Source organism: Piliocolobus tephrosceles, chromosome 5 (genome assembly GCF_002776525.5).
Source record: "Piliocolobus tephrosceles isolate RC106 chromosome 5, ASM277652v3, whole genome shotgun sequence".
NCBI classification, from domain to species: domain Eukaryota; kingdom Metazoa; phylum Chordata; class Mammalia; order Primates; family Cercopithecidae; genus Piliocolobus; species Piliocolobus tephrosceles.
The window spans coordinates 49,848,439-49,992,617 of NC_045438.1; the positions used below are offsets into that span (position 1 = coordinate 49,848,439).

Sequence of the window (144,179 nt, forward strand, 5' to 3'; positions counted from 1 at the left end):
AGAGGATCCATACCTAACCACCCTCTGCACCCTTCACCCCGCATATTCTCTATTTTCCTTGTTTTTCTCAATAACAATTATCACCATCCTATAGATTTACTAATTTTTAATAATATTTCCTGCCCCACTCTATTTCACTAGAATGTAAACTCCACAAAGGCAGAAATCCTTGTCCCTTCTGCTTTCCTATATATCCCAAGAGTCTAGAAAAGTGTGTGGTATTTAGGCTGGGCATGGTGGCTCATGCCTGGAATACCAGCACTTTGGGAGGCCAAGGTAGGCAGATTGCTTGAGCTCAGGAATTTGAGACCAGCCTGGACAACATGGCAAGATCCCGTTTCTACTAAAAGTACAAAAAAATAACCAGGTGGGGGAGTGCACACCTGTGGTCCCAGCTCCTCAGGAGTCTCAGGTGAAAGGATGACTTGAGCCTGGGAGGCAGAGGTTGCAGTGAGCTAAGATCATGCCACTGCACTCCATCCTGGGCAACAGGAGTGAAACCTTGTCTCAAAAATAAAAAATAAAAAAGAAGAAGAGCATATGGTATTTAGTAGGGGCCAAATAACTGGCTGTTGAATGAATGAATTATTTAAGTTTCTTCACCTTCTTTACATTAAAAATTTACAGTGTAAACCCTATTTTCATAGCTAAAACAAAGGTATACCTCAGCCTACTCCCTGTTTTTTTTTTTTTTAATCACAAAGTACAAATTAATGGGATGCAAATTGAAAAGTTTTTCTTCTATTTGGGGTTTTGTTCCAATTTGTTAAAATCAAACACAAGCCCTGAGTTCCCGCTTTATGCAGAACACCACATAGTGAACTCTTGTTTATTTGGAACGATTGGGGAGAACATAATCTGGGATCTGAAAATGAGGACATACATTTATAATTCAAGATTACTTAAATTCAAAATATTGGACTACAGCATGAAACTCAGTTCACATTTTCTTCAATTATTCAGTAAACACTTCAGAATTTTACTGTGACTGGATGTCATCGGTAGAAATATTATTTTAAGCTGGGCACGGTGGTGCCTGCCTGTAGTCCTAGCTACCCCAGAGGCTTAGGTGAGAGGATCACCTGAGCACGAGAGATCTGGACCATAGTTCTCTAAGCCGATCAGCTGTCTGCACTAAGTTTGGCATCCATATAGTGACCTCCCTGGAGCAGAGAACCACCAGGTTGCCTAAGGAGGGGTAAACCTGACCAGGCTGGAAATGAAGCAAGTCAAAACTCTCACACTGGCCTGGGTGCGGTGGCTCACGCCTGTAATCCCAGCACTTTGGGAGGCCGAGGCAGGGAGATCACTTGAGGTAAGGAGTTGGAGATCAGCCTTGCCAACATGGCAAAACCCCATCTCTACTAAAAATACAAAAATTAGCCAGGCGTGATGGTGGGCACCTGTAATCCCAGCTACTCAAGTGCCTGAGGCAGGAGAATCGCTTGCACCGTGGAGGTGGAGGTTGCAGTGAGCCAAGATCGCACCACTGCACTCCAGCGTGGGTGACAGAGTGTGACCTTGTCCCTGAAAAAAAAAAGAAAAAAGAAAAAAAAAAACCCTATATGTTATTTTAGATTTCTAGGTGAATGAGTACTAATCACAGTGATGTTGCTAGTCATATAAATAGTAGAAGACAAGGTGCCAACCCTTGAAAGTTTGTAGTCAACTTATGAAGACAGATCATAAGAACTAAATAATTAGAAAAGTTATAAAGCAACATACCAATGAACATTCATTAAAATTTCTGCAAATTAAGACCTAAATGAGAAACTTTAGGAGTACTCTTAGAAACTTCTAGAGATGTGATCAGGGACTGGGTTTTGCAGAATGTAAGTATAAGAATGTTAAGCAGATTGATTCACTAGACAGAGGCATAATGCCTCTGATTAATACAATGCTCTGTAAAGAGTAAATGGTTTAGTACATATTTTAGAAGAAAAACTGATTCCCCTCATTTTCCAGTGAGTTGGAGCATCAGAAAAAAAACTCTTTCATAATCAGGAGTGCATGTGAACTGAACAAGTCAAGATAAAAAGCACAATTTTAGAATGAGTAATTGATGCAATTAAAATTATTAGTAAGCAACAGATTGGCTATAAAGTAGCAAGTTTAAACAATGAGACTATGCTAGCAAGCATTTCTAGAATTTCCCCTTACTTTGAAAAAGAGAATAAAATAAACTTTGAAAAAGGGATTAAAAGAAATTGTTTTAAATGGAAAAAGAACCAGTCATTAAATTTTATTTTTGAAAAAACACTGAACTATGTTGTTGACAGTATTCAAATAGGTAAATTAAGGAGCATAAAAATGACATATAAGAAATACAGCATGTTTTTGATTTGGAACAAAAGCACCCCTGAAGTTTCTAAAATCAATATACTGTACCTTATTTAAGCAACAATGAGCTTTCTCTGGAGTTTTTTCATAGCTAACCGTATGACCTATTTCTTGAATGTTCTTAATCCGAATTAAATTCCTTTGTTTTTCATTAATAAAAGTACCATATAACTTAAAGTTTTCATTGTTACTCAATATATGAAGACTGAATTAAAATTCTTTGGCCAGATGAATAAATTAATTTCTCCAGGTACATATTTTCACTAGTCTTCCTGATTGAAATGTTGGCAAGTTGAGAATTTCCCATTGAGTTTTGCTTCCCATGAACACAACCATGAGAACTCCAGAAATGGCCTTCTGAGGCCAGGCTTCGTGACTTCAGGCCTTCGGTTAGAGGGGTCCAATAATGACAATGCATTAGAAAACTTCTGATTTCTTCCTCTTTTTAGAACTGTTGAGAGAGAAATGTGGGGGGAAGTGTAAATGGAATTATTTCATTTAGAAAAAATCATTGAGTATAAAATGTTCTGAAATTTTTTCTTCTTTGTAATATAGTATAAACTTGTTTTACATAAATCTACCATCTGATTCAGGATGATTAGCAATCTACCTCTTTTAATCCTTGAGAGAAGGCTGGAAAGTGCAATTGAAATTTTTCTCTTTTTGAGTCATCTCCAGTAAGCTGTCATTAATTCACTTCTTATGTGTGTTGCTATTGTTTATTTGCATGGGTTTTCTGGTTTCAAAATAGAACTGGTCTCAGATGCAGCTGTCCTGGCTTGTTGTTTGAATCTTTGCACATTCCAATAGCATTTTCTGCTGGAATGTTGAATTTAATGAATGAAAGACCAGATGTTCCAGGTACATTCAGCCTGGGTAGAGAAGGGCATAAATGACAGGGTACCAGTGCCTTTTCAGATAGTTAATATATTAGCATTCATGTTAACTCTTCAAAAATATGTCCCCCTAAATGTAAGCTTAACATGTTCTGTTAAAGTGAAATTTATGATATCTTCCAAAATGTTGTTAGATCACTTCACAGATAATATGAACTCATTTACATCATCTGATAATATGAAAAGAGCCATCATAGAAGCAGCTATTCTGCTATAACGTAATAATTTAATTACTATGAAACCTCAATTGATTCAATATATAATGTTATAAAAAATTTGTTTCAATGGTGAAAAGGCAGATAGAGACTAGAGAGTATCAAACACTCAGTAGCAAAGTTATTTTCCCTGAAAAAAAATTAATAGCTTTTTAAAGTTATAAGTGAAGAGCTAAAAAAAACTAAGAATTGATGTATAAATCCAGTATCTGATATTTTATTTTAGTCAGTAGCTATGTTAGTTTGCTAGGGCTGCCATAACAGTACCACAGACTGGGGTCACTTAAACAACAGAAATGTATTTTCTCACAGTCCTGGAGGCTAGAAGTCTGAGATCAAGGTGTTGGTAGGGTGGGTTCCTACTGAAGGCTTTGAGGAAAGGATGTGTTCCAGACCTCCTTCCTTGGCTTATAGATGGCGTCTTCTCCCTGTGTCGTCACGTGGTCTTCCCTCTGTGCCCATTTGTGTTCAAATTTTTTCTTCTCAGGACACCTATTATATTGGATTAGAGTCTATTCTAATGGCCTCATTTTAACTTTACCTCTTTGAAAACACCCTGTCTTTAAATAGAGTCCCATTCTGAGATACTGAGGGTTAGGACTTCAACCTACGAATTTTGGAGGAACACAATTTAGCCTATAACACTAACGCTATAAATGGCTTCTAATATACTTTGAGCATCTGCTCTTTTCATAAGCAAAGCAAAACAGCTGCTTTGGTTAAGTTATAGCTTCTTCCTCCTATCTAATTCCACAGTCATGTACAGTTTTGTATCACTTTATAATCAATAGCACATCACATAATGTAAATTATGTTCCCAAACAAATGGATTACTTTATGAACAACTGTCATTAAATTGAATGCCATAGAAAGATACCTACAAACTGGAAAAGCACAGTAGACCTGCGTTCTGGTGCAAATTCTCCCACTGGCCAGCTTTGTGACTCAACTTCTTTGAACTTTAGTTTTCCTCACAGAACTATGACAATCAAATAAGATCATTATTGTAAGAGTGCCTTGAAAAACCGTAAAATGTTATGAAAATATAAGGCTGTTAAAACATTTTTAGTGTGAAATATAACACACAGGTAAAGAAAAATATACAGTCATATCATGTAAATTACAGTTTTGTTTCTTCTTTCCAGTCATTATACTTTTATGTTTTCTTCTCACCTTACTGTACTGCCAAAACCTCCCATACAAAGTTGAATAGAGTTTTCATCTTAAGTGGAGGGTATGGTGAACACCTAAAACAGGGTCAAGATTCTCTGGAAGAATTTGTGAGAGACCTGATTTCGTTCATAAATGTTTAGCAGAGCTGCCAGTGAAGCTATCTAGGCCTTTACTTGGCCCCATTATCTCTCCTTTGAAGATAATCTTTTTTTTTTCACTAAGACTTTTTCTGCTGTTTCACTACAGTGGGTTCTAAGTAAGGGTTTCTTTTTTTTTTTTGATTTTTTTTTTTTTTTGTAATTTACCCAGCTTGAGATTCACTGGTCATCTGTAATCTGTGAATTGTTATCTTTCATGGCTAGAAAATTCTCAGCCATTATCTCTTCAAATATTACCTTTTCCCTTGTCTCTGTCCCCTCCTTCTGGAACTCCAGTTAAACCTATGTTAGATCTTCACACAGTATCCTTTATGTTTATAATCCTCTTTCATATTGTTTCTATACGTTGTTTCCAAGATAATTTCTTCTGATATACTTTCTAGTTCACTGACTTCATCTTTAGTTGCCTCTAATGTTAAAACTATCTGCTAAGTTCAAAACTTTTAGTTATGCTTTTAATTTGCTTTTGGTAGTTACATTTGATTATTTCCAATGTGTCGTATTTACTCTTCTCAGTTATCACTTATCTTTGTGCCTGGTTATCTTTTTTCATTCTTTTTTGAGACAGAGGCTTGCTCTGCCATTTAGGCTGGAGTGCAGTGGCACGATCTCGGCTCACTGCAACCTCTGTCTCCCAGTTCAACCAATTCTCCTGCCTCAGCCTCCCGAGTAGCTGGGACTACAGGTGCATGCTACTACGTCCAGCTAATTTTTGTATTTTTAGTAGAGACGGGGTTTCACCATGTTGACCAGGCTTGTCTTGAACTCCTGACTTCGTGATTTGCCCATCTCAGCCTCCCAAAGTGCTGACTTACATGCATAAGCCATTGCACCAGGCCATGCCTGGTTATCTTTGATGCATTACAAATGCATTTTTAAAAGGATTTATAGGAATAATTTAAGGCTTACAGTGAAGGAACTTTGCTCAAGAGAGGATCTGTACTTGCTCCTGCCCGTGAGGGTCAGAGGCAATTCAGACTGACTAGGGGATTTGAACAGAGCTGGTTGTCTTGCTTGTGGTTGACCCCCAGGCTGTAGCCCTTTGAAGGCTCAGCTTATTTGTGAGAGGCATCACTGCTTCAACCCTCACTCCAAGCAAGATCTGGACTTTGATTTTTGTCTTCCAGGTCCTCAAGCCTGTCAAATGAAGGTTCTAATATTAAAGAATTATAAAATGACGTCAACACAAAAGTGACTTCTTTCTTGCTTTTCTCTCTAGGTTCTCATTTTCCTTCCATTGTTGGCCTAAAAATGTCTTACTGTCTTGTCATCTCTTTAATATTTCAAGAAATGTTTTAAAATGTTATATCCAGCCTTTTTAGTTGTCTTCAGCTGGGGGATGGAGAGGGGAAATTGATTTGAATAATTTAGATCAACGTTACTATAAACAGAAAGTTCTCACATAAGTTATTACTAAAGAAAATGGGTGTTAGTTCAGAGGAAAGGAGAACCGATATGTATTGAGAATATTGTAGGTCAGGACTTCTTTCATACAATTATTAAAAGAATGCTTCAAGGTAGATAGTACTTTCATTTTAAAGAGGTAAAGCTGAATTCTTCTTCTGAGGTTAACTAGCTACGCCAAGGTCACCTGGCTATTAAGTAATTTGCAGTCTGGAATTCAACACAGATATTTCTAGCACCAAATAGCTATTTTCATTATAGCACATTGTTATGATATCTTCTATTTTTTCCCTCTTGTTCTTTTCATTTCGAAAAATTTTAGACCATCAGAGAAGCTTCAAGAATAATACAGTAAAATCCAGATACTCTTTACTTAGATTCACCAGTTGGTAAAATTTCCAGTTACTTTTTCTTTCATTCATCCTCTCTATCTGTCCTTCTTCTCCTCCTCTCTCCTTCCTTCCCTCTCTTCTTTTCCTTTTTCCATACCTTCCTCTTCCATTTGATAGTTAGACTCAGACACCTTGACAGTTCAACCCAATACTTTATCACATATCTTCTAAAAACAAGGCCGTTCTTCTACATCCACAGTACGATTATCACTCTGAAGAAAGTAAATATTGATACAATGCCATTATCAATATAGAATCAATTTTAAATTCAGGATCCAATCAAGGATCATGCATTTCATTTATTAGTCATATTTATGACTTCTCATTTTAAAAATGAATTAGAAAGATTTGACAAGATACATGCACACAAATAATGATTTGGGTGAGAAGAGGAATGCAAACTTTTTAGTTCATACCCCGCTGCATTGTTTTAATTTTTTTCAACTAGCATGTCCAATTTATGTAATTTTTAAATACATATATATGCACACTTTTTTTTTCTCTCTTTTTGAGATTGGGTTTTGCTCTATTGTCCAACCTGGAGTGCAGTGGCATGATCATAGCTCACTGCATTCTTGAACTCCTAGGCTCAAATGATCCTCCCAGTTCAGTCTGCTGAGTAGCTAAGACTATAGGGGTATGCTGCTACACTTGGATAATTTTTTTATTATTTTTTATTTTTTTGTAGAGACAGGGTCTCACTATGTTGCTCAGGCTGATCTTGAACTCCTGCCTCAAGTGGTCCTCCCACCTCAGTCTCCCAAAGTGCTGGGATTATAAGTGTGAGCCACCATGCCTGGCCTTAAGCCAATATACGTTTTAGTGAAGGACCACTTTTTAAAATAATTTATGATGTTCATGAAATATTGATATTTCTGCTTAGATTTTTTTCTTATTATACTGCAGGTTCCCTATTTGCTAAAAAATATTTGATTTTCTGGGACAATATGTTGGATTAGGAAAATTCTGAAAACAATTACTTTATACTTGACAATGTCATTATAAATTTAGTCTGTTTTGCCTAAAAAGTAGAGTCACCAACTTAAAATACTCAACGAACCCATTGGTACTAAATCACAATTTAATTGAAAAAAAAATAAGCAATCTTAAAGGATTTCAGGAGATTATATTCAAAGCTACAATAGCATTTTGTAGTAAAGTGGCACTAGTCTAGGTATCTGAAAATATGCATGCTATTCCTCAGAAAGGCATTCTTTGGGAAAAGGCATATAGTTTTAAAATCACTGGAAGAAAAGGAGCAAGAAAAAAGGAGAAATAAAATCAGAAAACATTATTTCAAATCAAGACTCCACTATTGGCCCAGCCCATGGCTCAGCCATGTGTGATTCCAGCACTTGGGGTGGCCAGGGTAGGCAATGGCTTGAGACTGCAGTTTTAGACCAGCCTGGCCAATATAGGGAGACCCCATCTCTACAAAAAATACAAAAACTTAACCAGGTGTGGTAGTGCACACCTGTAGCCCCAGCTATCCCAGAGGCTGAGGTGGGAGACTTGCTTGAACCCAGGAGGTCAAGGCTGCAGTGATCACACCACAATGACAGAGACCCTGTCTCAACAACAACAAAAAAAGACTCCACTATTTACTACACTTGTAACCTAAAACAGTCATTTCACCTTGTTGAACTTCAGGATTTTTTTCATTTATAAATTGGGAGATTATAGTATTTACTCTTTAAGTTTATTCTAAGGAAGAATTAGAATGTGGAAGATGTTTTACAAAATCTAAGACACACACACACAAAGAAATGTTAATTTTTTTATTTCAGACACTAATTCTGTAAAATGATATTATATTCTCCCGCTTGACAGAACCTGTTCGAAAATTTTGAAGATAATCTCAGCTAGAGGGATTAATTCCATAACTGGCAAAGTGCATTCCTGCTGCTTACGTTAATTTTGAATTAAAAACATGCTTATCTCTATTATTACTATCAATCATAACTCTTGACTGGGGATTTGCTTAAAGAATCTTTTCATGCTAAATGAATATGGGAGTTGTTTTTCTTCCTTGACTGCACAACTATTAACCTTTTTATGTACTTCATATATAGCAGAAAATGAAAGTATTACAGTGGAAGAGAAAAACTGTGTTAAGAATCTGTCTGATTTTAGTAGAAAATTTTCATGGTATAGCATTGGCTTGAAATCTTTAATTCTGGTCAAGAGATTATAGTAATTACATTAGTGTCTATTGGCCGCTGGTCTTACCAGCAGCCGTTATAACTCACATCAGAGGCCAGGTGCAATGGCTCATGCCTGTAATCCCAGCACTTTGGGAGGCTGAGGTGGGCAGATCACTTGAGGCCAGGAGATCAAAACAAGCCTGGCCAACATGGTGAAACTCTGTCTCTACTACAAACACAAAAATGAGCCAGGCGTGGTGGCATGGGCCTGTAGTCCCAGCTACTCCGGAGGCTGAGGCAACAGAATCACTTGAACCCAGGAGGGGCAGGTTGCAGTGAGCTGAGATTGCTCCACTGCACTCCAGCCTGGGTGACAGAGAGAGACTCTGTCTCAAAAAATAATAACAATAATAATTCACATCAGAAGGAAAGTGAATACACCTGACAATGTGCTATAAATTAGGGCAAACCTATTCTATCCTGTACTCAGGTATTTGTTAGATTAAAATGAAGCTAAATAAACCTAGATAAACTAGATAAAATTTTCAATACACCAGGGGCAGGGCTCACACCTATAATCCCAACACTGGGAGCGGGGAGGCAGGAGAATCACTTGAGACTAGGAGTTCAAGACTGGCCTGAGCAACATAGCACAGCTCTATAATTTTTTTTTTTAACTTAGCTGGCATGGCAGTTCGTATCTGTAGCCCCAGCTATTCTAGAGGCTGAAGCAGGAGGATCACTTGAGCCCAGGAATTTGAGGTTACAATGAGCTATGATTGTGCCACTGCACTCTGGGCAACAGAACTAGAACCTGTCTTTAAAAAAGAAAATTTTTTTTTAAATTTTGCTAGATAAAAGCTTCTGGATGAAGATAGAAATATACCTTTTTTCTTACTATTTTTGAAGAATTTTTGTCTCAATATATTAACAATATAGGAACAGTATCTTGCATAGGACTAGGAAGATGGAAAACTAAAAATAGATCGCTGTAATCCTGGTGAATCCAGGTAAGGGATCCATCCTAAAACATCTATACATTGCTAACAGTTATTCTGATTGAAAAAATAAAGTTAAAGCCCTTGTTTGATTCTAATAAAAGTAAGAATAGAACAGAGTGGTTTTGATCCATAAGATGTGTTTGCTGAATTGTGGGTGAGAGGTTGACAGGGTCAGATAATTTTGGTTATAGAGCTGGTTCTGTCAATAACTCTGACCTTGAGCAAGTCACATCGGTTTCTGCACAGATAAAATAAGGGAGTTGGATGAAAAAGTTTTTAAAATCCCTTCCAGTTGTAAAATTACACAATTCCGTGAGGTATTTTAAAATTTAATATTGGACTGAAGATGACTCTTCGGGATCATTCTCTTTCCTTCAGCCTTTTCCTGATTCAGTGTTAATCCTTGAGCATAGCTTAGTGTTATGCAACATAACCTTTTGTCAATCATCGGTTAGGAACCATCTTTTTCCCCACCCTCACCTTCACCCTCTTCCCTAACATAAACTTTCTACTGTGGTTAAAAGAAAGACCCAGTGTCAGACTGAGGAAATTCATCCTAAGGAGGCAGTGGCAGGGAAGAGTGGGCAGAAAGCCAGGAGAGCATTGCGGGGTGAAAAGAGTCCATAGCATTGGTTCTTAGCTTCAAGACCTAAATCATGGAATTAAAGTATCCCAGCCTCTGCATCCTGCTTCCTGGAAAGAGAGAATCCTGACTCAGCTACTCAAGCATATTGGATGCAACTTGGCAAAAACGAACCTATATGCAAATTGAAATTGCTATATCAGGTGCTATGCCATTCAGAGCTTGGGGAGTTTTGCTGTGGGAGAACCCTGGTAGATTTTGGATGATGATGAGAAGCCATCTTCCTTCTCACCCTTGGAATTATCATGAACGAGGCTAATAGGCAGAGGTCCACATTGGGATGGCTGGAATCACATCTCTGCAGGAGAGTAGAGGTTCTTGGCAGGGTGGTCAGCAACCACTGAACATTACCAGGGACAAATCCCTCGCACTTAGGACAACCAAAACCAGAAGGCACAAGAAGCCAGCAGTTACTGAATTTAGCCTCAAGGGATATTTGAGTTCTCTCTCCACCAGCTGACAGTCACAGGGGAACTACAACAATGCTAGAAGAAAGCTGGAAAGCCTGCTAGTCAAGCGGTGGGTGCTTGTGGCCATTATAAATTGGAGTATTAAGGGAATTATAATCTTATCTATACATTGAGGTTGTTGAAGCCTGCCTATATAGATTACATTTTCAACTATAAAAATTTCTTAAAGTGAAGGCCAGCAGGAAGTTAATAAGAGAATGAAATGATCATTTCTGTACATTATACATACACATTCATCAAGAAAGCATGGTGGGGAGAAATAAGAACCCATCCTTGTAGGTGTTAACTCAATGAATACTAGTTCACATTTTCAAATCTATTTGTTTGTTTCATTCACGTAAAAGTTGTTACATATCACAAGAACTATATCTTCCTTTGAATGTTTCCACATAACATTTCTTCTTTAGTCATGTATGTTGTGACTAAGAAGAGCTCTATGTATTTAACCACGACTTTTCAACAAACAGTATTTACCGAACATGTTACAACCTTTAAAATCTTATTTTTATAATTTCAAAATAAATCACTTTTATAAAGCTATTGGCTTAGTCACTAAGCTACTACTTTGGAAAACACAAGTAAACTTTGAAAGATTATGACACATTTGCTCATTACATTCTTATATCATTTAATACAAAACTATATATATAATTTATAAAATAACTTTGGTGAAGAGGTATGAAATCAAGCCTATCTCCAAAATCCAAGCAGAAAACCACTTCAGCAGATATAATGTCTTATCGTTGTATATGTTAGAAATCTCTCAATCAGCTTCTACAAACTTACAGCCTGTTCTGTTTCATATAGGTATTCAAAAATATGTCCAAGATAGACTAAAGAGCAGATACTGGCATTTTCCCAAATGCCAGAAAATTATGAACATATATATGTATTTATATTTTGTATTTATACAAATATATAAGCATATAACATTACATATATACACTTTAACCTGAAAAGGCATATATCAAAATGTTAAGAGTGGGCAATTCTAGACTTAGACTTACTTATAAATTTTATCTTCTTTCAAGTCATTTTCCAGGTTTTCTAAAATATCTATGTATTATTTTTGAAGCATAAATATTTACTGAAACCCTATATATGAGTATTTTATGGCTTGGAAAGATGGCCCTAATAAAAGGTGGTTAATTGGTAGTGCGCTTCCAACTACAGGGAGTATAACTGCCCAAAGGCCTCTGCTGCTGTTCTCCGAAAATCTGTCTCTGCATTCGTGCCAAGGCCACAGTGATTGAACCTGACAGAGTTACTATTGCAGTCTCCTTCCTGGGAAATGTAGACTCTTCTGATGGCAGAAGAGTCCACATCTCCCAGCTCTTCCAAGAAAGTACTCCACAAGGTCTTGCTGAACTTTCTCTGCACTACATGGCAGTCTAGGATATTACCACTCACCTTCCTACCTTTCTTTGCTTCACTTGGGGTCAGACTTATTTCCCCTATCTATCTATCTATCTATCTATCTATCTATCTATCTAACTATCTCTCAGCCTCTCCCAACTTTCTTTCACAGATTCTTATCTTATCAGGGTCCCCAACTACCAGGTCACAGGCCAGTACTGGTCTGGGTGCTATTAGGAACTGGGCCACACAGCAAGAGATGAGCAGCAGGTGAGCCAGTGAAGCTTCATCTGTATTTACAGCCACTCTCCATCACTCCTATTACCTCCTGAGCTCTGCCTCCTGTCAGGTCAGTGGTAGCATTAAATTCTCATAGGAGCACAAACCCTGTTGTGAACTATGCATGCAAGGGATCTAGGTTGTGCACTCCTTATTGGAATCTAATGCCTTATGATCTGTCAGTGTCTCCCATCAACCCCAGATAGGATTATCTATCAGGGTTGCCACTGATCCTACATTATGGTGAGTTGTATAATTATTTCATTATACATTACAACGTAATAATAATAGAAACAAATGTAATGCTCTTGTGGCCTTGGCACAATAAATGTAATGCTCTTGAATCATCCCCAAACCATCCTTTCCACTGTTCCATAGTCTGTGGAAAAATTGTCTTCCACAAAACCGATCCCTAGTGCTAAAAGTGTTGAGGACCGTTGCATCTAATCATGTCTTGATGTCTGCTTCTCAGAGAAGCTGAAATAACACAGGCTACAAAGCAGGATACCCCATTATTATATTTTGATTAGAAAAATGTATCTGTGTGTGTTTGTGTTCACATTATATATTTATACATATAAATATAAGCATACATATATCTATTTATGTTTACAAATAGAAGAAAAGAAGAGTGGCTTTCTCTTGATACAATAATTATAGGTAATTTTTTACTTGCCTGTATTTTCTTAAAGTTCTACAATAAACATGTATTATTGTGCAATAAAAAAGTAAACTTTTACATGTATTGATTTTGTTCAATCCACAACAGATTTATTTGTACCTAACTTTGCCTTTTACCTGACTATTTAAAGAATCAATATATTCATTTACTTCTTCACTGAAATATTTGCTATGCCTACTATGGACGAGGTCCTGTGCAAGGAGCAATGGCAGATGGAAAGGTAAAGGTGAATCAGTGAAGTCAGGAAAGTGGGGATCTAAATGGCGATGAGTGGTGAGTGCCTCTAGGGAGGCGCAAAGCCAGTGCTAAAGGTTCAAAAGATGAAAAGAGAGCATCTGTCTGGAGGACTGGGAAGAGTGAGTGCAGAGGTGGCATTTCAGTTACACACTGAAGGAACAGGAAACTTTCTTTTTAATTTGGAATTTTGTTTAAACAACCTCTGCAGTTTGGATCACAGCTTAGGAGTCCTTAGGAGTTTGAGACTGAATTTGTTCATTCTCTCCCCTGTTTCTGAGCACAGGTAATATTGCTCACGGCACTTTCCACCCCCATCTTCTCACCCACGAACTTTCTCCCAATGAGGTCTCCTTGTGATCCCAGTCCTGAACCTCAGCCAGGGAGTCATTTTCTAAGGTTACAGTACTCTTGATTTTATGGCCACCTGATGTGGTTTCCTCACATTCTTTTCTAGGTTTAAAAGCAATCTCATTATTTTTAAAGATGCTTTTCATTTTTATAGTGATCACATCTCCCTTTCTACTGATGGTCACTGTGGGTTTTGCCAGGCAGCCCAGTTTCCTGCTGGCTCTCCCTATTCCTTCAGTAACAAAATCTGTGAATTCCATCTGAAAGTGCCTGCTTTAATTGAATCAGCTCTGTTTCTGGAGCTTCAAAAGTGGGACATGTCCGGGCTCACCAGAAGAAGACATGTTATGGAGTAGGTCCTATACTGATGGGTAAAAACAGAAGAAATGGCAGACACAACAGCAAAAGCCTAGGTCCTGACACTCTGCCTTCACTTCACAAAGCAGTTGGCTTTACAAATATGCAACACACATCTGATTTCTCTACGGAAAACAGCATAGGTACACCATTATCAGGATTGCCTTTCATTTTATCTAAAGGACTAGAATCATTTGTTTAAAAGTGGCTTAGTACACTCCTGCCACAGTATCCTGGGAGGATTGGTTTCAAGAATACCTCCACCTCTAGTCCCCATGGATACCAAAATCCTCAAATGCTCAAGTCCCTTATATAAAATGACATAGTATCTTCATATCACAGACATCCTCTCATATACTTTAATCATCTCTAGATTAGTTACAATCTATGATTTATGATACCAAATATAACGTAAATGCTACCTATTGTATTTTTACTTGTATTAGTTTTTACTATATTGTTACTTGTTGTTGTTTTGTTATTGTTATTGTTATTATATATTTTCCATCTACAATTGGTTGGATTTGTGGATGTGGCACCCAGAGATACAGAGGGCCGACTGTACTGCAGTCTTTCCAGGTTTGGAAACATCACTCAGAAAATGTTTTAAATTGTTTTGTGGTGAATAGAATGTCTTTCTTCCTGTTCGTATGCCTGTCTGATATACTGATTATTAGTATAAATGGGATAGAGTCGGGGTAGGAGTGTGCCTTATTAACATAATCTAATGTCAAATTCTGCTACATGAGCTTATGTTACTGGGCTCACCGTAAGCTTAAAATCGAAATCCTGCATTAGCTTGTCACTTTGAATACATTTCCTTTTTCAAAGAGCCCTATCCAAATCTCACAAGACTGTTCAGACTCAGGAACCATTAAACACATAAAAGTACCTTCTAATTACTTCCTTATCTCAAATGTCCTGCCTGTTCTTTGCTGTTAATAGATGAGTTGTTAGAAACTAAAAATCCTGACATTATCACATGGAAAGAAAAGTAGTTCAAAGAAGAAAAAAAAACAATAGAACACAAAGTTCTTTTCGTGAAATGCTGACTTTGAGAGTAACATAGACAAAGCAGTTATTCATAAATCTGAGGTAATATTCTTTTCACTTTTATTTAAAGAAATGCTATAGTAGCTGAAACTGGAGTCTACAAATGTTTCCTTCACATGTCATTTTTTCCTCCAATTCAGATACACAGACTTATGATTATAAAGCTTTTCAGAACACATAAAGTTTTCCATTTTACAATAGCAAGCATTTCCACATTTATTTTGGAAAAGAAATGTTCAGAAAATTTTGTGAATTTTTCTAGTCAGTAAAGCAATAATGAGGCCCAGGAATATGAAGATGATCAACGCGTCTCCTTCGTCCACCTTTAAGTACCACCACAATCAGTTTGTTTCCCTTTTTTTGTAACTCATGTGAGAATTTTGTTCTAAGATGAAGGGAAAGAAGTGGGTGGGCTGTTCTACAGGGCTATACAATTTGGACTGAACAGTCTTGTTGAAAACTTGCTATGTGGCCAGGTGTGGTAGCTCACGCCTGTAATCCCAGCACTTTGGGAGGCCAAGGCGGGAGAATCACTTGAGGTCAGGAGCTCGAGACCAGCCTGGCCAACAGGGCAAAACCCCATCTCTACTAAAAATACAAAAATTAGCTGGGTGTGGTGGCGCAGTCTTGTAGTTCCAGCTACTTGGGAAGCTGAGGCAAGAGAATCGCTTGAACCCAGGAGGCGGAGGCTGCAGTGAGCAGAGATCACACCACTGAACTCCAAGCCTAGGCGACAGAGTGAGACTTCTTCTCAAAAAAGAAAACTTGCGAACCCGGGAGGCGGAGCTTGCAGTGAGCGGAGATCTCGCCACTGCCCTCCGGCCTGGGCGACAGAGCGAGACTCCGTCTCAAAAAAAAAACAAAACAAAACTTGCAGCGGGCGCGGTGGCACGCCTGTAATCCCAGCACTTTGGGCGGCGGAGGCGGGCGGATCACGAGGTCAGGAGATCGAGACCATCCTGGCTAACACGGTGAAATTCCGTCTTTTCTAAAAAAGCACACACAAAATTAGCAGGGCGTGGGGGCGGGCTCCTGTAGTCCCAGCTACTCGGGAGGCTGAGGAGGGAGAATGGCGTGAACCCGGGAGGCGGAGCTTGCGGTGAGCGAAGATCGCGCCTCTGCACTCCAGCCTGGGCGACAGAGCAAGACTCTGTCTCAAAAAAAAACACCTGCTGTGTGCTGGGCATCCTGCCCCTGCTGGGTTCAGCAGGGCAGGAAAGTTGCGGGTGGGGATGGGGAGAGGGAAACTGCATGTACAGAAATACAAATACAGGAAAGACCATACAGAGTTTATTTTCTTAATTTGTAGTTTGTATACTTTTGAAAACAGGAACTCCTTTTTAATCTGTGTTTCAAAATGTTGATCCCCACATGACAGTAATTGTCTTTTTGTCTATTTCGTTGTCTAAACTTGGGACCTATATGAAATCACAGATTCCTTACAATCACCCCATAGTCCCCAAAGGCTGCCCCTCCTCCAGCCCCATGATCTGGGGCTGAGGCATCCTTGTTGTCTGTTCATGGATGGGTAGTGTTGTGAGTTACAGAGCAATTCTGCTGCAAATATGATCAGCATTAGGCCTCCGAGTCTCACAAAAGACTGGGTTGAATTGGGGAATTTTTCTGCCACCTTAGCACAGTTGCAAAGCCAAGAGAACTCTATGTCCAGATAACAAGGCAAATAAGATGAAATTCAACCAGAATGGGAGAAGAGTGACACGGACAAGGTGAGTAGTTCTCCTAAAGACTACTATTTGGGGAAATTTATGAAGTTTGGGGAACAATAAGGCCAATAGCAAATCAAGGAAGACGTGAAATCCTCATTTATCTTCCATTCCACCACACCCCCATCCCTGCCAAGGAAGCCATTTCAGAGAGGTCAATGCTGCTCAGACTTTTTTGTCTGCTGCCCTCTCAAGATTTCTTTTTCTTCAATACTTTTAACCGTTGTGGAAATGAGGTCAGTACTCTGTGATTGTCATTTTGTTCCAAATTCTTGGAATATTTTATTATTTACAAAGGTTTCCCTACTGACTTAGGACAGGAAAAAATATAAATGTGCAAAACCTGAGAGTCCAAATAATAAAAATTTCAGTTATCATGGCTTTGGTTATTCCAAAAGTTATTCCAAAGTTATTCCCAAAGAGTTTTTCAGAAATATTTAGGAACAACTTTTGAATAATTTTATTTTGACATCTTAGTAATCTAGTCATTGCTAAAAATTCGGAAAATACCAGCAAAACGGTACAAAGAATAAAACAAAGATCACTCCTAATTTTACCACCCCAAAGCATTCTGTTATGTTTTAGAATCTATCTTTCCAGACTTTTTTCTATACATACCCACATTCAGACATACACCCACATTTTTTTAATTGGATCATAGTATTTTTGACAATCTATCATGAAATCTACCTCCTTCATGTAATATTATATTATGACATCTTTTTATGTCAATATGTATAAATCTACATTCTTTTTAACCACTACATCATATTTTATTGTACCAATGCACCATAATTTAACTCATTACCTAGTAAGACGTATTAGGGTTGTCTTCTTTTTTTTTTTTTTTTACTATTATTAAGGAATGTTGAGGTAAGCATCCTTTGACACACATCTTCAAATATACATCCAGTTATTTCTCCCTAGGAGTGGAAGAGGTCAAACAGTTTGCATATTTAAAATTCCAATACATGTCGTCAAACAGCCTTGCAGGAGGCTTACACTGATTATACTCCCACTCTCAGGATATAAGAATGCCTCTGTCTCCACCATACCAACACTAGAGTTTGGCTTTTTAAAAAAATCTTTACCATTAATAAACAAACGTAGAAAGAAATGTATCTTATTAGTTTTTTCGAGTGAAATTGACTACAGAGATTGAATTTATTTTCCTATATTTTTAACCATTAGTGATATTTTCTTTTTATTTATTTATTTATTTATTTTTGAGATGGAGTCTCACTCTGTCACCCAGGCTGGAGTGCAGTGGTGCAATCTCAGCTCACTGTAACCTCCGCCTCTCAGGTTCAAGTGATTCTCCTGCCTCAGCCTCCCGAGTAGCTGGGATTACAGGCATGTGCCACCACGTCTGGCTAATTTTGTATTTTTAGTAGAGACGGGGTTTCACCATGTTGACCAGGATGGTCTTGAACTCCTGACCTCATGATTCACCCGCCTTAGTCTCCCAAAGTGCTAGGATTACAGGGGTGAGCCACCGCACCCAGCCAATATTTTCTTTTTAAAAAATTCTTTGTACCCTGTGGGTTTTTCTCAATTACAATTTTTAATAACCTTTTGCATATTAAGAATATTAACTCTTACTTTCTGTAGACTATAAGTTCCATGAGGGCCAGACCATCTTCTTAATCACCATGTATATAGCCAGCCTCTAGTGTAACGCCTGACCCAGGATAGCTATTAAAAAAAATTTGTGGAATGACTGACCTTGCTCATCATATATGTTCTAAGTCTATTTTCCCCGTTTGCTGTGTTTCATCTTTTTTTTTATTTTTTCCCTTCCAAAAGTTTTTAAACTTCATATAGTAAAAATCTATCGATATATTCCTTCGTGACTGATGGCATTTAAGCCATACAGTTCACATATCAAGATTATGACAATAATAGCAACAAATATTTATGTGATACTTCATGTGCAAAGCCTTTACATATGCTGTTTTACATATACTTTACATATGCTTTACATACAGTGTTGCAAACCCTTTACATATGTTCGTTTATCTAATCCTTGTAACAAGTCTTTTATGTGGCCAAGTATGTCATACCAATGCCTCCCCACCCCAACACCAATAATTCCTCTCTTGTTTTTGAGACAGAGTCTTGCTCTGTTGCCTGGCTGGAGTGCAGTGGCGTGATCTCTGCTCACTGCAAGCTCCGCCTCCTGGGTTCATGCCATTCTTCTGCCTCAGCCTCCCGAGTAGCTGAGACTACAGTGGTGTGCCACCACACCCAGCTAATTTTTTTGTATTTTTAGTAGAGACGGGGTTTCACCTTGTTAGCCAGGATGGTCTCGATCTCCTGACCTCATGATCCACCTGCCGGGGCCTCCCAAAGTGCTGGGATTACAGGCGTGAGCCACCCCGCCCGGCCTCAATTATTCCTCTTAAAAAAAAAAGGTCTAACTATTCTTCTTCCTTGATTTCATTAATTTTGATACATAATGTATTTACATTTTCAAACTCAGAAATAAGAAAGGGGATGAAATGAGATGTCTGTCTCTCCTTTGGTTACCCATTTCCCTTCCCTTCCCAGGACAGTGTGTGTGTGTGTGTGTGTGTGTGTGTGTGATTTTTCCTTTCTTTACAGCAATCATAGCATGCTATACACAGTGTTCTGCAACCTGGTTATTTTATTTCACTTTATAAAATATCCATGTGCTTTTAAACTCATTTTGTCAACTTTTGACTGTGACTGAGTTAAGTTTATAATCGCAGGGCAGGGCGCGGTGCCTCATGCCTGAAATCCTAGCACTTTAGGAGGCTGAGATGGGCTGACTGCTTGAGCCCAGGAGTTTGAGAACAGTCTGGGCAACCTGGTGAAACCCCGTTACTACCACAGATACAAAAAAATTGGCCAGTCATGATAGCACGCACCTGTGGTCCCAGCTACAGAGGAGGCTAAGGTGGGAGGATCGCTTGAGCCTGGGAGGCGGAGGTTGCAGTGAAGGAAGATCGTGCCACCGCACTCCAGCTTGGGTGAGAGTGAAACCCCATCACAAAACAAAAACAAAAACATAAAACAGAAATGTGGGGGCAATTTTCATTTTTAAAATATTAAAACTTTCTATTCAAGTATATGTTATTTCTATTTATCTCCAACTTTCTTTGTCTTTCAATAGACCCTTTAGATTTCCTCTTACAAATCCTATATTTTTCTTAAGTTTATTGCTGAGTAGTTTGTCTAGTTTTGTTTTCTCAACCTTTATGTAATAGGCTGGAAAATAATATATTCTTTAAAAAAAAACTTGCTTTTACATGATTACCAATGAGGCTGAAGTCTTTTGTACGTTTATTGCCCATTTGCATTCTCTGTAAGTTTGGCCTCTCATTCTTTTATATCTGAATGACATAGAAGGCTCAAGAAGGCCCCCAGGAGAACTAAAATCATTGTTGAATACATGAAAAAATCTAACTCATTATTCCCATCAAAAGCAGTATCTCTACGTTACTTTACTATTTTTGTTAATAGAATAACAGTTCTCCATTATTCAGTCTCAAAATCACATAGTCTTCTTTAATACCTTTCTCCCTCACCCCGTATTTTCCTTCATTTGTCTAAAGTGATAAAAAAGAAAAATCTACCATGGAAATTTATCTTGCTTCTCACTCTTTTTTTTTTATTGCCACAGTGTGTTTGGGTTCCCCATACCTTTGCTGAGTGATGACTGACTCCATGGTCTCCCTACTTCCTCTCTCTTCCTTCTCCACCTGAATTGAGGGTAGATCAAGCACAGATCTAATTATGATCTAATTATGTTTCATCGTTCACTAAACTTGAATGGTATACCTCCACCTACCAAATTTAGTTCACACTGCTACCTGCTTTGTCTTGTCTCCCACCGCTATCCTACATTTTTCCTACAGTTCTGCAACATCAGCTACTTCATGTTCCCTAAATATGCTCTATCTTTTCTGACTCTGTCTTTTCTCCAGCTATCACAGACACCTGAAATGCCCTCCTGTTTTTTCTGTCAATTGAAATTTCAACTCTTGTTCTAAGTTCATCTGGAATATCACCTCCAATAACCCTCTCCTGTGATCTTCTCCTCTTGAAACTCCCAGAGTAACTTAGTTTCTCTTAAACTGCCTACCCATTTTATTATTGTCATTAATAGTTGTTTGAAAATTGTTAAAGCACAGAGAATATGTCTTGCATGATGGTATGGTGAGGGGACCCAATGTATGGGGTCAGAAGATCTATTCAAAGTCCCGCTGTTCATTTACTAGTTGTTTTAGATTATGTAAGTCATTTAACCTCTTAAACCTCCCTATCTTTAGTTGTGAATTGGTAGTAGTAGTAATGATACCACTATCAATGCTAGTCATAGTAACTGGTTTATAATTAGTAAATTTTGTATGCCCTAAATTCCTATCACATTTGTGCTTTACAACCTTGTATCAATATGCCATGTCCTACATTTAGCAATATTTTCTAAGATCTTATATTGGAACCTAGTCTCAAAAATGAAAACCATTAATGTTGGCCAGTTAGGAAGATAACAATTTTTAAATAACAGTTTGATAGCTATCCAAAGGTGAAGAAGAACCTTAAATGTATTGAGCACCCAAGTTCAGCTTAAAGATAGGTGATGTTATGACAGATTGTAAATAATTGCCAATTATGCTGACCAACACCATTCTGATTTTTATGAAAGAGACTACAATATGTCATGAAAGGAAGGGAGAGATGAGAAGATTAGCTCATTCTAATTCCTTCTGTTTTCAAGTCTAGTCCTGATGCAAAGGGTAACTGAGTAGGTGAACAGGACTGCTGATTTCTCATGGACCCCACTGTTAGTATTCTCTGAAATAAATTTTCTAATCGTTCATAACAACTTCCGGTGCTTCTCCCTACAGTGGCATCAGACAACACATACATATCACATTTTGTGCACATAAGAGCATGCATACATAAATTACCTCATTTGTGTTAGAGAAATAAGACAAAAATGAATGAATGATGCTCTTCTTTTATGTCACATCAGTTGATATCTCCTTTCCATGGTTTTTTTTTTTTTTTTTACTTTTTTGTATTTATTTATTTATTGAGACTGAGTCTCACTTGTCACCCAGGCTGGAGTACAGTGGCAGAATCTCAGCTCACTGCAACCTCAGCCTCCCGGGTTCAAGTGATTCTCACGCCTCAGTCTCCTGAGTAGCTGGGATTACAGGTGCGTGCCACCACACCCAACTAATTTTTGTATTTTAAGTAGAGATGGCATTTCTCCATGTTGGCCAGGCTGGCCTCGAACTTCTGACCTTAAGTAATCCACCTGCCTCAGCCTCCCAAAGTGCTGGAATTACAGACATGAGTCACTGTGCCCTGCCTCCATGTATTTTGAAACCCCTAAGATTCTTTGCTTTTCACATATTTGAGAGGATGGAGGCCACCACAACCTCTCTACCGCTGGTTGAAAAATTCTGTATATTGATCTTGAAGTGTATACCTTGTGGAATGGCTGAATTGTGATAACGTATCACCTTACATAGTTATTTTTCGTGGTGAGAACACTTAAAATCTACTCTCCGATTTTCAAGACTACAATATTGTAGCCACCATGTTGCACAATAAATCTCTTGAACTTATTCCTCTTGTCTAACTGAAATTTTGTATCCATTATCTCATCTTTTTGTACTCTCAATCTTTCACCTTTGAATTTTATTCTCAGCCTAAAAACATGGCCGTGGCATTTTATTTCTTGCCTAAACAGACGTTTTTTAACCTTACAGTTCCATCAGATTACCATCCTCTCTCTTTGCCACCTAATATATTAAAATATATGCAGATATATTATTATTATTTATTGTTTTGAGACAGGGTCTCACTCAGTCACCCAGGCTGAAATGCAGTGATGCAGTCATGGCTCATTACAGCCTTAAACTCCCACGCTCAAGAGATCCTCCCACCTCAGCCTCAGGAGATCCTCCCACCTCAGCCTCTCTCTCCAAAGCTCCTAGCACTGTTGGCCTTCCTGAAACTCCATCTGTTGCTCCTGATTTCTGTGCTATACATGGCCCAGGTTTGCCTAGTTTGTTGACCGTGCCTTCCCTGTTTGCACCTCTCCCTCCAGGGTTGCTTTGTGGGCCCTCCTCACGCTTCCTCTCCTTTGGCAATCTCATGGCTTTACTGATTCTCTTTCTGCAGATGACTTCCAATATACATCCTCAACTTTGATCTTCATTCTGAGCTCCAGTCCCATGTTTTCACCTGCTGGTTATATACAGCTGGACATCTCTTTAGCATCTCAAACTGAGGACTATTACAAAAATCTTCTTCTTTCCTCCCACAACTTCTTCTCTTCTCTTGTTCCCTAGTCATTTGGCTCAAACCCTGAGTCATCTTTAACTCTTACTTCTCCATCTTTGACTCCTTGACACTTGTTCTACCATGTAGACCAGGGACTGATTCAGGAATGAGCATGCAATCCAACTATGGCCTAGGAGATGGGAGAGGAAGGGAAGGGAATTCAGTCAGAAGATGTGGGGAGCAGTTCTAGGAAACATTTTTCCTCTCTTAAGATGATCTCTCTTCTTCTGGACTTGGATGCTTCTTCTGGACTTGGATGCTTGGAATGACCACTACCATCTTCAGACAATGATGCCTGCACCCAAGATAGCAAAGCAGAAATGGAAAGGACCTGGTCCTTGATGATGTTATCGAGTTTCTGAATCCTTCAGACCTGAAGTCTATGCTACTTTGGAATTTCCAAATTTCCAAATTTGTGAGATATGAAATTCTTTATTACTTAAGCCATTACAGATTGGGATTTAACTTTAAACATATGCAATAGACCATACTATATCAACTCTCCATTATCTCTCATTTGGACTACTACAGTGCTATCTGGTCTTTGTGCCTTCGAACCTAATCTATTTCATGTACCTGCTAGATTATCCTTCCTAAAGAACCATTTGTTCATTTTGTCTGTCTTGTTCAAAGACCTTTATAAACTTCCTGTTGCCTAGAGAACAGTCCAGGCTCAGCAGCTCAGCATTTGTGGTTTCGTACAGCCCTACTCTCCCTCCTCTACCTACCTCCTGTTACAGATACACAGAATGAAAGGCTCTCACAGATATCCCTCCCTTTTCTGCTATGTGCATGTCTTCTCTGCCTGGAATACTCTTGCTTCTTGCTTCACTTTCACCTGTTTATGTGCAGTATAACTTTCCTTGGTATCTCTTCCACTTCCACCCTGTGCAAAGTAATCCCTTTTCCCCTAAGTTTCAATGGTATTTATTGCCAGCTACCTTGCATTAATGCTATTTATATAGTGCAGTCTGTTCTACTACAAGCCTTGTTCGATAGAACAGATGGAACACATGGTTTATTGAGCACTTGAAATGTGGCTAGTGCAACTGGAGGTCTGAATTTTAATTTTGTTTAGCTAATTTAAATTCAAACAGCCCCAGGTAGCAAGTGGCTACTGTATCAGGACCATACTAGACTAAAAAGCTCTTGAACATAGTCCAGGATCTTTTTTTTTTTTTTTTTTTTTTTTTCCTGTAATGACTACAGAGAGCACCTGAAAGCCACAGTCTTGTTTTTTCCTTTTTATTTTCTCCAGTCTTGAGGATAAAAGACACTGAATATTTACTGATCAATAAATACAGAAATCACATTTCCCAAATACACAAAGACTCCTCTAACTCTTTTTGTCCCAAATTCAAACAGATTAAATAAGGAAGAAGAAAAGGCTGAATGACCAAAATTCCGGTTAGTTACTTAGAACAGAGGGATAGTTCCATTGTAAAAGGATCTATCATCTCTCTGTAACAGTCCTCCTCTTAGTGAGATAAAGGAACTCTCTGAAGTTTAAAGCTCTTGGGTTTTAAAAAACTATTTACTTAGCAATAATTTCACGCTTACCAAAAAATTGCAAGAACAGTACAGAAACATCCAGATTCACCAATTTTTAATTGTTTTATTTTAAAAATAACCCAGATTCACCACCAAGGTTTAAATTGTATCAATCTCTTCTTTCTGTGTATGTGTATAACAGAGATGTGTGTATGTGTGTATATGCATGTATTTATTTTTTCTGAACCATTTGGGAGAAAATCACATATATCATATTCTTTTACCCCTTAATATTTCAGTGTGTTTTCTTATAAATAAGGATATTCTCATGCAAACATATTCAGGAAACTTAACATTGATACAATTCTTTAATCTACAGCCCATATTTCAACTTCACCAATTATCCCAATAATGTCCTATGTAACATTTTTCTCCTCCAGTAAAGGATCCAGTTTAGGGTCAGGTATTGCATTTCGTTACCATGTCTTTAGTTTCTTCTAGTCTGCAGTGTTTGTCTTTTATGACATTGACCATGCTTTAAGAATACAGGCTAGTTATTTTATATTTTATTTTCCTCTACTTGGGTTTGTCTGATGCTTCCTCATGACTAGATAGATCTAAGTTCACTGCTGGTGCAAGGATGTATTTCTTATACATACCTTCTCTGCCCCCCACTGGTTTTTAGACTTGACCTACTCACACCTGTAAGTCTATAAAGCATTATATTTCTATTAAAATATGTACATATACATTCCATAAATTTTTTAAAATTTGCATAAAATACATTATCCTACCATTTCAAAAGCAATTGTTGGCTCTGTACTTTATAATGGTTTCAAAGACTAGTTAAATTTACTGAATGGATTCAATTTATCTAAAATTATTTAATCAATTATTTTATCATTGAGTATGGAAATAATTCCTCAGAGAACTGCTGTAAAGTATTAAAGTTAATGATTTCTTCTTGCCAGTAAAACTAGAATCTTTCCAATTTTGCAAACCCTAATTTTACTTCTGCTTCTCTTAATGATATCACAAATGGAGAATAATTAAATTCCGATATTGTAAATCATAAGTACGTTCAGCTTTTGAAGTGGCAAAGTATTTGAACTGGTGCTATAGCCCAGACTTCAGGTATTTTTAAAGGATGAATGAGGAAAAAGGAAGTGGGGAGAAAGAACTTTAACTGTGGGGAAGGCTGTTACTTAAAAGATGCTTTAAAAAAATTCTCACTGTAGCTACAGTGCTCACACTGGAAATAAAATAATAAAAATGGTCCTTTAGGATTTTTCTTAGGAGTAAGAATCGTTTCAAGGAAGAAACTGGCAGGGATATGGACATTTTGGACAGGGGCAGAAAGTGTTTTGGACACCATGAAAGCGCTAGAATTTTTAAATAAATATTTTACATTGTGAGACATGTCTGAGTGTTAAACACTTTTTTTTTCCCTAGGGGGAAACTAAACAAATATTTATTTAAGGAGATAGAAACTTGAAGGCCCCCCCCCCCCCCCCCCCCCCCCCCCCCCCCCCCCCCCCCCCCCCCGGCTCTCCCCTCAAAGCTAAAGCGTCTTTGGCTCTGCTTCTAGGACTTCTAGGAACGTGCAATTAAAATAAAATCGAAACAACGAAACCCTCGCAGCATTTAGATTTCTTTTCTCCCCCTCAACTGCTCAAGAAAAGTCAGAAGCCGACACTTTTTTCAAGTTTCGAAGTTGTCAGTTGTGAGGATCCTAAGACGCACACCCCAAGGACGATTCCGCACGGGTCCCTCCCGTTAGCCGGCGGCCTCGGTGCGGTCGGGCTCCAAGGGGGTGTGTCCCGGCCCGCAGCCACCCGGCGCCCGCCTCCGCCGCGGGCCCACCTGCTCCTCTGGACCGCCGCTGCGCCCCGGGGTCCGCCCGGACTCCCGGACCCCACCCGCGCGGCGCCGCCCCGCCGGCCGCCCCGCAAGTCCCGCCACAAGCTTCCGGACCCGGCCAGCCCCTCCGCGAGGTGCAGCTGGGACGCGAGCTCAGTTCTTTTCTTTCCTCAGCCCAAACTGCTAGCGGCCCCCGTGGCAGGAGGTGGGACCCACACCCTACCCCCAAGGATGGGGGGCCCAGGCCGAGAAAGGGGGTCCCGGCCCTCCCCCGGCTGCCCGCACCGGCGCCCCCCTCGCACGTCCCCAGCGGCGGCCCGCGTCCTCCATCCAGCCCTTGCAAGACGGGCGTAGAGACTGCGAGTGTCAGGGGAGGGGTACTGGGCGGAGGAAGAGCATCCCCGGGCCGCCGCCGCCGCCAGCCGCTCCCCCGCCGTTCGGCTAGGGGAGGCCTCGTCACAGCCGCCGCCTCAGCCGCGGCCGCAGATCTCGCGGTGTTTTCCGGCCGCCGCGCCGCCATATTGTGTGACAGTATTTTGATTTGGACTGGGCTGGCAGAGCCGCGGCGAGAGCGAGCGAGAGCTGGGGGGGTGGGGGGAGGGCAGGCGAGCGCGAGGGGGGTGGGGGCAGAGGGAGGTGGGGAGGCCGAGCGAGCCGGAGACGAGGATCGGGGAGCGGCGACGCCGCCCAGCCGTCGTTTTTGATCTGCTGCAGCCGCCGGCGGGGCGACCCAGCCCGACCCCCTCCCCTCCCCCTCAGCCAGGAGCGGTGGCGGCGGCGGCGGCGGCCGGAGGGAGTTGGCGGCGGCGGGCTAGCGGAGGGGGCTGAGCGGGGAGGGAGGGAGGGCTGAGGTGTCCCCCCTGCCGGGTGGAACCGGAGGCGGCGGCGGCGCTGGCGGCGGCCGTGGTGGCGGAGGCGGCGGCGGCGACGGTGGAGACGGCTGCCCTAGTGGGAGAGGCGGCGGCGGCGGCCGAGGAGGAGGAGGGGGAAGCGGCGGCGGCGAAGGGTAAGCGGACAGCGCTGCCGGGCCTCGGCGGGATCCCCAGCCCGGCTCTCCCCTCATCGCCCCGCACCCCCCTCCGTCTGGAAGGGGCTCTGCCGCCTCGCGAGGCCCGTGCGGGGCGTCCGCTTCTAACTCACACTCTTCCTCCCTCCGCCTCTTTCCTTCCCCCAGTGGCGAGACGGAGAGGGAGGCCCCCTGAGTCCCCCAGTCCGGTGGGGGTGGGGAGCATCGGGCCGGGCCTGGGCTCCGGGGCGTCCGTGCGGGGGGGAGGGGGAGCTTCATTGGAATCGTGCGCCGGGGAGAGCCCGGGGTGGGGGAGGGCCCAAGGGGCTGGGGAGGGCCCCTCCCTGCGTCTGCGCCCCCGACCCGCCCCCAGGCATGTGTGAGGTGGGGGCGGGGGAGGAAAAGTCTCCTTTTGGGGAGCCGAGGTCTAGTTAAAGATAATTTAGGGGCGGGGGTTTTGGGGGAGAGACACGGGGCAGTTATGTGAGGGTCGGGCGAGGGGGAGAACATCGTTCCCTTGCCGATCTTGGTTTTCTGCAGCTCTTTGAAGTGGGGGGCAAGCCTTGCTGTGAATATGTGGCCCCTTAGATCTCACTGGATGTTTCTAGTTTTCTGTCCCATCAACCTCAACCCCTATGATTGTGGTTGAGGCAGGGAGGCTGCAAGGGTCTCTTGGCGGTGCCTAACAGGTGACAGGTGGATCTTTCTGTTGCTGATGCTGTGAGATGTTCAGGCAGAGTTGTACACCAAAGTGTCAGAGACCGTGTGAGTTTGTATTTATGTGTTTGGCCATGTTTCATTCCATATATAGTATATTTGAGATGTTAGGTTTCCATTCTTCAAGTCAGCTTAATTGTTGTGGATAAATTCTTCAAATGTTTCTGATAAGAGGGGTTTCCAGGAGAGTGGAGGGAATTCGCAGCTTCACGGGGGTTTCTCCGTAGTTCATGAAATTCAGGCCCCCAGTGCAGGCTGTTGAGTGCCCTTATTCATTGGAAAGTTCTTGAACGCTAAGATCGTATTCAGAGCAACTGTACGGCAATATAATTTTGCATCCATTTTGTCTGTTTTAGGTAAGTTTGTAAAGTGTCTTAATTTTGGGGTCAGATTGATTCCCATTTTAGAAAAGGAATTTCGTTTCCGCTTTAGCATACTCTAAAGATTATGATGATCATTATGCAATTCCAGATTGGGCCGGGAAATTTGGTGGGCATGGAATAGAAAAAAATGAATTGCTTTCATTTTTTTCACTTCTGCTTACCACACTTTTCATACAGTAGCAGAGTATTGACACCTTTTCAAAAATATCTTTGCATTCTTTGTAACAATGAAATCACGATTTTAAACTTTGACGGTTTGAAACTTTAAATTTTGAAACCATGGCAGTTTGTAATAAAGGAAGACTTGTTTTTCTTTTGTTGTATGCTTTGGCTGAGCATTTTAATTAGAAACAATGGGAAGAATTGTTAGATACGTGAGCTATAGGCTATATTAGGGTACAGTTAATTTAAGGATTCTACTGCTTTTAAAAAACATGTATGGAACGAATATGTTGAACGATGGTACTATCAATGTGTTAACAGGAAATAGAACAAAAATTCCAGTGATTCAGAACTTCTGTTTGGGTTTTTCCCCCATAAGTCTAATCAGTTTCTAATAGAGTTAGAAAAGTTTTAAATCTTTCAAGAATCAAACTAAAAGTTGAATATATCAATTATAGATGAATGAGTTATCCCTTGCATATACTCCATTATTTCTTTTTTCTCTTGTGTGCATCGAATAACTTTTCCTGAGTTTAAAAGTATTCTCTTAAGGACACCAATGAAATGCTACTATTGAATCCCCTTTAGTTAACTGTTTCATAGTAGAACGTGTGCTTTAGTGACTCATTAAGAAGTGAGTAAAATAATGAGAACCTCATCAAATACGTGTTTTCTGAAAAATAAATTTTAACTTAATCACATTTGATTGAAATCACACTTATGCTTGGTCCTCTATTTAATGGAAAAAAAGCACTTGCCTTCAGCTGAGAGTATTGCTAAGACTGGGAAACAATTTTTTTTTTTTTTTTTTTTGATTTTGTTTTTGTTTTCTTTTTTTTTTTTTTTTTTTTTTTGAGACAGTCTCGCTCTGTCTCCAGGCTGGAGTGCAGTGGTGCGATCTTGACTCATTGCAACCTCCTCCTCTGGTCAAGCGATTCTCCCACCTCAGCCTCCCTAGTAAGCAGGGATTACAGGCGCCCGCCACCACGTCCGGCTAATTTTTGTATTTTTAGTAAAGACGAAGTTTCACCGTGATGGCCCAGCTGGCCTCGAACTCCTCAGCTGATCCACCTGCCTCAGCCTCCCAGACACCTAATGAAGTGAGGTTTTTAAACTCCGCAGTTATGTAAGCAGATCCCCACTTAGGTCAGTATTGAGAATTACTTCTTTAATATTAACAACATCTTACACTTGGGTAAATGTCTTACTACATTTGTGTCTTGACAGAAGTAGTTTATTCTACATCCGTAGTTTTCCCAGTAAGGAAAATTTGTTTTCACAAAATACTGTTTAAAATGAAATGTACATATATGTATCTGTGAACATACTGCATTTTGAAAAGTAAGTATAATGTAGGCTATTTTACTTTATGAGTTACTTGCAAAAAAAGTCCTTGAGGAATGTCTGTTTTCTAAAACAGCATTTTTTTTTTTTAGTTATATAAGCAGATCAAGACTAAAAGTTTATTTTTTATCATATTTTAGAATTTTTGCCTTGTTATAGATATTTTGGGGGAAGTTCCTGATAATCTTTTCAGTATATAAAGTTCATAAATTAAACTGTAATTGAAAAATCGAAATTGTAATTCCATTATATCTCTCTCTGGCCAGGTTCCCATGACCCAGAACACTAGTAGCGCTTTTCCTTTGTTTCACTTATGTCATCTTTATTTGATCTAATATTGGGTCTCTCTAGAATAGAAGGATTATGAGGTAGTAACAGAGGTACATGTGAAGATTGGGCAAAACAGTAATAAGGAAGAGAAACAGAGGATAAGATGCCAGCAGAGAATTAGATGAAAAGTTTTAGGCAGCTAGGAATGTGGAAATATGGGCAGCCGTGGCTGCCAAGCACAGGAAAATGATCATGCTGAACTGTACGAAGGAGATTGTCTCTGAACCGTTTCATAGGTTCTGGCACTCTCTATATGTCATCTTATTTAAAACCCTCTGTATTAAAATGATAAGAATTTGGAAACATTGAAATTAAATGAAATTTAAATGTATGCATATTCATGTGTTTTTGCCTCTGGCTCATATTTCCAGAATACTTAAAGTATTTTAACATTTTGTTTCTTGTTATTCTGGTCCTAAAAAATCAAGGAGGCTGCTTACTCAGAAAGCTAAAAAACCTGAGTAAGTACTCTTAGGAGTTATACTTTTTATGTTTTCTTTAGTTAATCACTAAACTTGACTGATCTTGATAAAACTAAGGAATTAGAGATTGCTAAGAGGGTGCTATCTTTTTCTAAGTATCCCTTCTCTCAAAACAGCCTGTTTACTAGCAAGTGGTACTTTACCTACATTCATTCAGCCTCCTAAGAAAAAGATGCCAGAATAATGATCACACAGCTCCTACATTGAGGTTATGCATTTTACTTGGATTTTTATTGGCTCATTTTACAGAATATGTTTACTTTATTTCCTATTCCTGAAGGAATGAGCACAGTGAGAAGTGTCAGCTGACGAGTGATGTTTCAGGACATCCAAGTCAGAATTATCACAAAGTAAAATTGTGTATGTTTATATGAATAAAAAATGTCTATGAAAATTGATTAAAGTTTTGGCACTTAAAAGTGCATTTGTTCAAAATTTAATTTACATACACCCCCTTACCTTTATGCTTCATAAATGAGGCTTTGCTGAATGTGACTTTTTGATTTCCCTTATTCATGTTTAATGTAAAACTTTAGTAAGAAATTTTATTTAATTTCTAATCATGTATTCCAGTTAAGAATATGATACCCAGGGATTGATATCCTGCATAATAAAGGGAAAGGAACTAATATTACTGTGTACCAAGCTTTTCTTCATTTCAAAAATATTTATTGAGCACTTATTACGTGCTAGGGACTCTTCCAGATGCTGGAGGTGCTGTATTGAAGAACAGACAAAAATAGCTGTTTTCATATAGTTTACATTTAGTGGTAAAAGACTTAATAAATGAGTACAGTGTGATATGCCTGGGAGAAAACAGTACTGTGCAGAAAAATAAAACAGAAAAGGGAGTTAGGGAATGAACATTACTTATTGATCTTTTTAAAAGCTGTGTAATGGGTATTATCCTTGATTTCAAAAAGCAAAACCTATCCCATACGTAAAATTTTTGCTTTAAGAATACACTTCAAATTTCAGAACACAATTATATTTGTACTTCAAAGTTAGAGTTTCAACCGTGATTTCCTATTGCTAGTACTTGAGAAAACTATTTTATGGCTGGATAGAAAATTGGAATTTTGAATCCTGATTTTGCCACTTACTAGCTTTGCCGCTAGATTTGGGACCAGTTACAATTCGTTAGCTTCTCTGAGCTTGTTTTCCTCTGTATAAAATGGATATGATTTCTTTTTTTTTCTGGTGAAGGAACATTGTGTCATATCTTGTTGAATAGGTTGATGAGCTGGATCTCAGCATTTTAACAAGTAAACAACAAATATTTTATAAAATTCCAATTCATGTAAATACTTAAAAAATATTTAGTACAGTGCCTGGCACATAGTAAGTATAGAGTAAATGTTTGCTTTTTGTCATTATTTTACTTGTTAATTCGAAGAATCTGTTATATAAATTATTAAGGAACGTTTTTGCAAAGATAAAATAACTCAAATTGTGAATGGGATTTTTGAGGAAAAGTGGAATAACCATGCAAGTTGCAATACTTATTTTCATGTTTAGACTGGAAGATCGTGAAACAGCACCTCAAGGGCAAAACATGTCTTCCTTTCAGTCTTTACTTCACATTATTTTCAGTGCTTGTCCTGTAGTTAAGAGCTCAAGAAATACTGTGTGTTAAATGTTGAATGGTTCTTAGTGATCATTTTTCATAGATTACAGCTCTTTTTGTAGTAAACTCCTGCGTCTGAAAAGTGGCTGCACTGGAATCTCTACTTTTAATTTTAAGCACTGAATAAGATATTATTATGCAAAGTCTTTTAAATGCTATTATTTGAATCTAGCCAAAAGTTCAAAAAATATTCTAGAAATTGAGAGGAAGAAATCAATTATTTGTAGCTAGATTAGTCTTCATTAACCTATTTCTATGATGTTGGCAGCAAAGTGAAAAAGTAATATAGAAGTTTTTAAAACAGTAGAAGAAAATTCATGAATAATTATTTGCTCTTAACTGTTAAAGAACAAGTTTACCTTATCTTTTTAAGATAATTTCAATGAAAGTGTAGATTTTCAGTGTAAATCCTGGCTTTATGGATTAAATAGCTTGGTCATTTACTTACAGTATTTCCTGTGATGCAGGAAATACTGGTGTTTTCACTGAAAAGTGAAAACGTCCACCAGCATCCCACCTCCCATCTTCACAGTAACCATTCTTAAGATGCTTAAATCTTAGTACCAGTCAACTCTTTCCTGTTCTGTTGTAAGTTATTCTCCACCTAAAGAATAATAATTTTAGCTTTCCCCAAACTTAAGTCTTCTGTCAAGTTCTGAGGCTTTTAGTCTTTTACCCAAAATATTTCTTGGATTTTTAAAAAGTTCCCGGCAAAGCATGTATCGTGTGCTTTATATTTGAATATGAACAAATAGGGGGAAAAGTATTTCATTTTAGTATTTGGTGTGCCACATTACTATTTTAGAAATCAGATAGAAATACATACAACTGAACATTTTATACTCTTGTAATTTTTTTGTTTCTTTGCTTGGTTTGAACAATACTACAGGACAGAAATAATTCCTACAAGGTGTCAGTTTGAGTGGCTTCAGAAAAGAAGTCTGATTTGCCTCCAACAAGTACAAGAGACAAGAGCAGTATAAGAATTTGTAGTATTTTAATTGCCTTGTTAAAAGAAAATGGAATTCTTGTTTCACTTAACAAGAAAAACAAAAACCGGCCTAGTACCGGTGCTCCTAGTACAAGTCACAGAAGCCAGATAATAAAGTAGAGGTTGGAAAGGTCCTGCAGAGAGACAGAGAGAGAGAGAGAAGGAGAGGGAGAGAGGGAGAAGGAAGCAGCAAGACTATAGGAATGGGGATTTTAGCAGAGATTTTGGTAGAAATACGTGAATGCCGATTGTTAATAGTAGACTTGTCTAAAATAATGTATTTAAGTGTGTGTGAAAGAGTAATTTTTGCTCTGTAAATTTTTATTCCCCAGTTTATTAACCATCATCTGAATCATTAAATAATACTATTCATATTTTGAATTTTAGCTTAAAGTTTTACTCTCACATTGATATTAAGGAAAATTATTTTTGACCTTTAATATCTTAATATTTACCTTTTTAATGTTAGCAAAATTGAACACATCACAAGTTTGCTTCCTGTCGGTTTGCCAGTGAAGCAGGCCAAAGATACTGCTTGGCTCATCAGTATAGAGCAAGTGGCAGTTCAGGGGAGTGACTTTCCATTCCTCATCAATGAGAGAAAATACTTGCTAATGCAAATGAAAACTTGAACTCGGCAACTTGACCTTGCAGAACATTGTCCTCAGGCCAGGCAAGTTTTGTTTAGTCAGAGAAATCAACAAAAGCAGTAATTCTGATATGAACTGGGGCCATGGGGTAGAAGAGACTTTACCTGGTTTTAAACTGTGTAAAATATTTCTTTTTTTTTTTTTTTTTTTTTTTTTGGAGTGCAGTTACACAATCATAGCTCACTGCAGTGTCAAACTCCTGGGCACAAGCCTTCCTCCCACCTCAGCCTCCTAAGTAGCAGGGACAACAAGTGTGCGCTACTACACCCAGCTGATTTCTAAAAATTTTTTGTAGAGACAGGATCTCCCTTCGTTGCCCAGGCTAGGAAAATACTGCTTTTGATTTTGAGTTAATCTCTTTGTTAATTTGTCAGCTTCTCAGCCCCCACCGCTTTAACTAAATATCTTAATTTTACCATGTTGGGAGTCAGTGAAGTATAATAAGAAAAGCTCTGGGCTTTAAAATCATATGAGCCCAAGTTCAAATCTGAGTTCTGTTGCTGACTGTAGCTATGTGGTTTTAGACATCATTCACAATCTCTGAGCCAAGGAGTTTTCTTCAGAAAAATGGATATAGTATTACCTACCTTTCATAGAACAATTCTTGTTCTAGTTACATTAGGATATGTAGTTTAAATAATGGGAAGTAATTTTACATTTGGAATTTTGCTTTGTTAGGTTTTTTCTTTAAGGTATCTGTCCACTTCATTTTTTCTCAACATATATAATGAAAAAGAATTTCTATACTTTTTAATTTACTGTAACTCCTTAGACCAAAGATGAAACAAACAGAACATCACCATTATTTTTTTAACTACAAAGTAAACATGCGGATTATTAATTATTTGTGTTTTTCTTGCCTATTCCTGTGGGAAAAGCTGTATTTTCGATTTGAAATTAGTCCACAAATCTATAATATAGTTCTTTGTAGGAAAAGCATTAGAAAATTGGCATGGATAAGATTTTGAAAACACCTCAAATACGAGGTTTAATGTAATACTACAAAACTTGTGCCACTTGATCTGTGTACTTTTCTATTATATTTATGTTTTAAGAGAATGTCTCGCTATGTTGCCCAGGCTGGACTACAGTGGCACAACCACAGCTCACTGAGGCCTTGACCTCCCAGGCTCAAGCGATCCTCCCACCTCAGCTTTCCGAGTAGCTGGGATTACAGATGCGCACCACAATGCTTAGCTTACTTTGTATTTTTTGTTGAGGAGAGTTCTTCCTATTTTGCTTAGGCTGATTTGGAGCTCCTAGGTTCAAGCAATCATCTTGCCTTGGCCTCCTACCTAAATGTTGGGATTACAGGTGTGAGCTCTCACACCCAGTCTGTTTTAACATTATAGCAATGGATTTATATTTCGGTAATAAGTTATCTGTATTACTATAGTACCAGGAAGAGTAAACAAATGGTATTATTATGTTAAAATGTTAGTTACACAAATAGCATTAAATACTGATTATTACAGCAAAATAGTCTACAGCAGGTACGCTGGTTTACTCAGTAGATCGAGACAAAAATTTTTAGCCTGGGTGACAAAGCAAGACCCCATCTCAAAAAAAAACTCGTTGCGTTTTGTTAAGTTCATAGGCTTAGAACATTCTGTAACGTATATACATGAAATCTCTTAGCCTAGAGGTAATAAATACTCTTTAATCTTACACATGTGCAGTTTTTGTGCAATCTGTAAAATAAAACCAGAAGCACAAATAGGAGATTGAACCGTTAATCATTGGATAAATGACGTGTTATCATGGCAGAAAGAATTGTAAGGTGCATGTTGGTCTTTTCAGCCTTGTGTGTGTTGTCGTTTTGTTTTTTTTGTTGTTGTTGTTTTGAGATGGAATCTTGCTCTGTTGTCCAGGCCAGAGTGCAGTGGCACAATCTCAGCTCACCGCAACCTCCGCCTCCTGGGTTCAAGCCATTCTCCTGCCTCAGCCTTCTGAGTAGCTGGGATTACAGGCACCCACTACCATGCCTGGCTAATTTTTGTATTTTTAGTAAAGATGGGGTTTCACCATGTTGGCCAGGCTGGTCTTGAACTCCTGACCTCAGGTGATCTACCCGCCTCAGCCTCCCAAAGTGCTGGGATTACAGGTGTGAGCCACCGCGCCCAGCCTCAGCCATGTTTTTTTAAGTGGTTTTTAGCTTTTGCTGTTGGAAAAGTCGACATGTAGAGTGAAGTATTATGCACAGAAGTTTTATTTTTGTTTTGATGAAATGCCATTATTTAGAAAACCTAACATTTTCAAATCCTTTTGGGTAGGTCACTTAATATCAGTAATAATTAGGTCAGCAAACTAATTTTGCTTTTTTGTAGTTTGCAAGAGTTTATCTTATGTTCAGCAGAGCTAATACTTGCATAAAAATTTAACTGGGAGAAACTGCCCTTTAAATATTAATATTCAGATCTGCGGTATAAAGCCTATTATATAGATATTTGCTTCCACATTCTTGATATCCTATGGACTATTTTGTCTTTTACGCTTTTCTTTTATACTAGCATTTCCTGGTTGTAGGTTTCTGTTAGTGTTGTCATCATTATAAAAAATAGGCAAGATGGTTGTTTTTTAAAAATTTAGGACAGATTAAATGTTCCTTTTAATTCATTGAGCACAAATTATGGCATAGTTGCTTGGTTAATTTTATTGATTTATTATTTATTTATTTAGAAATAGGGATTTCGTTGTGTTGCCCAGGCTGGTCTCAGTTCCTAGGCCCAAGCCATCCTCTTGCCTCAGCTTCCCGAGTAGTTAGGACTATGTATGGCATGCCGCTGAACCTGGCAACTTGGTTAATTTTTAAAAGGCAATTAGTGACCTGACAAACATGAGCGTCTGCTCTTCAGAAGTTAAGCAGCTGTATGTTGCAGATGTATGTAGGTGTCACAGTTAGGTAGTTCAGAATTGTGAGAAAATGTGCTCAAGGAACCATCCAAGGGATCCATGTCAAGTAAAAGTTGCTAGAAATACAGATATTTTATAATTTGCGTTGAGAGGAACTGTTACTGTTTACCCTATGCTTAGCATGTACCTGAATTGTACTTGACTGAAGTACTGTTTGCTACTCTTAGGATGATTTTATAGGAAATGGAAATATAAGCACATGGAAATGGGGATTTCAGAAGAAAATTCCCACTTCCACATATGACGATTCTGCTTTTTTGCATATAAAAAAAAGTACATTGACACATGTTGAATGCCCTTTGAGATTTGTCTAGCTAAGGTAATTGTTTGGCCTGCATGAGACATACTCATTCTTCTCATGAGATATTTCCCCTCATGAACAATGCCATACGTTTAAAGGATGATAGAGCCATTGCTGTAATTTTACAAGTGGAACAAGAAGGAAGTACTCTTATTGAAGGTAATTAGTTCATGGGAAGATTGAAGTGGTGATCTTAACCAAACCAAGCTATTTATCAGTACGTCAACTTTTATAGAATATAACATTATCAAAAGAACAGAAACTCCATAGAGCATATTTCATATGTCCTCTATGACATGCTTATGCAGAATAGCTGTCTAGCCCAAGAAATCTTGCCTTACTCATTCTTCCATTGTGTCTCATCTCTACATTCTGTTTGTTTGTTTGAGACGGAGTCTGCTCTGTCCCCTAGGCTGGAGTGCGGTGGTGCAATCTCAGCTCACTGCAATCTCCACCTCCCAGGTTCAAGCCATTCTCCTGCCTCAGCCTCCCAAGCAGCTGGGACTACGGACGCATGCCACCACACCCAGCTAATTTTTTGTATGTTTAATAGAGACAGGGTTTCACTGTGTTAGCCAGGATGGTCTCTCTCTCCTGACCTCGTGATCTGCCCGCCTCGGCCTCCCAGAGTGCTGGGATTACAGGCGTGAGCCACTGCACCCGGCCTCTACATTCCTTATTATTCAAACTGCCTTACTTATCCAGTAGTTTTGAATTCCTGCTGTGTGCCTGTACTTTGCTAGGTCAAAGGGGTGGACAGATGTGTAAGATACAGTTCTTGTCCTTAAGAGACATATATACAAACGCATGTGATATACTGTGACAAATGCTGTGACTGCTGTGACAGAGTTAAACAAAATACTTTAGGAATCCATAGGAGGTAGTATCTCCTATGGATAAGGATTAGGCAGTATCTCCTGTTCAGTAAAGGATGAAAGGATATGACAGGGAAATCTTCCTAGGAAAGGTGACACTTAATCTGAGTGTGTATCAGATAGGCAAGGAAGAAGAGTTACAGGTTGCAGATAGAGAGGTCTTTTTAGACGGAGAAACACCATGCATGAAGGATGGAGGTAGGAAGGTCCACATGTACACTGTAACTGTGAGTAGTTCTACAGTGCATTAGGTACCAGTGGTGGGTTAGCTGAAAGTGAGGTGGAAAATTAGAAAAAAGAACATTAAGATGTCTGTATACTCCATAAAGGAGATTTGACTTCATCCTTCAAATGATGGAAGACAAGTTCTTAAATTAACATTCTAAAAAGATTCTCTGGCTGTAGTGCACAAAATACTTTAGAAAAGAGCCAGGCTTGGGAGGACGAGGCAGGCATATAAGTATCTATTTGAGAGTTGATTAGGACTCGAACTAAGGTACTGATAATGGGGTAATTAAGAAGTATAGGTAACGTGTTTGAGAAGGAAATATTGAATGTGAAGTAAAGCAGTGAAGATTGCACATGCCCTGGCTTGAGTTCCTGGGTGCATAGTTGTGATGGTGATATTCACCAATACATAACAGACTAGGGTTGCAACAGGTGAGGAAGACGTTTGAGTCTGTTTGTTGATTTTAAGGTTCTGTGGAGGGTGAAAGAAGAAGACTTCACTTTATATGGAGGAGATTAGAGAAAGCTTCTCTGACTAGATAACATTTGAGCAGGTACATGAATGAAAATAGAGGCAGTAGCAAATGCAGTGGCCTTTAAGTGGGATGTGCTTGCCATCTTCTAAGAGCAGGAAGGCAAATATAATTGGAGCTGAGCGGGGTTGTAGGGAGGAAGTAGGGTAGATGATACCCAACTTTGTATGCTGTTCATGTAGGGTGTTTGGATTGTGATAAGGACTTTAGATTTTACTCAGGATGGGGTAAGAAGTCACCAAAGGGCTTTAAGATAAAATCTAATTTGTATTTTCCCCCCTCACTTTTTAGAACATTATTTCTTGGCATTTGTATGTGTGTGGTTTTGTAACATTATTATGTATATGTGTAAATTCATGTGACCTTCACAATTAGGTTTTAAAACTGTTTCATCATAAAGAGACTCCTTTGTTTTACCCCTTAAGTTTCACCTTTCCTTCCAGTCTTAACTCCTGGCAACCACTTACCTGCTTCTGTTCTCTATCACTGTAATTGTCACTTCAAGAATGTTACATAAATGAAATCGTACATGATGTTACCTTTGGAGATGGGCTTTTTTTCACTCAATATAATCCCCTTGAGATCCTTCCAAATTGTTGCATGTATCAATAGTTCATTCCTTTTTAATGCTACAGAGTTTACCATTGTATGGATGTACCACAGTTTGACTTCGGAATTTCCAACTTCGGGGTTGTAAAAATAAAACTGCTGTGAACAGCTTTTACAGGATTTTATGTGAAAAAACGTTTTCATCTCTGTAGGGTAAATTCCCAAGAGTGCAGTTGTTGGGTTGTGTGATAAATGTGTGTTTAAATAAGAAACTGCCAGACTTTTCCAGAGTAGCTGTGCCATTTTACATTCACACCCCCAGTATGTGAGAAACCTACAGTTTCTCTGCATCTTCCCCAGCATTAGTGTTGTCAGTATTTCTTATTTCACCCGGTCTAATAGTATGTAGTGACCATTAATTTGCATATCCCTAATGGCTAATGATGTTGAACTTATTTTCATGTGCTGCTTTGCTGTCTATGTATCCTCTGTGGTGAAATGTGTTCAACCCTTTTTGCTCATACTCTAATTGAATTGTTTTGTTTTCTTGTTGAGTTTAGAGAGTTCTTTACACATTCTAGATCCAGGTCCTTTGTTGAATATGTGATTTACAAATACTCTCTCCTAGTATGTGGCATGTCTTTATATTGTCTTAACAGGGTCTTTTACAGAGCAGGAAAAAAAATTAGCTTTGATGAAGTTCATTTTATGCATTTTTTCTTTTATGGATTGTGCCTTTCTTGTCAAGTCTGAGAACACTGGCTAACCTTAGGTCCCAAAGAAAAAAGACTATCCTTCCTTTATTGAATTGCTTTTGTACCTTTGTCAAAAATCAGATAGTCATAATTGTGAGGATCTATTTCTGGATTCTCTGTTCTGTTCCATTAATCTTTGTGCCTGTCCCTCCACCAATACCACACTGTTTGATTACTATAACTATATAATAAGTCTTAAAATTAGATAGTGAAATTCCTCTAACTTCATTCTCCCTTTTCAGAATTGCTTTAGCTATTCTAGTAACTTTCCATGTGAAATTTAGAATCTATAACAGTGTCAGTTTCGGGGAAATTGATATGTTTATTTTGTTGAGTCTTCAATCCATGAACATGGTATGTCTCTTATTTAATTCTTTTATTTCTTTTGTCAGTATTTTTTCATTTCTAGCATAAAAATCCCATGCATATTTTGTTAGATTTATACCTAGATGTATATTTTTTAGAACAATTGTGATACTGTGTTTTCAATTCTGATTTCCAATTGTTCATGTCTAATATGTGGCAGTATGGTTGGTTGATTTCTGTGAGTGGACCTTATATTCTGAGACTTTACTAAATTATCGGTTTTAGGAGGTTTATTTTGTAGATTCCTTGGGTTTTCTGATGTGCCTGTGCATAGAGACAGTTATTTACATTTTTTTCTTCCCAATCTGTATGCCTTTTATTTCCATTTCTTGCTCTGCTACTTGCAATGCTGTTTCATAATAGTGGTGGGAGCTGACAAGCTTGTTTCTGATCTTAGTGGAAAAGCATTCAGTGTTTCACCATTAAGTATATGTTAGCTGTAGGTTTTTTGTAGATGCTGTTTTTCAAGTTGAGAAAATTCCCTTTTTATTCCTAGTTTGTTAAGTGTTTTTATCATGAGTAGGTCTTCAATTATGTCAAATGCTTTTTTTTCTACATCAATTGATATGGTCATATGGCTTTTCTTCTTTAAGCTGGTAACTAGTGGTAACTTACCTTTTTAAATATTCACTCTGTTGTGTGTGGAGTAGACTTTGGAGATAGAGCAAAGATTTAAACAGGGAAAATATATTAGAAATTATTGTCATACTCTAGATAAGAGAGGAGGGTGGCTGGGACCAGGACAGTAATAGGAAAGGGTGAGAACAGATCAAATTTTGGATATGTTTCAAACTCTGTATGGGAAAGAATTGCTGATGAATTGGATCTGAGGCATAAGAGAGAATTCAAGGATGACAAGAGATTTTTGGCGCAAGCAATTGGAAGTATGGAGTTGCCATTGACTCAGTTGGGGAGCGTGGTAAAGTAGCAAGTTTAGATTGAGCAATCAGGAGCCTTTTTTTTTGGACGTGTTAACTTTGAAATGCCTTTTAGACATATAACCGGTGATATCAACTAGGCAATTCATTCAGTGTAATGGAATTCAGGCAAGAGATTCAGACTAAAAATATGAATTTGGGAGTATCAGTGGAGTTGATGTGAAAGAAGTTACAGTGGTATTTGTTTAAAACTATACCTGTGACTGCTTTCTAGTTACTGTAATTTCAGATTTATTAGCAAAAAGCCAGACTCTTCTAACATGTGAAAGAACTTTGTGAAAATTTGGATTTGTTCTGCTGTGTATGTGACATGAAATGCAACAGAAATTATGGGATTGGGAGGTGATTTGGGGATGCATATTTAATATGTTCTTAATCATACTTATTTGATAGGTAAATGGCTGTAATAGTGGTCATCTAATGGTATCTTACTAATTTTTAGAGCTTTGCCCTAAATCTTTATAAAATGAAGTAACTACATGTTGTGGAAAGAAAGGGTTTGACACTGTTATTAAGTGCCTGAATGACTTTCTGTGGCAACATTTATCTTACAGATAAAAACAGCCAGAGAGATACATGAAAAATAAAGATGAAAAACAAGAATCTAAAATAGCTAGCAAGGAGAGGTTTAGGCCAGAAATACATCAGTAAAGGGAGCAGGTCAGTCTTAGTCACAGAGAATTTGTAGAAAGACATATCTTCTGAGTCCCGCTCTGACCATGTTTACTTTAAATTAATGTAATTTGGAAAATTTTTAAAATGCCACAAGTTTTTTCTGTTGTAACTGATTATTAACTCCAATAATATTTCCTTATTGATAATTTATATCTTTCTAGCACTTTGTTTTATTTACCCCCATTGCAAGATTACCATGTTGTATTCTAATTATCTGTTTACCTTTCAGTTTCTCCCACTAAATGTCAGTTTTTGTAGCATGAGTATGATACCTTGGCACTTGAGTGCTCAGTAAATATTTGTGAATGAGTGGACACAGACTACTAGAGTTTAAAGCTAGTAAACCTGATTGTTTTCTAAAGTAAATGAGCTTTTGGGATTCTGGAGTACAGGTTGTGGCTGAATGTCTTTCTGATGCTTCCAAACAAGCAATCTACCCCTAGAGATTGCACCCATACATAGCAGCGTCCCCAACCCAGGATTAGTGAGGCGTACATTTTTGCCTCTCTTTTTTCTCTTTTCCCTAGTGGTAATGGATTTCTGCAAATTCATCTAAACTTTGGCCCAGACTTCTTGTGTTGAATGGAGTACACATTGCAAATAGTTGGCTAGGTTTAGAGTTGAGTCCATAATAGCATGTCTCCTAGGAAATTTCTTGTGCACATTTTAAAAGAAAGGAATGTTCATCCGACTATCTTCTACCCAGTCCTTCTGCCCATTTTCAGGTAGGTGGTAGATGTATAGGCCAAGTTTCTCTTCAGTGTTTTTATATACCTTTTCACTTTTGAGCTTTACAAGACAAAAATACCCTTAGCCCTTACTATTCCAATGCAGATTTAAATATTAGGAGATTCGGTATTTTTAAAACCACATATTATTTTATTTCCAGATCCATTGTGTGTGTGTGTGTGTGTGTGTGTGTGTGTCTATATGTCTATGTGTACAGATACATATGTTGTGTTAGTCCATGGCAAATTAATGAAGTTTATAAGAAGAATGTCTTTCTCTGGTATTGTTGACACCAACATAGTAAGAATGTTTTAAGTGCTTTGCATTAAGCATTTCAGAGACTAAGGAAAGGGAACTGTATAAAATAATTCTTTTTCTAGTAGGACAGAACTGTGTAGTTAACTGAGTCTCATATAGAGGTACCTGCCTCACATGATTATTGAGAGCATTAAATGAGTGAATGCATTGTAAGTCATTTGACCTAGTGGTTAGCACTTAGTAAATGTAAGCTATTAATAAAAAATTTATTGCTATAAACTTTAAACTTTATAATCATTTTTGTTATAACTCTTCATTTGGCTTTCTTGATACCATTCTTCCCAGCATTTTCTCTGCCAAATTTTTCTGACTTATTCTAAATTCTTCATCCTCAGGTCTCCTCTCTCTTGCCTTTTTTTCGTTGTTTCCTATGTCAGTGTCAACACCTTCTGCTGAAACTCACTACAGCCTATCTCTACAAAATCTCTTGCCTTTCTTAGGGAGGAAAGTGACATGATTCAGCCAGTATTTTAGGAAGCTAGCCAAGTTTGTTACCACTGTGAAATACAGTTTAGAAAGGCTTAGCCAGGCATGAGGCCTGTAATACCAGTGGCTTGAGAGGCCGAGGCAAGAGGATTACTGAAGCCAGGAGTTTGAGACCAGCCTGGGCAACATAGCAAAACCCCATCTCTACTAAAAATAAAAAAAAACTAGCTGTGCAGGTAAGGTGCACCTGTAGTCCTACCTACTCAAGAGGCTGAGTTGAGAGGATCGCTTGAGCCCAGGAGTTCGAGGCTGCATATCTGTGATTACACGACAGCACTCCAGCCTGGAAAACAGAGCAAGACCTTGTCGCTTAAAAAAAAAAAAAAAAAAAAAAAAAAAACTTTTTAAGAGTAGAACAAGCAGTCAGACAAGAGGTTATGGTGTTAGGTGATTGCCCAGGTAACAGATACTTGAACAAGGACATTGTGGTGGAATAGAGAAATTTTTGTGAGAGTAATCAGTGACACTTTGCCATTGATTATATGTGGAGAGGAAAAGAATTGAGAACTCTGAGGTTTCTAGCTTTAGAAACATGTCATTTATAAAAATTAACAGAGAAATACATTAGTGAGTAGGAGGCAGTGAGTTGAGTTTTGGACAAGATGACTTTAGGTTGCCAGCATGGTATTGTCAGACTATTAGTTTACTTGCTGCAGTCCCACCCCTCCCTTCCGCCTCCCTCCCTCCCTCACTCACTGAATTCCATTGCTATTAGTCTAAGAACTTCCCTTTAGGAAAAGTAATTTTTTTTAGTCAAAGTCAGCAGTAGAGCTTGAAATGTGTGGAGACCATTTCCTCATTTCCTACCCACAGTCTCATTATCCTCTTTTGGTCTGTTTCCCCAGGGAAAAAAGATTAAGATTATTTAGAATAATACCTACTACTATCATTACTACCACCCCACCCTCCAGGAAATTGGTAGAAAAGTTTGTCTGTGTATGTGTGTGTGTATATATATGTATATACACACACACACACATACATACATATATTTGAAACAGTGTATTACTCTGTCACCCAGGCTGGAGGGCAGTGATACAGTCATAGCTCACTGCAGCCTTAACTTCCTGGGCTCAGCCTTAACCTCCCACCTTAGCCTCTCAAGTAGCTGGGACTACAGGCACCAGCCACCATGCCTGGCTAATATTATTTTTTCTAACTTTTTTGTAGAGGCAAGGTTTTGCTATGTTGCACAGGCTGGTCTCGAACTTCTTGGCTCAAGTGATCCTCTTGCTTTGGCCTCCCAACGTGCTGGGATTACAGGTATGAGCCACTGTACCTGGCCTAGTGTTTTATTTTTATATCAAATAAATGAAGCAACTTGGCAAGGCTCTTTGAAGAAAAATGCAATTTTATGAAGTGTTTGTGGTTAAACTATTAATAAGCAGAGTAACACCTCATTCATCTAGTATAGTTAGGTAGTAAGTACATAAAATGATTGAAACTTACCCCAAATCTATTTTAGAGATTTTACAGAGATTTTACAATATATATATCGTGTGTAGGTAAATATAGACATTCATAGCTCCAAATCTATTTCTTTATAATGTTTCACATACTTTGCTGCTTTCTGAAATAGTAACACCTCCTCCCCTCCCCACCCTTTTACCCTGCATAATAAACCTTTTCTGGAAGATAGAAATAATTTTTTGTTTCACAGCTTCAGAATGAGTCAGGAACCCCAGGTTCTAGTCCAAGGCCTGGCACTAAGTTGCTATATGAGAACTGAATCATAGACTCTAGAACAGTGCCTGGCATGTAGTAGTGCTTAACCAATGTGTTTGGAATGAATCATTGTCTTGTGCTGACTTCAGTGCTCCTTCCTTGATTTATTACTTGGAATTCATTGCTGCCTAGTAAATAAGCTTCTGGGTTCTTAATTAAATAGGAGTATCTAGGTTCTGATAGAGGTGAACTATAAGCATAATTTATGTCTGTTTTAACTCCTTAGTGGAACTTTTGGCTTATCTTGATGTATTTTCTGGTACTGAAAGCTGCCAAACAGATGAACTTCTGTGCTTGATTTATTGGGGGCACTTGCTGAGTACTTTATATGTGCCTACATTGTGTATAGGCAGTGTTGTAAACATAAGCACATAGCACATGTCTCCAGGGATCTTATAACTTACATGTAGAGACACAGAAGTAGAACTATGTAAGAAAATAATTAAATGTTGAATCATAAAGCATTGACCTACAGCTACATTAGTAGTTCTAGGAAAAGGTCCATGTGGGCTGAAGCAGGATAAAAATAAATCAAGTAGAAGGTGAAATTGGAATTGGTTTTGAAGAGGTAGTTAAGATTTTGATAAGCCTCTAGATGAAGACATAACATTCGAAGCAAGGGCAGTAGCATAGTAAGCAAAGAAAGGAAAGTGTGGGTTGAACATGTTCAGACAAGCCTGCCCAGATTCCTAAGGGCATGGGGACTGCTGGGAAATAGAAGCAGGTGAGTTTAATAGAGTAGTTTTAATCTGCACGACCCTGAAGGGATCCAGGGATAGAATTTAGAAGGCTGCATGCATTTAGATGAGGAAAAAAAAATGACATCTTTATATTTTTATTAACTTTGAACTGAAATTTTAGTATTTCCTTTTAATGAGAGTTTAAACAGCAGACTACAGTAGTAGTAGCAGTACCTGTATCTTTTTATTACTAATAGAAAAAGCACAGATATTTTCAGATTACAGTTGATATCTCTAAATATATTTTATGCATATTACTACTTCAGAATTACGGTTTTTATTAGACTCCTGCTAGATTTTATTGTATTAAGTATTACTAAAGAAGCGTATGTATAAATATATCACATACAAGGTTTTTAAAAACACTTGATAACTGTTTCAGTATAATTGGTTTTCTTGGTAATACATATTTTATGCATTTAAAACCATACTTTCAAAAACAACTATATTTTAGTAAAACTGGTTTTCTTTATAATCCTAGGTATTGTATTTTATGTATTTAAAACCACTCTGAGGGGGACTCTGTAGCTTTCTTCAGACTGCCAAAGGGATTCATGACCCCTGATCTAGTGGAACCAAACTGGAGAAGGCAATGAAAACCACACTGAGGGGGTTGTAGCTGAAGAGCAGTATCGGCCCACTGCAACCTCCACCTCCCAGGTTCAAGTGATTCTCCTGCCTCACCCTCCCTAGTAGCTGGGACTACAGGTGTGCACCACCACGCCCAGCTAATTTTTGTACTTTTAGTAGAGACGGGATTTTGCCATGTTGGCCAAGCTGGTCTCAAAACTCCTGAGTCAGGTGATCCACGCGCCTCGGCCTCCCAAAGTGCTGGGATTACAGGCATGAGCCACCATGCCTGCCCTCAATAATTACTCTTGAAATTTGTTTAATTGCTTTGTTTATATTTTATATAACTGTAGGCATTTACATTACAATTTGTAAGTAATAAGACTAATTTTTTTCTGTGTTAAACTTTTATTCAGATTCTACTGACATATTATTTGAACTTTATGTTTTTCTTCTATTAAATATTAAATAAGGGTGTTGGACTAGATAATCTATAAGGCTTCTTTCAACATCAGATCTATGATTTGGAATCTTTTAAGTTTCATCAAGTAGAATAAAAAGCTTAAACTACAATTTAAAGGAGATTCTCCTTAGGTTATGCTGTGAGTGTAAATAAGATGCCAGAGGAACAAGTGAGAGAATGAATATTACAACTTTACACCTACATCCTTTTGGCAAACTTTAATAAGAGGCATAGAAATAAGAATTCTAAGAAACTAAAATGCAGAGTGTTGACCGGAAAAGAAGTTTTCAGAAAGAAAAGTATTAGTAATGTCGAGCTAGTGCAATAAAGAAGGAACCTTGGACATGAGGTTAGAAAGCTACAGATACATTTCTGGTTTTAACTTTGCTGCTTATTGGAGTTTTGATAATGGGTAAAAATTACTCTATGTTTTTTTAAAAGGATAAAAGCAAATTCATTATAATTTGTAAATAACATTGTATACTTAGAAAAGCCAAGAGAATCAACTGAAATATTGCTGTAAGTAATGAGATTTCAGCATGATGACTAGTTAAAAAACTTAAAAGGTAATGGTTTATCTGACGTGATTTTTTTACTTGATGGTCTTTAAACTGAAAGCCTATCCATATGGGTTACTGAATGGAAATCTTCAAACTTAAATACGCTTTCCCCTTCTTTCTGAGGAATACAGTAATTCAGTCTTATCTAAGTTTTAGTATATTTTGAATAAGACACTTCCATGTTAACTTTTTAAAACTATTTTAAAATAAAGTTGTGGCAGAGAATACACTTAAAACGACTATAAGGAAATCATTTTTAAAAATTCCTTGTGGCTTGTAATACTTGATCTGTTACTTGGTAATGTTAGAGAAGGTGTAATCTGATCTTTGAGCCATATTTGGTAAATAATAATTTTGTGTGGAACCTACTGTTCTATCAGTAAGAGGAAAATTATTGCCCATATATAAGGCTTTTCTTTGCCCCTAAAACATTCCCTGACTTAAAGACGAAATTTTATCATGCATTGATTGCTTTTATGTTTTTTTAAAGAGCATTATACCCAATCTATATACAACTTTTTAACAAGAGGTGTGTTGACAGAAGTATTTTATACTTTACTTGGAAGGAGAAGAATTCCATGTCGTCTTGTTTACTAACTCTTTTTATATCCTAAATATAAATTGTTATATATTTTTATTTATCATCAGCTCTCAAAATTGACCTCTTTCGTATACTCACTTTGTGGCTATTCTGGAAGATAATCAGTTATATGTCTTAGAATGTGATTATAGTTGAATTATTTAAACCGAAAACCTGCTACCTAGTTGTTGCTTTGGCATTTTTGAAAATGAAAACTTAAGTATACCCACATGTTTAGAACAAGAAAATATGTTACATTCTTTAATAATGCAGAAAAATATATTGAATGCCTATATGTGCCACACTGTTAGGTGCTTTACATACACTTTAGCTAAATCTCATGGACAGTACAGCAGGGTGGGCAGTGATATTGCATTTAATAGAAGGGAGATTTCTGCAGTTTAAATTTAAGGCCATACTGAAGTCAGATCTGAACTTAGACTTCTCTCTCGCAGAATTCTTTGTCCTATAATGTGCCATCACAATAGATGGGAAATTTACATTTTTCACAAAAACTACTTTTACTCTGTTTTGCTGTTTATATTGCTAGTTACTGGAAATGCAGGGAGTTCAGTTTTTGGATCTTTGTCTTCACTACTTTTTTTGTCCTATTATAATTTTCACAATATCTATGATCATTTGAGAGTAGCAGAAAATTCTATTTATTTTGACTCCCGTGGGATTAGTTTCTCAGAGAAATTCCTAAGGGTACCAGCCTACCAAGCATAAGGACATCATTTCCAGGTTTAGTAATCAAATAGTACAACATTCTACCATTTGTAATATCCTATCATTTCTGTAACCTTCGTAGTTGCAAGTGTATTTTTGGTTTTTGTTTTATATGGCCCTAACAAAAATTAAAAAAAAAAAAAATCCATTGAATCTATTTTGGTAATGGAAAAAAAAGATTTTCCAGTGCGGTTAAGAACCACATCTTATGAGCTGTTCTTTGCCTCCCTCTTTAAGAATTACCAAGTATTTTTAAAAATTGGAACTTAACATTTAGTTCATTGCTTGGATATATCTAAAGCATTTCTTTAGAAACCCCTGGGAATTGATCGTAGGAAATTAGGGGAGCATTTAGAAGATGATTGGAAATACGATAGTGAAAGGGAAGAGCAAAATGACCTGAAAATGAGGACTTTACATTTCCAATTTTGGATTTTGTTGTTGTTTTTCTCTTTCTGTTAGAGTTACTCTGTGGTCTCCTGTTGGACAGTCTGTTGCTAAAAACCATTAGAGATTTCATAAAAACTACTCTTTTGAGTTACTGGAATTGAGAGTCCGGAATAGCGTTGGGTAGGTTAAAAGAATGACTTAAGTAAACCGCATCCTTTGGTAACTTGCAATTTAAGAGACCCACTTTCCCTTCAGAATATTTTATGTGAGAGACTTTGGGGACTACCTTACTGCTATTACATCTCATAATGTTATCTGGTCACATTTCTTGTTCTGCCTACCTCTAGTTTACTCTAGTTTCTCTTCTGCTTTCAAGGCTCCAGACCCAGTTCCTGGACCTGCCCTGGAAAAGAAGTATCCCGTAGAGATGAGCTCACTGCAGTTACTTAATTAACAATTTGTAAGCTGCAAAAATGGCAATGGGCCAACCAAGAACAGCTACAATTTGAATTTTTCTATTTCCAGGTATGCTAAAGTCCATGGCACCAGTCAAGCTTAGCCTGTGTAACTGCCTTATTATTAAATCTATAGTAACTAAAACTTGACTTTCAAAATGTATAGTCATCTTGCTTTAAAGTATAGTAACACTAACATCTAGGTAACATGCAGCTAGTATTGAGTTTAACATACCTTTTGCCTGAATATTTCTAATTTAACTTGTTTGCTAGTATTAGCAAACTAATGCAAAAACATAAGAAAAATAAATTTGAAATGCTACTGAGTGAAGCCCTATAAACGTACAAAAAAAAAATTGAAAAACAACAACAACAAAACTGCCTTTCTTTAAAAGGTTTACATTGAGTACAAGCAATATAGGGAATTCGATTAATGAAACTACTTCCCTCTTCCTGAGATCCTCAACTATTCTACACTACTAATGCCTTTACCTAAAAAGTTAATATATTTGTACATGGCGAAACCCTGCCTCCACTAAAAATGCAAAAAAATCAGGCAGGCACGGTGGCCTGCGCCTGTAGTCCCAGCTGCTTGGGAGCCTGAGGCACGAGAATCACTTGAACTCAGGGAGTCAGAGGTTGCAGTGAGCTGAGATTGCGCCACTGCACTCCAGCCTGGGCAACAGAGTGAGACTTCGTCTCAAAAAAAAAAAAAAAGGTTAATATATTCTTCAGTAATTGGAAATTACGCATATTATTTCTGGATAGAACCAAGCAATGTTTTATAGTACTTTACCTGAAGAATTTAGCTATATTTTTAAACTAAGTGTATAATATTTGCTAATTTTTTTACTTGATTACCCAAAAGAACCTAGCCAAGGAAATTATAAATGGTCGGAATCATCCTGAAGTGTAACAGCAAAACCAAAAACTGAGGTTTCCTAATGCCTTAGATTTTAACCAAGAGAAAGCTACTCATGAATGGCTAGAGGGCCAAGATCAATTAGCTTTTAAGGATATTACTTTTACCAATTTATATAGATGCAGAAACAAAATCCCTGATTAAGGTGAATTTATTTACTAAATGGATGGATAATCATACATGTCTTTTGATTTTAAAGTTCAGTTCATCTAGGTTAGAGATTACCCAAAATTGAAGAGGAATTTTGTATCCCAATTGTGAATTTAAAAGGCAATCCTAATATTCTAGCATGTGCTTAACTCCTTCCCTATATCCCTTTCTGCAGTATTAATGCATAATGAATTTAATATCTGGCAATTTAGTCAGTGTTAGTTCACTGATTGGGTGCCACATTATTTGTTTGGTGTTGAAAGAATTATGTGTCACTGAGTGTTTAATTAGAGCTGGAAAGGGAGCTACTAGTTAGGGTCATTACCACTGTTGTGTGAATTGAAGTAGAAATTAAAGAAGGAATTACATATAAATATCAAGTCTTAGTTATTTTCAGTAATGGCGAAATTTTTCTCCATTATTCAATGTAAATTGTGTGTACAACAGTATGCTAGACACAGCAGGGATGTAGAAATGAATAAACCTTGTTTTAGTGAGCTTACAGACAAGTAATATGGAAGTGTCATAGTAGAGATGCGTACAGCATACTTAAGAGTACTGGAGAGAATCAGCTTTGTGGAGAAGGTAATGTTTTTACTGAACCATGAAGGATAGATAAAATTCTTTAGAGAAAGTGGCAAGAGTATTTCTAAGTTATGAAGATGAAAGCATTTAATATATTATAGAAATTGTGAGCAGTCTAGTATGCATAGAGAATAGTTGGATAGAGGGGTGTGATGGGAGATGGAGCTATGACATGTTTTTGAATGTCAGATGAAGAAGTTTGGACTTCAGTAGGCAGTGGAAATCCGTTGAAGATTTCTCAGAACTGGTACATGTTAAATCAGTGAATCTTTTGAAAAGCTGACTACCGTAGAGTGAAGGTTGAATTGATGAAGTTAGAGGTTAGGCAGTAGTAATGCCTAATAAGGGACATTTACTCTATCAGGCATTGTGTAAAGAGTTTTACCTTCAGCTTCTCACTTGATCCTCACTACAGGAATATTGTAAAAAGTAACTGAAATAATACATGTTTAAGGCATTTAGCACAGGACTTGGCTCATAGTAAGTGTAGAACCAAAGTGATTATACTCTAGGCTCAGAGAAAGCAGTGTGTCTTGTCCACCTTTGTGTATGATAGTACAATAACTTTCCATAAAGATACTGTGTTTATTGGGGGACTCTTACATTTAATAGTAACAATAAGCCTACTTCTCTTTCTACCACCCCATACCTCTTTCCTTTAATTAATTAAACCATCTCATTGGTAGATGTGTAATACTTAGTCAGTTTAAGTGCTTTAGTAATAAATAGTTTACCTTGAGTTAGCCTTTAGGTAAAAAAAAAAAAAAAAAAAGTCACCTGGCTTCTTTGTTTTAAACAAGGATTACAAATTATGACACTAAGCTTAGACATGGTTAATCATGGATGGACCTACATATATAAATTCATAAGTAACATTTAAGTTAGAAAGTAACTGTAAATCTCATCTATCAAGCATCCTAATGATTGGTCAGTGCTGCAGCTGTAAACTGCATATCCATAACAGTTTTATCATAGACAACACATGGCTAATACGGTTACTTTCAAATAACTCATTCTGTTCTATTCTTACTCTATCTACATATCAGAATACAAGTAATGTTGTGGAGAAATATGTAAGGAATAACTTTATAGTAATGCATGAATATGTATTATTATAAAAATTGGAACAGATGACTAAACCTCCTTGGAATACCTTTCATCCATGTATCATTCTACTCAGCCGCCTCTCCAGAATAATTAGTGTGTCTATACTTTCAGAATACTTCCTATACAATCATATAAAAATATCTGTTTAAAATACATCTATTTTCAGCATCATAGGAAAGGACAAAACATTTTTTAAAAGCTTTTTAATGTAATACATCTTTTGTGTATCTTTATTTTTACACAAAAGGTGTTATACATGGAATCTGCATCTTGATTGTTTTTCAATCAATAATATCTTATAGGTCCATATAATTATTTGGATATCATATTCCACTAAATAACAATAACAACAACAAAAAAGCTGCATGGTGTTCCTTAGTGTGGCTATGCAATAGTGTACTTATTTATTCCTCCTAGATGGCCATTGAGGTTGTTTTTAGAAACACACACTGGGATGACCGTTCTTGTTTACGCCACTTTAAACACATGTGTGTTTTTTCTAGATTAGATGCTTTAATTCATATAGCTGGATAGATGATGAGAGGGAAGAAGGGGTGGATGGGTGGATGGATGGATGGATGGATAGAAAGCCAGAACTCTGGTACCTTATTAGTAGTAGCAAATATCCATGTACACTTTGTCTAACTTGTGGACTAATTATCATACTCCTAGTGCTGTTGTGCACACACACACACACACCCCTCTCCCTTAGCAGCTGATCAGTAGTCCACTATGGGACTATGGGAAAAGGCAGCTGAGGGCCATGACATTAGAAAGAAAATGAGCAGAATTACATGAGATGAACAGGAAAAAACATGGGATCAAGTAAGGAACTGAAACTGCATGGGGATCAGTTGGGTGATACTTTTTTTGTTGTTGTTTTTTGAGACAGTTTCGCTCTTGTCACCCAGGCTGGAGTGCAATGGCGCAATCTCGGCTCACCACAACCTCTGCCTCCCGAGTTCAAGCGATTCTCCTGCCTCACCCACCCAAATAGCTGGGATTACAGGCGCCTGCCACCACACCCAGCTAATTTTTGTGTTTTTAGTAGAGAGAGGGTTTCACCATGTTAGCCAGGCTGGTCTTGAACTCCTGACCTCAGGTGGTTAGCCCGCCTCGGTCTCCCAAAGTGCTGGAATTACAGGCATGAGCCACCGTGCCCAGCCGGTGATACTTCTTATAACTTTCTCTGAATGTTAAGGTGCCATTTTAAATTAATATTTAACCAAATTATTAAAATTTCTACACATCATTGCGTTACTTTGTTTGTTATAAATGTTTATGGTTGATGTAAGATGAAAATTGGTTCCTTTGGTTGCTTTTATTTTCTCCTCTTTCCCTTTTACCCATAAATAGGAACTCATTATCATACTTAGCTCCTGTTTTCTTTTATAGATGATATTTATGCACAGGATAGATTATCCAAAAATTAGAGTGAAAGAGGGCAGTGAACGATAATGTATTGCAAAACAATAATGAGATATGAATTATAAAATACACAAAAGGTAGTCAGTTATATAATATGTTTTGATGAAGTATAACCATTCCGTCTTAGATTTATTGCACTTTTCTTGATCCTTAGAAAATGTAGTACCTACCACAAAACCACAATACATAAATTGCCAAGTGTGGCCGACTTGCACATTCCTTTTAGAAGAACTTATAACTGGTAAGCCTGTTAACCATCAGAAATTGTCAGCATTCATGGCCTTAAGGCAGTGCGTTAAATGAGAAAATGGGAAATTTTCTCTTTAAGAGGAAGTAGTGTGGATTATTATGCTACTTTATTTATTAATGTTTATTGTTATTCTTTAGAAAGTAAATTATTGTAGGCTTATAAAATTAAGAAATCTAGTTTTTAATAACATAATCATTTGCTCCCTTTAAGTTTTAAATCACTCTAAATCTGAACATAATAGCTAACTTAAAATAAGTAGCATTTAGATTATATTATTTTTGCAGATAACTGATTATCTATGTGAAATGATTTAGTATTATAACTTTTGTGATAAAGTTTATGATAAAGATTAATTATAGTTATCTCATTTTTATCTTAAATGGAGATTAAGTTTGCTTTGCCTTGATAGAATTGTAACATCATGCTCCAAGAAATATAATTCCAATAATTTACTGTAAAAAGTAAGTTTAAAAACTTTGTTAAATTAACATTTATAAATTCTTTTAAAGTTAATTAAATCTGAAGTGCATCAAGTATTACCTAACTGGTATATGATATGATACTTGTATAATATGTCAATAATGTAAAAGGTATTTAAATAGTATATGTACTTAGGTAATATGATTCTTATTTTATGTGTAATTTTTGAAATGTTCTTTGAAGTCAAAAGATTTTAAAATTTGCTTTAATTCAAAACTATTCTAGCATCATCCAGCTATTCTGACTACATTATCAACACTTCTTTCTGTGGTAAAGATATTATTTAAGAGTAATTCATGGCAGTGTGATAATGTCAGCCAATTCACAGAAGAGAGAAATTGTAATTAATAATAAGAAGCTGGGCCAGGCACAGTGGCTCACACTTGTAATCCCAGCACTTTGGGAGGCCAAGGTGGGAGGATGACTTGAGTCCAGGAGTTCAAGACCAGCCTTGGCAATACAGGGAGCTCCTACCAAAAAAATATAATAATTAACCAGTTGTGGTAGTGTGCACCAGTAGTCTCTGCTACTCAGGAAGCTAAAGAGGGAAGATCCTTTGAACCCAGGAGATTGAGGCTGCAGTGATTCATGATTGTGTCATTGTACTCCAGCCTGGTTGACAGAACAAGACCCTGTCTCAGAAAGAGAGAGAAGGAAAGAGAAAGATAAAGAAGGAAAGAAAGAAAAAGAAACTGTTAGCATCATATTGACAACTAAATAGATAGACTGAAACATTCTGCCATCCCATTTGGCATCCTGGAGAGGTTAATGTTAATAGTCAGTTGTTGAGCCAGAGGCATGTTCCTAAATGTCACCATGCTATGCAAAGTCACGCAAAAAAACACACAGGGCTTATGGGGAAAAATGGAATTATGGGTATAACACTTGGAAACGTCACCTGTGAACATTAAAAAAAAAGATAAGACGAGGTGGCTCATGCGTGTAATCCCAGCACTTTGGGAGGACAAGGCGAGTGGATCACCTGAGGCCAGGAGTTCGAGACCAGCCTAGCCTACATGATGAAACCCCGTCTGTACTAAAACTACAAAATAATTAGCCGGGTGTGGTGGCAGGCACCTGTAATCCCAGCTACTCGGGAGGCTGAGGCAGGAGAATCGCTTCAATCCGGGAGGTGGAGGTTGCAGTGAGCCAAGATCACGCCATTGCACTCCAGCCTGGGCAACAAGAGCAAAACTCCATCTCAAAAAAAATTAAAAAAACTTACAGATAACAATTTTATTCATGTTAAATAAATTAAGAAATAAATACATTAAGAAATATGTAAAATAAATTAAGAAATATGTAAATACTACAATGAATATTGTACTTTTCCCTGAATAAGACCTAAAGTTTGCTTATGGGAGGGAACACAGGAAGAGTTGCAGGTTGTGAGTTATTGTAAAGTAGTCACGGCTGGGCGCCGTGTCTCACGCCTGTAATCCCAGTACTTTGGGAGGCAGAGGTGGTTGGATCACAAGGCCAGGAGATTGAGATGATCCTGGCTAACATAGTGAAACCCCATCTCTACTAAAAATGCAAAAACTTAGCCAGGCATGGTGGCATGCACCTGTAATCCTAGCTACTCGGGAGGCTGAGGCAGGAGAATTGTTTGAACCCAGGAGGCGGAGGTTGCAACGAGCCAAGATCGCACCACTGCACTCTAGTCTAGGCAACAGAGCGACACTCTGTCTCAAAAAAAAAAAAAAGTAGTCAAGAAAAGAGTTTTTTGAAATCAGTAATGTGGCTGGGTGTGATTAATAACATGCAGATCTGTTAAGCTGAGGTAGCTGGTAAATGTTTCAGATGTGTTCATGTTTACTTTTGGTATATTCATATGAATATACAATGAATATATGAATATATAAAATGTATATTCATATATTTGTTTTAGCTCGATATGGCTTTTTGTGTTCACCTAGTGTTTCTTACAAATGAAATTACAGCAAAATTCACTTAATGTTCAAATTGTTCTTTCATATCAATCGTGATGGAACATATTTACATTTTCAAAACAGATATAGCAGCACTGACTTATAGCTGAGGTTAAGGAAAATGCTTGAGTTTTGGGGGGATAAACACTTTTTACAGTAGTCTAAAAACTATATGTATTCTGATCTTCATTTAGAGACTTATTACAACAAATATTTACTGAGCATCCACTTGACATATACTAAGTAGTTAGGATACACCAGTGAAAAATAGTCTCTCTGCTTGGGAACTAACATACATTCATTCATTCATTCATTCATTCATTCATTCATTCATTCATTCAGAGATGGAGTCTCACTCTGTCGCCCAGGCAAGAGGGCAGTGGCGCGATCTCAGCTCACTACAACCTCCGCCTCCTGGTTTCAAGCAACTCTCTTGCCTCAGCCTCCAGAGTAGCTGGGATTACAGGCACCTGCCACCATGCCTGGCTACTTCTTGTATTTTTAGTTGAGAAAGGGTTTCACCATGTTGACTAGGCTGGTCTCAAACCCCTGACCTCAGATGATCCACCCGCCTCGGCCTCCCAAAGTGCTAAGATTACAGGCGTGAGCCACCGCGCCCGGCTGGGAACTAATATTTTTCACGTAAAGAATTTTCTTTGTGACCAGGGCTTGGTTTTAAGAGGTAAATTGGATTGACTGCGAGAAGAGGAAGTCTAACAAGGAGACGACTGGGCACCAAGGCATTTTTCAGATATCTTGAATTATACTTTTACAAGATAACTTCCTAGAATTCTGTCCAATTCAGGATTTTATGATTTACAGAAAAAATTTTTACCTGTAATGGTTACTTTAGAAACCGGAATTTGCTTTTAGCATATGTTGAAATGGAAAAATCTCCTTACATTCTTGTACACAAGCTAAGGAAGAATCCTAACGTGGTTGAGAAGTGAATTTTATGTATTTCTTCCTACTACTGTTTGATATTCGGTGTGAACCATATTTTATGCCTTTTTTTTTTTTTTAAGATCTCAGTCACCCAGGCTGGAGTGCAGTGGCGCAATCATCGCTCGCTGCATCCTTGAACTCCTGGGCTCAATGGATCCTCCTTCCTTAGCCTCTCCCGAGTAGCTGGGACTACAGGCGTGTGCCACCGTGCCCAGCTTACTTTGTTAGCGTAATTAAATTTCTTCCAACAAAACTCATAATTATATAAGAATGGGGCAAAGAGAAAATGATGTATATATAGTTTGACATATGTTAAAACCTTAGCATTAGCATATCTCAAGGTCTTCTTGGATAAAGACCACTATACCCTGAAACCTTCATTCATCTTCTCATCTTCTCCTGTAACTACTCCCCATCCTGAGTACCTTCTTCATAATCCCCTTCTTTCTTCTTTGTCCCTCCTGCAAGACAGGTGACACGATCCTCAGAATCTGCCTTACTTGTCTTCTTTTATACTTTAAGTTCCTATGCTTTGATACTTTCCCACTTCCTCCTCAGCCCAGCGAGATCCCTTTAAGCACCTATTATAACACAGTTTATGCCACTTATCTAGTACTTTGCACAACATAGTACTGTTGAGTTTGTCATGTAGTTTTGTCAGATTTCCCCAACTGCAAGTTTTTTGTCCCATATACATTGAAAAGGAAGGCCCTAAAGGCTCAATCCAGCCCTACAGTATTCTGCAACCAGGGTAATGTGCAGCCCTGTAAGGTTTTGTTCCTTTGTTCTTTGTGGAAGTCCATGATATTTAGAATAAATAATTACTACTACTAGCAGTTTGTACTTTTTGCTGTAGGCAGGACAGATATGATGCAATTGGGTTTAATTATGTTGTCACTAATCCTTGAAGCTCTTCGAGTTGTTTTCTCCATTTTACAAAGAATGAAATGATAGTATTGATATTTTATTTACATGTGTACTTACTATGTACTCTTTTTTATTATCTTACATGGATTACTCATTTAATTCTCATAACAATCCTATGAAGTAGCCACTCTGTCATCACCATTTTATAGATGAGGAAACTGAGGCACAGAGAAATTAAATGATTTGCCCAAGAAGTTACTGCAAGTAAGTAGCATATTAAACTTCATAAATGAACCCATGGAATCCTAGAATTTACACTTAACCAGCTATCACTATGTATCAAATACTGTTTTATATACATTATATCATAATTGTCTCATCTAGTTAGATAAGACAGTGTGCACTTACGGAACTGAGGTTGAAATACTTTGCAACATTAGGTTATCTCTGTTTTAAACTATTAACATGTTCTTTCACCAGAAAATTTTAGAAGCATGCATGGCTAAGGTAGAATGATGTTTCTTTTAATCCTACTCTTAGGAAACTCTACTCTTCAGAAAAGTTTATGCCTGTCTCAGAGTAACATTTTGTTTATTCATTGGTTCCTTTTCTTTGTTAAGATTTTAATAGTAAAGGCCAATACTTTGTCAAGTTTAAATTATGTAAATTGAGGAGTTTATGTGAGATTGTTACCAGTTATTCCTTTTATTTTTAAAAGTTAGATCTCTGGGAATTTAGCTTTGCTCTACCATTTACTTTGTATGGCACCTTCTTGATAGTAAAAGATTTTTCATAAATTTACCTGCCCAAAAACAGCTTTTATTTTATAATAAGCTTCATTTTTAGCTGACCTGTGGTGATCCACATGTGTTTATTGTACAACTGCATTTTCCTACATTCTTAAATATATAGTAGCTGCAGAACTTGTTTGTGTATACTTAATAGAGGTAATTTTTTCTTCCCCTAGTTACTTCTTTCCCGTTTCTTATCAAGTTACATAAAAGTTTCTGACCATTCCTGTTGTAGGCTTGTTGGTAACTGACTTCATTTTAGTAATTCTTTTTATTTCATTGCCTTTCACCTAGTTTTTTAAACTCATGAAATTCCACACCCCTTTCCATCTCTGTTTTCCTTCCTTAAATCAATACTTTACTATAAGCACCTCTTATATGTGATCCTTTGACCATAGCCATCTTGGTTTTTGATTAGTCCCTTCCCTGCCTTTCATTTACTGTGTTAATCAACTAGAAGTCTTATAGGAACTGGAGTAAACTTTACTTGAAGAAACATTCAGATGAGCAGTTGTCATGAGAGGGCCCTTCACAGTGGATTCAGAGATGAATCAGTGAACATACTTGGACTTTATACTTAGGGACTTTGGTTCAGTAGGTCCAGGATGAAGCCCAGTGATTTTGTTTCAGGTGGTCTACAGACCAAACTAAAAAATGCTGGTCTAGGAAACACCCTTTTCTTGATGAGGAGAGAGTTGTCGTTTTTGTACCATATCTTAAATCTTAAGGCGCTTTTAAGGTTTTGGCTCCTGCTTACACACTCAACTTTGTTTGCTCTAAGATTTACCTGTTTTGAACATCATCAGACTTGTAAAGTGGAATTATTGAATCCATGGTTCTCTACCTTGACTTCCCATCACAGTTACTGGTGGAGTATCTTGTTTTTACTTTGAGTAACAGAGATGCGTGTGTAAGCCCTACGTCCAGAAATTCTAATACTCATTATTAGGTTTGAGTTACCTCCCCAACTTTGGACTGTGCGTTTCAAAGCTCTGTAGGTGCTGCTGCTGCCGATGCTTTCTCCACCTTACTCCTTCCCCTTACTTCCCTCTTTCACTAGGTAACACAGGAATATAATACGTAATTCAACAAGCACAAAAAAGTGTGCAGTGAAAAGAAAGTCTCTTAAGCCTTCCTGCCCAGCCCCTATTCTCCCAGTTTCCCTCTTCTTCCTCAGATAATCATTGTTACCAGTTTCTTCCCCAAGTGATTCAGATGTGCATCCAGAATGGAGAAACACTAACTTAGTGCTAGCAAGCAGGATATTACATAGACATTAGGAAAAAATTAAGTGGGGAATGACCCCTTTAAGTCTATAAAATAAAGATAAAATCTAAAGGTTGACCTTCATATTGTTGCCTTGACATTGTGAATATGAAGTCATGTTCTGAGGAAATAATTTAAATACGGAAATTGTCCATATACAAAAAACATTTTGCATAGCTTTCTAGAGAAAAATTGGAAACAACCTAATTATTTGTTTACAAGACTGGCTAAATAGTAATATATTGACCTGATGGACTGTTATGCAGTCGTTTAAAACAATGCTTATTTTCTAACTTTTCTTCAGATGTATATTTTGTTTCTCTATATATAGAGAGTGAGAGATTAAATATATATATATATATTTATATATTTGTGTGTGTATACATATGTAAAGAGACATACATACACGTATATGTTTTTTAACCCCAAAATTTTAACCCATTGAAACTTTGGAGTTCAAATTACATTTATGCATAAGAGTTAAATCCTGCTTCTCCATTTGCTTGCTTCTCAGTGTTGACAGATGTCTAGATAAAATTTAAATTTCTCTACAGTATCCTTTACTGGATATTAGTTTCTTTATAACATTCATCAAAACCTCAATTATGTGCATCTAATTGGTCCCAGCTTCTGCTATCTAAAATGCAATTATGCCCTTTGAACACAAACACCTACTTAACTTAATTAGTGTATCTGTATGCCTTCTTATGTTATCACATCAGTTTGTTTATTTGATCCTGAAATCGAAAGAGAAGTAGGTAAACAAGCACTCTCTAAAGCCTCATTTTGGATTGTGCAAATCTCAAAACTTTTGATTAAATAAGTACTTAATATGTTAGACGGTAGATCGTGTCACAAAATCATGTCATAAAATGTAATCTCAATTTTAGAACTTCAGGTAATCTCAGACTACATAACACTTTGAAGCATCTTCATTTCCCCAATCTAAATTGTAAGATGAAATATAAAACACATTATTTTTACTTTCTATTGAATATTTTTTATTACAGAAACAATGTATTAAATAAAATAGGTTTTTCTAATTTAAATTATTTATGTGTTTTTTATTAGAGAAGATGTATAACGAAGAGTAAATCTCCCTTAATTGTGTTCCCTAAAGGCAGCCAGTGTTACCAGTTCTTGTGTATCCTTCCAAAGATATTCTGTGCACGTAAAAGTGTGTGTGTTCTTGTACGTAAGAGAATGCAGAACACTATTCTGCACTTAGTGGTGGTAGTTTTTAACTGAGTATTGTATCTTGGGGATTATTCCATATTGGCACTTCATTCTTTTTAATGGCTGTGTAGTACATTATACTCTTGTGAATGACCATAGTTTACACATCACTATTAACAGATACTTAAGTAATTTTTGGTTATTTATCATTACAGACATGCTTTGGTAAATATATATGGTTTTCTGTGTGACTGTATCTGCAAACAGGTTCATAAAAGTAGAATTGTGAAGTGAAAAGATAAATGCAGTTTTAATTTTGATAGAGATTGCCAAATTGACATCTATAGAGACTGCACTCTGAGGTGAGGATTCCCCTCACCAAGTGATGTGTTAACAGACATTTGGATGTTAATTAAAGATCATTAGTTTTTAATAAATCAAAGCTCCCATGATCCGCCACCCCTATACTTTTTGGTTTTATCTCCAATTTAAAATTTTCCCCAGGGAAAATTTTTTACATGATAATGTCTTTCTGTTTTTACCAAATATTACATGACTATTTCCTTGCATTTTCTGAGGTTTTAATAAGTTTTAATGTCTGCATAATAGTCAAGTATTATTAAATTACAGTTCAAAAAGCTGCTTTCCAAAAGTTAAGCTGTTTGGTTCTTTTTTGGTTTTTACTGTTAGAAAACTATTTTAAACTTAGGCCAGGCGTGGTGGCTCACACCTGTAATCCCAACACTTTGGAAGGCGAAGGTGGGTGGATCACCTGAGGTCAGGAGTTCGAGACCAGCCTGGCCAACGTGGAGAAACCCCCGTGTCTACTAAAAATGCAAAAATTAGCCGGGCGTGGTGACAAAGACATGTAAACCCAGCTTCACAGGAGGCTCAGGCAGGAGAATCGCTTGAACCCAGGAGGTGGAGGTTGCAATGAGTCAAGATCACACCATTGTACTCCATCCTGGGTGACGAGCGAAACTCTATCTCAAAAAAAAAAAACTATGTTAAACTTATGTTGAATCACTTCCTTAGCATAAATTCCTAAGAGAGAAGGGTACTGCTGTCTTTTGATTACCTTACTTACATGACACTGTTTACCTATGTGCTTCCTACCTCAAGATGTTTTTGGGTAAATAGGATCATGCCCAACTAAATTTGGGAAATATTGCATCTGTTGCAGCTACCCAAAGATTCACAGTGGAGGTTAAAGTCCAGAAAAAAAGAAACTTCCTTAACTTTAAGTAATAGCGTTTTCAAATGTATTGCCAAAAAAAAAAAAAACTTATTTTTCCATGTAACACTTAAAGCCATTGAAGGGCACTTTGAGAAGTGATAAATGACAAAGTGATATATTGGGTTTTCAAATAGATTTTGTAAAATTTAAATTACTGAATCTGTTCTGATACCTCCTAATTTAATCATATTTCCTAATGTCCTAGAGAATTCCAAATGCTTATTTCCTTCTAAGTAACGGTAATGGTAGTTCTACTTTAGCACATAGAAATGTAGGAAACTGCCATTCAACAGGTGTTTGTAGAAAACTTAGTATGGCCTTATTAAAGGCAAGATTTCACAGTGCTTCTGTGACTAAAATTGGGAGTTAACTGAAAGTGAGACTCAGCTTCATTTTATACACATAGATGTGGATTGTCAAAATAAGCAACCATTAAACAAGGTTACAGAAATAAGATGATAATCTTTTTCAGGCTGCTGTAACAAAATACCATAAGCTAGGTAGCTTATAAACAACAGAAGTTTATTTTGTATAGTTCTGGATTCCAGGAAGTCCAAGATCAAGGCACCAGCAGATTGAATGTCTGGTGAGTTCCCACTCCCTGGTTCGTAGGTGGCACCTTTTAGCTATGTCCTCGCATGGTAGAAGGGGCAACTGAGCTCCCTCGGGCCTCTTTTATAAGGCCACTAATCCCATTCATGTAGGTTCCTTCAAACCTGATCACCTCCCAATACTGTCATCTTGGGGGATAGGATGTCACATATGAATTTTGAGGGGACATGACCATTCAGACCATAGCAGGCAAGGATGGATCTAAAGCGACTTCATCTGTAGATCTTGACATCAGATGTTGAGTATTCACTCTTGTAGTGTAGAATTTAGGAGTTTGTTTTTGTTTGGTTTGAAATGAATTCCAGCATTAAAACAAAATCTCTTATATGATTAATTTGCTACAAACAGACTTTCACCTTTCCATAGATTTTTTTTACAGTAATTTATAAAAATGCACCTGTCAGTTCAAAAGAGCATACATTACTTTTTACAGATACCTTGACTATTCAAATTATTTCATTCACCAGTATTATGACATTTGTAACAGTCTAGTGGCTGAAAACTGAAATAATCATGTCTTTATTATTTACTTTTAATTCATTTTTACTTTTTAAAAGTAGTGTGTTTTCAGTGTAAAACATTTTAGCCGCATGCAGTGGCTCACGCCTGTAATCCCAGCACTTTGGGAGGCCAAGGTGGGTGGATCACAAAGTCAGGAGTTTGAGAGCAGCCTGGCCAATGTGGTGAAGCCCCATCTCTACTAAAAATATGAAAACTAACTGGGCGTGGTGGCGCGCACCTGTAGTCCCAGCTACTTGGGAGGCTGAGCCTGTAGAATCACTTGAACCCAGGAGGTGGAGGTTGCAGTAAGCCAAGATTGTGCCACTGCACTCCAGCCTGGGCAATAGAGGGAGACTCCATCTCAAGAAAAAAATAAATAAAAGAAACACATTTTAGCCTTGATGGGTATAAAGTAATAGTAGAGAGTCTTTATCAATATGTAAATGGATTACATTATACGTTGTTTAGTCATATACTTCTGCCCCCTTGAACGGTTGTAATGAACAGCTGCCCATGTCAGTACATTTAGATGAACTTAATACTTTACAACATTTAGCTTGTTTCTGTATTTATCATGTTATAAATTATACTCTAATAAACATGTTTTCATATATATCTTTTTTTTTTTTTTTTTTTTGAGACAGTCATGCTCTGTCACCCAGGCTGGAGTGCAGTGGTGCGATCTTGGCTCACTGCAACCTCCATCTCCCGGGTTCAAGTAATTCTCCTATCTCAGCCTCCCAAGTAGCTAGGATTACAGGCGTCCACCCCCAAGCCCGACTAATTTTTTGTATTTTTAGTAGAGACGAGGTTTCACCATGTTGGCCAGGCTGGTTTCGAACTCCTGACCTCAAGTGATCCACCTGCCTTAGCCTCCCAAAGTGCTAGGATTACAGGCATGAGCCACGACGCCCAGCCTTTTCATATATATATCTTTACGTGATTGTCTGTTTTCTCAAGTAAGTTCCTAGAAGTGAAATTGCTGAATCATAGGGTCTGCAAATTAAATTAGATCTGCAGTTATGTTCTCTCAGAAATGTGTATATATAAGTTGAATATCCCTTATTAGAAATGCTTGGGACCAAAAGTGTTTTGGATTTTGGATTTTTTCAGATTTGGGGATATTTGTATATATATAGTATCTTCAGGATGAGATCCAAGTCTAAACACGATACTGATTTATATTTCATATCCACCTTATACACATAGCCTGAAGGTAATTCTATACAATGTTTTAAGTTATTCTGTACATGAAGCAAAGTTTATCTTAAGTACTTACGTGAAATTTTCCACTCATGGCATCCTGTTGGACTCAGAAAGTTTTCAGTTTTGGAGTATTTCATATCTTCAGTTTAGGGATGCTCAACTTGTATTATTCTGTCTTCTGGCATCGACTATGACTAATTAGAAGCTTATCAATCTAGTTATTCCTTTGTAGATTATGGCTCTTTTCTCTCTGATAGTTTTAAAGATAAAATCTTTGTCTTTGGTACTCTGCAGTTTCGCTACAATATATCTAGCTGCTGATTTCTTTTTATTCTTCTCTTCAGAACTTTGTGTCTGTGTGTGTGTGTGTGCGCGCGCGCGTGCGGGTTTTCAGTATATTATAAAGAAACATACTGTCAGTGTCTCAACCATTATCTCTTTGAATTTCGCCTTTCCCTTATTCTTTCACATCTTTCTTTGTACAAGTCCTCTATTAGATGCAGTACGTATTTTCATTCTGTTTCTCATTTTCTCTTCCATATATTCCATTGCTTTATAAGCTCTGCTGCTTCCTGGTTGCTATTCTCTTATCCATCTTCCAGTTCACCTTCCTCTGTGGTCTCAGGTACTTTCTGCTGTTGTTATAACCTATTCATTGATTGTTAACATTTTATGATGATACGTTTGCTAGAAGTCTTCATTGATTCTTTTTCAAATCTTGCCTTTTCACTTTATATCTTATTATTATGATTTCCTTTTATCTCCACAGTCATTTTAAATATTTTTATTTTATAGGTTCTTTCAGGTTCTGTTCTTTTATATTCTTAGATATTAATCATCTAATTAGTGTTCCTGATCTTTAGTCATGGTGGATTATTTCTTTGTGCTTTTGAATTTTATTTAACATGAGCTCATTTTCAATATGATGTTATTTGTTTTTCATGTTTTACCTCTAGAAATCCTTTGCTTCCTGGGTTACAGAAGTAAGTCCATAGCAGTTTCGCTTTTGTTTCTGCCAGGAATCCTATGGTATTACCAGCCTCAGACCAATTTTTTTGTTAATTTCAAGTTTCTTTTTTACACCTGTACTGTAAATTTGGATTCCACACCTGTGCATGGTGCAGGCGCATGTCTTTAATTTTGTGAGAGATGTTTCCTTCCCACTCATGGCTCTAGTGAATTTCAGTTCTTGTGGCTCCTATGTGGCAATGGATAGAGGTTTAGCTGCTTTTTCCTAGTAAGGAAGGACCTTCCAGAATCTAGGCTTTATTTATGCAACTATTTCATTTAAATAAAATGTCTTCCTGGTGTGGTCCTATAGTGTGTCTTCTTTCCACATAGCATTAAAACCCCAGCTCCAGTATGTCTGGTTCTAATAACTATATCTCTCTCCTTCGAAACTCTTCTCCCCCACACATCACCACAGTATTTTAACTTAAACACTTATTATAGTGGCTTTTAATTCTGTCTTTGTTTCTGGCACCAGGGAATTCTTTTCTTGCAAGCTCTGCTGTTACAAAACAAAGTCAATCATTTTTTCATTATTTTTGGTTTTTCATAACAGAAGAAGTTCTGAACTAGCTCAGTACACTATCATTCTGGAACTGAAACCAAGTTTTTTTCTCCCAAAAGTAAGACTTAAATTTTCCTAAATGTGCTTTTAGTATCTATTGAGATAATAGTATAAGTAGTCTCCATTAACTATTAATATAATGGAAGTACATTAATAAGTTTACTTTAAACTGAGATACCTGTCATAAATCCAGCTCTATAGTTTGTATACTATTTCCTAATCTTTTATTCAAAATTCTTGTGCCAGTTTTTTTAAAGTAAATGCTCTTGATATATAGGTATTTTGTTTACCTTATTTGCATGTTAGATTTTTACATCAGAAGATGATACCCTTTTTTTCTGAATTTTTTGTGTGTGTGTGTGTGTTAGCATGTGTTAATTTGTTCTTGCATTGCTATAAAGAAATACCCAAGACTGGGTAATTTAGAAAGAATAAGGGTTTAATTGCCTCCTGGTTCTGCAGGCTGTACAGGAAGCATGTTGCTAAGCATCTGCTCACCTTTTGGTGAGACTTCAGGAAGCTTACAATCATGGCCGAAGGCACAGGGGAAGCCATTGTGTCACATGGCAAGAGCGGAAGCAAGGGAGGAGAAAGTTTTTAACAGCCAGATCTCATGACAACTCAATCATGAGAACAGTGCCAAGGCAGGTGGCACTAAACCATTCATAAGAAATCCACCCTCATGGTCCATTCACTTCCCACCAGGTCCCATCTCCAACATTGGGGATCATAATTCAACATGAGATTTAGAGAAGATGGCATCCAAACTATATTATTCTGCCCCTGCCTCTCCAAATCTATGTTCTTCTCGCATTTCAAAATATAATCATTTCTTCCTAATAGTCTTCCAAAAGTTTCAGCTCATTTCAGCCTAGCTCAAAAGTCCAAAGTATCATCTGAGATAAGCCAAGTCCCTTTTACCTATGAGCCTATAAAATCAAAACAAGTTATTCACTTTCAAGATACAATGCGGGTACAGGCATGGGGTAAACATTCCCATTCCAAAAGGGAGAAATTGGCCAAAAGAAAGAGGGTACAGGCTTCATACAGGTTTAAAACCCAGTAGGGCAGTCATTAAATCTTGAATCTCCGAAATAATCTCCTTTGACTCCATGTCCCACCTCCAGGCCTTTGAGCAGCCCTGCCTGTGTCTGCAGGGTTCAACCACCACAGGTGTTCTCATGGGTTGGAGTTGAGTGTCTGCAGCTTTTTCTAGCACAAGGTGTAAGCTGCTGGTGGACCTAACATTCTAGGGTCTGGAGGACGGGGATCCCTTTCCCCAGCCCCACTAGGCAGTGCCCCCGTGGAGACTGTGGGGCCTCCAACTCCACATTTTCCCTTCATACAGCCCTAGTAGAGGTTTTTTTGTGAGGGCTCTGCCCCTGCAGCAGGCTTCTGCCTGGCCCCCCAAACTTTCTCATACATCCTCTGAAATCTAGGTGAAGGCTGCCAAGCCTCCTTCACTCTGGCACTGTGCACACCTGTAGGCTTAACACCATAGACGCTGCCAGGGTTTATGGTGGCTTACATTCTCCAAAGCAGCAGCATCCCAAGTTGTTCTTGGGGCCCTTTGAGCCACAGCTAGAGCTGGAGCGGCCTGGTTTCAGGGAGCAGTGTCCTGAGCTGTGCAGGGCTGGGCCTGGCCACCTGAACCATTATTTCCTCCTGGTCTCTGATCCTGTGATGGGAGGGGCTGCTGCAAAGATCTCTGAAATGCCTTCAAGGCCTTTTTCCCATTGTCTTGGCTGTTAGCACTTGGCTCCTTTTTAGTCAGGCCAATCTATAGCAAGTGGTTACTCCACAGCCTGCTTGAATTCCTCTCCCGAAAAAGCCTTTTCTTTCTCTGCCACATGGCCAGACTGCATGTTTTCCAAACTTTTATAGGTCTACTTCACCTTTAAATATAACTTCCAACATTAAGTCATTTCTTTGCTCCAACATCTGAGTATAGGTTATTAGAAACATCCAGGCCACATCAGAAATTTCTTCTGTCAGATGCCCTAAATCATCACTCTTAAGTTGAAACTTCCACAGATCCCTAGGGCATGAACACAATACAGCCAAGCTCTTTGCTAAGACATAACAGGGATGACTTTGCTCTGGTTCCTAATAAGTTCCTCATTTCCATCTGAGTTTTTATCACCCTGGCCTTCCCTGTCCGTATCACTATCAAGATTTTGATTATAACCATTTAACCAGTCTCTTAAGAATTTTCAGATTTTCCCTCATCTTCCTGTCTTCTTCTGAGTCCTGCAAACTCTTATAACCTCTGCCTGTTATCCAGTTCCCAAGTTGCTTCCACATTTTCAAGTGTCTTTATAGTAGTGCCCTATTCCCAGTACCAGTTTTCTGTGTTAGACCATTCTTGCATTGCTGTAAAGACATACTCGAGATTAGGTAATTCAGAAAGAAAAGGGGTTTAATCGGCTCATGGTTCTGCAGGCTGTACAAGAAGCATGGTGCTGGGCATCTGCTCCACTTCTGGTGGGACCTCAGGAAGCTTACAGCCATGGCAGAAGGCAAAGGGGGAACCTGGATATCACATAGAGCAGGTGCAAGAGACAGGAGGTGCCACACACTTTTGAACAGCCATATCTCACAAGAACTTACTATCGCGAGGACAGCGCTAAGGGGATGGCGCTAAACCGCTTATGAGAAATCCACCTTCATGATTCATTCACCATCAGGCCCCACCTCCAACATCGGGGAATCACAGTTCAGCATGAGATTTAGAGGGGGATAATACCCAAACTATATTATAACCTTTTAAAGTAAATTGAAAGCTGAAATTTGTCTGGACTTGAAACAATTTAAACTACACAAAAATTACCTTTTTTGGGAAAGTTTTAGAAAACTATCCCATCTGGCTTGGTGTACTGGGGAAGAGGAGACTAGTCAAGAGCAGTTAGCTTCAGTCTTTGACAGACATTGCCATGTTTTTATAGTCATTGTTTTGGTGTTTTGTTTTGTTTTTAATATCAAGGCAGCTTGTTTTCTAGAAAATAATACATCTAATCTAAATCTATAACTTAAGTACAATAGTCATGTTTCTCCCTTGTCCCCTCTCCCATTTCTCCCCATTTTCCCTAGTGTTAGAATTACAAAAGCTTTGTTATTTTATCAGACTTGGTTGAATACCAGCTTTGGTCACATATGATTAATATTCTACAGTTTTTTAAATTAAAATTATACTTTTCTTCCCTAAGTACCACTACAGGAAGGGACCTTGGAGATTTAGTCCATCCCTCATTATTGACTAAGTATCTAGGCTAACAGTATTTATAGGGGGAAAACATGTATTATAATATTGATTAAACAAAAATTGTAAAATAAGCAGCTGGGCAGAGGAGTATAGCAGTGGAGAGGTATGGTATATAAAATAAAGGTAAATCTTTATTTTCTCATAAATGGCACTAAACCATTTATGAGAAATTCGCCCCCATGATTCATTCACCACCAGGCCCCACCTCCAATAATAGGTAGGAATGTGGAGAAACAGAGTAGGAATCAAAGGTGTAGAGACATGAGGCAGGGAAAGTGTCCCTGATGAGCTTTGTAGCACTTGCTGGCTTTTTAAACTGTTTACATGTTTTCTTTCTTAAACATTTTTTAAAGTTTCATTACAGGATAATGCCACATTAAAATATTTTCTGAACAAAAAATTCATTAAGATATTTGAAAATCCATCTTTAAACTTGCTCTTCAGTTTTTTGAGGCTAGAATGTTGACCATTGTGAAAAAATTAATAATTATTATATAATGTTTTATCTATAATATAATTAATGATATGTTTAAATTGTGTGGTAGGATTATCTCATTCACACTCAGGTTTTAATTAACACCAATATCAAAGATGCCTCTCACATTTTTCTCTGCAGGTCAGATCTGTCCTTTGAGCGCTAGACCCGTATACCACAACTCCCTGTATGATATCTCTATTTGGATGTTTTAAAGGTACCCTAGATTCCACAGGTTCAGAAACAAGCCTGTAATCTTCTCTTTGTCTGTACTCTTTGATTTTTCCCCTTGTTTCCTAATTCAGAGATGAAACCACTGTCCAGTTGAGCAAATCAGAAATCAGCCTTGACACCTCCTTCGCTTTTACCCCAATTTCTAATTTCTATATGTTTTTACTTCCTAAATATCCTTTAAGGTTTTCCACTTCTCTCTACTTAGTCTCCATTGCTATCCACAGTACAAGCTATGACCATTTCCTGGCTGGACTACAGCAGTAGTTTTCTAACTGGTCTTCTCATACATTCTTTTACCCTTTTTCTGTACAATAGCCATTTTTTATACACACATGATTTCTTGATCATGTCACCTTTCCTACCTCTGAGCTTTAAATCCTTCAGTGGCTTCCCATTGTTCTTAAGATAAAATCCCCAAATTTTAATGGCCTATAAGGCACTTCATGATGTGGGCCCTACCTATTTTTCTTGATCTTTGCTCTCTACAGTTTTTTCTAATGTACCATGTTCCCATGCTCTGCTTTGGCATGATGTGAAAGAGATACAAACGGTGGCTGTGATAGCCACAAGAGAGATGGCGGGCAGCAGACCCAGTGCAGAAGAAGGTAGACAGAAGATGAAATAATGGGCAAGTTAAAATAGTTATCTTTAGATATAACTTATAAGCTTGTATTTGTGTGCCTTTAACCTAGCAATGTCTGTGATCTGCAGGGCAAGGACGTTGACTCTAATACTTATACTATCTCCAGCGTGGTATCTCCTGCATACTAGGCACTCATTAAATGTATGGTTGGTAGATTAATAGATGATGATAGTCCCAGTTTTAAATACTTTTATCTAGTTGTCGCATAAATGCCCAGAATTTTCATAAGACCTATATATCCAGTTGCATTCTTTGTTTTTGTTTGTTTTTTTAATCTGGAGACATGGTCTCGTGTTAAACAGTTAGCTTTTGTATACTCTTATGGTCCTAGAAACATCCACCATGATAAACTGCACTGAATATGAAGCATAACTTGTAGTCTGAGTGAGCCATTAACCAGTGCCTAGTACTCTTCACTGTTGTAGTTACTGAGAAATCAAAAATTGTTTAAGAAAGGAAAGAATATGGCACATTTTATAAACCTTTCCAATATGTTTACTTATGTTTTGTAGTACTGTATGTACTCTGCTATTTAGAATCCTTAAGGAATTAACCCTCCTAGATCATTTTAGCTGGTGGAAGTTTAGATGCCAAAACTTTATACCTATTGCTGCAAACATTTTATAAAGTATGATTTCTTTATTCTTTTTCTCAGGAGAGGGGTTATTTTGCATCTTAACCTAGGAAATGTGTGTCTGTTTATTATGAGAAATAATTTTACAGAGTAAGTTTATAAGGTATTTCTTGGTTTTTATTTTGAAATTCAGTAAATACCGGTTGTTTCAGTAATGTGTTTGGGCTGTCCTTACAAATGACTTATTGCTCCACAAAGTCTACATTTTCAAATAGTTATATTGCTTTCACTCTTAAAGTTTACTTTTGCTGGATATAGTATGTGGGTTGATAGACAGTTTGGTTTTTTCCTCTTTCAGCACTTACATTACGTCATTTCACTATCTTCTGATGCCTCTATTGTTTCTGATGAGAAGTCATCATTCACTTGAATTGTTGTCGTTCTGTTTCTTTGGCTGTTTTCAAGATTTTCTTTTTGGTTTTTAGCAGTTTGACTGTCTTGTGCCTGTGTGTAGTCTTTGTTTTTTTCTATTTGGGATTTGCTGATATTTTAAATCTGTAAATTTATATATTTTACTAACAAAATTTTTAGCCCTAATGTCTTCAAATTTTTTTTCTACTTCATTCTTTTTCCCCTTTCCTTCTGAATCTCCAATTACAGGTATATTAAAGCTTGTGATACCTTACACGGATCCCTAAGGTTCTGTTTCTCTCCTCTCCACCACCCATAGTCACTTTTCTATTCATCCTTCAGATTGGATAATTTCTATTGCTTTGTCTTCGAGTTCACTGACTCTGTCATTTCCCATCCACGGTTAAGTCTACCCAGTGAAGTTTTTCAGATATTTTATTTTTTAGTTCTTAAATTTTTATTTGCTTTATATATGTATAATTTCCATTTCTTTGCTGAGAGTTCCAAGCATATTTGCACTTAAATCCTTCAGCATAGTTAAAATAGCTGCTTTAAAATACTTATGTGCTAATTCTAGCAGCTGGCTCATCTTGGGCTTGGTCTCCATTGGTTGCCTTTTCTCTTGAGTATGGGTCATTTTTTTTCTGTTTATGTGTAACAATTTTGGGTTTTATTAGGACATTATGAATGCCATGTAGAGACTCTGGATTCTGTATTCCTCCAGTGAGTATTGGTGTTTGGTTTGTTACTTGTTTCAAGCCAGATAACTTGACTACACTTAAAGTATAAGCTCTGAAATCTCAGTTCAGTTATTTTAACCTTATCCTTCCTTGCTGCTTGAATGGAATCTGTCATACGTATGTATAGTTTGGAGATCAAAGATATATACTGAGTTTATGCACAGAATTTAGGGCTTCCTCTCTGTGGTTCTCTGCTTCCTGTGATCTACTCACTAAGCTTTCAGCTGTTGTGATTGTGCCATCGTCTGTCCTTTTTGGTTCATCAAGCAAGTAAGACTGCAGGTTTTTTATCTGAGTTTTAGCTACCCAAACTAATTGGGACCTACTCTCTGAGTAAAAGCCATTAAAAATAGAAAGTTACCCTTGCTGTTTCCTTCTTCCAAGTGCTGGCCCCTTCTTCTTCCCTCCCCCAATTTGTTTCTGCCTTCAGGTAGTTTTTTATGCATTTCTGCTGTTTATAGTTGTTATTCATGAGAGATTTGGTCTGGTAGGCGTTATGCAGCCATTACAGGAAGTAGAACCCATAAAATAAAATTGTACAATTGAAAAATGTTATCATTTGTGCAAGTAATAGTCTTTATTAGAAAAGCAGGCAAGTATGGTGAGAGATTTCAGTATATGTTTTAATAATGAAATATGTTGAAATTTGTTTTCAGGGTTCATCCTCCTTTAAATAATAAAAATGTGTCTCAGACTATTTGCCTCTCCCTCAAGTTGTGTATAAATTTTTTTTTTCAAATCTAGATCATTTGAAATATGTTTTGGAAGCCTTGTAGAAAGAAACTATAAAGAAACCTTATAATAAAATATTCATTTTATTCAATAAATGTGTTGTATCTTCTGTGAACCAGGAATGATCTAGATCCTAGAGATAGGTCAGTGAACTTCAGAGTTCTTGATCCTGTTGGGCTAAAGTTTTGGGGAGGGAGAGATAATAAAATATATCACAAGTATTGATACAGGCTGTGAAGAAAAAGCAGTATGAGGGTGCAATGGTGGGAGATAGGAAGAGTTATGGCATTATTTTAGATAGAGGGGTTGGTCAAGGAAACTGTCTCTGAAGTAGTGACGTTTGATCGACATTCTTAATGACATAAGAGGAGGGAGCCATGCAGGTGGATCTAAGGGAAAATTGTTCCAGTAGTAAAGGAGCAGCAAATCCAATAGCCCTAAGGAAAGAACAAGAGTAGCTTCTTTGAGAAATCACCAGACTGCCATTTTAATTGAGGGAACAAGGAGAGGGTAGAAGATGAAGTTAGAGGAGTGGTAGATAGCCAGGTAGATAGCCTTGTTATTTTGAGCAGGGAAAATGATGACTCTGATTTACTTTTCACAAAGATCACTCTGCTCAGTAAAAATACTGGGGGCAGGGGAAGAGGTGGTATGTTGGCAAAAAGAATGAAGGTGCAAGGAGACCTATTGAGGCCTTTGCAGTAGTAGTCTAGATGAATTATCATGGTGGCTTGGACAAGAGCAGTAAGAACTGGGAAAAATTGGTTAGATTCAGAACACTTTTTGTATATAAACGAAGAAGTCTTGATGGTAGATTAGATGTGGGATGAGAGAAAGACCAACTGGATGAATGATGGTACCATTTACTGACATGGAAGAGACTGGGAAAGGATTTATTTGGATGGGGGAGGAATTAAGAGTTCGATTTTGGACATAACCAAGTTTGAACTAAGTTGATACACAAAAGGAGATGTCTGTTAGCCAGTTAGATATGTTAGTCTCAAGGAAGAAATTGGAGTTGGAGATAATAATTTGCCAAGCACCAATATACAGATATTGTTTAAAGCAATATATTTGAATGAAATTATCTTGAAGAGGAATGTAGATATAGTTGAAAGGAAACCATAGATCTGAACTCTACCAGCCACCAACATTCAGATGTCAGAAAAGGAAAAGGATCCAGCAAAGTAAACTTAGAAGAATCTGCCAGTAAGTAGAAGGAAAGCCAGAAGAATATAAACCTCAGAAGCCACATGAAGAAATTGTTTAAAGAATGAGGCAGTAGTGGTTGAATGGGTCCTGAGCTACAGACGGATCTAGTAAGTTGAGGACTGAGAACTCACCATTGGGTTTCATAAACTGAAAGTGTATAGTGGCTTTGATAAGTGTAGTTTCAGTGGAGAAAACCTATGAAAGCCTGACTGGGGTAGGTTTAAAAGAGATTAGGAGGGAGGGAGGAAGTGAAGACACTTAACATATAAACAACCCTTTCCAGAAGTTTTAGCCCAAAATTGGGGGAAGGGGGAGAAATGAGCTGATAGAGAGGAGTCAAGGAAGCCTTCCTTAAAATGAGCAGTTCTATAGCATGATTATCGCCCCTTAAATTATTTTAAAATGTCACTTACTAATTTCTAGTACTTTCTCTTCTGCAACCCATTTATAGAAAAACTACTTTTGAATGCGAAAATTGTGTGTGTATGTTTACATAGAAATAACGTTTGGAAAATCTATAATGCAAATAATTTGATGTGGCAGTGATTTATACATGAGATGAAACTAAGCTAAAGCCACACAGACAGAATAATTAAGTACAATTTAATCAAGTGATGATAAAAAACTAAAAGGCTTATTACTATGATGCATGATATCTAAGTGAGCATTTATTTTATTGAGCACTGAGGAGTTCTATAACTAAATCTACTCAAAACTATTTTAAATATCTACTATTATGCTGAAGACTGTTTATGAAGTGCTAGATACACAATAATAAAAGAGACCCAATTCCTACATTAATGGAATGTATAGACCTGTATTTTTAGGTTTATGTTAATGAGGTTAAAAGAGAAATACCACAAATAAGAAATTAGTTTTAAAGAGATTGTCTTCTTATGAAATTTGTCCTAATGAAAGATATTTTCAAATAGCATGATTTTAAATGTCTTAATATTTTATTTAAGTTAATGTACTTATCTTCTATTTATATCCCCAAAAGATTTTTCAACATTAAACATGGTTTACATTACAAACAATAGGAATAAAAATAAGGTAGGTAGTTTTCAACTTCGACCACACATTAGAATCACCTTGGGATCTTATAAAACTCCATATGCCCAGGCTGCTCACTCCTCAGCCAATTAAGTCAAACCCCTTGGGAAATATTAGTATTTTTAAAATACTGATTTAATAGAAGCAGAGGGAATAAAATGCTACTAAGCTCCTGAGAATGAATTGATTGTTCATTTAAGGATTAAGTATATTTGAAAGATAAAGCAAAATATTGAATGCATTGGGTTTTGAATCATTAAGTTTTAGACAAAACAGAGTCATTTGTCGTAACATATTTTTTCAGTATCCCAACTTTAAGAATTTAGATTACTCACCTCGAGGTAATCATTAAGAAAAAAATCAGTGATGCTATTCCTTCTCCCTTTTTAAAAGAATCTGGGAAGACAACCTTGACAGTAATTTATTATTTGAATGCTTTTTGGCTTAGCCATTATAGAGCATATAAATATACAGGAGTTAGACAACATAAAAGTTTACCATCAGAGTTGATACTAAAAAGATAGTATAACTCTGTGGAAAGCACTTTAGGTCTAAATATTTTTATAGTTTATAATGTTAAGTGCTAAAGCACATATTCTTTTGTATTGAAATTTTAAATCCACAATATTCCTTCTATAATCAGTTCTCATTAAAATTTTTTTTTTCTTTCTTTCACAGAAAATGCTTGGACAGAAGAGATGAGTACTATTTCCACTAAGGCCTAGAATTGCCTACTGTACAAATAGTCCTGATCAGGCAATATACGAATGGCCCAAGGAAGCCACCAAATTGATTTTCAGGTTTTACATGACCTGCGACAAAAATTCCCTGAAGTACCTGAAGTTGTTGTATCCAGGTGCATGTTACAGGTCAGTGTTCAATGATTTCTGAATTTGTTAATACAAACCTGTTTTTTTTTAAACATTGGAAGAAAAACTCTTATAGGTTATCTTCTTGTTGGTATTAGTGTACTATGATGAAAAGAGATAAGCTTTGGTGTCTGATAGTCATGTGGCCTTTAGCAAGATAGAGCTTTCTGTACCATCTGTAGTATAGATAATACTTGACTTGTAGAGTAGATATGAGAGTTAAATGAGATCTGAATGTAAAGCATTGATAATCTCTGTATTTACTAGATATGAGCTGTCTTAACTTTTCTCCCACCTGTTCTGCCAGGTGAGCTAATTTCAGATCTTAGTATGAAAGTGAGAAAAATGATTAAGGAGTCAGGAAACTTGGGTTATAATCCTAAATGGGCACCCCAAGCATATCTGATAAAGAATATGCCCTCTGTGCTTTAGGTTTATTTTAATCTGTAAAATAAAAGAGTTTGACTAGACAATGCCTAAGGTCCCAATTCCAAAGGGGGGAAAAAAGTCTGTTTTTTTATTTTTTAAATTTAATTTGTAAGTTTTCCAATTAATATCACTAACCCTCTAATTTGTACATTGTTCTTAGTATACCCAATTTTAGAAATTCACAATTCCAAATATTGAATGATAGTTGTGCCTTTCTGTTTCACTAAACTGAAAATGTTTGTAACAGAAATGTATTTGGGGCCATGTGCTGTGACTCACTCCTATAATCCCAGCACTGTGGGAGGTTGAGGTGGGTGGATTGCTTAAGGCCAGGAGTTCAACAGCAGCCTGGCCAACATGGCAAAACCCTGTCTCTACTAAAAATACCAAAATTAGCTGGGCGTGGCGGCCCACACCTGTGGTCCCACTACTCAGGAGACTGAAGCACAAGAATTGCTTGAACCCAGGAGGCAGAGGTTGCAGTGAGCTGGGATCACGCCACTGCACTCCAGCCTGGGAAACAGAAAGACACCCTATCTCAAAAAAAAAAAAAAAAAGCATCTGGGGCTCAGTCAAGCATATTTACTCTTGAAGTGATTTTTAAAGTTTGAAATTATATGAAATTTTTATTGAATCTATACTTTATATTAAATGACTACATTTTATTCACACCCTTATCACCGTTATCACCTTTTAATTGGTCTACCTACTTTACCTAACCCAGTTTTGGTCTCTCCAATCTATCCTCTTCTGCCAGAGTGCAGAGCTGTTCACACACTTAAAACCTGTTGATTGTTCCCTGTGCCCTTCTGAATGACGCTCATATAGCTTGACTAGGGCATACAAGGTCTGTGATCTGGAATCCTGGCTGTTTCTACACCCTAATCTTTGTCCAGTCCTTCCTCTTCATACTGTATGCTCTAGTCATCCTGAGCTGCATGGAATTCTCCCACTAGCAATGCCTTTTCTTATAGTATAATGGTTAAGAGCATATCTTTTGGCGATAAACCAGACTGAATTCAAGTTTTGACAGTTACTAGCAGTAACGTAATTAACTTCTCTGACCCTCATTTTCTGACTTTCATTTCCTCAACTGAACAGTGGGAATAAAAAACTTTAACAGAGAGTTAAATTTGACAATGTAGGTAAAACAACCAATAGGGTAACTAATTCATAATGAGTATTCAATAAACGTTAGCGGCCAGTACTAAAAGGAATAACAACAGCAGAAAGCCCATAATATATACTTCGTAAATGAATCAGTAGTTTACATTTGTTAATATAGAATGTGAAAAAAATGAGAGAATAAAAACATGTAATAAGGATGGAGTCAGAAGTTAAAAGAAAGTGAGCAGAGATAGTGGGGAAAAATAGTCGCCCCCTAGAACCCAAGTAACTTCTCCCTAACTTTTCAAATAAAAGAGAATTTTGTGGTAAAAGCTTTGCTATTCAGTAGGTTATTAAAAAACTAACAGGAAGATACTATAAGTTCTTTGATAAATTTCTGTAGACTTCGTTTTGAAAGAACTGTCCAGAACATTTCCCTACATATAGTACAGATATAGAGATTTTGAAATACCCTAACTGGGAGTAAAACATAGAGCCTTTTGTAGAATTACTTGAAAATATTTTCAAGAAAAAAAAAAGCTCTAATGCACTCTGACAATATAATCTCCAGTATGACAAGATGCCGTGCAGAGAACGAGGCAAATAAATATCTACACACCCATGTATTTGTCCCTGTTTGCATAAAGAAATACTGGAAGAATTAAAAACGAAATTAATAAAAGATGGTTATCCATAGTAGGCCAGAGGGAACAGGCCAGATGGGACAGAGTTAGGACTCAGACTTCTCAACAGGTATCTTTTTTTATGTTTTAACCTGTGTCAATGAATTACCTATTTTAAAGTAAAATAATTAAGCATGTTTTCAGCTTTAACCCAAAAATAAGAAATGAATGGTTTTCCATTTCCTTTGGGCATCTAGTAATATCACCTTCGCAATGTTAATCTGGCTTTACAGAAGCAAACTCCTCTACTTAGCATGCTTCCCAACGCCTCGTGTTAACTAAAATGAAATATTTTGCTTGCCTGAAACAGACCACACTTTTTAAAAGTGAGTTGATAATAATTTAGGGTATCCAGGTAATGTACTTTTTAGCTGATATAACAAGAAATCTGACAAGAAAGGCATAGGAAGAGCTCCTTCTTCTGTGGTTACAACTAGGGTGCACGTTTTCCCAAATTTAGAGCAATATTTTAAAATTGAAAAGGCAAATTAAGCTACCTCTAAATGACAGCGTCTCTTTTGGGGCTGCTCTTCCTTTCTCAGTTGGGTGGGTTTCTGTTCTTCTGACAGACCCTTCCTACAGTATACTAGTTCAGAACTTTTTAAAATTAGTGAGGGATCATGCCATGCTACCAATTCTGTGTACACGTTCTTTATAGACACCTTGCTTGTCAGGAAGAGAACAAAAGTATCTATCCTCTGTTGTTCTCTTAAGTTTATCTGTTGCACAGTTCCCTGTTTTTGAAACTACTCATATCTTTTCCTTCTGCTGTGAATTCTCTAAGATAGCTTATAACCAGCAGGTGTAATTTGTATCTTTAAAGTTGATTTTTATATTTGATAACTAAATCTTAAAACTTAGAAGAATACGAAAATATTGCATAGTTTTCACTTTGATTTTTAACTGAATTTTTTACTGTTTTTAAATTCTCTTAACAGGACGATTGAATCTGTAAGTTTAAAATTGGTATTTCTTTTCAAAGTACTGCATTAATAAGTATTGTTCATTCAGTATATGCACCGCTTAATATTTAAGTGCCATGTACTTAGTGGAACCTTCTCAAATGACCTTCACCCATCGTCCTTACCCATATTTCTATAACACCTACCATGCTGCATTTCATTTGTGTTCACGTTAATCTCCTCCACTAGACTGTGAGATTCTTGCGATCAGCGATCATATTCCTTTCTCCTTGCTCAGTAAGTGTTGGTTAAAGGAGTGAATGAATGCTGTAGGGTGTATATACTTTGATACTATCTGTAATTTCTGTGTCTGTGCAGGAGTTTGGGGAAAAATGAAAGAGGAACTGGAATTAATGATTCGGACCTTTATACAGCTTTAAAGAGAATGCAGATTTGTGGCTGTATACCAAAAAGCAGTGATTTTCCACCTTTTAAAAACTCATATCCCACCCCTTTTGATACACTCCAAGAGAGTCCTCTACCCTTTCTCACTAAAAGTAACCAGGGCTTCTTTGAGAAATGGCTGATTCCAAGTCTGGAGTAGATGCATATGATGAGCTGGAACATCTTGTCATATCAGAAAGCAGACAAACTTTGAAAAACTACTGGATTCATGTCATATATCCAGGAGCCAACTTGAAGCTGTTCACAGTAACCTGAAGAGGGGACATAATGACCAAAAGTGATTGAAACACATCAAAATATTAAAGATACACGAGTTTATAATGGTACTAAAAATAAATCATAGTCACCTTTGGAGGTTCCTAGGGACCAAATTTACTATTCTGGTAACTGGTGAAAAGAATTTTTTTATCCTGCCTCTTCTGTGCAGAACATAACCAAATAGTTGAAGAGAGCAAGTGTTCAAGGAAGAATTGCTGCTAAGAATGAAGATTAAATCCTTTTTATGTTTTTTTGGAGACTGGGTCTCGCTCTCACCCAGGCTGGAATGCAGCAGTAGGATGATTGTGGCTCACTGCAGCCTCAACCTCCTGGGTTCAAGTGATCCTGCTACTTCAGCCTTCTGAGTAGCTGTGACTGCAGGTGTACTACCATACCTGGCTAATTAAAAACAAAATTTTTTTTAGAAGCAGGGTCTTACTGTGTTTCCCAGACTAGTGTCAAACTCCTGGGCCCAGCGATCATCCCTCCTTGGCCTCCCAAAATGCTGGGATTACAGGTGTGAGCCTCTGTGCCTGGCCAAAATCTTACAATTGGGACATTGCAGTATTACTGTTTAGCACCCCTAATGAAATAGTGTTTCTAAGCAATGATCATCAATAACAGCTAAAAATCATTAGTTGGATCCAGCTGACAGCATCTGAATCTACCAGTCAGGTTTAAAATCACAAAAAGACAGGCAAACATTCCTGTGTCTCCTTGTGTGATTTGATAGGGGACGTCTATGATGGTCACCAAAAATTCAAACATGAACTTGATCACATCCATAGATACAACTACTAATTTACAATGAAATGCAGGGGAAATTGATTGACCACGGGGTGCAGTCCAGAATAGGGGAAATTCTGCTACACAAATACCAAGTTTTCTCACAAACAAATGAGTGGAAAACATTTTAAAAGAGGAGATGGGCTGGTTATTAAAAGAAACCTAAAAGGCTTATCAGCCAAATGAAATATGTGGGCCTTATTTAGATCCCAATTTAAACTAACTGTACAAAGACATTTTTATGCTTTAATTTAATGCTATTTGAATATTAGGTGATACTAAGAATTATTGATTATTTTAAGGTATGATCGTGGCATTGTGATTATGTTTTTAAGTCCCTGTCTCTTACAGTACATATTGAAGTATTTACAGATGAAAACGAGATGATGTCTGAGACTTGATCTAGTTGTGGTAGGGGGAGTATAAATTATGGCATAGCTGAGCTAGAATATTGCTTTTTAATATGAACATATTGAATAATTACAGAGATTACAAAGGATTAAAGGGATTTTTGAGTGCTCAGGAGAATTAAAGAGGAAGACTAAATATGAATATCAAGCTTTTACAAAGGAGGTGTGGAATTGGATTTGGTGGGGAATGTAAATTTTAATTTGAGAATGATGACAGAGAGGAGGTGAGAAGAAGATAAAGTCTCCGAGCTTTGGCTAAGAAGAAAGAAGAATTTACTTCGAATGGCAATAAATTTAACTTAAAGCAAAAAGCGCCAATCAGGTTTGGCAAAAGATAAGATCTAATTTTAATAAGGAATCGTTGATAAAGATTGTGATCAGTTTTTCAACTTTATTTGAAAAATTAGTATGTATCAATTCAGAGTTATTAGTAGGATGAAAGGATTTTTACAGCATGAGAGATTTAAGTTGTTGGTTTTAGAAGGGGGAAGTCAAACCTTGCTCACTATCCTTTTAAATTACCAGTTGAAACAATGTGAACTGTCATTTCCTTAACAAGGCATCAGGATGCCTTTTTAGTCCACTTCTTTCTTAATATTATTTTATCTCATATCAAACTGCCTGTGGACATTTTAACTTGGTTATTCATATTTCTTAAGTCTAAAACTCTCCTTTCTGTCAGGTTCTTAATCTTCCAGGCTTATTTGAATTCTTTCTCTCTTGTGGCCAAATTGTGTTGACAATTTATATTCTTTTAAAATTTATTTCCATTATCAAACTCTCATTACTTTATGTCTTCTAACTGGTCATCTTGCCAAAGGTTTTTCATCTTTTTATTCATCTTAAGTATCAGTAGACTTCTCTTCCCTGAATACCCTTTGTGTTTTTACTTCTCTGTTCATCCACTTTCAGTAGCTCTCCTCATTGCTTATAATACAGTCAAACTCTAGTGTGACTCATTTTTCAAAACTCCTTCGTTATTTAAATCCAATCTGCTTTTGCAACAATTTGTTCAACAACATTTTCAATACAAATCTTTAGCTCCAGCCAGATCTGTTCCAGCCACCTTGTTTGGAACATGCTTTTACTTAACTCTCACATTTATGTTGTTCTTTACTCATGCCATTCTCTTCACTAAGAATTGTTGTTGTTGTTGTTGTTGTTGTTGTTGTTGTTGTTGTTGTTGTTGTTGAAGTTCTGCATATTCTATGAAAAACATCAGGCCATATCTTCCTCATTAACCCATTCCTTTCTTCAGTAGCCTGCAATATTAATTCTCTGTTGAACTTCATCACCACTTAATATTTGGCATGTACTCATGTTGTCTTTTCAGAAATCTGTGGTTTGTCTCCCTTTCTAGGGGAAAAGTTTGATTTTATATGTCTTTGATTCTTCCACAGGCTCACAGTGCTATGCATATAGGAGGTGTTTGGCAAACATTTTCGTGGATGATTTATGACTACTGGTTAGTCAGTGTCTTTTGAGAATTCTTTAAAAACAATCTGAGGATCCCCCGCGCCCCCACCGGAGTAGATTTTTATGATGTTTTCTAAAGGCAGAGATAGGAACTAGTTCTTCTGGAGGCTACCTTGAGCCTCTAGAGAGAGGGGGAGAGAGAGAGAGAGATTACAAGTTAAGAGGAAGCATGGGAAGAATTGAGATGACTTTGGTGTGAATTTCAGAACTTTAAATGCTACAAATGTAACTTTTTAAACATTTATTAGTTTAAACAAATGTGTATAGCACTTGATACATTGTGCTGTATATCAAACATTGATATTTTTTCCATTTAGCTTTTTAAAAAATGTTTAATTATACAGTATTGTATATGTAAGTTGAATGATTATATTTTGTTCAACATTAAAATTGCCTTTTAAATTAGATTATAATTTTACTGTATGTGTCTGAATCCATTGTATTCCTTTTATCCGTTGTAGCTGCTAAAGTGGAACAATGATTTGATTCACTTTGTTAGTCAGAGCTTTTCCATTACATTAGTAGTAAGGATTTTTAATTCAATCATTTGCATAAAAATACTTCTCAAATTTAAATATCCAAATATGTGTTATAATTGTATTAGCCAGTCACTTGTTAATCATGTATTTGTAGAGATGCAAATACAAGCATTGATTGTTAACATCAATCAATTTATTTTGTTTCCATAGAATAATAATAACCTGGATGCCTGCTGTGCTGTTCTCTCTCAGGAGAGTACAAGATATCTTTATGGTGAAGGAGACTTGAATTTTTCAGATGATTCTGGAATTTCTGGTCTACGCAATCACATGACTTCTCTCAACTTGGACTTGCAATCACAGAACATTTACCACCATGGAAGAGAAGGAAGTAGGATGAATGGAAGTAGGACTCTAACGCACAGCATTAGTGATGGACAACTTCAAGGTGGCCAGTCCAATAGTGAACTATTTCAGCAGGAGCCACAGACAGCACCAGCTCAAGTTCCTCAAGGCTTTAATGTTTTTGGAATGTCCAGTTCTTCTGGTGCTTCAAATTCAGCACCACATCTTGGATTTCACTTAGGCAGCAAAGGAACATCTAGCCTTTCTCAACAAACTCCCAGATTTAATCCCATTATGGTAACTTTAGCCCCAAATATCCAGACTGGTCGTAATACTCCTACATCTTTGCACATACATGGTGTACCTCCACCTGTACTTAACAGTCCACAGGGAAATTCTATCTATATTAGGCCTTACATTACAACTCCTGGTGGTACAACTCGACAGACACAACAGCATTCTGGCTGGGTATCTCAGTTTAATCCCATGAACCCTCAGCAAGTTTATCAACCTTCACAGCCTGGTCCCTGGACTACCTGTCCTGCATCTAATCCTCTGTCACATACCTCATCTCAACAGCCAAATCAGCAAGGCCACCAGACCTCTCATGTCTACATGCCAATCAGTTCACCTACTACTTCACAACCACCCACCATTCATTCATCTGGTAGCTCACAGTCTTCTGCCCATAGCCAATATAACATTCAGAATATTTCAACAGGACCTCGAAAAAACCAGATTGAAATCAAACTTGAACCCCCACAAAGAAATAATTCTTCAAAACTGCGTTCTTCTGGACCTCGAACCTCCAGCACTTCCTCTTCAGTCAACAGCCAAACTTTAAACAGAAATCAGCCCACTGTTTACATAGCTGCCAGCCCCCCAAATACGGATGAGCTGATGTCCCGTAGTCAACCTAAGGTCTATATTTCAGCTAATGCCACCACAGGAGATGAACAGGTCATGCGGAATCAGCCCACACTCTTCATATCCACAAACTCTGGAGCATCTGCTGCCTCCAGGAACATGTCTGGGCAAGTGAGCATGGGTCCTGCCTTTATTCATCACCATCCACCCAAAAGTCGAGCAATAGGCAATAACTCTGCAACTTCTCCTCGAGTGGTAGTCACTCAGCCCAATACGAAATACACTTTCAAAATTACAGTTTCTCCCAATAAACCCCCTGCAGTTTCACCAGGGGTAGTGTCCCCTACCTTTGAACTTACAAATCTTCTAAATCATCCTGATCATTATGTAGAAACCGAGAATATTCAGCACCTCACGGACCCTACGTTAGCACATGTGGATAGAATAAGTGAAACACGGAAACTGAGTATGGGATCTGACGATGCTGCCTACACACAAGGTAATATGAATACTAAAGGTGGGATAGTTTTCCATGCCGGGCTTGTTGGTGTACGTTTGATTTCACAACAGAAATGGGTGTTAGCATTATTATTTCATTGTTTAAATATTGCCCCAAATGATGTTATTGTAACATTTGAGAGTATTATATACATACATTTTAATTTTAATTTTATTTTATTATTATAAAACTGGAAGTTTGAGTAATTGGGTTATCAGCTCTTCAGAGTAACCAACTCTGGTTGGTTGGTTGGTTGGTTGGTTAATGTTTATAACACTTTCTTTTCTTATACCTGTGGTGATGCTGACTTTCTCTTTAAATTTTCTGTAAATAAAAATTCCTAGAAACACAGTTTAATAAGCAACTAATTGACTCTCTTGACTAATATGATAAATTCGCCTTCTTTGACCAGATATTTGAAGAATAAGTAATTCATGGCCGGGCATGGTGGCTCACACCTATAATTCCAGTGCTTTGGGAGGCCAAGGTGGGAGAATCATTTGAGCCCAGGAGTTTGAGACCAGCTGGGGCAACATAGGGAGACTCTGTCTCTACAAAAAGTTTAGAAATTATGCAGGCATGGTGGCACACACCTGTAGTCCCAGTTACTCGGTAGACTGAGGTAGGAGGATTGCTTGAGCCCAGGAGTTCAAAGGTTACAGTGAGCTATGACCATACCACTCTGCCCAGCCTGGGCAACAGAGTGAGACCCTTCTCTGGGGTCGGGGGAAATTCTTCATTTTTCTAATACAACATTTTAGACTTATTTTATTAAATCTATTGCTGCATAAGTATTAGAATAATTTACATCAAAGAAGTTTGAATCTTGTTCCTGATATTTGTCCCTTTCATCCTCCCTTAAATGTTGGTTAATGTATTTCTTTTTATATGGAATTGTAAGGACATTACTTTCAAATCTATTTCAATTGATTATCCTTTTCTGAAATAGACTGGTATTGGCATAATACTACATTATGTCTATACTAATTCAAATAGGGAAATTTCTGTCATTTGTTTTATCTAACCTCTTAAGTTACATAATTTTCAGTAGGACTGTTAAATAAATTCATTTAGATAAGAAGGTGGAGGTTATTCGTTTTTTTGAATATTTATGCCAGTTTGTAGATGAACTTAATCTTTTAGAGTAAAGGCATATCTTAGTCATATATGTATCTGCAGTGAATTGTTTCATGTATCAGTCGTAGGTTGGAAAATACTATAACATCACCCTTAGGCAGCATGCAGCCCCTACTATCACTGATACCCTCATCCTTCTTTACATTTCTGATCAAGTGATTTCACTGCTGAGTCTCTTAGGGAGTCCTAATTGTTTTGCCTTATTTTATGTTTTAAACAGCTACACTAGTGATTCTTAATCCAAGCTGGGTTGTGGTCCTTTCGAATTCCATTATCATTCATGGAGCTTTAAAAAATTAACTGGGCACAGTGGCACCCACCTGTAGTCCCAGCTTCTCAGAAGCTGAAGTGGGAGGACTGCTTGAGCCCAGAAGATTGAGGTTGCAGGACACCACTGCATTCCAGCCTGGGCAACATATCGAGACCCCTATCTCAAAAATAAAGTACCCAGGGCTCTACCCAAACTTAAAGTGAATCCTAGGTATGCATGTGCATGTATTTGTGTGTGTGCATTTTAGGAGTACATGAGTGATTTCAGTTGCCCTAGAAATTATGTTAAAACTTTTATTTTCCATATATCTGTGATTAACTACAAACATTTTTGTTTAGTTTCCGCAGTTTATAAATGTTATATACTATTATTTTTTCCACTGATAACTAACTTCTCCTCTTCTCCCAAAATCGTCTTCTCTTCCTCTCCGTCCATCAAAACATTAGGTGTCCTATGGTTGGATAGTTGCTGATTCTTAAGTAGCAAATTTTTTATGAAGATGATTTGATAAGGGAAATTTTCAAGTAAAGTAGGCATTCACATTTAATGATATTAAAAAGATATTATATTCATGTTCACTAGAATGTGAAAATAAAGTGTTTCATAAACTTGCTATCTCCAATTCCCCTCCTATTTTTTTTTTTTTTTTTGAGACAGGGTCTCGCTCTTTCATCCAAACTGGAGTGCAGTGGCATGGTCACGGCTCACTTCAGCCTCAGCCTCCTGGGCTCAAGTGATGCTCCCACCTTAGCCTCCCTAGTAGCTGGACTACAGGTACACACCACCACATCCAGCTAACTTTTTGTATTTTTTTGCAGACAAGGTCTCCCTATGTTGCCCAGGCTGGTCTTGAACTCCTGGGCTCAAGTGATCTGCCTGCCTCAGTCTCCCAAAGTGCTAGGATTACAGGCATTATCTCCACACGTGGCCTGTGACTTCTTACTTCCCCTATCATCACTACTGTGGTCTGAGCAATCATCACCTTTCAAATGGATTATTATAGTGACCTACCTGTTCTCGTCCTTGCCTCCTTGCAGTCTTCTTTCAACTCAGCATCCAGGGAGATACTGTTAAAAACATGCATCAGATCATATCACTTCTCTGCACATGATCACTATCTATTGCACTCAGCGTAAAAGCTATGAAGCCTTCCAGGATCAGCAGCTTCTCCCCCCAGCTCTTTTCCTTTTGCTCACAACCTGCTCACTGTGTTCCAGCCCTCCTGGCTTTACTCTATTCCTTAAACATAGAAGGCAAACCTTAGGGCCCTTTTACTTGCACTAGTATTATTTTTTAGATTAAAACATTGAAGAACAGATAGGTTAAGGAACTTGTCGAAGGACAAGTGGCAGAGTCAAAATTCTAACTAGGGGCCGGGCACAATGGCTCACGCCTGTAGTCCCAGCTTTTGGGAGGCCAAGGTGGGTGGATCACAAGGTCAGGAGTTCAAGACCAGCCTGGCCAACATAGTGAAACAGCATGGTCTCTACTAAAAGTACAAAAATTGGCTGGATGTGGTGGCATGCACCTGTAGTCCTAGCTAGTCAGGAGGCTGAGGCAGGAGAATTGCTTGAACCTCGGAGGTGGAGGTTGCAGTGAGCCGAGATCGCACCACTGCACTGCAGCCTAGCAACACAGTGAGACTCTGTCTCAAAAAAAAGAAAAAAAGAACTCTAAACAATAAAGTAACACCCTGGATAGAAGTAGAGAGCACCTTCGGAGGGTACCTGAAAGTAAAAATAAAAAAACTTTCTGATGAGAGAAGTCTCTGGTTTGAGAGTTTAAGCTTACCAAGAAAGCAGATTTCTCCAGAATCTGCCACTCAAATTGCTTAACAGCCTTCAGACAGCTCTAACAACCTTGATAATCACCTCCTTTAAACATACCTACATACATACAGAATTTTATAACATTTGTATGATTACATAGTCTTGCATTATCTGTGTGTGTGCACAGTTTTGGGGTTGGTAGTGTTCTCCAACTTTTCTCCTTGTTTCTGTTTACTATGGAACTGGTATTGATCCAGATGGACCTATCACCCAGTGACACAGTCTTTTTTTTCTGAGATGGAGTCTCACTGTCATTCAGGCTGGAGTGCAGTGGTGCAATCTCGGCTCACTGCAACCTTCACCTCCTGGATTCAAGCAATTCTCCTGCCCCAGCCTCCTGAGTAGCTGGGATTAGAGGCACATGACACCACGCCCGGCTAGTTTTTGTATTTTTAGTAGAGACGCAGTTTCACCATGTTGGCCAGCCTGGTCTCGAACTCCTGACTTCAGGCGATCCATCTGCCTCAGCCTCCCAAAGTGCTTGGATTACAGGCATGAGCCACCACGCCTGGCTCAGTGACACAATCTCGATCGAGTGTTTCATTCACTTAATTCAAGACAAAGGAGGCCTTTGCTGGAAAATGCATCTTTTCTGCTTTTACCCTACATAGTTCACAGACACTCTCTGCAGTTACTAAACGGGGTGGCCTGAGTAATCCCGATCTTTAAGCAAGTATCTTTTCTAAACTCTGTGTGGTATGGTAAGAAAAAGGAAAGAAATATCTCTGTCTCCTGCAGTGAAACTGATTTTTCTAATGCTCCTGGAAATACCGTTTTAGAGTAGAAAAATAAGTTGAGCCAGGCACTAGAATCATAGGAAAATATTTTTTCCAAATTGAGAAGGGAACATACATACATACATAAATTTGGTAACCAAAATGCATTTTTTTTTCTTTTAATCTACCATTTGAAATCTAAAAATACTGTGATAAAAACTATCAAAAGTGAGAATTTCTGTTTATGAAAGATACATTGTTTGATACAGCCTCTACTATAGAATGATCAGAAGCAAAAGAGGTAAATTAATGAAACATCAAGACCCCACTCATCTCAGCACTAAGTCTATCAGCACCATCATCCTTCCTAAAGGAAATAAATTAAACTTGATTCCTTAAAGTACTACAGGAATCAGAGACAAAAGAACAAATTAAGGTTGGAGAGAAATTTTCAGTTTAATGGTATGAAGGAAATTCTTATGTTACCCATTAAGAACAAGTATAGAAGTGAAATTTTCTTGCTGATAGTCAGTGGTCACATACAGCTACATTTTTTCCCCCTTAAGTTATACCACCCAACTCTAGCTTCCAAAAAATATTGAAAATTATCATTCAGCATATTCTGAGACATTGTAGTGTCTTCATAGTGGTATGCCTGTTATAACACTGGCAACTTTTATAGGTATGGAGGACAAAGTGCATTACGCATTCCAACAAATTTTCGTGATGGAGAGAAAAGGGCCTACTTTCTTACTTTGTTACAGGAGCCAGGAACTCTTAAAAAACTAGGATTGCTGCCAAATACGATTTCCACAGAACTCCATCTGTGGTATTGACTTAGCTGGTAAACTGTTTTTATTATTTAAAGAAAAAAATTACATATATAAAATCATAAATATTTTTAATGATACTTTAATACGGTTTTTCCTCAGTTATGTTTAAAGTCCTACCATAATGTAGCTTTGACTTTGAACCTAAAATAGAAATACAAGGAAGAAAAATTATGAGTTGAAAATTAGCTTCTTGGACTTTGTATTTCTCATTCCTTACCATTTTTCACTAGTACATCTATCCAAATCACAACACGTTTTTTTAATGAGATTTAATAAAAAATGTTTATTGTGGCACAAATTCAGTAAGATACTCTTTTCAACAGGAAATATAATTTTACTTAGTTCAGATTCTAAAACATGTACTTTGTTTAACTTTATGTATCTTTTGATTGGAAATGCCCTTTTGTTGTTCTTTGTTGACATTGAAATCACATTATTAAATAAAAGCCTAGTGCAGTAGCATGTACCTGTAGTTCCAGCTACTCGGGAGTCTGAGGCAGGAAGACTGCTTGAGTGCAGGAGTTCAAGACCAGCCAGGGCAATGCAGCAAGACTTTGTCTCTAAAATAACAACAATAAACTCAGTAATTAAGATTAGTTGACATTGGGCCGGGCGCAGTGGCTCAAGCCTTAATCCCAGCACTTTGGGAGGCCGAGGCGGGTGGATCACGAGGTCAGGAGATGGAGACCCTCCTGGCTAACATGGTGAAACCCCGTCTCCACTAAAAATACAAAAAAAAAAAAAAAAAAAAACTAGCTGGACGTGGTGGCGGGCGCCTGTAGTCCCAGCTATTTGGAGGCTGAGGCGGGAGAATGGCGGGAACCCGGGAGGCGGAGCTTGCAGTGAGCTGAGATTGCGCCACTGCACTCCAGCCTGGGCGACACAGCGAGACTCCGTCTCAAAAAAAAAAAGATTAGTTGACATTGGACCACTTACAGAATATTTTTTTCAAATTAGCCCTACTACTTGTAGGTTCTTCTCAGTCTTAAGACTAAATACCTTTTTAATTTGGGGTAAACGTCAGAGTTGGAAGAGACTTCAAAGGACATGAAGAATTCTACTCCAGAGGTTATCCAGTCCACGTACCCATCCAGCCTATCAAGTGTAAATCCATTCTGTACTTTAAATTCCTATGAGACACAAACTGCCTCCTAAGGTAGCGTATTCTGGTTTTGGAGAGCTCTACCTACTAGCTGGTTATTTCTTACATTAAATCAATACCTTTAAAAAGTATTATGAAAATACCAGTCAGTAAAAGAAATTATAAAAAACAGAAATGCAATAAAAATGTGTCTCCTTTCAACTTTTGAGCTGTCACTTCCTCTAGCTTTTCCATTATTTAACTATGAGGGATATTCTCCATTAGCAGTTACTTATCCCCTTCCCATTGTATTCCCCTTCCCATTACATTCATTCCCATTATATTCACAGACACATACATGTGTGTATATATGTGTATACACACACTGTTCTTAAAGCAGGAACACACTATACACATGGGTCTGTGAACACGTGGGTTTATATAATATATACATATTCTACAGTATGTCTGACAGACATTCACTAAATGTGAGAACAGTACACTAAGTTATGTAAATCCTTTAATTTTTTAAATGTTTAGACATTATTTTAACATCTTGATTGAGATATAGTTAATATACAGTGCAATTGACTTATAGTAAACGTCAGTTTTTAGTTTATTCACTGATATGTGCAACCATCACCCAGCCAGTAGAACACTTTCATCTCCTCTAAAGGAAACCCCATATCCTGTAAGCTATCACCTCCCTATCCCATTACCCCGACCCTCAGCACTAGGGAACCACTAATCTACTTTCTGTCTCTATAAATTTACATATTCTGGACACCTGATATAAAATGGAATCTGATCTTTCATGACTCATCTGTGGTGTAGCAAGATGTTCTTTCCTTGTTATGGCCAAATATGCCGTTATATAAATACACTGCGTTTCATTTATTCATTCATCAGTTGATAGACGTTTTGGTTTTTTCCACCTTTTCAGCAGTGGAATTGTTGCCATACGGTTTTCCAAAGTGACTGCACCATTTTACATTCTCACCAGCTGTGTATGAGGGTTTTGATTTCTCCACATTTTCACCAACACTTTTATCTGACTTTGTGTTACTTGCCATCCTAGTGGCTGTAAAGTATCTCATTGTGATTTTGATTTGCATTTCCCTATTGGCTAATGATGTCAAGCATCATTTCGTGTGCTTACTGGCCATTTGCATATTTTCCTTGGAGAAATGCCTATTCATATCCTTTGCCTACTTTTAAATTAGGTTATTCATCTTTATTGTTAAGTTGTGTGAGTTCTCTATATATTCTAGAAATAAGTCCCTTACATGATTTGCAGTTTTCTCCCATTCTGTGTATTGTCTTTCCACTTTCTTGATGGTGTCTTTTAAGCACAAGTGTTTTATTTGGCTGAAGTCCAAACTCTATGTATTTTTCTTGCTCTTGCTTTTGGTGTCCTAAGAATCAGTTTTTAACTGTGAGGTGAGGTCATGAAGATTTACCCCTATTTTTTCTCCTAAGAGTTATGTAATTTTGGTTCTTATATTCTAACCTTTGATCTTTCATCCATTCTGATGTATCATGGCATGAGGTAAGGATCCAACTTCATTCTTTTGCATGTGGCTATCCAAGTATTCCAGCACCATTTGTTGAAAAGACTTTTTCCCCTCATTGAGTGATTTTGGCACCCCTGTAAAACACCAGTTGACTGTAAATGTGTGGGTTCATTTCTGGACTCTCTTTTCCATTGTTCTATGTGTTCTTTATGCCAATACCATATGGCCTTAATTACTATAATTATTTTATTATTAAATTGGGACATGTGAGTTCTCCTGCTTGGTTCTTTTTCAAGGTAGGCTTGGTTATTTAGAGTCTCTTGAAATTGTAAGTAAATTTTAGAATCAGTTTGTCAATTTCTACATAGAAGTCAACTGGAATTCTAATAGGAATTGCGTTAAAATATTTTTCTACATACTTGGTTTTTAAAAAAACTGAAAACAGAACTAAAGGGTATATAATGAAAAATTCCCCTCACTAGAGATAACTAGTTTCTCAAATAGTTCATTTTGTATTCTAGGATTATGTCTCCTTTTTTTTGTCTTTATCTCTTTGAGAAAATTCCATGTCAGCAGGATCTGCTTTTTAAGAAATGGCTGCACAGTGTTGTGTACCATAATATCTAACCAGTCCATTCTTGATAGACCTTAAGTAGTTGCTAATCTTGTTTTTACAAACAGTGCTACAATAAAAATCCTTGTGTATACATAGTTGTACCCATGTCCAAGTATCTTGGCAGACTGTGAGATTACTAGGAGTGAAACTGCTGTGTCCAAGGATATATGTGTTTTTAATTTTGATATATCATTTAGGCTTGGTTATGTTGCAGTAACAAACCATGTCTTAAAAACAACAAAGATTTATTTCTCACATTTCTTATCCCATAAGGTTAGCTGGTGGCCTCTGTTCTGCATCACCCTCACCCAGCAACCCAGGTTGAGGGAAGCTCCATTTCTGTGCTTCCATGACCAAGGAAACATAGAGGGTGAGCAGTGGCTCCTTAAGCCTCTGCCTCAATGCATGTTGCTCTGTAGCTAAAGCAAAGCACACAGCCACACCTAATTCAGCAGCAACAGGGAGGCACAGTGCTACCATATACCTGGGAGACAGACAGCCAGAAGAATGTGGGGAAGGACACTGATGACAGCCAGTAAATGTTGCCAGTTTCAATTTTGAGGCTCTCTAAAGAGATTTTACCAGTTTATACTCCCGTACTTATAAATGGGGAACATTTTTGGTAACATTTATAAGAATATTCTTTCCTCCTCCCCTTCTCCACTCATCATATTTTGTAAAGGTGGTTGAAAAAAGTATATCTGTCAGTTTAATAGGTAAAAATATATTGTTGCTTTGGGTTTTTAAAATTTTCATCTTTTTCTTGGGAGCTTAAATTTGCATATTTAAACATGATTGAGGTTGAACATCTTTTCATGTGTTCTTTTTCCAGCCATTTGTATTTCTCATCTTGTGAACTTACCTATTTCTGTAAAATGCCTAGTCTGTTCTTTCTACTTTGTTACTACCTTTTACTTAGTCAATAAAATTTTTTCTGCCTTACAAATTTTTTACTTTTACATATTCAGACTTCTCAGAATTTACTCTTATGGCTTCTGGGTTTTTTGTCTTATTTAGAAAGCCTTTCTGTATTCCAAGGTTTTGAAAACAAAAACAAATCTTTTTTTTTTTTTTTTTTTTTTTTTTGAGATCGAGTCTTGCTGTGTCGCCCAGGCTGGAGTTCAGTGGTGCAGTTTCGGCTCACAGCAACCTCTGACTCCCAGATTCAAGCGATTCCACTGCCTCAGCCTCCCAAGTAGCTGGGACTACAGGCACGCGCCACCACGTCCAGCTAATTTTTTATTTTTAATAGAGACGTGGTTTCACCATGTTGGCCAGGATGGTCTCAATCTCTTGACCTCATAATTATCCACCAGCCTCGGCCTCCCAAAGTGCTGGAATTACAGGTGTGAGCCCCTGCACCTTGCCCCAGAAATCTTACGGTATATTTTCTCTTTAGTATTGCCTTGAAACCATATTGAACGGGTCTCATGGCATCCCTTCAAAAACTTGAAAACAGCTACCATATCCTCTTTTAAAGTATAAACCTGGCCGGGCATGGTGGCTAATGCCTGTAATCCCAGCACTTTCGAGAGCCCAAGGCGGGTGGGTCACCAGAGGTCGGGAATTCGAGACCAGCCTGACCAACTGGAGAAACCCCGTCTTTACTAAAAATACAAAATTCTTTGGGAGGCCGAGACGGGCGGATCACAAGGTCAGGAGATCCAGACCATCCTGGCGAACACGGTGAAACCCCGTCTCTACTAAAAAAATACAAAAAAAAATTAGCCGGGCGAGGTGGCGGGCGCCTGTAGTCCCAGCTACTCGGGAGGCTGAGGCAGGAGAATGGCGTAAACCCGGGAGGCGGAGCTTGCAGTGAGCTGAGATCCGGCCACTGCACTCCAGCCTGGGCGAGAGAGCGAGACTCCATCTCAAAAAAAAAAAAAAAATTAGCTGGGCGTAGTGGCACATACCCGTAATCCCAGCTACTGGGGAGGCTGAGGCAGGAGAATCACTTGAACCTGGGAGGCAGGGGTTGCCATGAGCCAAGATCGCGCCATTGCACTCCAGGCTGGGCAATAAGAGAGCGAATCTCTGCGTCAAAAAAAAAAAAAAAAAAAAAGTATAAACCTTTCTAAACCATAAACACACCCACGTCACGTAATGATTCATCCAGTTTTATTGTTTTGAGGCTGGCTCTTTTGGTGCCTCTAGGCCTGTTTTCCTTCTGTCTAAAATAAAAGTTTTAGATAATATCTATATCTTAATGCTGTAAGATTACATGCAGAATCTTAATTGTGTAAAATAAAGGCCAGCAAATGATCTAGCAAGAGGTCTCACCAGTTACGCTAAAATGACTAAAATTCATCTCTTATTAAGTTATTAAAAATAGTTACAGAGATTAAGCATCATTCCTCATACTTTTGTTTTACATCTGTTGCCCAAATTGTGGGCCCAGTTGCAGCACTGATCTGATTTCAAATTGCCTTTAAAAATGACAAAATAGATTAAAAGTTTGCTTTAAAGTTATAATTGCCATCTTTAAATCTTTTATGACTCAATCACCAAATAAGTGACTATGGTAATACGGTGATATATAAAACAGATATGATTCCTATTGTCAACAAAGTTACAGCGTAGAAAAATCTTGATTTATTTTAGAAGCTGACATTGTACTTTCCTAGGTACAATGACTTAGGCATGGCTTAGGCATGTACCTGACTTAGACATGTAAAATTGTCATTACAGACAAAAAACAAAAAGATACCAGAAGTAAGTACCTATTAGGTTGTTCAATAGCAAAATTTTTCTTTTTTCATTTAAACAAGCCTAAAATCTTTGTATCTACAAGTCCCTAGTATATTTTCCAATGACATATGTCTTTTTTCAGTAAGCAAATTCTCGTGTTTTTGTTTTTAAACTTCTGGAGAAATTTGACATTAATTACAATAAAGAATAACTAAAATTAATAAAACACCATCTGGAACTTCAAGTATGTTTTTTAAATTTCAAATAAAATTGAGTAACGAAGAAATTTTCTCCATTGTTCATGAGCTGACAAAAGTTGGGTAAGTACTGAGCTTTCTGTATAAACCATTTAGAATGCTTGTAGCAGTGGTTTTAGAGCCCTGGTGCTTGAATTCACTTAGTACTCACTTATTTTTAACAACAACCACAAGAGAGAGTTGCATGCTTAAATTACTTTTATCCATTAAAATTTAACTTTGAAAGAGGATTTAAAGGATACTGAATATTGTTTTCTTTACCTGTAATTCCTTCTTCATCATCTGTTCACTGCAAAGCCCAGGTATTTATCTGTTTTCCTTGAAATTGTTAATTTTTGTTGTTGTTGTTCTCTGCCTTTATCATATCTTTTCGGCACCTCCAAGATACCATCTGTTCATTTTTCCTGGAGTTCTCTCTTCCCTGTTGTAAATTAAAGTCACCATTCTTGGATCTTATATTGTCTTCTTTCTTGGTTTATGCCTTCAATTTGCTAGAACATGTCTTTAAATATTTTCCTAATGAGACTTGGGAGGTAAATTCTCTAAGTCCTTAAATATCTGGAAATCCCCTCATACTTTTAGCTGGATATAGAATTATTGGTTGAATATCATTTCTCCACAGAAAAATGTAGTGATTTCCTTATCACTGAGGAAATATGATGTCAGTATGATTCTTGTATCTTTGTATGTGATCTACTTTTTTTCTTTCTGGAAATTTTTAAGATCTTTCTTTGTCTTTAGTAGTCTGAAATTTTACAATGGTGTAGGGTTTTTTTTTTTTTAATCATCCTGTCCCACATTTAGTGGACTCGTCCATTTTACAGGCTAGTGTCTCCCTTCAGCCCTGGGAAATTCTTTTCTGATCCCCACTATGGTTTCTCTGTTGTCTGTTTCTAGACCTCCTCTTGTTTAGCTGTTTAATGTCCTGAATGAGCTTTCTATTTCTCGTTACATCTTCAGTATATTTCACGTCTTTGTCTTTCTTGGAGGTGTTGGGCAGGGGCAGGGTGTCACTGTTGCCCAGGCTGGAGTACAGTGGTGCTGTCAGCTCACGGTAGCCTCGACCTCCCAGGCTCAAGTGATCCTCCCACCTCAGCCTCTCAAGTAGCTGAGACTACAGGTGCACACCACCACGCCTGGCTAATTTTTGAATTTTTTTGTAGAGGCAGCATCTCCCTTTGTTGCCCAGGCTGGTGAAACTCCTGGGCTCAAATGACTCTCCCTCCTAGGCCTCCCAAAGTACTGAGATTACAGGCATGAGCCACCATACGCGGCCCCTCTTTATCTTTCCATTCTACATTGTAGGAGATTTCCTTAAGTTTTTTTCCAACTCCCATATGAAATTTTCATTTTGGCAGTTATGTTTTTAATTTCAAAGAGCTAGTTCTCTGATTGCTTTTCGAACAAGATTGTTGTTTTATTGGTAGTGTCTTAAATCTCTTAATGATATTAATCAGAATTTAAGTTCTCGTCTCTACTATGTTGTCTTCACTTCATCTGGATTTAGTTTTTTTCTCTGTTTATGCAGATCTTTCACATTGATACCAGATTTTTTTTTTTTTTTTTTTTTTTTTTTTGGTGGGGCGGGGGGAGCGGACAGGGTCTCACTTTGTCGCCCAGACTGGAGTGCAGTGGCACGATCTTGGCTCGCTGCAGCCTCCGCCTCCCAGGTTCGAACAATTCTCCTGCCTCAACCTCCTGAGTAGCTGAGATTACAGGCACGAGCCACTACCACCTGGCTAATTTTTGTATTTTTAGTAGAGATGGGGTTTCATCATGTCGGCCAGGCTGGTCTTGAACTCCTGACCTCAAATGATCCACCTGCCTTCATATCAGATTTTCTTCAACTATGAGGTGATCCTTAGACCTACAGCTACCTTCCCTTTAGGATGGGGAGAGGTTGACTGTTCCGTATACAGATAGCTAATTAAGTCTCTGTGTTCTGGCCCTTTCCTAACTCCTGCCTTCTGTTACCTCCTTTTTCCAAAGTCAAGAGCATTTTTAGGTTTCTGCCAGGCAGATGAGCTGCCATTTTGTCTACAGCACCCTCCTTGTCGATGAGACTTCAGTTTTCTCCACTCCTTCATTCAGCTGTCATTTCATCTGCTTCTAGCCTTGTAGAAACTTGTTGACAGCTGTTGTCAATTGATTGCCTTCTTTTTCTTATTTGTTGGTAGATTGTACCTTTTTCATTCATACCTCATTTTTATGGGGTTTCAGGAGACAGAAGATTTTTTCATTTAGTGGAGGCTAATTAGAGCAAAAGTGTCTTCGCTGTTTATCTACCAACATTGTTTCATATTGAATCTAATCACATTGTTTCATAATGGACAAATATTGGGTATTATTTTGTATAGTCAAGGTTAAATTTGCAGACAAAACTCACAGCTAGAGTTTCGACTTTAGCCGAATTTTTACAGTGATTTTTAGAAATTCACTTTGATCCCTTTTTTCTCTGTAATTCATCTTTCTCGGATTCCTATCTAAAGATCTCAAACCACAAATGAAAAGTGAACTAAACACATAAAAATTCAGCCACTTAGAAGAAAAAATTGCTAAGAAATAGAGAACTGCTTTCCTAGTATATTCATAGCATTTTCAGCTTGTTTATAACAGCCTTACCTAGACAAGTCGACCAACTAGGTATGTCATTTCTAAGTAATATAGTCATTATAACTCTATAATTTTGTTTAAAGTGGAAAGAAATGCCTCCTAAATAAGTTGTAAGTAATTGTAAATGGATTTGCAATATTTTACTTTAGAGCTTCAGACTAATCATAAGAGATACTTTGCCTTTACTCCCGAAGGTAAATCACATCTTCAGCCATTGCAGAAACCCCTTTGAATATCTAAGGATGCAATACTTATTTCAGATATATTCTGAAAAATTTACTTTTGAACCTCAAAACACCTCACAACCATATGTGTAGCAACTGTGGCTCTTTCAAGTCTCCTAAATCATCTTTGAATCAGATTTCTGCCTGCTGTTAAAGTCTGGCTCCTACTAATATTGGCCTTCTGTGTCTCTCTCAAACTCTATGATTTACTTTCTTGTTTTGATAGAAAACGTTAGGGATATGGGATTGCTGATGGATCTGTGACTGGGAGAATGCTCAACCTTATCCTGGAATGTATACTTTATAATGTATTTGTTGGAAAATAAATTAGATTATTTTTATGATTTTCCATGCAGAGTTGTATACTAGCATTTTTTCCTTTTATCATTAAATAAAGAACATCTTTATCTCGTATGTTTTGCCCTAAAGTCAGATTTTTTTCTGAAATATATGAAAATCTTGGTTTTCAGCACTTTGTGATGTGTCTAGGGATTTTGTTTTAGCATTTTTTGGTGATCTATAGGCTTCCTAGGTCTATGATTTGTTGTATTTCATTAATGTTGGAAAATTTTTGGTCTTTATCACGTCAGATATTTCTCCTACCTTTTTTCCTCCTCTTTTGCCAATTACACATAGACTGTTTGATATTGGTTCTGCAACTCTTAAGGGTTTTTTTTTGTTCTTTTTTTCACTTGTTTCTTGGCCTGTTCAGTTTGGGTAATTTCTGTCTTCAAGTTCACTGATTATTCTGTGTCCAGTGTGCTAAGTCTGTCCAAGGAACTCTTTCTCTCTGATAAATAATTTTTTATTTCTAGCATTTGACCCTTTCATGATTTCCACCGGTCTCCTCAAATTGTGAATCTTTTTTTGCATGCTGTCCACCTTTTAAACTAGATCCTTTAACATACTAATCATAGTTAAATCTTTAAGTTTTCTGTCAGGTAATTCCAGCTGCATCATCTTTTGAGAATAGTTTTGTTGATCACTTTATCTCTTGATGGTAAATTCGATTTTTCTCCTGCTTTTCTGTATGTCTCATTTTTTATTGAATGCCACACATTGTATGTAAAGGAACAGAGGAGACTAAAGTAAATGGGATTGTACACCCAGAAATGAGGACATCTCTTTTTCTTTCAGGTTATTATTATGAGTCATTGCATCAATTCAGTCAGGAGTGGAGCTGGGTTTGGGTTTTGTTGTTGCCTTCAGTGCACCACAGTCTTTAGATACTTCCAGCAATTGACTGCTATTACTTTATGCTTCTTAGAGTAGTACCTGAAGTGCAAGATATTTATTTTACTTGAGTCCTTTTATTTTGAACCCTTCTGTGCTATGATAGATCCCCATTCTATTCAGAGTCCTTAATATGGTCAGCAAGGCTCTACATGATCTGGTAAACGGCCAGATAGTATATCATTTAGGATTTTGTAGGCCACATAATCTCTGTCACAACTATTTAATTCTGCTGTTGTAAAATGAAAACAGCCACAGATAACAAGTAAACAAATGAGCAAGGCTGTATTTTCGAGTAAAACTTTAATGACAAAACAGGCAGTGGGCTAGATTTGGCCCCTGGGCCATCGTTTGCCTACCTGTTTGTCCTTTGTTTAGAGTCTTTCTCTTGCCCTACTCCCTGGCCCCATCTCTGCTCCATTGTAATGTGAGCTCCGCAAGGGCAGGGATTTTTTCCTATTTTGTTCGTGGACTTCCAAAATGCCTACAACAACACCTGAAACCTAGACCCTCAACTTATTACAAGAATAGATAAGTGAATTATGTTTTGAGTGTTTTTCATAAGCCGCATATAGCTGAGTTTTTACAATTCAGTTTACTGATCTCATCTCAACAGATATGTTTCATTAGGTTGCATTCATTGTTATTTCTAGTATATTTGGAATTATCCCAGTCGGGTTTTTGTTTTGCATTTCTTTCCTTTATCCCCTCCTTTCCTGCTATCTGGTTTTAATTAAATTTCCCTCATTTCTCCTTAGGTTCTTTTAACTTAGAAACTGCACATTCTGTTGAACTTCCTTTAATACTGATCCCTAAATACTGAGCATGTATATTTGGCTTAGCAACATTTAAGTGTATTCTTCTTAAATACCTTCAAGACCTTAGAATACTTCACCTCTGATCTTTGCACTTCAATGTCTTGTTATTCTTTTCCAGTATTTTATTTTCACTTTGTTTTAGACAATGTCTGCTGCTCCCCTGCCCTGCCATAGTCTTTTCCTTTGTTTTATTGTCAGAGCTTTTTTTTTTTTCAGATTTACTCATCTTATTCCATTCTTTTGTATTTAATTTCCTTCTTATCAAAACATGTCTTTAGTAGTTATTTCAGCAGCTATCTGTGATTGTTGAATTTCCCCAGACTTTATCTGGAAATACCTTTATTCATTTGTATTCTTGGATAATTTAATTAGGTGAACAAATTATTTTATCTTCTAAAATTTGTTACTTCCTTTTTTCCCTTCAATTTTGGAATATTTTCAGCCTGTATCTCTTCACATCTTGCCTCTTGTCTATCCTCTCTATTGTCTCCTTCTGGAATTCTTTTCTCCCTGTCTTTCCCCACAGTCCCCCCCCCCCGCCACACCCACACCCCCGCCCCCAGCGGAGACAGAGTCTCACTCTGTCATCCAGGCTGGAGTGCAGTGGCATGATCTCGGTTTACTGCAACCTCCACCTCCTGGGTTCAAGCAGTTCTCCTGCCTCAGACTCCCAGGTAGCTGGGATTACAGGCATCCACCACCACGCCCAGCTACTTTTTGTATTTTTAGTAGAGATGAGGTGTCACCATGTTGGCCAGTCTGGTCTCGAACTCCTAACCTCAAGTGATCCACCCTCCTCAGCCTCCCCAAAGTGCTGGGATTACAGGTGTGAGCCACCGCGCCCAGCCTGGAATTTTTTTCTTAAATGTATGTGAGACCTTTCAACTCTTCTCTCATGTTTTCTGTCACATTATCTGTGCATTCTGGGTAATATTCTTACGTCTATCTGGCAGGTCACCATCTGTCTTTGTATGTAATCTGTCTGGCTTTTTCATTTCAGTGACTTTTATTTCTAGAGGTTGTTTAAAGTGCTTTTCCAAATCTGCCTTTTTTTTTTTCTCAAGATAGAATCATCCCATGTTGTTTCTTTATAAAAAGTAGATTCCAGTATCTTCACTTCCAGTCCAGTATCCTAAAGGATGAGATTCATGTCCAGGGATAGATCACAAAAACATATACCAGTATTTGTAGTTTATTATGGTTTCCCAAGTAGTTCATTCTTGCTGCGGGATTGATTGCTTATTTTGTTTCCTTAAAGATCTTGGAAAATATTTTCACAGAATATAATCTGAATATACAAAAATATAAGTGGCAATTGGGATAATTTAATGTTAACATTCATGTGGAGTAAAATCAATCTTCCTGTTTTATTTGTTGCATACATCAAAATGGATTCAACCTATTCTACATTCCCTTCTAAAATATCTATAACATTTTCATATTAGAATGCTTCATTCATAGACCAAACATGACACTCTGAAGTAAGAGAGCTTGTCCTTTCCGAAGGTAGATGTGAATTAGATACAGTAAGTAGGTTAATTAAAAATACTAAAACCTTTAGAGAAGTTGTAGCCTAAAAATGCTGTCTTCATAAAGTGAATTTCTCCAAATCCTAAAAAACATTTTAAAAGTAGCATTTATTTAAATAAACAGTTTTTAAATAAAAATTTTTGGAATTTGGCCAGGCACCGTGGCACAAGCCTGTAATCCCAGCACTTTGGGAGGTCAAGGCGGGCGGATCACCTGGGGTCAGGAGTTCGAGACCAGCCTGACCAACATGGTGAAACCTCATCTCTATTAAAAATACAAAATTAGTGCGGTGTGGTGGCAGTTGCCCATAATCCCAGATACTTGGGAGGCTGAGGCAGGAGAATTGCTTGAACCCATGAGGCAGAGGTTGCAATGAACCGAGATTGCGCCATTGCACTCCAGCCTGGGCAACAAGAGTGAAACTCTGTGTCAAAAAAAAAAAAAAGAAACTTGAAATTTTAAATGCCTAAACGTACAATATTTTGTTTTAATGTAGCTTTGGGATTTTTGACAAATTCTTGTTTATTTTGTTTTTCCAAGTCTGCTTAAAGGTTAATTGATTAAAGTGGGTAAGTCCTCATGTTTACTGATATGTATTGCAGCTCTGTTGGTACACCAGAAGGCCAGAATGGAACGACTTCAAAGAGAACTTGAGATTCAAAAGAAAAAGCTGGATAAATTAAAATCTGAGGTTAATGAAATGGAAAATAATCTAACTCGAAGGCGCCTGAAAAGATCAAATTCTATATCCCAAATACCTTCCGTAAGTCTTTATGTAACTGTTGTGATCTCTCTGCTTGAACATGAGAGTAGGCCATCTAACATAAGTGTAATATCTCTATCTAGTTTTCTTCAGATGTTCTTAACTCTTACTTGTTTTTCTGTCCTAACTTTCCCCTGCCAAACTCCATTCTTTATTTAATGACTAAGAATTCAGTGCAAATCTTACTTACATAGAATTATTTTTCAGCTCGAAGAAATGCAGCAGTTGAGAAGTTGTAATAGACAACTCCAGATTGACATTGACTGCCTAACCAAAGAAATTGATCTTTTTCAAGCCCGAGGTAAAGTTCAGTATATACGTAGCTGAAATTCATCGTATTAATTCACCAGCAGTTTTCCTGTGGCTAAAAACAGATTTATCAATCATAATCTCACTGCCTCAGAACATGTGGCTTTAGAACCACATACAGTTTTAAGAATATATTTAAAAAGTCACCCCCATCTCAATGGCACTATCTTAACTGATAAAATAGAGAAGATAATAAAAATAAGGTTTATACACTCTTTAGACAATGATAGTTTTTTATACTTGAGCTGTTAATGACAAGCAATGATTTATAGTAAGTAATGTTTACAATTTAATTCAGTTCCATAGAGAACTAAAAGGAAGTATTATCACTTAAACTTAATTCTGAAGTTGGATAAATAATAAAAAGATATAAAATGGAAAAGACAGGAAGGGGAAGGAATCTAACCAAAAGAGAAGTCTTTAATACATTTGGGACTGTGTTCCAGAATCTGTAAAACTGGAAGATGATTATTTTTATTTTTATTATTTTTAAATGTTGATTAAGCTGTTTATCCTTAAACATTCATAGAAAAATACCATAATTTAACTCTGGAGAGAAAAAGTTCTTGCTGTTCTAGAAACTACAATCCTTGAACTTACTCTTTTTGTGAAAATTTTAACCATTCTATTACATTAGTACAAGGTTTTTATATTTACTTGAGGTAAAGCTGTTTAGTCCGTATTTGATCATTTAAAATTACATTTTAAATTGTGAAATTTTAAGTTATTTTAACTTGCCACATAGAACAGGGGTCTACTTCTACTTCTGTTAATGTCTTACCAGCATTACTTTGACTTCTTTCACAATTTACCACTTACCCGTGTTTATGAGTACTACGTTATACCTAAGATAATATATTTGAAATATGTTTTGAAATCTTACATATAATTGGAGATTAGAGGAGCAAAATAAATGAAAAGCATTTCTTATAGCGTGATTTTTTTTTTTAGAAAGAAATACTTGTTTTAAAAGGTAAAGTTGTTTTTGAACTATAAGCATTGATATATTTACTTTTTATATATTTCAGGACCACATTTTAATCCCAGCGCTATTCATAACTTTTATGACAATATTGGATTTGTAGGTCCTGTGCCACCAAAACCCAAAGGTTAGTGTATCCATTAAATGTGAAAACTGTTACTTTTGAAAAGCAAAATTTTAGAAAAATTTTCCTGTTCAGCAACCTTCCTCTCTAGAATTGCTTCAAACTCTGGCATTCTTAAATGAATTCATTAAGAAGATGTTTGTTTGTTTTCATTTACATGCTTGGGGTTGGGGAGGATGCAAAGATGTAATCTTCTTAGCTTTTTAAGAGTAATATGCACGAGCTTAGGAAGCACTATACACTCCCAACCAATAATAGCAAGTCTTGGTTAAAAAAAATTACTAAGAACAAAAATTTGAATCATTTAAAACTTTAGACAAATGATAAGGAAGATACCTTAGGGAAGTTTTTGTTCCCCCCATGAATATTCAGTTTAATTTATATATAACTTTAAGTAATCAAAATAATACCCCAAATTCCAGATGAATAGTTTTTTACCTTCTATCATTTTACATCATTGATATTCTCAGAATATATGCACACCAAACTAAGACATGTCAAAGTATATCTGTGTGTTTTGATCCAGGCATTAAAATGTGCATAGAAATGGAAACAGGTCATAAATATCACTGCTGAAGGTAAAGATATAGACATATATATAGATTAACACTTAACTGTAGTATATAATTTACTTTCAACTCTAATTAAAAAGTAAAAATTTGTTAATGGATATATAATATTAAAAGAAGCAAACTGCAAGAGCACGTAAGTGTGGGAGGGTGGAGGTTGTAAAGATACAATAGTATTTTTGTATGCGATTGAAGTTGTTATCAACTTAAAATAGAAGAGTATAACCAAATATAATCAAAGTGAATGACAATTAAATGTCATCAAATAACAAAGGAAGACAATAAGAGGAAAAGAGGAGCAAAACAGTTGTCAAATAGACAGGAAGCAACAAACTGGCAATAGTAAGTCCTCACTCATCAGTAATTAACTGTAAATGGATTAAACTCACCACTCACAAGGAGTTTGTATGAATGGATTTTAAAAACAGGATCTGGCAGCAGCCAACGGGAGGCCCCAAGAGCTCCTGCTAGTGCACACAGTGGGAGGGGAGGGAGCCCATGACGTACACGCACCCTTTCCCTCATCCACCACTGTCACCTCCTGCTGCTGCTGCTGCTGCTTGTGTGCTCGTTAGTTGCGGACTTGCCATCTCTTTTGTGAAGCAGCAGCTGAGGAGACTCCGGTGCTCGCCATGACTGACGAAAAGTCCACAGAAGGAATCAAGACTGAGAACAAGAACCATATTAATTTGAAGGTGGCGGGACAGGATGATTCTGTGGTGCTGTTTAAGATTAAGAGGCATACACCAATTAGTAAACTAATGAAAGCCTATTGTGAACGACAGGGATTGTCAATGAAGCAGATCAGATTCCGATTTGATGACCAACCAATCAGTGGAACAGACACACCTGCACAGCTGGAAATGGAAGGTGAAGACAATTGATGTGTTTCAACAGCAGACGGGAGGTGTCTACTGAAAAGGAAACCTACTTCTTTACTCCAGAACGCTGTTCTTTAAAGACCAAGATTATTACATTCTCAATTAGAAAACTGCAGTGTGGTTCCACCACATTCTGACTGCTAGAGTATAGTTTACTCTGTTCTTTTTTTCCCCCTTCCACATTCCTTTGTTATCCATGACATAACTGATATATGTGCACAAGCATATTGCTTGTTTCTTCAAACCAAACAGCCAATGGTATGTTTTGATTGACATCAAGTGGAGACAGGATGGGAAAAAAATACTGATTCTGTGAAAATACCCCCTTTCTCCATTAGTGGCATGTTCATTCAGCTCCTATCTTTATATTCCAGTAAGTTATTTTGCTCTTACTGTTTTAACAAAAAAAAAAAAATTCTCATATACGTTGTTCAATTGGAGGATTTTAATGTTTTTCATTTATCATTGTAAAACCAAGGACAGTTTTATAACTTTTGTGTATGTAGCTGTTACATGTAAGGCAATCCGTCTTTAAGTAGGGATAAATTACTCTGGAAAAAAGAAAGAATCCTAGAAAGTTTTCCCTTCAAGTCAAGCTTCTTGTTTAAATAAACTTTTTGTTTAAAATGAAATAAGAAAAATAAAAACAGGATCCAATAATACACTATCTACAAGAGACTCATTTTATATTAAAAGACACACACAGGCAGAAAGTGAAGGGATGGAAAAATATTTTATATATAAACGGTAGCGCAAAGAAATCAAAAGTGGCTATAATTATATCAGAAACAATAGATTTTTAAGCCAAACTGTTGAGACAAGGATTATTATATAATGGTAAAAGGATCAATTTAACAGGAAAATATAAAAATTATAAATATATACACACCCCACATCAGACTACATTAATATGTAAAGCAGATATTGACAGATCTGAAGACAGAAATTGACAGCAATAGTAGGAGACTTCAGTACCCCCCTTACAATATTATAGAATATCCAGACAGAAACCAAATAAACAGCTGGTTTGAGCAAAATGCTAAACCAAGTGGATATAGCAAACACAGAACTCTCTGCCAACAGCAAAAAAAATATACATTCTTCCCAGGCACACACGGAACATTTTGTAGGATAGATCATATGTTAGTTCACAAAACGAGTCTAAACAAACCTAAGAAGATACAAATCATTCCAGGTATTTTTTTCTAACCACAGTGGAATGAAACTAGAAATTAGTAACAGCAAGAAAACCAGAAAATTTGTGGAAACTTAAACACACTCTTGAATAATCACTGAGTCAAGAAGGAAATCAAAAGGGAGTCTTAACAGTATCTTCGGACAAAAATGAAAACACAGCATACCAGAACCTATAGGACGCAAGAAAAGCGATACTAAGAGATAAGTTTATAGAGACAATACCTGTGTTGAAAAAAAAAAGATCTCACTTATACCCCAGGGACTAGTAGAACAACAAGCTAAGCCTAGTGTTAGCATAATGAAGAAAATAATAAGGATTACAGCAAAAAATAGAGGATTTAAAAAAACAGAAAAAAGTCAGTAAAACTAAGAGGTGATTTTTTAAATCAACAAGATTGACAAACCCTTAGCTAGGTAAATTGAGAGAAAAAGGAGACAAAATCAGAACTGAAAATGGAGACAACAGATGCCTCAGAAATAAAAGGATCATAAGGGAATATTAGGAACAATTTTATGCCAACAGACTAGATAACCTAGAAAAAAGATACATTCCTAGAAACATAACACCTATTAAAGCTGAATCAAGAAGAATTAGAAAGCCTGAATAGGCCAATAACAAATGAGATTGAATCAGTAATCAAAAATCTCCCAACAAACACCCAGCATGGATTTAGAAATTAAAAAAAAAAAAAAAAACTCCTAACAAAGAGATGTCCAGAACCAGATGGCTTTATGAGTGAATTCTCTCAACACTCAAACAAGAATTAACCCTTCTTAAGCTCTCCCAAAAATGAGAAGATGAACCACTTCCAAACTCATTCTGAGACCAGCCTCACCCTGGTACCAAAACCAGACAAAGACACTGCAACTAAAGAAAACTACAGACCAATATTCCTGGTGAATGTAGACACAAAAAATCCTCAATAAAATACTGGCAAACCAAACTCAGCACATTGAAAGGACCATACACCATGACCAAGTGGAGGGTTTATCCCTGGGACTTAAAGATGGTTCGGCATACACAAATGAATTAATGTGATACAGCACACACATTGAAGTAAAATGAAAGGAATAACCATGTAGTCATCTTAAGAGATGTATAACAAGCATTTGAAAAGGTTCAGCAATTGTTCATAATTAAAACTCTCAGGCCGGGCACAGTGGCTCACACCTGTAATCCCAGCACCTTGGGAGGCCGAGGCGGGTGGATCACCTGAGGTCAGTAGTTTGGGACCAGCCTGACCAACATGGAGAAACCCCATCTTTACTAAAAATACAAAATTAGCCTGGCATGGCGGCCAATGCCTGTAATCCCAGCTACTCAGGAGGCTGAGGTGGGAGAATCGCTTGAATCTGGGAGGCAGAGGTTGCAGTGAGCCAAAATCACGCTATTGCACTCCAGCCTGGGCAGCAGGAGCAAAACTCTTGTCTAAAAAAAAACATATATATATATATATATGGAAGGAACTTAACAGAATAAAGGCCATATATAAAAACCCCATAGGTAATATAACAATGGAGAAAACCAAAAGCTTTCCCCCTGAGATCTAGCACAAGCAAGGGTGCCATTCTTACCGCTTATTTTCAGTGTAGTACAGGGAGTTCTAATGTAGTATCCATTTTTGTGTTGCTGTGAAGGAATACCTGAGGCTTGGTAATTTATAAAGAACAAAGGTTTAATTGGCTCACAGTTCTGCAAGAAGCATGTCACGGACATCCACATGCTTTCTGTACAGGAAGCATGTCACCGACATCTGCTCAGCTTCTGGAGAAGCCTCAGGGAACTTTTACTCATGGCAGAAGGTGAAGCAAGCAAGCAGAGGCATGTCACATGGTGAGCAAGATGGGGGGAGGTGCCACACCATTTAAACAGCCAGATATTGCTTGAACTCAGAGCAGTATCTCATTGAGAAACCTGCACCAAGGTCTTCATGAATGATCCACCCCCACAATCCAAACACCTCCCACCAAACCCTACCTCTAACACTGGGGATTATATTTCAATATGAGATTTGGAGAGGACAAACATCCAAACCATATCACCTAGCCAGAGCAATTAGACAAGAAAAATAAAGGTATCCAAATCAGAAAGGAGGAAGTAAAATTATCTCTGTTTGCAGGTGACATGATCATATATGTTGAAAACCATAAAGATTCAACCAAAAACTTTTAAAAGTAATAAATGAATTTAGTAAAATTGCAAGACACAAAAACAATGTACAAAAGTCAATTGTGTTTCTGTACACAAGGAACTATCAAAAAAAGGAGATCAAGAATATAATCCCATTCACAATAGCAAGAAGAAGAGTACTTAGGAATACACTGAAAATTGTAAAACATTGATGAAGGAAATTAAAGACACAGATAAATAGAAACATAGCCTGTGTTCATGGATTGGAAGAATTAATATTCTTAAAACATCCTTACTACCCAAAGTAGTCTACAGATTCAATGTAATCCCTATCAAAATACCAGTGGCAGTCTTTACAGAAACAGAAAAAAATGCTAAAATTATGTACAACCAGAAAAAATCCTGAATAGCCAAAGCAATCTTGAGTAAGAACAACAGAGCTGGAGACATCACATTCCCTGATTTTTAAAAATATTACAAAGTTATAGTAAAACAATATGGTACTGACATAAAAACAGATATATTGACCAGTGAAACAGAATAGAGAGCCCAGAAATAAATTGATGTATCTATGGTCAACTTATCTTTGACAACGGTGCCAAGAACACACAATGGGGAAAGGATAGTCTCTTCAGTAGTAAATGGATATTCACATGCAGATGAATGAAATTGAATCATTACCTCACACCAAATACAAAAATAAACTCAAAATGGATTAAAAATGTAAACATAAGAACTGAAACTATAAAACTCCTAGAAGAAAACATAGGTGAAAAGCTTCTTGACCTGGTCTAGGCAGTGATATTTTGGATATGACACGAAAAGCACAGGCAACAAAAGCAAAAATAGGCAAGTGAGATTACATTAAACTAAAATGCATCTACACAGCAAAGGAAATAATCAGCAGTGAAAAGACAGCCTTCAGAAAGGGAGAAAATATTCACAAACTATGTAACTCCTAAAGGGTTTATATTCAAAATGTATCATGCAAATCAATAGTAATAGAAACCAATAACCAGATTTTAAAATGGGCAAAGGACCAGAATAGACATTTCTCAAAAGAAAGTATACAGATAGCCAACAGGTATATTGAAAGGTACTCAACCTCACTAATCATCAGGGAAATGCAAATTAAAACCCAATGGGATACCACCTTACAAACCTATCAGAATGGTTACTATGAGAAAGGTGAAAGATTACAAGCATTGATGAGGACATAGAGAAAAGAGAACCCTTGTACACCTTCATGGGAATGTAAGTTGGTACAGCTATTATGAAAAACAGTACGGAGGTTCAAAAACTTTAAAATTTTATAATCTAGCAATCCCACTTCTGAGCATATATCCAAAGGAAATTCAATAAGTATCTCAAAGAGATATCTGCACTCATGTTCCTTTCAGCATTATTCACAATAGCCAAAATATGAAAACAACATAAATGTCTATATAGGGATAAAGAAAACGTGAGCATATACACATAACACACACACAGTAGAATATTTATTCAGCCTTAAGAAAGAAGGAAATCCTTTCATCTGTGATAACATGGGTAAACCTGGAGGATGCAACACACACACAGTAGAATATTTATTCAGCCTTAAGAAAGAAGGAAATCCTTTCATCTGTGATAACATGGGTAAACCTGGAGGATGTCATGCTAAGTGACATAAGCCAGAGAGAGACACATGCTGCATGATCTCACCTGTATGTAGAATTCAAAAATGTCGAACTCCTAGAAACAGAGAACAGAACGGTGGTTACCAAGGCCTGGGAGAAGAGGGTATGGAAAGATTGTGTTCGAAGGGATACAGAGTTTCAACTATATAAGATAAATAAACTCTGAAGATCTAATGTACAACAGTGTGAGTAGTTAACAGTAGTTTATTATATAACTGAAGTTTGCTAAAGGAGATCGTAAGTGTTCTCACCACAGTGGGGTGGGAGGGAGATAAGCTATATGAGGTGCTGAATATGTTAATTAACTTGACTGTCATAAGTATTTCACAGTATATACAGAAATCATCAAGTTGTACAGCTTACAGTTTTTAATTGTCAACTATACATCAATAAAGTTGTGGGGGAGACAAAACAAAGACAGCAAAACAGCAGTTTTCATTCACACAAATTCTGGAAGTCAGCAGACATGGTGAATCAGGTCAGCACTCATAGGGTTACATCATCCTCACTAGTGTGCTGCAACAAATAGTTCAGACTTACAATTTGTTCCACATATGTTTGTATTTTCAAAGTCTTCAGAGATAAAAATTATTTGTGTTACTTCTTCCTTCATAAGAAACATTATGGTTTGTAGGAATAGGAAAGTATGAATTGTGGATAGGAAAATGTACATTTTTCCTGTGAAACTGAACAGGACACCCTAAAAAAAATGTATGATTACTGTCATTGAGAAATTCAGTGCCTTACATAGGGGAGGAAAAGGAGAGGTTGAGAAAAACAAAATTAAAACATTTTACGAATCAGGCAGTTGTTCACATGCTTACATACTGGTAGGAGTACCATGTTAAATTGGGTTTTAGACGAGCGGCTGGCAAACAGTGACCCATGGACCAAATCCAGCCTGCCATCTGTTTTTGTCAATAAAGTTTTATTGCAGGAAAAGAAAAAGAAATGGGAACAAGGAAGAACTAGTATATTACTGGTCTGCACTTTGTTACAAGAATTTTCACATTCTCCTTTCACATTCTCATTTATTGTGCTCTCTCTACTCCTTCATTTTTTTGTTGTTGGTTTTATTTTTTATTTTTTTGAGACAAAGTTTCAGCTCTTGTTGCCCAGGCTGGAGTTCAATGGCACGATCTCGGCTCACTGCAACCTCTGCCTCCCAGGTTCAAGCCATTCTCCTGCCTCAGCCTCCTGAGTAGCTGGGACTACAGGCATGCGCCACCGTGCCCAGCTAATTTTGTATTTTTCGTAGAGACAGGGTTTCTCCATGTTGGTCAAGCTGGTCTCGAACTCCTGACCTCAGGTGATCCACCCGCCTCTGCCTCCCAAAGTGCTGGGATCACAGGCTTGAGCCACCGCACCCAGCCGCCTGCATTTTTATGTATAATTAGGCATATTTTATTTATCTGTCCTCGTATTTTATTTAAATGTTTTTAAATCTAGCTAGAATACTATGAACAGTTATTACAGAGGATCAGAGTGAGATTAGGGCATTTGACACAGTAAGCAAATGTTCAGAGACTAGATGCTATTTGGTTGTTAATTGAATAAAGCAATAGAGATGACAGCGGTATAAGCACTAACTCTTTAAAAAATACGCAAGATGTGTATTTCAGACACTGAGTTTCCTTAATACAATCTTCCTACTCTTTTTGAAAAATAAGAATTTTAAGAAAGGTTTCCTGTTTTGCTTCAACATAATCTGTTACTTCAGATTAATAATAATCTGTTATTTCACATAAGTGAAATAAAATTGGTCTTGACAGTTGTTGAAGTAGGATGAGTACATGTACAGGTTCATTTTGCTATCCTCTCTACTTTTATATATGTTTGAAATTTTCCATAATAAATACGAAAGGTCCAATAAAAACATCCATTACTTAAAAGTTTTTACATGAATGATAGAAGTTTGTATGCCGGCTGTTTTGGGAGAAATAAGGAATCAGTAATTTTTTGCAGTAAGGCTAAAATACACATTAACTTCATGAATAGAAATTTATTTAGTCCTTGAAGTCAGTTCTGCTTCACAATATAGAGATTTTTTTAACAGCTAAAATTAAATGTGTTTAGACCATTATTTGTGATCTAATTTCCTCTTTTTTCCAATTTTTTGGTGATTTAGTTTCCAAACACCTCTAATTTTAAAAAAAAATTCATAATTCTAAGTACCAAGTGAGTTTATAAGAAAACCATTGGAGATTTTTCATTAAAAAAAAATTTATAGATCCCTTATTGATTGCCTTAGATATTACTTAAATAATGAAAAATATGCTGGCATTTAATAATACATTGAAGTGTAAAAAGGTACTTCTTTATGGTCACTCTTCCTGAAATTTTAACCTTTGCGGTTAAACAGAATCAACAAGGTTTTACTAAAAACGTGCTAGGTGAAAGTGTTTTCTAATGCCTGAGACCAAAATTCTAATAAGTAGGATGGATCCCCAGATTAAAACAATTATTCTGTAAAATGTTTCCCAGATGTGGAATGTGAAATGATTTTACATGGTAAAAAGTCAAAGTTTTTAAAAATGTATTTCTTTTCATGTGTTTCAGGGCATAGTAACTGGTATTGTCAGATCCTTGATTTTTTTAGATATTTTTACTTAGGATAAGACTTAATTCGATGTTTGTTTTAAAATTATTCAGTTTGTGGAAAATACTGTATAAATACTATTCAAGTTGGTTATGCATGTGGCAAAAATTATGACAATGGAAAGCCAACACCTAAAGTTGAGGACTTAGCAAGAAAATTTCTATATAATGAATAAGAAAGGTGTTGCTAAAGGGATACAGAGTACCAAGTATCATTTAATTATTTAAAATTTGTCATAAAATTTGACTTCTATATTTTTATCTACTTGTTACAATGTCTCTCTTTTAAAATAGAAAAGATATCAGTAGGGTAAGTAGAATTTGCATATTCATATACATTGTTTTAACATAGGTTTGATGCTTCGAATTAATAACCTTGACAAGAAAAATTCAACAATGCATACTCCTTTTACTTTAAACCTCCCAAAATTAATTCGTGGGAATACTGTTCTAATTTCATTGTGGGACCCAAATTTTTAAAAGTAGTTTTATAAATGTGATCGCTTGTTAGAGACAATCTTTGAGGAATATAATTATTTTCTGTATTTAAGATACCACTATCCATATAAACATTCTAGAACATTGGTCTCTTAGAGTTCCAGTGACCTTTATTTTATAAGTAAGAAACAAAGAGACCTAGAATGTATATGATTTATCTGAGATCACGGAGCAAAATATTCAGGAATTAGTAGCAGAACCTGGAACAGAACTCCATTCTCACAACTGTCAATTCTAGTGTTCTTTCTACTCTACCATACCAAATGTGATTTTTAAACATAAAGTATGGTAAAATTTTTATATAGATTTACTTCTCCAGAGTCTGTGGATAAGATGTTAGATGCTAGTTTATATTTTATTTGTGTCATCCAAGGCTTACATTTTTAGCAGATAGAGAGCATGAATTAACAAAAAAACTTCCCTTTCTGGTAGAAAACAAATATAAATACTACTGCAGTGGGAAACGAAACTCTAACTTTAATTAGAGACTTATGTGCACTGACAGTATTGTTTTGCAGCAGGACACCTTTTTTACAATCTTGAGTAGTGTTATGGGAATCTTTGCAATTAGATACCCTTTCTTCGACTATAAATTAGAGATAATGATGCTGTTTTCTCCTTTAAGGAGACATGGAGGTGATTACATCATGTTCATGTTGTATTTCCCAGAGGGAGAAGTGCCAACTCGATAGGGGTTGGTAGGGATCAAGCATGTGTGTCAGTTTCAGCTAGATGCCTCATTTAGGGAGCAAGCTGCCTCAGGCTGTGCACTACAAATGGTGTTTAAAGTTGTCTAATTTTCTAGACTTTGTGATTTCTTATAAAATAATTTCTTTTCTTTCTTACAGATCAAAGGTCCATCATCAAAACACCAAAGACTCAAGACACAGAAGATGATGAGGGAGCTCAGTGGAATTGTACTGCCTGTACTTTTTTGAACCATCCAGCCTTAATTCGCTGTGAACAGTGTGAGATGCCCAGGCATTTCTGAGCCAAATGGCCCTGTATCTTCTCTAAAACCACATCTAAATTTCAAGAAACTTGTCTGTCATCGGGAAAAAGTTTCACTGCTACATAGGATTTTGTCAAATTGAAGGTGTGACAAGATGGTGTTGTGCTAATGTTAAATGTCGGTCCACAGAGCTAATAATACCTCAGTATAATGTCATGAGCAGTTGAAATTCATCACATGAAAAGTAATCTGCTGAAAGACTTGGTTGCCCACTGCCTAACTGTGTACAGTGTTACCGGTATCCCATTATGGATAATTCTCAATATGTTAACGCCTAGGTGTTCCCAATACTTTTTTCCCCTCATGTCACTACTGAATTTTGACAGGAGGAAGGAATAGAATGATAGCTTGTTTTATTTGTAAAGCTTTCAGTGAAACACTACATACATGAAGAAAAGGAACAAGGTTTAACTATTTAAGAACTGTTTGCTGCCGCATAGTGCCATTGGATAGGGGAAGAACTTCAGAAATCTGTGGTACTCTTGGCCTTGTCTTTGTCTTCCCTGAACACGTCTCCACTCTGTGAAGCCAGCATCTAGGGGCTAAAGATGCAAAGGAAAGCAGCATGCATTGTCTGTACAAATGTGCAGTGAAATACCCCAAAGCTTTTCCTACTGTACAGATCTCTCGAGTCTGCTTTAAGTGATTTCTTTTCTTCTTGATTATTTTCTTATATTTCTATATGTATAGTGTAATAGCCTTTTGTTAACTAATTTTCTTTTTTCCTTTTAGTAATTAAGCACGATCATGTCCCTTTTTACGCCTTACCTGAGAGGAACAATGCCTTAAAATAAAAAAGCATTAATGAGATGAAACTATGCACAGAATAACTTTCCTCTACTTATTCTGTACTTTGCCCTCGTAAGTTCCAATGTTGTTTGAAGACAGGGAGATGCTGCACAGTGAATTGCAGATGATATTACAGAAGTGATGTCTGTAGGTCACATTAAATACTGACTTGAGCAGTGGCTGACACAACACAGTGTTTTTTCTTCCACAGGGAAGCTTAAAACAAAAGATATTTTTAACCCACTGACAGAACAACAAGGTTAAACTTCATCTGCTTGGTGTCCCACAGAACTTGCACAAGCGATTGTTATTGGGAAAGTACAGTCTCAAAACCAGCAACAGCAGCAGTACCTACAGCCCTTTTTTTGGAGAGAAGTTTAAATGCTTTACTGTTGGGGCAGTCCATTTCTAATCCTGACTTGATGACAGTATCATGTGTATTTATAAAACAAGGCTAGCCATATTTAGGACAACTGAAGAAAAGCTGGAAAAAAAGAAAAACAAGCAAACTTGAACACTGAAGCAACCTCAAGCATCTCTTTATTTTGATGATATATTTTTGTAAGGAAAATAAATATTCAGATGATCAGGAATGTATATAACTAAATGAAATCAAGAAAAAAATAACAGTATGCATTTAAAAAGACAGAATTATGAAATTATATGAGTGCTTAGAATGGGGCTAAGGGAAGTGCTGAAATAGAGCAAAGGATGGAAGATAATATAGACTATCACCCACTGTAAATGTTTGCAAGTGGCTGTGTTTTAAATGGGATTATTAAAGTTGATCTCTATGAATGTCGGAGCCTTAACTTTCAGGCTTTGCATTGTGTATATGGGAAGAAATAAGACAATCCTAGGTAATTAAACCGTAGACCCAAAGCCCTTAGGTTTGATGCATTTTATTTTAAAAATAGGCCTTGTTTTTCAGCTTCATCTGCAGTTCTATGTGAAGATTGATAAATCAGTTTTTACTTGTTTTATTAATAAAACGTAATTTGGATATCTTGAGTTGATGGTTTTGTGATTTAGCTGGGTAAACTATCTTTGTAACAGATAAGTTATTTATAAAAATTAAAAAACATATTCTAATGTGGATTTTGTGACTTGTTTTCAGTTTTTGGGACAGGAGATAATTTATACATCAGATCATTTAAACATTAATGGAAATCAGAGGAAACTTCTCTAGAGTCTCCTTGTGATATTATGACATTCAGCTGCATTTCTTGGAGTATTTTTATCAGTTTCCCTAGACTTCTTTTTTCATAGTTGGTGATAGCTTTCCCTTTAATTTCCTTTGGATTTTTCAAAACTTACTCCATTGTTAAAGACAAATGTGATTTATTGGACCATTTAACCTGAAGTTAACACTTAGTTAATATTAGTTCTGTCCCTTGATGTATAATGCAGGTCATGAGGATGGTGGTGCTTCTCTTGAAGAGACCTTTTATATTTACAGTTTTCAAAAAATTACAAAAACTCAGGTGTTTTTCTCGGGCTGAAAAGAACAAACTAGCATTTGCTGATCTCGCCATGATGCATTTGTAGAAAGGTCTTCCTTAAGTGATCTTTTAAACTTAATAGGAAGGAAGTACTCTTTGTCAATGAATATGAGGACTGGACATGTTGGTCATTTGGGGTTCGGGGGTAGAGGAATTGGCAGTTCATGTAAACTAGACTTCTCAGGAAAATTTTTATATTAACAAAATGTCAGCCAAATACCTCCTGTGACTACTAATACTTTAGACAAAGATGTGTGTTACATTGCGGATATTTATGGGAAAAAAATTTGAAATTTTAGTTTTAAAATTTTTGTTTAAATGACCAACCTGTGTCGCCTTTGATCTAATATTAATTAACTTTATATTGGGGAAATCATGCAGAAAATCAGCTCCACGGGTAGTCCAAAACTCATTGTTAGCTTTAAACCTATTTAATTAAAGCAGCTATAAATAGCGAAACTAGCTGACATGTCACCAGTATTCTCTATCCCAACGTAATGTTGACAAGCAATTCTAGTGAGCACGGATAGGTTTAAGAGGTAAACAGTATGAGATAAAATATTCAGACTGGGCACAAGTGGCTCACACCTGTAATCCCAGCACTTTGGGAGGCCAAGGTGGGTGGATCGCTTGAGGCCAGGAGTTTGAGACCAGCCTGGCCAACGTGGGGAAACCCCATCTACAAAAAATACAAAAATTAGCCAGGCATGGCAGCACACGCCTGTAGTCCCAGATCCTCTGGAAGCTAAGCCACAAGAATCGCTTGAACCCAGGAGGTAGAGGTTGCAGTGAGCCGAGAGTGCACCACTGCACTCCAGCCTGGGCAACAGAGCACAGCTCTGTCTCAAAAAATAAAAAAGAAAGATAAAATATTCAGCCCATGAGTAATGGAAGTTGGCCATATTGCCCTAGAAAATAACATAGTGGCACCAGGGACTGCTCCAGATTTAATAACTATATGCTGGATATCAGCATAGCTTCCCATATAATATCACAAAGTACTTCTATTCCTGTATGGCAGATGAATATATTTTTGGCTTCAGCTTTCTTGGTGCTTCAATTTTATATCCATTTTACTTGAAATGGCTCAGCTGCATTTTAATTTGTATTGCTTCCATCTGAAAATACAATTAGACAACTGAGAGAAAAGGCCAAAGAAAACCAATTTTTTTTTCTTTTTTTTTTTTTTTTTTTTTTACGAAACAGAGCCTCACGCTATCACCCAGGCTGTAGTGCAGTGGAGCATTCTCGGCTCACTGCAACCTCCACCTCCCGGGTTCAAGCAATTATCCTGACTCAGCCTCCCCAGTAGCTGAGATTATAGGCGCACGCTATCATGCCTGGCTAATTTTTTTTATATTTTTAGTAGAGAAAGGGTTTCACCATGTTGGCCAGGCTGGCCTCAACTCCCAACCTCAAGTGATCCTCATGGCCCAAAATGCTGTGATTTCAGATGTCTTCATGGATTTACTCTGTAATCCTGGCACAGTTCCTTGCTTGTATTGCCTTTCCTTGTCGAACGAAGGTAATTAATGCTAAACCCACCTCACAGGGGTGTTGTAAGGATTAATGTGAAACTATCATCTGAGCCAACCCTTTCTCTCTGACTAGGAACTGCGTTGTCCTAAAAGTGGGTCGTGTTTTTACATGAATGGGTTTTGAAGTATTTTTCTCTCAACAGTATTAACAGGTAAGTTTGCTATTTATCTGAATTGGTCTAGGCACATCTCAATGGGTCAGAATTTGATGTTTCAATCACTGAGATTGAATTTTTCCCTCTTAATGTCAAAGATTGGTAGATTTGAGAAGATTAAACTTTGGAAGGCTGACCTGAAGATCAGGTATGTTTATATTTCTATTATATGTTCAGCTGTCTAAAGAATGTACATTTTATGATGGAGTATAACAAATTATTTCTTTATGATAAACAAATAACTTACTGTAGTGTTTGCATGTCTGCATATTTGTTTTAAGCCTAAAATGAACCCAAAGCACACTTCTCTCTAGTGCCTCGCTCTTTACGGATTCCCTTCTTTACTCCCTTCTTCCTCTTCTGAGGGCAGCCTTTCTCTGACATGTTGTGGAACCAATACTGCTTACTGATCTTATTCCAGAAGTGTTTATTGATCCTCATAGCCGTGAACAAAGACTGCCATATCTTCACCATGGAAATGCTTTCCAGTGGTTTTTGGTTTTGTTCTTTGGAGACAAAGTCTTGCTGTGTTACCTGGGCTGGCCTCTTCCTGGGTTCAAGCTGTCCTCCCACCTTGGCCTTCCAAGTAGCTGGGACTACAGATGCATGCCACTGCACCTGGCTACAGGTTTTTTTTTTTTTTTAATTTTCACCTTTGAACTCATCCGTAGATTGTTGGTAGGCTTTGTCCCTTTCACACTGTGACTAATTGATTCCAAGTTTTTTTTTTTTTTTTTTTTTATTATACTTTACGTTCTAGGGTACATGTGCATAACGTGCAGATTTGTTACCTATGTATACTTGTGCCATGTTGGTGTGCTGCACCCATCAACTCGTCAGCACCCATCAATTCGTCATTTATATCAGGTATAACTCCCAATGCAATCCCTCCTCCCTCCCCCCTCCCCATGATAGGCCCCGATGTGTGATGTTCCCCTTCCCGAGTCCAAGTGATGTCATTGTTCAGTTCCCACCTATGAGTGAGAACATGCGGTGTTTGGTTTTCTGTTCTTGTGATAGTTTGCTAAGAATGATGGTTTCCAGCTGCATCCATGTCCCTACAAAGGACGCAAACTCATCCTTTTTTATGGCTGCATAATATTCCATGGTGTATATGTGCCACATTTTCTTAATCCAGTCTGTCACTGATGGACATTTGGGTTGATTCCAAGTCTTTGCTATTGTGAATAGTGCCACAATAAACATACGTGTGCATGTGTCTTTATAGCAGCATGATTTATAATCCTTTGGGTATATACCCAGTAGTGGGATGGCTGGATCATATGGTACATCTAGTTCTAGATCCTTGAGGAATTGCCATACTGTTTTCCATAATGGTTGAACTAGTTTACAATCCCACCAACAGTGTAAAAGTGTTCCTATTTCTCCACATCCTCTCCAGCACCTGTTGTTTCCTGACTTTTTAATGATTGCCATTCTAACTGGTGTGAGATGGTATCTCATTGTGGTTTTGATTTGCATTTCTCTGATGGCCAGTGATGATGAGCATTTTTTCATGTGTCTGTTGGCTGTATGAATGTCTTCTTTTGAGAAATGTCTGTTCATATCCTTTGCCCACTTTTTGATGGGGTTGTTTGTTTTTTTCTTGTAAATTTGTTTGAGTTATTTGTAGGTTCTGGATATCAGCCCTTGTCAGATGAGTAGATTGCAAAAATTTTCTCCCATTCTGTAGGTTGCCTGTTCACTCTGATGGTAGTTTCTTTTGCTGTGCAGAAGCTCTTTAGTTTAATTCGATCCCATTTGTCAATTTTGGCTTTTGCTGCCGTTGCTTTTGGTGTTTTAGACATGAAGTCCTTGCCCATGCCTATGTCCTGAATGGTACTACCTAGGTTTTCTTCTAGGGTTTTTATGGTATTAGGTCTAACATTTAAGTCTCTAATCCATCTTGAATTAATTTTCGTATAAGGAGTAAGGAAAGGATCCAGTTTCAGCTTTCTACTTATGGCTAGCCAATTTTCCCAGCACCATTTATTAAATAGGGAATCCTTTCCCCATTTCTTGTTTCTCTCAGGTTTGTCAAAGATCAGATGGCTGTAGATGTGTGGTATTATTTCTGAGGACTCTGTTCTGTTCCATTGATCTATATCTCTGTTTTGGTACCAGTACCATGCTGTTTTGGTTACTGTAGCCTTGTAGTATAGTTTGAAGTCAGGTAGCGTGATGCCTCCAGCTTTGTTCTTTTGGCTTAGGATTGTCTTGGCAATGCGGGCTCTTTTTTGGTTCCATATGAACTTTAAAGCAGTTTTTTCCAATTCGGTGAAGAAACTCATTGGTAGCTTGATGGGGATGGCATTGAATCTATAAATAACCTTGGGCAGTATGGCCATTTTCATGATACTGATTCTTCCTATCCATGAGCATGGTATGTGCTTCCATTTGTTTGTGTCCTGTTTTACTTCACTGAGCAGTGGTTTGTAGTTCTCCTTGAAGAGGTCCTTTACATCCCTTGTAAGTTGGATTCCTAGGTATTTTGTTCTCTTTGAAGCAATTGTGAATGGAAGTTCATTCATGATTTGGCTCTCTGTTTGTCTGTTACTGGTGTATAAGAATGCTTGTGATTTTTGCACATTAATTTTGTATCCTGAGACTTGCTGAAGTTTCTTATCAGCTTAAGGAGATTTTGGGCTGAGACAATGGGGTTTTCTAAATATACAATCATGTCATCTGCAAACAGGGACAATTTGACTTCTTCTTTTCCTAACTGGAGACCCTTGATTTCTTTCTCTTGCCTGATTGCCCTAGCCAGAACTTCCAACACTATGTTGAATAGGAGTGGTGAGAGAGGGCATCCCTGTCTTGTGCCAGTTTTCAAAGGGAATTTTTCCAGTTTTGCTCATTCAGTATGATATTGGCTGTGGGTTTGTCATAAATAGCTCTTATTATTTTGAGGTACTTTCCATCAATACCGAATTTATTGAGCGTTTTTAGCATGAAGGGCTGTTGAATTTTGTCAAAAGCCTTTTCTGCATCTATTGAGATAATCATGTGGTTCTTGTCTTTGGTTCTGTTTATATGCTGGATTACGTTTACTGATTTGCGAATGTTGAACCAGCCTTGCATCCCAGGGATGAAGCCCACTTGATCATGGTGGATAAGCTTTTTGATGTGCTGCTGAATCCGGTTTGCCAGTATTTTATTGAGGATTTTTGCATCGATGATCATCAGGGATATTGGTCTAAAATTTTCTTTTTTTGTTGTGTCTCTGCCAGGCTTTGGTATCAGGATGGTGTTGGCCTCATAAAATGAGTTAGGGAGGATTCCCTCTTTTTCTATTGATTGGAATAGTTTCAGAAGGAATGGTACCAGCTCCTCTTTGTACCTCTGGTAGCATTCAGCTGTGAATCCATCTGGTCCTGGACTTTTTTTGGTTGGTAGGCTATTAATTATTGCCTCAATTTCAGAGCCTGCTATTGGTCTATTCAGGGATTCAACTTCTTCCTGGTTTAGTCTTGGAAGAGTGTAAGTGTCCAGGAAATTATCCATTTCTTCTAGATTTTTCTAGTTGATTTGCGTAGAGGTGTTTATAGTATTCTCTGATGGTAGTTTGTATAGTATTCTCTGATGGTAGTTTGTATTTCTGTATTCCAAGTTCTTACTCTTTCCTTGCACACTGCAGCTAGATTACAGTATATTACAGAAATAACACTATGCCCACGCTCCTGTTCAGAAATCTTTATTATTTCACCATTGTTCACTGGGCTTACTTGTAAGACTTGTTTGTTCCTTACCCATCTCTTCAGGATCATTACTTTCCAACAGAGCCCTCTTAAAACTAAATTGGTCTAATCACTTCCCTTAATAGGCCTTGCACCTCCCCACCAGTGTACTTTGGTCCATGCCATTGGCCTCATCTTTGTATTAAATTTAACTTCCAATGATCAGATCAAGGGTCACCATCGTGAGACCTTTCCAAACTGCACCTTTTCTCGTAGCACTTGCCATATTTTCTGCCTACTGGGCACTCATTGCTACTTTAACCTCTCCACTTAGATACAGACATACATTGTTTTATTGTGTGTCACTTTATTGCACCTCACAGAAGTGTTTTTTACAAATTGAAGGTTTTACAAATTGAGGTAACCCTGCATTGAACAAATTTATTGGTGCCATTTTTTTCAGCAGCATGTACCTCTGTGTCTTTTGTATTACGTTTTGGTGAGTCTCACAATATTTTAAACTCTCATTACTGTTATATTCGTTATGATTTGTGATCCGTGATCTTTGAGGTTATAATTGTAATTGTTCTGGGGCACCACGAAGCATATCCACATTAAGGCTTAATTGATATTTGAACCATGTCTGTGTGAGACTTAACCAATACTTGATGATATGTGTTTTTTTGTTTGTTTGTTTTTGGGACGGAGTCTCACTCTGTTACCAGGCTGGAGTGCAGTGGCGCAATCTCGGTGCACTGCAACCTCCGCCTGCTTGGTTCAAGTGATTCTCCTGCCTTGGCCTCCCAAGTAGCTGGGACTACAGGTGTTTGCCACCACGCCCAGCTAAGTTTTTGTATTTTTAGTAGACACAGAGTTTCACCGTGTTAGCCAACATGGTCTCGATCTCCTGACCTCATGATCTGCCTGCCTCAGCCTCCCAAAGTGCTGGGATTACAGGCGTGAGCCACCGTACCCAGCCAATGTGTGTGTTCTGACTGTTCACCAACCAGTCATTCCCCTCTCTTTCTCCCTCTCCTTGGGCCTCCTATTCCCTGAGACACAACAGTATTGAAATTAGGCCAATTAATAACCCGACAGTGGCTTCTAACTTTAAGTGAAAGGAAAAGTCACGCATCTTTCACATTAAATCAAAAACTAGAAATGGTCAATTAAGCTTAGTGAGGAAGGCATGTTGAAAGCCAAGATAGCCTGAAAGCTAGGCCTCTTGCACCGAACAGCCATGTTGTGAATGCAAAGGAAAAGTTCTCAAAGGAAATGAGTCGTGCTACTTCAGTGAACACAAGTGATAAGAAAGTGAAGCAGCCTATTGCTGATATGGAGAGTTTTAATCGTCTGGATAGAAAGTCAGACCAGCCACAACATTCTCTTAGGCCAAGGCTTAATCCAGAGAAAGGCCCTAACTCTTCAATTCTATGAGAGAAGTGAGGAAGCTGCAGAAGAAAAGTTTGACAATAACAGAAGTTGGTTCATGAGACTTACAGAAAGAAGCCATCTTCATAACATAAAAGTGCCAGGTGAAGCAGTAAGTGCCAATATAGATGCCACATCAAGTTATCCAGAAGATCAAACTAAGATAATGTGGCTACATGAAACAACAGATTTTCCATGTAGATGAAACAGCCTTAAAGTGGAAGAAGGTGTCGAGATGCCATCCAGGACTTTCATAGCTAGAGAAGAGAGATCAGTGCCTGGCTTCAAAGGACAGGCTGACTCTCTTGTTGGGGGCTAATGCAGCTGGTGACTTGAAGTTGAAGTCAATGCACATTGACCATTCCAAAAATCCTAGGGCTCTTAAGAGTTATGCTAAATATACACACTCTGTGCTCCAGAAATGGAACAACAGAGCCTGGATGGCAGCACATCTGTTTATAACATGGTTTACTGAATTATTTTAAGCCCACTGTTGAGACTTACTGCTCAGAAAAAAAAAAAAAAATTCTTTCAAAATCACTGACAATGCACTTGGTCACCCAAGAGCTCTGATGGAGATGTACAAGGAGATTACTGTTTTCATGCCTGCTAATGTATCCATTTTGCAGCCTGTGGATGAAGGAATAATTTAGACTTTGAAGTCTTATCACTTAAGAAATACATTTCATAAGGCTGTAGCTGCCATTGATAGTGATTCCTCTAATGGATCTGGACAGAGTAAACTGAAAACCTGAAAAGAATTCCCCATTTTAGATGACATTAAGAACATTCGTGATTCATGGGAGGAGGTCAAAATATCAACACTAATAGGAGTTTGAAAGAAGTTGATTTCAACCCTCATGGATGGCTTTGAGGGGTTCAAGACTTCAGTGGAGGAAGTCACCGCAGACGTGGAAATAGCAAGAGAACTAGAATTAACAGTGGAGCCTGAAGATGGGACTGAATTGCTGCACTGTCATGATCAAACTTGAACAAATAAGGAGTTGCTGTTTATGGGTGAGCAAAGAAAGTGGTATCTTGAGATGGAATCTCCTGGTGAAGATGCTGTGAACATTATTGAAATGACAACAAAGGATTTAGGATATTACATAAACTTAGTTAATAAGCATCCACAGGGTTTGAGAGGATTGACTCCAATTTACTGTGGGTAAAATGCTACCAAACAGCAACACATTCTACAGAGAAATCTTTCATGAAAGAAAGAGTCACTGCAGCAAGCCTCATTGTTGTCTTATTTTAAGAAATTGCCCCAGTCACCCCATCCTTCAGCAGCCACCTCCCTGATCGCTCAGCGACCATCAAGACCCTCCACCAGCAAGAAGATTATGACTTGCTGAAGGCTCAGATGATTGTTAACATTTCTTAGCAATAAAGTATTTTTAATTAAGGAATGTGTATTTTGTTTTTAGACATAATGCTGTTGCACACTTAAATCGGCTGCAGTACAGTGTAAACATAATTTTATGTGCACTGGGAAACCAAAAAATTCTTGTGACTGTATTGTGATACTCACCTTATTATGGTGGTCTGGAACCAAACCTGCAATATCTCCAAGGTATGACTGTCAGGGCAGTTGTGTCTTTGTGTCCCTATAGCAAATATCTTCATACATGGCAAAAGGTCAGTAGTTGATGATGATTCTTTTTTTACTTAAGATAGATTATCACTATGTTGCCCAGCCAGGACTTGAACTCCTAGGCCCAAACTATCCTCCCACCTCAACCTCCCAGGTAGCTGGGACTACAAACGCGCCCCACCGCACCCAGACTTGATGATAATGACTCTTACTTAACGTGAAGTCCAAGTTAATTTCTAACATTTACTCAGGTTAACCAATGTGTACAGCCATTTTGAATGTAGTATGTATTTTCCCCTAGAACTAGTATTACAAGCAGTAGGTTCCCAGGCCAGCCCACTAATTAGCTGGAATGCTTTGCATTTGAAAAACTGAAATAAGCACAGGCATACTATTGGGATAGATAAATGTAACAATGAAACCAAGAAATAATGTTTCTGGTATCTTCCGTGTGGTGCCGGAGGGGGATGAAGAAGTAGAGATCTTTGTGGATATTCTGGAAAATCCAGAAATTGGCATTTCAACCTGAGGCCTCTGTTACATCTAACTTTACTTCAAAGTTTAAAGTTTGCTTTTTCATGGACCTAAGTGTTTGAGTGGCTTCTTCTTAGACATAATGAATGTCCTTTTTTTTCCCTCAAAATTGAAGCACAGGGACATGGGAGAATATTTTTCTGGAGACCACTGGTCAAGAGAAAAGGAAAGAAAGAAGAAAATTAAATGCAAAGTACGTAATAATCCTGTCTTCTTTCCCAAGAAAGGTGACAAGACAGGCTTCTGACTAAAGGATTAGCAGTGGAGAGCAGAGACTCTCACTGGTTATACTCCATTGGGTCTGATAACCAAAACATTGCCTGATGGTGAGTGACATGAAACAAGCCTACATTTTATTATCTGAACTGAAGTCTTAACTACTACCTTTTAGTTTTTAACAGAAGTCTTTCACATGCCCTTTTGCTGAACTGCCAAATAATTTTTGTAATAAAACAGCATACACATCTTAGAACACCAATTTGCTAACCCAGACAACCAACCTCTGCTAAGGTAACGAATGAGAAGCAATATATGCAATTTCCATTCCAGTGAATGACAATAGGTGATTTTTGTTATGAAGTATCTCAAAACATGATTATATTCAATATAAAATGACAAAAACACACAGCAAAGATTTTTAAACTTCCACCTGTATTACTCTATTAACCACAATCTCTTTCTTTTCTACTGCTTATTATATTTTGTTTTGTTTTGTTTTGAGACAAAGTCTAGCTCAGCCACCCAGGCTGGAGTGCAGTGGTGCAATCTTGGCTCACTGCAACCACTGTCTCCCGGGGTCAAGTGATTCTCCTGTCTCAGCCTCCCGAGTAGCTGGGATTACAGGCACCTGCCATCATGCCCAGCTAATTTTTGTATTTTAGTAGAGACAGGGTTTCACCATGTTGGCCAGGCTGGTCTTGAACTCCTGACCTCAGGTGATCTGCCCGCCTCAGCCTCCTAAAGTGCTGGGATTACAGGTGTGAGCCACTGCGCCCAGCATCTACTGTTTATTATTAATATGCTAACAGTTAACAGGTAACTACTGGCTTCACATTACAAGAAACAAGGGGCTCCCAAATTTGGAAACAAGTAAAGAATAAGTAGTACTCACTGAAAACCTTAGGTCAGCTGTCATCTTGTCCCTTTGATTCCAGTTTGTTCTAAGGTAGCGATAGTAATTTATCAGCTCTCAATCTGCAGAATCATCTTTATATTTCAAAAATTTCACATTTCAACTTTGCTACTTCCTCCTTTTGCTAGTCTTCCTAATCTTAGCCACATTCTCTCATTTCCTTCACTGCTTTGTACCCTGCTCCTAGCTTAGGCCTGGCACATAGTACGTGAGCAACAAATTTTATGTTACAAATTTGATGACAGATCTATCTTTATTTTTTTATGATTTTCTCCAAATGCTTTTCAATATCACATTCCTGTCATAAGTCAGGCAGTGTGTTTGATGACATGAGAGACAGTCACCATCTTAGAGCTTATAAAGGAGAAGTAAGCATGCAAGTACAGTCAGTCATTATCTGTGGATTCGTTTGTGAATTTGCCTATTCACTAAAAATTTTCATGGCACTTTCATAGTCCTTTGCAGATACGTGTAGAACAGTGACAAACTTCAGTCACCCAATGCTCGTATTCCCATCTCAGGTCAAACCACACAATGGTCTGCCTCTTGTGTCAGCTCCTGTACTGTGAACCAAGTGTCCTTTCTGCGGTCTATTTAAGGATACGTTTTTTGCATTTTTATTGGTGATTTTGCTGTTTAAAACGCCCTCAACATTGCTGCAATGCTGTCTAGTGTAAGCCCAAGAATGCCAGGATGGGCCTTAGTGAGAAAATACATGTGTTAGAAAACTGTTCATGTGCAAGTTATAGCCCCATTGGTTATGAGTTCAATGTTCATGAATAAAGTGTCTTTAAACAGAAACACATAAAATAAGGTCATGTATTCATGGGCTGGTGAAAATATCATGGGCAGAGGCTCATGGGAACCTAACCCTGCATTTCCCCTAGGAGCAAGTCACCGATCGCTCTTTGCTAAATCAGTGTTTGTGGAGACTTTATAGAACATAACTACCACTTATGAATAATGAGATTAACTGTGGGCAGGTGCTGTACAAAGAGCTACAAAGTTCAGTGAAGAGAGACAATTTCTCGTGGTTGAGTCAGGGACAGTTAATGAAAAGGAGGCATTTGAGATGAGACTCAAATGGTGGGTGAGACTCTGACAGAGGGGGAAACATTCCAGACACAGGAAACAGTGTGAGCCATGGTGGAGTTTAGAAACTCTAGGGGTGGTATAGGGATCTGCAGGTAACCTTGTTTGGCTAAAAGCTGGGGAAGATAAGATGGAAAACGTACATTCTGTGGAGGACAAGTAAGAGTGTACTTAATGAAACGGGCAAAAATTAGCCATGAAAAGCTTGGGGATGATTTCCCCAAGAGGAATGAAGAAATCAGTCCATATAAAGACTTAAATGTTGAAAGCAGCTTTATTCATAGTGGCCAAAAACTGGAAACCACCCAAATGTTCATCAGCAGTGGACGGTAAACAGATGCTGGTGTGTCTACATATTGGAATGCTACTCAGCAGTAAAAAGGAACAAACACCAGCCTGGGCCACATAGTGGGACCTCATCTCTACAAAAAAAAGAAGAAAAAGAAAAAAAAAAATTAGCCAGGCATGGGGTACCTGTACACCTGTAGTCCCAGCTATTCTGGAGGCTTAGGCAGGAGGATTGCTTAAGAACGGGGAGGTCAAGGCTGCAGTGAGCTGAGATTGCACCACTGCACTCCAGCCTAGGTGACAGAGTGAGACCCTGTCTCAAAAAAATTAATAAAAATAATGTTTTTAAAAATCTTTAGGAGATGAAACATTTACTGTGTTTACATCCATGAGAAAGACCAACGAGGGGAAAAGGAGAACACAAAACAAGCTACTCACGAGGTACTGCCTTAGTAATGATCAGATGTGAAACAGAACCTCATCGTATCTAAAGCCAAAGCCACGAGACGCCCTCCTGTGTGATAGTCCATTGCCCATACTGTTGCTAACTTCGGTTTTATTTAAAACTCACTTTTTACTAGTAATATATATGCCAGTTCCTCTATAATATATCACCACATATCTGCATGGTTTTCTTCTCCAACCATAACACTACTGAATTAATACTAAGAAAGATAACTGCTTGTGGTCACCCTGTGTTAGGAGCATTGTGTTGTCATCATTTTCTTCCAGGGAGCTCAGTGTGACCCACTGACTGTGCAAGTGAATGTTGCCATATGTACACCAAGATCCGTGCCATCCTGGTACTTTGGTCTTCCGGTCCTTGCTGAGGATCACTCTTGAGGGAGGAAAGAGCTGCCTTGTCCTAGTGGTGCCCACTCTCCCATGCAACCACTATTTGATGGTCGATAAAGGGATACCAATGTCAGGGATGGACGTCCTGCAGGCATGGCCTCTGGCCTCCTCACAGCTTGGACTAAAGAGATGTTCTCCAGGGAGCTGCCTACCTCTAGTTCTGTTTTCGAGTATCTTTTCCATTAAAATATTCAGTCATCCCTCGGAATCCACAGAGGTTTTACTCGAGGACCTCCAAGGATACCAAACCCTCGGATGCTCAAGTTCCTGATATAAAATGGCGTTGTATTTGCATATAACCTATGCCCATCCTCCCCTGCGCTTTAAATCAGCTCTAGACTACCTATAATACCTAATACAATGGAAATGCTCTGTAAATCGTTGTTATACTGTATTGGTCTTCATTTTTTGTTTGTTTTGTTTTGTTTGAGATGGGGTCTTGCTCTGTCACCCGGGCTGCAGTGCAGTAGCATGATCATGGCTCCCTGTAGCTTCGACTTCACCAGCTCAAGTGATCCTCCCATCTTAGTCTCCCAAGTAGCTGGGACCACAGGTGCACACTACCACACCAGTTAATTTTTTTATTTTTTGCAGTGGTACAGTCTCCCTGTGCTGTCCTGGCTGGTCTCGAACCCGTGGCCTCAAGCAATCCTCCCACCTCAGCCTCCCCCAAAGTGCTGGGATTACAGACATGAGTCACCACACCCAGCTTATATTCTATTACGGTATTTTTTTCCTAATATGTTTGTCTTCCTAATATGTTTGATTCACAGATGCAGAACAGGCAGACTCAGAGGGCTGACTGACTGTATATCCAGTGATTCTCTTTTATATAAAACTAACTCTGGTCACATTCACTATGTAGCATCTTATGCTGCCTAACAAATCCCAGACAACTATCAGACACCTCTGCTTCCCAGAGTTAAGCCTTGATTTAGAAATCTTACTTTTATTTGCTTCACTCAGAGTGCCATCCCATGTGCCAAGCCTGGCCTGGGTTCTGGGGATACCGCAGTGAACAAGACACAAAGACCCCTGTGTTCACCTACCGTCCTGGCTCCCCCGGGCCTGGACTGGCTGTCAGGCCCTGTGCACGCTGAAGACCCTGCTCCATGTGCTGCCATGTGCTTTGAGAGTGGTCTTGCTTTATTTTCATTGTAGATTCCCTCTTTAGTAGCATATGTTCAAATCCGGAAGAATAAATAAAATTCTGAAATAAGAGGGAGGCAGGTGCGGTGGCTCATGCCTATAACCACAACTCCGAGAGGCCAAGAAGGGAGGATTGCTTGAGGCCAGGAGTTTGAGACCAGTGTGGGCAGCACCCCGTCTCTACAAACAAAAAAAAAATTTTTAATTAACCAGGTGTGGTGGTGCACCTGTCATCCCAGCTGCTCGGGAGATTGAATGTGGGACAATCCCTTGAGCCTGGGAGTTTGAGGCTGCAGTGAGCCATGATCATGCCACTGCACTCCACCCTATCTTAATAATAAACAAATAAAAAATAGATGCAAGGGAACGTTACTAAAAAAACTATAAACCTAAAACCTTAATGCTTTTCCTGGCTTCTGCTTTTTGTGATATAATAAAGAAACTCATTAGTCAAGGGGTGTTGCTAAATGCTAAAAAGTTTTTTAAAAAAAGAAAGAAAAATTAGCTTTTAAGCACTTGGTACTGATTTTGCCTGTGATGTTGCTGCTGTTGTTGAGGTGGGGTGGAAAGAGAAATGGGAAGTAACAGCTTTGGGCCACAACTCCCTGAAGACTGGCGGCTTCTGCTCCAGATACTGCACTAGCAGCGTCTTGCAGTTGTGGTACCTCAGCCGCATCTGATGATTTCTTTTTTCTTTGTTTTAGGTTGGATGGATTCCTAAATCTGATCATCTGATCTCTTGCTCTCTCTCGCTTGCGCTCACGCTCGCTCTCTCTGTCTCTCTCCCATCTTTAATAGGAAGGGGAGAGTGGAGGGCATCTCAAAAAGATCATTCCTCTCCACGTTAACTGCTGTGTTGGGGAGGGAAGCCGTGCGTCTGGTTTCTTTATTTGGGCTCCACTTTCTTGCTTTCTAAGCACATCACGAGGCTGTCCTTCGGTCAGCTGATCACTGTGGCATGGCCCTTAACTGCTGAATAAACAGAATGGAAGTCAAGCAAAAGAAAAGCACAAATACAGACAGAGGCATAATTACAAGGGAACATTTTCAGTTGAAAACATTGCTCACCGGGAAAAACTTTACAGAGAAAAGTTTAAGCTATTTTCAGCATTCCCTTCAGAAATATTTTCTTACAGGGCTGCTATTTCCATAGTTCAAAAGAAACTATTAGAGCAGAGTATTACGGTTTCAATTAATTCCAGAAGACAGCACAAATGAGGTCCAGCCAACATCAAAGCGCCTGAATATTGATCATAGGACGTGAGTGCCAAGCAGAGGAAGCAACAGCTCCACTGCAGGGCTTCTGGGCTGCAGGGAGCAGTCGGGGTCCAAGCCCTCCTGCCATCCTCTCCCAACTCTGTCTCGGAAGAGGCTGTTTGAAAACCAGAGTGAAGCCATCACCTTTGCTGCATGAGAATGAAGTTCTGCCTAAAATAGGCACTTCCCCACCACCTCCATTTGCTGTGTTAGGGCATTTACACTTAGGTGTGCCCATCTACAAAGCAGACATGAGAAAAATATGCATCAATTACCACCATATAAGTGCAAACTTCCACCTGTGCTGGGGAAACCAGGAGTGCCCAGTGCGTTTTATACCTGTGGTTCTCAGAGGCCAGACTTCACATCATCCCCAATCCAGAACTGATTTTTTTTTTTCAGTGATTTGTAGCAAAATTTAAAAAAAAAAAAAAAAAAAAAATACTGAATTCTTACAGAGCTAAATTGATTTTTTTTTTCCTGAGGTGGAGTTTCGCTTTTGTCACCCAGGCTAGAGTGCAGTGGCACAATCTTGGCTCACTGCAACCTCCGCCTCCTGGGTTCAAGTGATTCTCCTGCCTCAGCCTCCTGAGTAACTGGGATTACAGGCACACGCCACCACACCAGGCTAATTTTTTTTTTTTTTTTTTTTTTTTTTGTATTTTTAGTAGAAACAGGGTTTTGCCATGTTGACCAGGCTCCAACTCCTGATCTCAGGTAATCCGCCCGCCTCAGCCTCCCAAAGTATCGGGATTCCAGGCATAAGCCATTGCACCCAGCCAGCTTAACTGATTTTTTAAGGCTGTCTTTTATTTGAACATTTTCAAATTTCGTTATAGATCCACACCCCTTGAGAAATGGGCCGGCGATGGATCTTTTACATCCAAAAAACAGCTCAGCTGCAGCAGCCACCGAGGCCTGGTTAGAGGCACAGAAAGAAGGGGTACATGGGGAATGGGAGAAGGAAGACCAGATGGACAGGCTCCTGGGCTGCTGTGCCAGGCTGAGAAAGGGCTGTGGGAGCCCTCGAGCTGCAGGTGTCTATCAGAAGAGGCCAGCGTCTTTATAGGTGACCTGCATCAGCACCCACTGTGCTGGTCCATGGCTAGAAACAGCCTGCAGGAATTCTGGGCACAGACATGGCACTGTGTGCCCTACCCACAGGCACGGACACCCTCACTGCCCAGCAGGGGACGGCATCCCCTTTATAGTGACTTCACAGGTCCCGTTCCACACTGCCCTGCCCAGCAGCGGAGACCGAGTGCAGAAGGAGTTTCTACAGGCACAGTTTGCCCAGCTTAGCAGTCACAGGGGGTGGTGTATGAGCAGATTGGACCGAATGGAGTCGCGGGTGGCTGTCCTCGCAGAGCCGTCCCACCAAGAGGCTTGGCATTGGTGCTGGCGGGCTGGGAAGTCCGAGGCAGGAGCGGCTCGGTTGGCCTTGGTGAGCAGGGTCTCGCCTTGAGCCATTTCTCTTTCTACTCAAAGTGGATGGCCAGGGGCGCCGCTCGTTGTTCCACCCAGAGAGAAGGTTTTCCCTCCACTGACACTCACAGCCACCCCACGTCACTGGTATGTAGTCACCATGCATTTTCAGCTTGCACCCACATGCTGAGCTGACCTATGCTTAAACCAAGTTTGGGCTCTGTCCCCCTCCTTAACTGGTTGTATAGGACCCTCCCTGGTGGCCATAGGTGTGAGCTGAGGAAGGGAGTGACAGGAGGTCAGGACCCCCTCCCGGGCTCATGCAACCTTGTGCCATCTGATTCTGCTGGGCCTGACCCTACCTGTACCATGCCCCCCGTGAAATGGACTGATGGTGGGGCCATTCAACTTTACAACTTGTGAATCTGGCAGAACCCAGCTCATAGTAGACACTTCTGGATGCCTGGCCACTTGGTACCCTGTGATCAAGGGCCCGTAACATGCCAGGAGCTGCTTTTCAAAAGCAGGCTAATTCTTGGCTATGGATAGCACCGCCTTCTCCAAAGTTCTGAGCTCTGCGCTGGGATTCTCCCACTGAGCTTGCTGTAAGCTCTACCCAGCATCTCTTTCTACCACCTGCACCTTCAGCACCACGAGGTTGGCTGGGCCTTACAGTCCAAGCAGCAAGGCTGCTTAGCAGGAGCCTGGACCTGCAAGGGAGCCCTTTCTGCTCCTGAGCCCACGTGAAGCTGACAGTTTTTCATGTCACCTGGTATGTGCACTGCAGAAGTGTTCCTAGGTGTGGAATGTGTTGCCTCCAGAACCCAAAGAGGCCTACCAGGCACTTTGTTTTCTTCTGTGTGATCGTTGATGCAGGACGCAGCAATTTGTCTTTAATTTTGGGGAGCAGATATGCTGGCATGCCCCTGACTGTTGGGCCTCTGAACAGCTCACTGAAGTGGCAGGTCCTTGAATCTTCATGGGGTTTGCCTCCCACCTACTAGTGGGCCTGCGTCTTACCTAGGCTTTGCTCACTTGCCACCTTTAGCTCGTCCTACCCAATGGGCATGCGTGAAGTCATTGGTGCACTGGGCCCTGTGCTGTTCTATGGGAAGGCCATGCAGTTCAGACCGCGCTGGCTTAGATTATGAGGGAGGGCAGGAGAATTAACATAGCCCTGAGGTAAACTGTGAATGAATATTGTTGTCCATCCACATGAATGCAAACTTTCTGATCCTCTCTTCCAATTAGAATAGGAAAGGATACATTTGCCAACTCAAAGGCCTTCTTTGTCCCTCAGGCCTTCTCATTGTGCTTTAACAATACCGTACCCAACGCTACAGTTGACATCAGGGCTTTTATGGAGTTGAGCCTGCAGTAGTCCATGCTGTCTCTCCAAGATCTGTCCAGTTTCCACAGGGGCCAGGCCAGTCAGTGAAATGGAGGGAGATATGATGAGACCACCACCTCTTTACTCTTTACATCTTTCCTGGGGTTATTAATCTCCACCATTTCCCCTGGGGTGCAATGGTGGTTTTGATGTATGTTTTTGGCAGGGGATGGGGGTTGGGGGGAGTGGGAATAGAGAATTCCACGGGTCAAGGACCCCAGATAGTGGTGACACCAACTGCCAAATACATCAATTCCAATTGCGCACTCACGGACTGCAGGAATGGTCACAGGTGGGACTGTGGACTCAGCGGACTACTGAGAGCCAAATTGTAGCCGGGATTCCATCTATTACCCCCAACCCCAGTAAGTCACCTCTCCAACAATAGGGTCCCAGAGTTACTCGGGGCCATGCGTGTCAGTGTCAGTGCAGACCCTGTGTCCACCAGTCCTCAAAATGTCTGAGCATTGCCCCTTCCCAGCATCCAGCCACCTGAGTCAATGGCCACGGTTTCCTTTGGGGGAGAATTTGGGGGCTCAGTATGAGATGCATGTGACACAGTGTTATGAGATCCTCCTTCCTAGAAATGTGGCCACCTCCTCAGTTAATTGGTCCCAGATCTGAAAATAGACACTGGTCCATGACCGAGGAAAGGCTCATGACTTTATTTGGGCAGCTACAGCTGCCCTGAGCTTTCTGCTCTTCCACTTGTGTCTTTTTCTGGTTGTAGGTGTTAAGCAGCATCCCACTGGCCACCCGTCCATGTGGCCTCTAGGGTCACCATGCTGTGATAACCACCTCCACCACTCCCATCTTGCTGCTCTCCAGGGTCACTGCAGCCTGATGTCAGGCTGCCACAGCTCCTTTACACCATGGGGTGGGGCATGACCATGAATGAGCACAGCTCTGCAACCACCCCTTCCACCACCAACCCTGGGCTGCAGAGGAAGCCACTACAGATCACCAGAGTGACATCAGTGTCCCACTCATCAGGGCATTCCTGACGCCCTCAGTGTGCCCCAGGGCCCTCTGTGGAACACAACTAGGGGTCTTCTGGCCTCAGTAAGATGATTTACAGCATGACCACTCCCCTAAGGTTCTTTTATATTTTAATTCTGCCTCACTCTATCGCCAAGGCTGTAGTGCCGTGGCTCAGTCATAGTTCACTGCAGCCTCAAATTCCCAGACTCAAGCAATCCTCCCTCCTCAGCCTCCCTAAGTGCTGGGATTACAGGTGTGAGCCCCTGCAGGCTCTTTATTCCTTCCTATCTATCTGTTAGAGCCACGTGGGCATTGTCGCTTCGCTCTGTGTTGGCTGTCACACTTCCAGGCTCCCAACAGCACATAGCAGGAGTTTTCCCCGTCCTCTGGAGTCCTTGCCAGGGTGTTAAATCCTGTGTCCCCCAAATACACCCCCAAACTGATGGATTCTTGCTTATCCAATCTTATATTCTGGCCTCCTTGATCAAGCCCCCTCAAAATGCAATCTCAGAGGTGCTCTCCTGACTCCTGCAGGCACATGCTGGCCAACCCCTCAGATCCTTTAGAGGACAATTGCTGTCCTCCCTGGGCAGCTGCAGGTGTGTGCTGGGATTGAAGCCTGTCTGCAGTTTGGCAGCCAGGAGAGGAGGTGACTGCAGGTCCTAAGGAGGCACCTGTGGCTGGGCAGTGTCAGTGTCTCTGCAGTGCCTCTGCAGTGTCTCCCAGCACAGGGCACCTCTCACTAGGGAAGGGTGGGCCAAATCTGCAAGCTCCGAGGGCTCTAGGGGTCTGCAGAGCCCATGTCCTGGGAGGCATCTATGTATATGCTCCCATCCCATGCTTGTAGGCTGTGTTTTCCCAGCCAGATGAATGACCTCAGCACAACACAGCTGCCTTGACTGAGTATTTAAACATCCCCAAAGTCCTGGGACTATCAGATCCTCAATCCACTGGTCAGCTCTGTCAGCTCTTTCGCCACAGGAGACAAAAGCCTCCTCAGAAGCTACAGAGAGACCACTGGCTCTCACACCCAGCCTCAAACTGCTCATTTGCTCTATTATCCTTCCCAGGGGCTCAATACAGCTCAGCAGTCACAGCAACTCCACTGTCCCTGCAGCCGCTGTGCCCCCCCATGTATTTCAAATATCTCCATAGCCTGATCATGGCCTAAACTGTGTTCTGCCTGGGGAGTAGGAAGAAAGGGCTTCATAAGGGCACAGGATAGCACTGGCTGGACGGCTATTCCTACGAATGCTCTGGATCCAGAGAAAGCTGTAAAAGTAGCCGTGATGTCTGAAAAGAAGAGATTTTTGGGCAAGTCATTTACCCCTGCCTGCCTTCGTGTTCTCATCTTAAATCCTACTTTCTGATTGGCTGCAAGGATGAAATGGTAATATATGGAAGTCACTGGTCACAATACCTGTGATGGGGGAGCACTCAAACAGCAGCAGGGGGAAGTTGGCTCCGGGCTCCTCCTCCTTCCCCATCCTCCCTAATGCAAACAAGCCCAGACTCATTGCTCATTACCATATCACGAGTCTGCTAAGAAACCCTCTTTCTGATTTACTATCATCCTCACTCTTCTTGTCAGGATCCAGAAAGCTGTAAAGAGGGCTTCAGTGACATCTATAGGAGTCTCATTCTTTTAAAAATTCAAAGCACGTAATGGCTAATGGTAGCATTCATAAAATCTGAGTAGTAGACACATAGGTATATGTTATGACATTTTCTGCACTTCTATATGTTTAAAAACTTTTTTTAAAGAAAGTATGGGGGGCAAAAAGATAATTTACATATCCAGAGGGAATTTCACAGGAAAACTCACAGTGGGGACGAAGCCACGGGCAGGTGAGGGCAGAACGACCAGGAGGTTTGGTGAGAAAGTGGACGGGGGGGAATCGGGAGTGTCGCTCACGACTGGTGGGGGTGGCCAGGTGGATGGCTGTGGCATTGGTGGATTTAGGGAACACAGAGAGCAGTGGGTACATAGGAGCAGCGCGATGCCAGGGGGACATCCAATAGAGCCATCAGGGGCAGCGGGCCCCTGAGGTGTGTTCCCAGAGAGAGGCAGCCACCTGTCAATGATGGTTCAAGCACAGAGTAAAATGGCCAATGGGAGGGGGCCAGACAAAAAGAGCTGCGCCGGCCCTCACAGCCAGGCACAGCAGGAGAAAGTGCTGGAAACAGGAGAATTGGAAGCATCGCTACGTCAAAACAGCCGAATTTTAAAAAGCAAACAGAGGAAAAGGTTCACAACAAATAAAACAGACAAAAGATTGCTATTCTGAATAGTTACAGTGTTCTTACCATGAATAAATTAAAAACACCAAGATTCTGATCACCAAGCAGGTAAAATACTTGAATAGATGATTCACCAAAGAGGAATTAAACATGTTAACAATCCGATGGGGAAAAAAAGTTAAAGAAATGAACCTGAAGCTTTTCACCTATCACATTGCTGGTGTGGTGCTGATGACAGTAGTTTGGGGGATTGTTTTTAATGAAGTCTTGCTGGTGAAGAAGTGATGACGTGCATTGCTGGTGATGGTGATGGTATACAATTGCACGGCTTTCACAAAAGCAGCTTGAGAACAGGCGTCAGAGGCCTTAAAATATCACATACTTTGCTTGCATCTAATTGGGTCAATTTATGCCAAAAGTATTTTTATTTATAATAGCAAAACAAGAGATAATGCGCAATAAGTTTAGTCTCTCCACTGCGGAAAATGTAGTTCCCACAGATCAGCCTTACAGAGTTTATAATAAGATGAGGAAATGCTCATGTTAGTATAAAAAGACAGAGTCTTTTCGCCCAGGCTGGAGTGAAGTGGCACGATCTCGGCTCACTGTAACCTCCATCCCCCACCGGGTTCAAGCGATTCTCCTGCCTTAGCCTCCCAAGCAGCTGGGATTATAGGCGCCCGCCACTATGCCTGGCTAATTTTTGTATTTTTAGTAGAGACGGGTTTTCGCCATGTTGCCCAGACTGGTCTTGAACTCCTGACCACAAGTGATCCACCCGCCTCGGCCTCCCAAAGTTCTGGATTACAGCTGTGAGCCTCACGCCCGGCCATAATATTATTTTTAAAAACAGAATTTTTTTGATCAGTGCTAAAGGAGAAAATTAACTGGCTTATCCCATATGCAAAGATGGAAGAGAAAAATGTAATGATCTCAATAGATTTAGATAAAGCATTCAGGGAATTCAAAGTTTATTCACACACACAAAAAATACACCAATAACAGACTGTGAAGAAAAAAGAACCCATTCATAATAACAATAGTGGTAGAAATCTACATGGTACTCAGAAATAATTTTAATAAAGTATACACTCGTACATTTGTAAAGAAAATTACATATCATTATTAAAAGAAATAAAACATTAATGCAAACATGGCAAGGTGTTAAAATTCAAGTTAGGCAGCCACTTTGGGAGGCTGAGGCAAGAGGACCACTTGAGCTCAGGAGTTTGAGACAGGCCTGGGCAACATGGCCAAAAATACAAAAAAATCAGCCAGGTGTGGTGGTGCACACCTGTGGCCCCAGCTACTCGGGAGGCTGAGCAGGAGAATCACTTGAACCTGGCAGACGGAGGCTGCAGTGAGCCAAGATCACGCCACAGCACTCCAGCCTGGGCAACGGAGTAAGACTCTGTCTCAAAAAAAAAAAAAAAAAAAATCAGGCATTTGTTACAATAGTCATACATACACATAATTTTATGTATGTTCAGAATAGTTTATTATGAATTTTAAATGAAAATATATTTAATTTGCCTTAGCTGTTACATCTTCCATCACAGAGCTGTAACTGCCAGGGTGCAAGTGCCGGTGTTTTTTCCTGTATTTTATCATCATCATCCTCAGCTGTTCACTGGCTGCTGACCTGGGGCTCCGAGCTGCTAGGCCTGTGGGAACCCCATGACACCGGAGAGAGCCAGTGGCAGTTCCACTGCGAGCGGGTTCAGAATAGTCGCCAATCCAGGTCAATGCTTGTTGTGTTACAACGGCGCCACCTACTGGTCGGTTCTGGTTCTGCCATGCGTCCCTGGGTCTGAAGGGACACCACCAGTTGTATTGGGTAGTCTGTTTCTAGCCACTCTGTGTAAAGAGAAAAAAGGATTCAGGACCGAAGCAGATTACAGTTGCTCAGCTCCTTTCTCAGTTAGCTGAAGCAGACCAATGCCTTCCCCTCCAGAGACTTTCGATTGTGCTTTTCCTCCCGCCTTGCAGAGGTTAAAGGAGTGGAGTCCTATGTTGTGGAGGGCTCCCTCCCGGCATCCTTGCCAACACCACGGCAATGTTTGAAGCTCTTTAAAAATCATGCCTCAAACCCACATTTGAAGTGAGATTTGAGCGGGAGAACTATTTTTGCAGTAGGATAGGAAAAAACCGCATGAAATGGGAACATACTTTTTCCGTTTCAAAGCAAGTTGGTCAGCGATGCTGTGTAAATGTGTTGGGGTGGTTTTTAGAAATCATGGAATGTTAGTGCTGGACAAGACCTTAGAGATATGTTACTAATTCCCCACAAGGCATTTGAATGTCGAAATGTCCAAGAATGTAAGTGTGAAACTATGAACAAAATTGACTCAATAATACTATATACTAAAATTACTAAATTTTACTAAATATACTAAATTACTAAATACTAGTATTTCTAGCACTACACACATGTGTTCCCACATCACACGATGAAGCGTACCTTTCTCCTTCCATGCTGTCTATCAATTCTCTACATCTGCACAACAACAGACCACTAACAAAGCTGACTGCTTACTTGTATTGATGGTGAAATCATCAACAGCCTGAGTACTTTGTGCTTCAGAATTACTGAAAATCAGGCCAGGCACAGTGACTCAAACTTGTAATCCCAGCACTTTGGGAGGCCGAGGTGGGAGGATCACCTGAAGTCAGGAGTTCAAAACCAGCCTGGGCAACATGGCAAAACCTCGTCCCTACTAAAAATACAAAAATTAACCAGGCGTGGTGGCACATGCTTGTAATCCCAGATACTCGGGAGGCTGAGACAGGATAATCACTTGAACCTGGAAGACAGAGGTTGCAGTGAGCCAAGAGGATGCCACTGCACTCTAGCCTGGGCGACAGAGTGAGACTCTGTCTCAAAGTAAAACAAAACAAAATAAATAATAAAATAATAAATATTAAAATAAATTACTGAAAATCTATATCTTCATGGAGCAACATTTGTGTCACAGAGGCTACAGAGCATCCCCTAGTCACTTCCTTCAATTAGTTTTATGATTTACTTGGATAACAATGTAATAATTGCCAGCATTTTGTGCTGTAAGCTGTCAAGCACTGCACTTGGGGCTCTATTTACAGTAGCTCATTTAGTGTTCTTGATGATCCAATATGCCAGATACTCTTTGCACCCTTTTTACTAATGAAAAACTTGAGGTTCAGAGAAGCTAAGATACTTTCCTAAGGACTCACGGCAGATGGCAGGAGGTAGAGCTGAGATCAGCAGCTAGGCTGCCTGAGGCCAAGGCGGGCTTACTTAGCCACAAAGCAGCAGGTAGCAAAGAAGCCCTGTCCCAACACTGCCCACAGGTATACTGGAGAGATCCCTGGATTGGTCCCTGTCCTTCACAGTTGGAACCCAATACCCATCAGCTGAAGGACTCAGACAAGTCACCCCATGAGCCTCAGTTTATCCATAAAATGGGACTTAAAACCTACCTCACAGCATATTAATGGTACTTTCACCATTAACATGAAAAGTACATAATACAGTACATGGAAATTTGCTTGATGAATGCCAACATGCCACACAAATGTAAGTTGCCTGTATTACAATATCTTTCCCTCCTAGTTTTAGTTAACCATTTTTGGAAGCTTGTTTTTTGCAATGACTATCCTTACTCAGCAAAGCTTCTGAAATGTTCCTTATTTACGATCTTATAAATGTTTGTTTGTGTGCACACTGTGTGACCATCTAGCAAGTCAGTCATTCTTGGCTACTCTTTAAAAGTCAAAAAACAAAAGATGTTGGCAATGTCGCAGAGAAGAAAGAACGCTCATACACTGTTGATGGGAATGTAAATTATTCAGCCCCAGTGGAAAGCAGTTTGGAGATTTTTCAAAGAACTAAAACTGCAACTACCATTCACCCCAGCAATCCCAGTCCTGGGTACGTACCCAAAGGAAAATACATTATTCTACCAAAAATACATCTGCACTCACATGTTGATTGCAGCACTGTCCACAATAGCAAAGCCATGGAATCCACCTAGGTGCCCATCAGCGGAGGACTGGATAAAGAAAATGGGGCTTCCCTTTGCAGCAACATGGATGTAGCTGCGGAACATTATCCTAAGTAAATTATCACAGAAACAAAAAACCACTTACAAGTGGGAGTGAAATCGTAGGTATACATAGACATAAAGATGTAAACAATAGGCCGGGCGCAGTAGCTCACACCTGTAATCCCAGCCCTTTGGGAAGCCAAGGTAGGATGGCTTCAGGCCAGGAGTTTGAGACCAGCCTGGGCAACATAGTGAGACCCTGTTCCTACAAAAAATAAAAATATAAAATGTGACTCACGCCTGTAATCCCAGCACTTTGGGAGGCCAAGGCGGGCGGATCACCTGAGGTCAGGAGTTTGAGACCAGCCTGACCAACGTGGAGAAACCCCATCTCTACTAAACATACAAAATTAGCCAGGCGTGGTAGCACATGCCTGTAATCCCAGCTACTCAGGAGGCTGAGGCAGGAGAATCACTTGAACCTGGGAGGCAGAGGTTGTAGTGAGCCGAGATTGCACCATTGCACTCCAGCCTGGGCAACAAGAGTGAAACTCCGTCTCAAAAAAAAAAAGTCATTCTTAACTCATTTTTACCAAATATAATGTTAAAAAAAAAAAAAAAAAAAAAAGATGTGTCCTCTCAGTTTTATAAGCCACTCTGAATGAGTTCCATGATGTGAAGCTAGATTAAGATGGGGGATTAATGGAAAAGATTTGGGTGTTTACTTCATATTTTTCCCATTAACATTCAATCATCTTTTTTTGTAAACTTTTAAGAAAAAATTAACTAGATCCATTAATGAATAAAATGATGTTATTTGTCCACTAAGAGGATGTAAGTATGGAAAGTGAGGTGTGATAAAACTGACAGATGAAATATCTGGCAGATGAAATAATCCATACGATTTTTGTAACTGATACAGTGTAAAATAAAAGCAAGACATGTATTCTTGTGTGATTTTTTTGT

The 144,179-nt window shown here is 38.4% G+C and overlaps 1 protein-coding gene across 6 annotated transcripts; it reads left to right on the plus strand.

Moving 5' to 3' along the window:
• Positions 1-27,240: 27,240 nt before the first annotated feature.
• TAB2 (TGF-beta activated kinase 1 (MAP3K7) binding protein 2) lies at positions 27,241-118,040 on the plus strand. 6 transcript variants are annotated; one of them, XM_023188437.3, is made up of 9 exons: positions 27,464-27,553; positions 50,039-50,187; positions 58,964-59,046; positions 77,159-77,349; positions 84,555-86,055; positions 104,018-104,178; positions 104,386-104,479; positions 105,516-105,596; positions 115,992-118,036. In XM_023188437.3, exons 4-9 carry the CDS (start codon positions 77,248-77,250, stop codon positions 116,132-116,134), a joined length of 2,082 nt encoding a protein of 693 aa, XP_023044205.1. In that variant the 5' UTR covers positions 27,464-27,553; positions 50,039-50,187; positions 58,964-59,046; positions 77,159-77,247; the 3' UTR covers positions 116,135-118,036. The 6 variants fall into 6 exon arrangements, with proteins under 6 accessions (XP_031791423.1, XP_031791424.1, XP_023044205.1 ...); XM_031935563.1 differs by lacking the exon at positions 58,964-59,046 and having other exon boundaries at positions 27,241-27,553; XM_023188438.2 differs by lacking the exons at positions 27,464-27,553; positions 58,964-59,046 and adding an exon at positions 45,076-45,168 and having other exon boundaries at positions 115,992-118,040.
• The last annotated feature ends 26,139 nt before the right edge of the window (positions 118,041-144,179 follow it).

Excerpts from the sequence above, each read along its gene's own strand:
- TAB2 (XM_031935563.1), top strand. The coding sequence starts at position 77,248 with ATGGCCCAAGGAAGCCACCAAATTGATTTTCAGGTTTTACATGACCTG. Across the intron at positions 77,350-84,554 it reads TATCCAGGTGCATGTTACAG|AATAATAATAACCTGGATGC; the intron begins GTCAGTGTTCAA and ends TTGTTTCCATAG. Across the intron at positions 105,597-115,991 it reads TGTGCCACCAAAACCCAAAG|ATCAAAGGTCCATCATCAAA; the intron begins GTTAGTGTATCC and ends TCTTTCTTACAG.